The sequence below is a fragment of the Pseudorasbora parva genome, chromosome 7, assembly GCF_024679245.1.
Source record: "Pseudorasbora parva isolate DD20220531a chromosome 7, ASM2467924v1, whole genome shotgun sequence".
Classification (NCBI taxonomy): domain Eukaryota; kingdom Metazoa; phylum Chordata; class Actinopteri; order Cypriniformes; family Gobionidae; genus Pseudorasbora; species Pseudorasbora parva.
Window position 1 is genome coordinate 16,974,898 of NC_090178.1, and position 110,436 is coordinate 17,085,333.

The 110,436-nt window shown below is 38.2% G+C and overlaps 4 protein-coding genes across 8 annotated transcripts; all 4 read right to left on the reverse strand.

Annotated features, from left to right (window-relative positions):
- Positions 1–19,753: 19,753 nt before the first annotated feature.
- tent5ba (terminal nucleotidyltransferase 5ba) lies at positions 19,754–27,130 on the reverse strand. 2 transcript variants are annotated; one of them, XM_067448361.1, is made up of 2 exons: positions 26,992–27,130; positions 19,754–21,425 (listed from the first exon to the last, which is right to left on the reverse strand). In XM_067448361.1, exons 1-2 carry the CDS (start codon positions 26,992–26,994, stop codon positions 20,400–20,402), a joined length of 1,029 nt encoding a protein of 342 aa, XP_067304462.1. In that variant the 5' UTR covers positions 26,995–27,130; the 3' UTR covers positions 19,754–20,399. The 2 variants fall into 2 exon arrangements, with proteins under 2 accessions (XP_067304462.1, XP_067304461.1); XM_067448360.1 differs by lacking the exon at positions 26,992–27,130 and adding an exon at positions 25,310–25,768.
- On the reverse strand, positions 27,027–75,359 carry zdhhc18a (zinc finger DHHC-type palmitoyltransferase 18a). 3 transcript variants are annotated; one of them, XR_010906413.1, is made up of 11 exons: positions 75,094–75,359; positions 74,724–74,884; positions 74,482–74,631; positions 73,274–73,411; positions 71,466–71,520; positions 70,518–70,620; positions 70,295–70,404; positions 69,087–69,189; positions 32,222–32,379; positions 27,231–27,315; positions 27,027–27,138 (listed from the first exon to the last, which is right to left on the reverse strand). XR_010906413.1 is itself a non-coding variant. In XM_067448359.1 (10 exons), exons 1-9 carry the CDS (start codon positions 75,336–75,338, stop codon positions 65,457–65,459), a joined length of 1,107 nt encoding a protein of 368 aa, XP_067304460.1. In that variant the 5' UTR covers positions 75,339–75,359; the 3' UTR covers positions 64,534–64,664; positions 65,430–65,456. The 3 variants fall into 3 exon arrangements, 2 of the variants coding, with proteins under 2 accessions (XP_067304458.1, XP_067304460.1); XM_067448359.1 differs by lacking the exons at positions 27,027–27,138; positions 27,231–27,315; positions 32,222–32,379 and adding exons at positions 64,534–64,664; positions 65,430–65,498; XM_067448357.1 differs by lacking the exons at positions 27,027–27,138; positions 27,231–27,315; positions 32,222–32,379 and adding an exon at positions 62,849–64,664.
- Positions 75,360–76,822: 1,463 nt separating this feature from the next.
- pigv (phosphatidylinositol glycan anchor biosynthesis, class V) lies at positions 76,823–79,414 on the reverse strand. Its single transcript, XM_067449588.1, has 3 exons — positions 78,760–79,414; positions 77,401–78,549; positions 76,823–77,319 (listed from the first exon to the last, which is right to left on the reverse strand). The coding sequence occupies exons 1-3, from the start codon at positions 78,847–78,849 to the stop codon at positions 77,017–77,019; spliced, it is 1,542 nt and encodes a 513-aa protein (XP_067305689.1). The 5' UTR covers positions 78,850–79,414; the 3' UTR covers positions 76,823–77,016.
- Positions 79,415–79,539: 125 nt separating this feature from the next.
- Positions 79,540–109,401, reverse strand: arid1aa (AT-rich interaction domain 1Aa). Of its 2 annotated transcripts, none has more exons than XM_067448363.1 (20): positions 108,201–109,401; positions 95,808–96,005; positions 92,555–93,223; positions 90,474–90,584; positions 88,461–88,668; positions 88,038–88,127; positions 87,760–87,930; positions 86,737–87,061; positions 86,435–86,583; positions 86,208–86,311; positions 85,892–86,101; positions 85,584–85,788; positions 84,919–85,051; positions 84,676–84,833; positions 84,388–84,529; positions 84,163–84,285; positions 83,971–84,067; positions 83,021–83,858; positions 82,795–82,925; positions 79,540–82,708 (listed from the first exon to the last, which is right to left on the reverse strand). In XM_067448363.1, exons 1-20 carry the CDS (start codon positions 109,086–109,088, stop codon positions 80,795–80,797), a joined length of 6,864 nt encoding a protein of 2,287 aa, XP_067304464.1. In that variant the 5' UTR covers positions 109,089–109,401; the 3' UTR covers positions 79,540–80,794. The 2 variants fall into 2 exon arrangements, with proteins under 2 accessions (XP_067304464.1, XP_067304463.1); XM_067448362.1 differs by having other exon boundaries at positions 84,676–84,839.
- Positions 109,402–110,436: the final 1,035 nt, after the last annotated feature.

The window sequence follows — 110,436 nt, forward strand, 5'->3', positions numbered from 1 at the left end:
TCTTGCAGAGTATGTTCAATGCTTGCAGTGTACAGCAAGTGTCACCGCAGCACAGAGTAACGACATAACATCATTTTAAACACACTTAAATGTATCTAATATGGTAAAAAGAGTTGCGTTACCTTATAACCATGACATGACACGACTGTGTCCCATCCGTCATAATAAAAGTCCCGCTTGCAGGGATGTGATTTTTCCGGATTAATCCGGAATTCCGGATTTTCCGACCTGAAAATGTGACCTACGTAAATCATGCAGATCTGTAAAAAAAAAAAAAATGGCGGGGGCGGGAGGGGGGATTGGTGGGTTGACCGTCATCTCACAGCCGTCACCATGGTAACCCGGGTCGAAACCACGATCGCGGGATGGGCAACAAGGACCGAATCGTGACAAGAACATCACCGGATCGGATGATCTGGGTATACTATTGCTTGTGTCTATATATAACCTATAAGTTACTAATTTGACTTTGTTGTCGATTGATTAGATGATCGATTTTGATTGATTTTCCACTATGGCAGGATGTTTAAGCTGCATTTAACATTAACTTGACAGCTAACATTACTTGTATTTGCTAGCACTAGCTATATATGCAAACACCGCGCTTTTAGTGATGGGAAGTTCGGTTCTTTTCCGCGAACCGGTTCTTTCGGACAGTTCGTTTCAATGATCCGGTTAAAAAAACCGGATCACCGGTTCTTTTACGTCTTTACGTAATGACGTCATTTCTATCATCCCGGCGGATGAAAATACATTCAAACACATCCATATAAAGTATTTCTAATCAAAACTTAGTATAGTAATAATTATAATTGACATCATCATCATCTTGGAAACATTTTTTAATTTATGTTTTGCAACAGCACTAAATACAGTTTAGTACAGAACTGAATCGATTGTTACATCTACTTCAAGATATTAGTTTTATTTCTAGTTTGAGAGACTGTCACTGTCACTGTCGTGCAAACACTGATGTTTTACACGGATTAAATAAACGTACATTGACAGAATAGGCCTACTTACACAAATCCTCAGTTCACCCGTGCTCATGTATAATCAGCATCCGCTGTCCCAGTCCGAGAGAAACAGTTCGGTTACGACGCTCTCACGCATGCTCAGTATCTCAACTCACCGGTTCTCAGAATCAAACATGTCCGAAAGATCGAACGTGTCCGATAGAAACGGTTCTCGATTCTGTACCGGTGATCCGTTGCAACCGGTCGATCTGACTCGAGAACCGCTGTATCAGTGTGTGTGTGTGTGTGTGTGTGTGTGTGTCAGGGTTGCCAGGTTTTCGCAACAAAACCAGCCCAATGGCCAATCAAAAATAGCCCAAAAGTAGCCCAATGGCCAATCCAACTAGCCCAAAACTAGCCCAATACCAAAAAAATGAATATAAAACACTCCAATACACATTTTATGGTAGTATTATGCACTACACACCATACTAAAAGATAATTGTATAAGTATAAGTAAGTAACTGTATAAGTAAATGTAAACAGTCTATTTTCATAAATAAAATCATCTTACCTTAAGATTGACAGCTGATGAACGTAATGATGAGCTGATGAGCTTAAAAACGTAATGGATGCGGGCGGGAAAATGCAGAATTACAACTCCAGTGGAAGTGAACCACAAACTTGTGAAATTCATTTCAAATTAAAAATAATGTAAAATAAACATTGCAAGATATTCCTCATTAAAGGGGGGGTGAAATGCTGTTTCATGCATACTGAGCTTTTTACACTGTTAAAGACTTGGAAATACACTGTTAAAGACTTGTCATACACAGAAGAATTTTCAGAAAATTCCTCTGTGTATGACATTTATTTTTTAAATTATTCTTTACCAGCAACAACCCTGGAGAGCACGCATTCGGTTACCATGGAAACGAAAACAGCCGGTGCGCGCCGCAGCACACACACACACACACACACACACACACACACATTAGCGGACCCAGCAGTGCCACCGTACCTCACAAAGTGTGCGCTTATCAGCAGTTATGCTGATACGATATTGCTTATGTCATCATCCTAGAATCCTTGTTATCATTGGTGGAATATGAATTGGCTAAAGTAAAATATTTATTTCAACAGAACCATTTCAGCTAAATATAACTGATGCAATATGTTAAACCTTTAACCCGCGGAATAAAAAATCAACCCGCGGCAAGTGGTTAAAAGTAGCCCAATTCCGCGGGAAAACCGCGGACTTGGCAACACTGGTGTGTGTGTGTGTGCTGAGCACAGGGTGCTGAGCTGCGAACTGCTGCAAGCTGAATAGTCTATATCAAACCTACTGTTTTGATTACATCTATTTTAAAATCTTTATCGACTTAGAAATTAAATAAGATAAAAGCTGTTCCTGAAAATATCATGCATTATTGATAAAACAAATAAATGTTTAATTTGACCGTTTTACAATCTATTGTTTCCAAAACTTTAAAATAATACAGTGACAGCTTTGTTATAATGTTTCCAAACGTGATTAGTTTTATACACTTAACCTTTATTTCGTTCCTCTGAACAAATAACACGCATGCGCAGCTCATCGGCTCATCGGTTCTCAGTATCGTGTCCGATAGAAACGGTTTTGATTCTGTACTGCTGATCCGAGGATCCGACAACCGGTACGTTCGGTTACACGCGCATGCTCAGTATCAGCTGCTCGTGAGTTCATCAGATCTCTCAGCAAAACATGTCTCACTTCAGCTAACGATTGGAGTTACAACATCTACTTCAAGATATTCGTTTTATTTTTTAGTTTGAGAGACTGTCACTGATGGCAGAAAGTTAATATCTACAGTATTTGTGGGATCAGCCCTGATTTGAGACGCGAACCGTTTAGAACGATTCAGTTCGATTTGGTGAACTGGTTCGACCGGTTCACTATAAAGATCCGGTTAAAAAGAACGATTCGTTCGCGAACCGGACATCACTACGCGCTTTTCGGCGCCCCCCGCTTTTTTCACGTCAGTTTGGGTGACAGTCATCTGAAGCCATTCCATAGCTTAACCCTTAATGCAAACTGTTTCGCCAAACATTCTTACATATTGGGGACCCGGTTCTATAACTTATTTAACATGGATAACGTTAGACCTCTACCTGTCGCGATAATATATACAACTCCTGATGTTAGAGTAACAGCTACAGAAGAATAAAATAAAACGTATTTCGTTACCTTTTGGAGCTTGGAAGGGTTCAGTTTGAGCAGATGTTTAATACCATCATCATGACCTCGTCAGAGCTCGTTTACCAGTATATTCAGCATCTGCCTCATATTCGCGATCTCACGCATATTCTCCAACTCATTTTCAATGTCTTCAAAATCAATATTTTGCTCACTGACAGCTTCTTGACCACATCCATCATCAAGAGACAGTGACACTAACATATGATTGTGTTTAGTACTTGCTCTCTGCAGTAAATCACTGAGTGATTTCAAGTTTTGCAGATTATAATTATTATTGTTTCGTTTTCTGTCAGAGGTAACTATGAGTGAAACGTCACTTCATCATTGTGTATCAGACATCGCCACCTTGTGGAATAAATGTGAATTGCACCCCCATTTCGTCATTATAGATTAATTTATCATGCCAGGCGCAAATTCCAAAAGAAACGTGTAGAGGCTCTAAAAAAGCTTTCTACAAAGGCTAAAGAGTCATAGAAAAATTGAGGCCTTCTTTTGACATGAAAATGTGCATGTTGCACATTTAGCTATTAAAATTGGGTAAAAATGCATCCACCAAATAATTAGTTATTTTTCATACTGTACAAAAAAGTTATTACAATAAAATGTATTTTTTTGTTCAAATAAGTTGTTATGGGTCCTGCTTTACTGTCCGTATTGATCCGCCACCAGTTTGTTCGGCGCGGCGGGGGTGGGGTTGGTCTATATTATAAAATATGGTATTTTTTCCTGCTTTTTTGTCCTTAGCCAATCACATGCCTGCGCTTGTGAGCCGTCTGTTATGCAACAATCCCTCCAGCGGCCGTGCTCAGCTCCCTCAACAATCGGTACTGCTCTGCTTCATACTACAGTAACGTTAATAATCGTATCAATGAACAGGATTTCTGCCCGAGTCCTATCCTGATTTTTTTCCCCACCGACTGTGAGGTGAAGACCCAAGATTCTGAGCTCAAACCTGGCATCATTAAAAAAGGTACATCGTTGTACCTTACTTACCCCTAAAAGGTATCAGTACTTTAAGAGTGCGTGTTAGTACCTTAAATGTACATAGTAGTACATACCTTTTCAGTTTTGTACCTTAGGGGACCGCCCCAGTGACAGCACTGTACCTTTTTTTCTGACAGTGTTTACATAGTGTAGCTTTAAAGATAGTTCACCCAAAAATTAAAAGTAATAATAATTTACATAATTTCACCCTCAAGCCATCCTTAGTAAATATGACATGTGACATATGATTTATATAAAAAAAATGTCCTGGCTTATCCAAGCATTATAATGGTGCTGGTTTGTTTAAAAAAAAAATACATATTTAAAACTTTATAACTGTATCTATCTTTATCTTATAACTTTATCTACATTATCTTAGCCAGACAGCCTTCCGTATTCAACGTACACAGAATGTGTAATGCCTCTCGCAGTTCAAAACACTTACGCTACATTCTAGTCATACCTCGCGCAGTTACACTTTTTCCGTAAATTTAATACAAAAGGCAGTCTGACGGAAACTAGATATTTTACTTCATAAAGTTTTAAATATCGATATTTTTGTTACATAAATCCATCAATTCACTTCAGAAGGCCTTTATTAAGCCCCAGGAGCCATGTGGATTACTTTTATAATGGATGGCACATTTCTGCGCTTTAAATTTTGGGTTGTCATTCACTGCCATTATAAAGCTTGGATAAGCCAGGACATTTTTCATATTACTCTGATTGTATTCGTATGAAAGAAGAATGTCATATACACCTAGAATGGGTAAATTAAGGGATAATTTTCATTTTTGGGCGAACTATCCCTTTAACACCTTGGGCCTTTAGTGACCCGGGATATCATTCCTTATCCTCCTCTTAATTCATTTATATATATAAATATAAGTACTGAACGCAATCAGATATTAGTGTCATTGGCACTGGATGATGGATCTGGTGAAGAAGCTGTCAGCGATCAAAATATTGATTTTGAAGCTGTTGAAAATGAGCTTTGAGAATACGTTTGAGATTGCGAATATGAGCCAGATACTGAATGTACTGGGAAATGAGCTCTGATGAGGACAGTGACGATTGTATAAAACATCTCAAACTGAACCCTTTTAAGTAAAATATGCTTTATTTTATTCTTCTGTAATTGTTACTTTAATATAGGGAGAGTTTTATATTACCGTTTTCCACCAAATGGCAACCTGTGGTGTCGAAATACTATTAGGTAAACTGGCAACGTGCATTATCACACATACCATAACAAACATTTTGACACAGAACACACACTTAAAAGTAAAATAACAGCATTGTGAACTTAGCATGTTTCCTAAATAGGCTATCTGCAAAAATGATTATGTAATATCTTTACTTTAGTACATTCAAAAACATACATACACCACCTTTAAGGGTTAATAATTAAAGGGGTGGTTTTTTTCTTGGCTTGGTTGTGTTTATGGGGTGCAGTATAACATGTCTTAATATTTCTTTTTTTTTAAACGCCATATTTTTCTTATATTTTACCTTTATTCCACACCGCTGTCTTCACTGTCCTATGAACGTCTCGTTTGCTTCCTGCTTCCATGAAGCCCATCCCTCCGAAAAACGCAATGGTCTTAGATTGGTAAAATGGCCAAATGTAGTTTCATGTATTTTTATTGGCTGAAGTGCCAAGCACAGGTTTGTACAGAAACGTCACGCCCCTTACTATTATGGGCAGAACTCACATCTGCAGTGACTAGCAAGACTTTATGATGTCACGGTCACCAACCCTGGAAGAAGCTCGTTGTAGTCCAAACCGGCCGTTTTTGTAGGCAATAAACTGCCATAACTTTAAAAGACAATATCTCCGTTTGCGTTTAACTTTCAGCGCTGTAACTTTGCAGATACTGTTTATGCTCAACCAGTAACATTACACACTAACTAAAGTTAAAAAAGTGAAATCGCATGCAACCACCCCTTTAAAATAAAGTTTTAAACAATTTCTTCCTCACTATAAAAAGAAGCGTTGATGGAAGCTTTAATGAATGATCAGAATCATAACCATTAAATTCCTTATGATTCATTGCAGCTATATTTAGAAGTGTTACAGTCTGCAAATTTGTTGTTCCAGTTCATAAGGAATGGCTAGGCAAGCAGAATGAGTGAGCATTTGCCTTTGGCTCCTAGCGGCCCATCCTCTGCCAGCACTGCACAGTGTCCAGTCAGGCCTACAGTAGCACCTAAGCAAGGCCTGTGTTTGGTTTGGGAGCAAGGAAGTGCGGCTGGGCAGTAGGATTTGGTCTGGCCGGCATCGCCCTCCCCCCCTGAAAAAAAACTCCAGAGGACTGCGGCCTAAACACTGCTGCCATTCAGCTGCCCCGCGTGCTGGGGATAAAGTTGGGATTGTTTGTCAGTGGACTGCAATGCAAGGAATGCAGAGCTCCAATTCCCCTCTGGGAAAGGAACACTGAAGGGTGGACATTCCGTCCTTTTCTCTCTCTCTCTCTCTCTCTCTCTCTCTCTCTCTCTCTCTCTCTCTCTCTCTCTCTCTCTCTCTCTCTCTCTCTCTCCAAATCACCAATTTTTTTTTCCTCAGGAACGATCCATTTACCACATTCAGCAGCAGCCTCAATCATAACGGTTGTGACTGAAGTGGAATAACAGATCGGATCTCTCCCTGGTGAGCTATTCTGAGTTCCTGGCAATAGTGAGCTTAGAGGCCCACAAGCCCCTTCACATGAGGATTCCATATCCACAGTCCACCCCACTGGCATTTCCTTGTGCACTCCATCATTCCCTGTGACATCACATTTCTGTCACACACTCATGCAATTTCCTTCTCGGATAAACGCGCCACACTCCCAGTGCCACCGGCTTTGCAGCTTGACATATGGGACCTTCAGCAAGGGGCGACGTCCTTAATGAATATGTTCCTAAACTAAACAAACTCAGTGAAAGGCTTCTGCTGAAACTTTTTAAGCTTCCTTTGATGTTTCTCCCAACAAATGAGCTCGCAGATCTGCAATGAGAGGCTGATCCAAGGAGAGCTTGCCTTCTAGTTTGTTTAGAGACCACACAGCCCATAAAGAAAGATGGTGCCTGTTCACATTTGTTGGCCCACCAGGCCAGTCCCGTGATTTAGACCAGCAGCAGCATGTGTTAACCTTTAACTCTTGTAGAATGATGTAAGTTTATGACAATCATGTGACTAACAAAACAGTTTAATTAAAAACACCTACTGCAGCCTGACAACATCTGCTTTTTTGGCCAGCTGTGCGCTCACATGGTTTGAAAAAACCACCAATGGCACACGTGCTCTGCCAAAATTCAAAGGCTGGAGGACACATTACACCAGGTGCTTGCAAGGTCATGACCATTTCACTAAATTGGAAAATAATTGAAGGATCTAGCTCACTTTTCTCTGCTACATGTGAGCAATAATAACTTTTATTATACACTCATTCATGATGTTAAAAAGCTCTGTTTCAAAACCCAAGAATCGTGTTCTGGGGGTTATGGTTAATAGCCTGGCTCCGCCCTCCTACGTACTTCCGCTCAATTTTCATTTTCCTTCAGTACTACATCTGGGACTGCGGTGTATTCTTAGTTTTTTTCCGAACTGTTACCAGTCCAATCAGCGAACAAAGGGAGTGGCTGAGAACGATGACGTTGATGTCATGCGCTAGTTTGAGTTGTATTTAGTAATGGTGGCAGAGAAAGATGCGAACGAAACCATTCATTCCGTTGGGGCACTGCTGCCGAATATCCAGAAGTTAAACCCGGAGCAATAACAAACTTTGCTGTGGTTTGTTGGTGGCCATGATGTTCTCCCTAACAGGGGGAATTCAGGAAAAGTTTGATTTTCCAGCTCACTCCGTTAGTGGTGAAGGAGTTTGCTGAAGCCCCTATTCGGACGGTAATTGTTCCTCATGGGGTCGCAAGGTATTGTCCTAATTTACAGCGGCTAGTCAGTGATTTTATTGCCCTCTGTTTCCCACCACCCGCGTAAAAATCCCCGGCTGAGTACTGCTTTTAACAAACGCAAGGTCGTGTGGTGATGTAATAGCTATCCGAATCCACATCTGAGTTTTCAAGAATATATCACTTCAAAATTCACTGTTAATAATCATTTTTGACCACTGCAGAGCACTGTACGGTTGCTTTGCTGTTATTTGGATGCATTTTTAGACTTGTATTTCTTTAAAATGCTGGCAAGTATTTACAAGAGCAATATATTTCATCACCGCTCAAACAAGTTGGTCCGTTATTTATAGCAGCATTTATTATCATACCAAGCATTTAACATTTTATTTACGGCATACAAACATGTTACGGCCCACGTGAGCGGTCCGTAACATGTCTCCCCTCCACCGTGAGTGAATCACAATCCGAATGGACGAGTTTTAGGTTTTATCCTATAGTTTTACCACTGAGGTGGCCTGCACAAGTGTGCACAAACATTAGCGATTGGTTTTGGCAGATCCAGAGTGGCTCAGGGCAGATCCAATACTTTTAAACCTCAACAGAGTACCCGCCTCCGCGGAAATAAACCCTTGTCAATGGAGTGGCCAGACTCTATGTACAAATGAAATGTACGAGAGTCTGGTAAGTTTTGCGTTCGCGGGGGCACTACGGTGTAATCGAAAAGAGCACTTTCACGATTAAAGGGGCAGGGGCTCACGCCCCCCAGGCCTCCCCTGTGCATGCCAATGATTTGGGGAATAAAGGAGTAGCTATCAGGAAAAATTTTAACCTGTTTATAATGGAAATATTTTTTATCCATGTAGTTCCAGGGCAAGTTTTCAAATTTCAAATAACATCCTGACAGAAAGATACATGTTCCCTTTTTTGTTTCTCTTGCGGCTTCTCCTCCTCTTGTTCCTCTCTTCTTTTTCTTTATTTCCACTGATAGATCTTAAGAGGAATCCCAATTTCTTTTGATATTCTGTATTATTATTTATTAAAATAAAAAGTAGACCCAGAAATGCTCTCATAATTCACTAATCCTTAAACTCTGAAACTCACAGAACTGGGAGCCGGATCTCACGAAAATGTGTATAAATAGTAAGAGTTTGCAATCTCGTGGAATGTATATGCCAAAATGAGTTTTGGCGTGCGTATGGTACGCGGTTTTTTCGCGTGCATATGATACGCACTTTATGGCGTATTATACATACGAAGTTGTATAATATTAGTATTGTTTAGTTCTCACCACAGCTCTCTCAAAATTGCAGTAGATCATTAAACTGTTACGCTGCCTTAGAAGTCTGTCCAAAATCATTTTCGTGAGGTGCCTTGATGCACAAACGCGGCCTTACAAGTCATTGCCTGATAAGGCAGCGAGGCACTACGAGTCCGCTGGTTTTCGGACGCAGCCACAGAAGACTGTAGGTCGGAGGCTATAGTCTACAGCTTAATTTTTTTTTTTTAATATTGGTGTTTTTCTTATAAACACACTTCGTTTCACTGATACATCCATTAGGGTCAAATGGATTAATATAGTTATTGCTGTATATACAGTTTGATGCTTCAACTTTTAGGAACTTAAAAGAGTTTAACTTAGCAGAAATTAAAAAATATTCTGTGTTCATCAGAAGAAAGAAAGTCATATACATCTTGAATGGCATGAGGGTACAAGATGAGTAAACGGTGAGGACATTTCTGGGTGTACTGTTTTTTATTTTCTTTTAAAACATAATACAGCATAGCTAGAGACATGGGATTCCTTATTAAGATTCATCTGTGGCACGAACGAAACAGAAGAGGAACAAGAGGAGGATGAAGCAACAGAAACAAATAAGATGTGTTGTAAATATGTTTTGAAAGTAGTTTTTCAAAGAAAGAAAGAAAATTTTCAAAGTAATTTTCTAAATGATATCAGATTGTGTACATGTTTTTATTGCTCTAACTTCATGAAACAAGAGGGGAACAAACACCACTTAAATTTACGGCCTGCAGATTCATACTTACCTTGTAACAAGTTATGCTATAAATTTGCTTTACTTATGCAGTTACTTGCTTAAATAGTCTGTTTTAATCCTTCTAAACAATGTTTGATAATTTTCATATATTTAACTACATTTGTAATGCATAAAAATTATACACTAAATTTTCTTTCTCGCTGTACATTATGGGGTTAGGCTAATAAATGGGTAAAGGCTCTTTCTCACCAAAAATTTAAAAAACTTTGTTAATTCATTAACATTTTGTTAATTCGTTAACATTAGTCAATGCATTGTGTATGATTACATTTTACTAACACTTTTTTATTATAAATATATACATTCTATAAATATAGGCTATACAGTGCCCTCTAATATTGGCACCCTTAAATATAAGCAAAGACGGCTGTGAAAATAAATCTGCATTGTTTTTGCTTTTGATCTTTCATTCAAAAGAATTCACAAATTCTAACCTTTCATTTCAAGTAAACATCAAGTAAAATAATTGAAAGTGGGAGGAATCACATAAAGAAATAAAAAAAATTCTCCAAAACATGCTGGACACAATTATTGGTACCTATACATTGTTTTATGAGTAAAATATCTCTGAAGTATATTCCCATTCATAGTCACATTTTAGTACACCAAGGTGACTAGGAGCATGAAATTATCCAGTCATGACTTCCTGTTCCACTGGAGTATTAATATGAGGAAACACAAAGGCCAAATTCCCTTAATCATTCATCACAATGAGTAAAGCCAAAGAATATAGTTCTGATGTTCAGCAAAAGATTGATGAGCTTCTCAAAATAGAAAGGGGCTGTAAGAAAATATCTAAACCATTGACAAGGCAATAATTCCACCATCAGGGCAATAATTAAGAAGTTCCAATCAACTAAAGATGTTAGGAATCTGCCTGGAAGAGGATGTGTGTCTATATCGTCCTAATGCAAGGCGAGGAGGAGAGTTTGAGTGGGCAAAGACTCTTCAAGGATCACAGCTGGAGAACTACAAAGATTAGTTGAGTCTTGGGGTCAGAAAGACTATTAAAAAAAAGTTATTCATCCAAAAGAAAATTCCAGCATATTCAGTTGTCAGACATGACCTGACATGACTGCCTCTGCTAGACATCTTATAATGGGCCGAGGTTGGATCTTCCATCAGGACAATGATCAAAACAAACATCAAAATCAACACAAAAATGGGTCACTGCGCACCAAATGAAGCTTCTGCCATGGCCGTCCCAGATCCTGACCTGACTCATATAAAATGAGTGGGTTGAACTTAAGAGTAGAAGCACCAACATAGATCTGGGAATCTGAGGGATCTTTAGAGGTTCTGTATGAAGGAATGGTCTCTGATCTCTTGTCAGGTGTTCTCCAAACTCATCAGGCGTTATGGATGAAGACTGAGAGCGGTTATCTTGGCAAAAGGACGTTGCAATAACTGGGTGCCAATAATTGTGGCCAACGTGTTTTGGAGAAAAACATTTATTCAAAATAAGATTTTTCCCCCATTTTCGATTATTTGACTTCAATGAAAGATTTTTTTTTTTTTTTTTTGGAATCAAATATCAAAAGGACAAAAAAGTGCAGATTTATTTTCAGTTAGTTAAAAAATATCCCACATATAATTTTTTTTATAGCATGTTAAAATCGCTTTTTGAAGAGTGTCACTTTTTCTAAAGTCACTTTTTGAGAGTGAGCAAAAACGCACCATTTTTGTGAGTGTCCCTTTAAATTCAAATGAGCTGTTGCTCCCAGTCCCATTTCAAAAAGAGGGCTGAGCTCCAGGAGTGTTAGCAGCATTGATTACATCAAGCAGACACACTGAAAATGTCAGAAACTGGTCAGCCTTTTATATTGAAACAATTCAGAAGATTGAGAGACTCAGGAAGAAGTGACAACATGTAGAATGCAACAGGACATTTCTAAATGGTTAGTTGAAGTTATGTGGCTGATGTGGAATTAACCAACTTCAAGTCATTGATCAGCATATTCTGTCATGATAATCTATAAATCGCTTTTGTGGGAACTGTTGTAAGAGGCCTTCAGAACCAGGGAATATAGGCTATGCTCAAACATTGAAGATAGGCTATGAAGATAAACATGTATAGTTTAGTTTAATCATGGTTATAATTTATGTTGTCATCTTGCTTTTATGGCATGCTGTTACATTGCACCTTTGAAATAGGTTTTGGAGTAGAGCTGAAGGGGATGTTTTTTGCGCTAATGTCAGCTGCCTCTGGCATTGAGTATGCAATGCATAATTGCATTTGTGTTAAGAAATTCAGGTCGGACACATTTTGACACACAAAAATGAGTCTAAAACTAAAATCATCTGCATTCACATTGTATTGGACCTAAGGCATCAAACACAGTCCTGACTTGAAGGGTGTTTTTGAGTGTGTATTTTGAGAAAGCACTGCATGAGACGCTAATGATATATAGCCAACATTTATTTTGTTAACTTTCTTTTTTTAAGAAAACCTATAAACTAAACAATAGAGAAAAATGTGTCAGCTACACTAACAGATATGTTCAAACTTGACTCACTTATGGAAATGAAAGTGTGTGTGTGTGTGTGATTTGTCTTCCACAGGTCAATGCCTGAAGGAATATTCCTTCCAGTGGTTAGTTTAGTAATGGCACTGATTTAATAGCAGTGGCTCAGCAGATAGACGTCTGGTGCTGCAGTGCTGACTGTGGGAGTTTTGAGAGTTGGCCAGCTCTGCCAGAGTTTACCGCCTGTGCTTTATGACCCAAGTCGGTTCATGCCAGACCAAAGCCGTTTTAGCGAGTAAATAGCCTATCAATAGCGTTCCTCCCTCAACGGTTTGCTCTTAAATCTCATTATACAGACCACACATTATCAAAGACACATGCAGATCACAGACCTCCTGCGGACATCAAAACTACCCACATCTACTTAATATCACAGCGAGATTTAATGTGACCGCACTCAGTTGCCTAGAAATGTAATTAACCATATTAATATTAAGAATATTTTAATGGACTGTCCTGATTTTACAGAAAGTACTCTTTTAAAGACTTTACTTGTTTATATATGTAATTGATGAATCACATCCAAAATAAAAGTTTGTGTTCACATGTTTGTACTGTGTATAATTATTATGTATATATATAAATGCACACACATTCAGGTATATATTTTAGAAATATTTGTTTAAACATTATATAAAATATGTATGTATGCCATTTATGTTATATTAATATAACACATTTTCTTAAATATATACATGCATTTGTATATATTTTTTATACATAATTATACACAATATACACGTTTTAAAAAAATATATTATCAAATTAATATGAAATATGTAGTAATGTAAAAATGTATATTTTTTATTTCTTCATTGTGCCATGAAAATAGCATTTGATGCAGATATGGCACAAAAATAAATGCAAGAAAAATAAAAATTTCTCAAAAAATGTAACACGAACTTTACATGACATTTGAAAATCAGATTACTTTACAGAGATTAAAAAGAAAAGGAAATACTTCATAACTTTAAGGAACACTAGAAAAAAACGTCAACACATTATAATGAGTGACCTACCTTTTGTGCTCTGCACATCTTCAAGTTACAACTTTATAGCATTCCTTCAAAAATAGGACTTATTTGGTTTCTTCCTATTGAAAAGAGACTCGCCCTGTTCATTTTTCCATTCTTTTCTCTACCCTGATTCAAATGACGAAACATGTGATAACTTTGTCTTTCCCCCTGAGGCTTCAGTGCATTCCAGATCATGAATTTATGGTTTCGCCGTGCTGTTTCTCAAACACTGTCCTAGATACTTATTTCAGTTATGGTTGGTTTATAACAATGGTATTAGGTTTGACACAAATATTAAATGTTAACATACTCCATATACTGACTAAAGCTTGAGGGGAAAACGTGTTTTGATTGTTTGGTGTTGAAGGTGTGTGATCATTTAAAATGAACTGGGAACCGCATTGTGCGCTGCAGTCTCTTTAAGATGTTTTAGACAGGTTGTAATTAAAAATCCTCATTAATTGAGATTGATTCAGCTATTATGTGTCACACACCATCAAAATCATCAGGCGCTGCTTTGAACGTTTCAGACGTTTTAATTTAAACGGTCATTAATGGAGACTGTCATCTTTTTAGTAACATGATTATATCCATCAGTTAAATTTTTTTATTGACCTAAATTTGGCTTGATATCACTGTTAATATGAGTACATAGTTCCCTGCAACAGAATAAACACGTTCATTAAATTCAAACTTAATTTGCGCTTTTTCCAAATGTCAATGTTGGGTTTATGAATACCATGAACATAATTATCTAAACAGTGAATATTGCACTTGCCCAGTGTTGTGGCAGCGGTCCGGTTGACCTGCCCTCAGTGATTCAAGGATGAAGACAAGGAGCGTCATTGTTCCAGGGGAAACAAGACAGACAGGTGTGACTCACACACATGGATGTTATTGGCATGGACAGAGGAGAAATATTTCTCCAGCCCTACCAAAATATAAAACATCATATTTATTTTCCATTAAAGTTTTTAACTTTTAAATGAGTGACACATTTTAGGCAAATAAAGTTTGCTGTGCAGAATATACCAAATATACCTTTGATCCAAAAGCTTTTTGGACACTTTTGGACACTCATGTCTCACAAAATATTTGAATGTTATTGCATTAGACACAAAACAATAAACCAAGATCACTGGTCAGTAATTTTTTTAATAACTGATGTCAAAAGTGATTTTAGTGGATGAATGAAGTCTGTTCAGTCTGTTTAAATGGGGTCGGCAAGATATTTTTTTAAATGTTTAAAAAAAAGTCTGTTATTCTCACCAATGCGGCATTTATTGGATCAAAACAGTAAAAACAGTAATACTGTAAAAGTTAAAATAACTATTTTGTATTTGAATAGCCTATATTTTAAAATGTAATTTATTCCTGTGATGGCAAAGCTAAATTTTCAGAAGCCATAAGTCTTCAATGTCACCTGATCCTTCAGAAATCATTCTATATGCTGATTTTAAACATTTCTTATTATTATCAATGCAATGTTGTGTTGCTTAATATTTCGATGGAAAGCATGCTAAATTCTTTATTAGGATCCTTTAAATAGAAAGTTCAAAAGAACTGAATTTATTTAAAAACAATGTAAAAGTCTTTAGTCACTTCTGATCAATTCAATGCATCCTTGCTAAATAAAAATATTAATTTATTATATATATATATATATATATATATATATATATATATATATATATATATATATATATATATATATATATATATATATATATATATATATATATATATATATATATATATATATATATTCATTTTGAACAATATTTATTGCTGCATCATGTAAAACAAAAAAGTGTTTGTTCTTTATTTAACATTGTCTTGGTGTCTAAACTACTTTTTGTGGACACTATCTTTGTAGCCAAAGAATAACATCATATATGACATATTATATTACCATTTTGTGCCATGAAATGATATTGTCATGAGAGTACATATGAGGTGTTGCCCTCATTTTGAAGGCAACTCATTTGAAGTATTAAGTTACTGGTTTTATGTTTTGCATTTGATGTACTTTTGTGAACTAAATTCTGTTATGACATTTTCTTTTTTCTGAAGTCAAATACTGGTTTCATCTGCAATTACAATTGAGGACAAGAGTAACAAAACTTCTCTTACAGATAACAGGTGTAGATAACAGAAAATAACTGATATTAATTACATCACAGGCTCAATAAATGTCATAACTTGTTGCCTCTTGTCCAAAACATGTCTCAACATGTTCAAGCATGTCCTTATATATCCCTGAATGTCTGTTTCACAGCCCACTGAACTAAATAGCACTACCTCATCCTCATTTTTTAAGCCACTGTCTGACACTTTGTTTCACCAGTGACACTGTTTGCACTGGGCCGGGACATGGTTTACCAATGGCTGTATTTTTCTTTAAAGTTCCTTAGACATTTAGGAGGGTATATTTATATCATCATAATGTGAGGTCTAACATGAGAGAATAAGTGGAGTTTTATTCCCCAGTTGCTCTACTTCAGCTTTATGACAGTATTTGCTCCCCTGATGCCTTTCGAATAGCACAGGCCAAAAATGCAATGATATATAACCTTCATTTAACAGGGTTAGCTCACTAAACAATGTAAATGTTGCCATTGTTTATATACATTTTCTTAAAATTAATTTACATAAGAATTAAAATTGTGTACAATTATAATACTTTTTAAATTTTAAGCCTTTTTTATCTCACTGGTAAGTGATTCTATTTAATGTCATAAAAATCTTAAATAATACTATACTCATATTTACTAATATTTAATTAATTAAATGCAGTCTCAAGCTTGGGGCATACTCTGCAAGAGCAAAGAAAAAAAAGTTAGTTCCATACTTCACGAGAAAAGGTGCGAAAGTGCGAAAGGCTGCAACACACTCCGCAAGAACAGAGAAAAAAATGTCTCGCTCCCAGGGCTGCAAGAACAAAATGACGTAATTTTGTTCTCACAGCCCTGGGTTGGGAGTTCTCGCAGCTTGTTCTCGACACATCGCCTGAGCAGAACTTTTTTCTTGCGGGTGTCCGAGAACTATTGTGTGATTGGTCAGACATTTAAAGTAGGCGTGGTTAATGCGGAGAAACGCAGATGATTGTTGGCACCTGCTTTTCTCGTGAAGTATGAATGTACAGGCCATAACGAACTTTGTTCTTGTTCTTGAAACCTCGAGAAAACGAACAAATTTCTTTGTTCTTGCAGAGTATGTTCCATGCTTAAAGGGATAGTTCACTTTGAAATTAAATTTTGATATGTTTTAGCTTACCTCATGGGCATCCGAGATGTAGGAGTATTTGTTTCCCCAGTAGTTTCAATTTTGATAATTTTAGGTCAAACCGTTCTTGTCTATGGTCACCACCTCAAAGAGCATACACAGAGAAATCCAAATTAAACAATCCCCCATCGTAAGTACACACTGATGGCCTAACACACGAAAGGAGCGGTTTGTGTGAGAAAACGAACAGTATTTATATCGTTTTTACCTCTTGTACACCACTACGTCCGACTGATCCAAGTGCGTGTTTCCTGTTGTGACATTCACGCGTTCTGGCTTTAGTCTGCGCAAGCGCGGAAAGCGCGGGAAGTGGTATCACATTCTGTTAATATATCAATCTTCTTCCATTGCGATGTCCTGTACGTCTAATGTTTAGATCTTCACAGTGAAAAGTAACACTTCCCAAATTTCTGTGTAAACAATGAGAGAGGTACAAGCGCGAGAGATCCACTTTCGGTGCTTTCCGCGCTTGCGCAGACTAAAGCCAGAACGCGAGAATGTCACAACAGGAAACACGCCCTCGGATCAGTCGGACGTAGTGGTGTACAAGAGGTAAAAACGATATAAATACTGTTCGTTTTCTCACACAAACCGCTCCTTTCGTGTGTTAGGCCATCAGTGTGTACTTACGATGGGGGATTGTTTAATTTGGATTTCTCTGTGTATGCTCTTTGAGGTGGTGACCATAGACAAGAACGGTTTGACCTAAAATTATCAAAATTGAAACTACTGGGGAAACAAATACTCCTACATCTCGGATGCCCATGAGGTAAGCTTAAACATATCAAAATTTAATTTCAAAGTGAACTATCCCTTTAAGCATGGAACATACTCTGCAAGAACAAAGAAATTTGTTCGTTTTCTCGAGGTTTCAAGAACAAGAACAAAGTTCGTTATGGCCTGTACATTCATACTTCACGAGAAAAGCAGGTGCCAACAATCATCTGCGTTTCTCCGCATTAACCATGCCTACTTTAAATGTCTGACCAATCACACAATAGTTCTCGGACAACCGCAAGAAAAAAAGTTCTGCTCAGATGATGTGTCGAGAACAAGCTGCGAAAACTCCCAAACCGCTGCGAGATCAAAATGACACAGCCCTGGGAGCTAGAACTTTTTTCTCTGTTCTTGCGGAGTATGTGGCCTTCAACAAACATGCCGTAATATTTTTTAAAGGAACACGCCGACTTGCGTATCCCCCAGTTAGATAAGTTTGTACATTGAGATACCATTCTCATCTCTGAGCGTGCCATAACTCTGTCTAATGCACCCACCGCTAGCCTAGCTTAGCACAAAGACTGGAGGTAAACGGCTCCATCTAAACTATTACTCAATAAGTGACAAAATAACGGCAACATAATCCTAGTTGGCTTGCACAGAGCTTGCTAGGGACTATTTTCAGGCGCTGCATAATATCATTGTGCCGCTGCAGCCATGGTATGCCAGCAAAATTCTCAGATTTTTTTACAGGAATGAGAGTGTAGTTCCTAGCCATAAAGGGCTAGAATTTTTTTTTCTTCGGTCTTAGTAGCCTACAGTATACACATCACAACATGTAAATGGGAAAATGTTGGCGTTATTTTGTCCCTTTTTGAGCAGTAGGCTAGATGGAGCCATTTACCTCCAGTCTTTGTGCTAACAGGCTAGGCTAGCAGTGGGTGCGTCAGACAGTTATGACATGCACGGAGATGAGAATGGTATGTATGAACTTATTTAACTCTGGGGGATATGGTGAATAATATAAAATCCTGAAAAGTTGGTGTGTTCCTTTAAGGATGTTTTTATATCAAAATCGCATGCACATAAATCAGTCAGATTAGCTCTACATTAAAACTAAACATCCATGTTCTTGTATACATCTAAACTTATGAATGACTAAATATACTTTGATTGATTTCTAAAAGGCAATGGCATAAAAAGACTCAAAAGTGCAATGGTGAAAGGAGAATTTATGGATCATCTTGCTTGTTCAAACCTAGTTACAAGGCTTAACTACAAACTACTTTGTTAGCAGCGCAAGAAACCTGATGTAGAGCTATTGGCAAGGGAATGAACCTTTTGCAGTGACAAATTTAAATGGTTTCCCAGACTAGCCTCAGACTAAAATATTTGACCAGTTTGAACTGAAATCAATCTTAAAATATATCTGTGCCATTTGTTTTGGCTCAAAATGCACACCAGTAATATTTTGTCTAAGGCAAATTTATAAAAAAAAATCTAAACCAGGCATATTTAAACTATTAAAATTGTAACTATTAAAATGTAAACAAAGCAATTCACAATGGTAAATCACAGTATATATTAGTCTGTTAATCAGTAGTAATCCTTTTTTAACATCCCATCCCTTGATCAGTTACCTTACATCGCAATACCAGCTCCTTGATGTTGACAAAAACAAAGACATGGATATGGCTTTATGAAAGGAAATAGGATTCTATCTCCAGGGGCAGCATGGGTGGGTTAACAAAACAGCCTTTGTCTGTTACCTTTAGTGTCACACTAAAAGAGAGGCCATTGTGCTTTAGAAAGGATCCTTATGGTTCATGTCCTGGAACTGCAATGGATCCATTTCCTCAGATTAAGAGTCAGCACACATTCAGACCACAACAGTGCTTCACTTGAAGTTTCACCACTGACAACTTTCACCTCTGCTCCGTTGATACTGAAAATCCTTACCATCTGAAACCCTTTTCCAACGTAAAAGTAAAAAGAGCCGAATGCTTATATATGCTTGAGTTATAATAATTACAACAAATGAAGCTTTCAAAAGGTAAAAGAGGTCTAGAACACATGAAGATGGGTTTTGTGCTTTTTTAATCACATGGAAATACATGCCTCCATCCCTGAAAATAGAGTTTTACAATTAACAAGGAGACAGAAAAATCGTTTTAGAGAGAAGAGGTCTCACTTTTTTTGTACAATGTTTTTAGGCACTTGGAATTACAACAGCAAACATTCCGTTCTTCATGACAAAAATATAATTTCTTTGGTCCTTTAAAAAACCAAAAAGCAAAACAGAGGTTGATTGAAACCACAGTCTGGCAAAAAACAACAACATATAGCTTCACAATGCAGAACGCAGCCTTCTCTTCCCAGTTACATAACCTGCAAGAGTTTAACTGAATCTATAATGAGAGTTTGAGAAAAAAAAAACTTTTTTTTTTTCCTGCTACATGTGAAAAAGATCTTCGTTCACTCTGCAGAACAGAATACGTAAGGATCGGCTCAAATTAGACATACAGCAGTGAACAGTCATTCGATATATGTCACATTTAGCACAAAAACAATCGTCTTTGTTTTGTAAAAGCTCCTCCTAAACGTCCATTTTTGTGTTTGAAAAAAAACAAAAAACAACAAGTTTATAAATTCACTTGCATATCGTCTTCACCACATGGGAAGGTACAAGGGCTGAACTGGATTTTTATCAGAGGTCTCTGCAGGGGTCAGTTGCAGGGCAGCCACGTTGGGTAGGAACTACTGCACGTGTGTACCAGCGGCTGTACGTGAGCGACGTAGTAGTTACTGAAGTTGATGTCTCGCACGTAAGGTGCCGGCTGGTAATAGCACGTGACGTTGGTGACCGTGGGGATGGCGTTCTGTTCAGCCAGCACCCTCAGTGCGAGCATGGAGATGAGATTTAACGTCTGCCGTCGTTCGTGTCCCATCAAGCAAACCGTACTCTCGTTGACCACGTGGTATAACGTGACCAGACAGTCATACCGTTTGTGCTCCATTCCGGCAAAGTGATTCTGCAGGTACGCTTCGAGCTTTCGCTGTTGCTCGCCTATGTCTGAAAAGTCAATGAAGAACCGAGAGCACATGTACCGCTGGAGCGACTTCATCTCCGATTCCGACGTCGGCCGAAACCCTCGCACCAAAAGGTGGCAGTATTTTAAGAGGCCGCCTCCCCGGATCTCCTCCGGGTTTCGTGTTGCGATGACCTTGTTGCACAAATGGCCGAGAGCTTCCTCAAAGTCCCCGTACATGCTCTCGCCCAACACCGTCGGATGGAAGCACTCCGACATGGGCGTCTCTGAACAACGGTCGAACAGAAGAAGGGAGTCCAAGACTATCTGGAAGGAGTCCACACTGAACTCAAATTGCCGCCTCAGAGAGTCTACAAACTTAAGCTCGACATTTTTGCCGGTGTTGTTGGAGAGTGAAATAAGGCTCCAGCGGTCTGTGTCATTACAAACCTTCACTAGCTTCTGCACGTAGGCCTCCTTCAAAGTAAGCGGTGAGATTCTTTCCTTGCTGACGCCCTCGGGTAGGAAGTCCAGAAGGCTGTCGAGAACCACATCCTTAACCACACGGAAAGCCTGGTCGTCTGACAGTGAAACGCCAAAAATCAGGTCTAAGTCCTTGTATCCGAGCCCCGTGTCCTGGTGCAGAACGTGACTGGCAGCAGAACCGTTCAGCCTCACATCTCGAACCGCAATGCCTCGCTCCTCCAAACGGGCACGAACCACCTGCAGAAAAAGTTTAAGATCAGAGATCAAAGATTGTTTTATTTATTGGCCAATATTGGATATTTAAATGTACATATTTTCCCCAATTTTTATATTTAGATAACCTTTGCTGTCATCTAATGCTCGCTTAAAGTTAATTTTTGAAAACCCTAATAATTCAACACTGTCAAATCATAATTCATTTTTTATACTGTACAATATAATGTTGTGATTCCTACATACACTTCATATAGCTTTTGTTTTATTTTTTTATTCTTTTTGAAAAATATAGAATTTATCGAATTATCGGCCAGCTATCAGTTTGCAATTTACAATGTGAAAAATGATGTTGAGCTTACCATATAAGCCATAATTTAAATATCCCTAATCAGTAACTTCTATTCAATACATGAACAAGGAAACACTGGAAAACATAATACCACACTAAGTGCTGCTATAGTTGAACAATTTGAAAATATTTTGTTCTGCCACCACTGCATTTAGATAATTACCTTATTAGCTAAAAATGGCTTCAATGTTGTATAATAGTGCATAGACTCACAGATTTCTTGTATTTATTCCCCCTCACACTGAGAGCACCTCAGAATCACAGTTGGTCTATAGTCAGTGATCCATAACATAAATTCACTATAGTTTGCATACGCTGCAGTTTTGTCTATTTGTTGCTGTAATTTAGGCTCTTGAAATGTAGAACACTGACAGCCGTATTTTCCAACTAAACCACCCCTGAGAGACGTTTTGAACATGCCACACACACATTTAACAATATTTACTATAATTGGCCTTTTAGTATTAATCTTCTGTGCTGAATGCATTTATTTGCAAATTGGAAGTTATTATACATGTATATGCACTACAAGAATTTTTTTTTTAAAAATTAACTATTAGGTTTAAAATAATTTAATTGTTCACTACCAAGCATGTTCATAATGTTCCCAGTATCTTTTCATGCATAGACTACAGCTAAAGCTAATCATAAAGACCACTGTTAATGCGTTTATATGGAATGTGCACTGTAGAGATTGACACATCTGTGCATCAGCAGGAATTAATCCACAGAGACTTGGAAACATGCACCACTGCATGCAGCTGCACAATGTGCTAAAAGGCATTATACAAAACTACTCGCTTAAGAATACATGAAGAGGCAGTTAAGATTTCACATTCAAGTGAAGGTTTTATCAATCTTGAATGGGAAATCTGAAACACATTTCATAAATGCCTAATTTAATAAAGGCGAAAACGCAGGTTTTGGACCAAGCTGATTTATATGCTATTTATATTGTTTTGCAACCATTCAGAGATTAAAATGTGCTTAAATCAAACTCATTATCTCCGTCCTGAATGCCGTAACCTTCATTTACCACAGCTCTGTCGGATTAATGTCAATCAGATCACCTCCCCTCACCCCTGTCAATCAAATCATTAGCCTGCTATTTTTACACATTAGGTCAGATTGCAGCAATTGACCAAGTGAATGCAGTGAAGCCAAGCACACCTATTATATTATATTATATTAGAACATATTATACAGCTATACAGAATTGAATTTCAATATGGCCGAGTGCAATTTATTAAACTACAAAGGGTGTGATTTATTTAAACAAAAATCTTGTTTAAAGTTTGCTTTATTTAATAGTGGACTATTGTCAGTATGACCATAAGTCAATGTTGTTTCAAAAAATATTGCCAACGACAAACAGAAACTCAAAGGTGCTTTAGTTTCCACCAAAGGCTTGAGGGTTTAACCGGATCACCTTTCAGTGCATGTGAATATTATGATATTAAGATGACGCCAAATCAGGTTCGCAACTGCATTCAAAACCTACATTTTAAGGTTCAACTGTACATCACAGCCAAAAGCACAAGGTGCAACTGTGCAATCATGACACTGTTATGATGATAATGAAAACAGCCACAAAGTCTGCGTAAATAATGGCATGGTGCCGTGGCAAATCATTAGGGTTAAGGAAAACGAGTAACAGTGAATGAATGGCCATCTTTTGTCAATTTTGCAATGGCATGTGGAGGCTGTGCAATAAAACATCAAAGTTGGCTTTTAAAGGTTTTCCATTAAATATAATGGGCTTCCTAGTTGGGTTTTATTGACAGTGCATTACTATCTGTTCAAACAGGCAGATGGAGTATTATGTAACAGAGATTGTCAAAAGCTTGACCATTCATTACAGTCCACTTCATGCAGAGCAGAACTGGATCAAAGGAGGGGAAACTGACAGATTCCACAGTTCATAGTCAGTGTCGATCTTCATGTAATTAGAACCATTATGGGACAATATTAAGCCAGTTTTTAAGATCTAAGGAATGTCCCTGCAAAAAAGCATTCTTGAGAACACGGAAATAAAATATGTCAGATGTACATATATGATTGATGCTCTGCTTCCCTGAAACTGCTTCCATATGGGATCATACATAATATGCTGAAACGTATACATTTTGTGTTTAACTGGAAGCACATTCTCCTTAATGCACTTAAAACAAACACTCTCTTGTTGGGAGAAGCCATACTAAAGGAAGTGATCTGGAGAAAAGATCAATATCTGCTTGCATGTGTAGATGCAAACCCACACTGCTTGTGTATAAGAACAAGAATTCTTTTCATTGAGAAGGGGGGCACTGATGCTGGTCACCACAGGACTAGCTCAAGCAGCGTTACATTGCACAGGATTAGGGTCGGTAAGTCACACTCAGTGTAGGATTCGTGAGAATGTTCAAGTCATTAACAAGTCACTTAAATTTGCTAAGTGCACAGTTTTCTGTATCTGCTGGAGGGCCAAAGGCTAAGAATGTTTTGCTTATCCTTGGGGGTTGAGACATCACACCAATAGTTGGCCATGCAGTGACAGGCCAGAGATAAAAAAGAAAAGAAAAAAAAGAAGAAATCAAGGTTTTTTAATTTTTTTTAAATAAATGTACTAGTATTCATTTTAGACTAGGATTTTTTTTCCCCTTAAAGCAATCCAATAGCATATTTTACAATTTGAAAATCATTTTGGACTTTATTATAATTATGCACATTCCTTAGCTTAAATATATATATATATATATATATATATATATATATATATATATATATATATATATATATATATATATATATATATATATATATAGTTACTAGTACTTATCCAATTGCACATTTTTGCCACTGAATTCTGCGAGCATCTGTGATTCGATTGGTAGCCTATGCATTTCATTTTTTTATTACTAGGAAGAACTCTACATTAGGATAGTAGGCCGTAGTATTATCTATTCCAGTTTTACTAGTATTCATGATACACTAGTATATATTCCAGTAATTAGCAGTTGCTTTTTACTTTATAGTTTAAATAAAAATCTTACGAATCAAATGTAAATGTTATTAACACTTGAAACACACTATTGTCTGATAAATAGGTACTGGTGCATATTCATTTAGCACTGGGAAAACTAGAATAGATGTTACTATTGAAACTTAATTTACTAACAACTAAGAAATAAATATTATTCAATTAATATTCAATTAGCAAACGAATAGTTAGTAGTAAAACTGGAAGGTACCGGTTCTATCTGCAACACACTAGTTCGAAGTGAAAGGCTGATATCACATTTGGGATAGTGACTAGTGACTAACGTTCACTGAAAATATATTAATGCTGGAATACTAAATACCGGAATGTAATGAACAATAACTAACGTTAGTGAAATAACGTTACTGCTCACTTTTGATTACTTGCTAGTGAAAACATCCAACCATACGTAATACAAGACAAAAGTAAGTAAAATAGTATATAGACTCGTGAAAATGGTCTAAGTGCATTAGATAGGTTAACGTTGTAGTAATATGCAGGGGGAAAAAGTATTCAGAGATGCGCGTTCATAATAACCTGAACAATCTGTCGCGGTTGCACCGAAAGCGTCGGGAAGTTTCCACGTCCGTGAACTGGAACCGTCTCGCCAAGAATAGAGTCCAAACGTTGCACCTGCTCCCAAGACAACACGCAAAACCGCCGACACTGCTCTGACACATCACCGGAGGACATGTCGATGGAAAGAAAAAACGGCTTTAAAAATACAAAAACTTCTGCTCTACTCCCGCACGGATATCGCTGTCTTTCCCACAGATAAGGCTCCAACGCAAAATTCGTCTGTGAAAAGCTAAGTTATTTCACAGTTGCTCTCGCTATCAGCTATATATAAATCGACACGGTTCGTGAGGTCATCCAGCTGCGTTGGTGATTCACTATTCCCAATCCACGCACAACCATGTAACACTGCAAGTATTAGTTATGCTAGAAACGCACCATCTGAATAGTCTTTATACCCGTTAGATTTGCATACGCGCGTATTATTGGTTGAATTACTGCTCATGAATAATGTCATAGCTCTTTGGTATTGGATTGGCAGAAGCGTGCAGCTATGACACACCCACCGCTTTAAGGCCTCGGTGATCACAGCAGTGAGTGCATGCCTACGCAGTGTAACTGTAAATGACTCACGTTTAAGAAGAGGAACCAGAAACAAAACAACAAAATAAAAACAAACATCTGTAAAATCTGTGATCTTGAACCTTATAGTTTTAGGTAACTTAATCTGTAGAAAGAAATCTGTAGCTATAATTTGCTTTTGCTAAGTCATTACCTTAACCAAGTTTAATGTTTTATACTCTCAAATGTAATAAAATGAATAAAAACAAATATTCCCTCCGGATATAACACGTGACCATTTCTCTCTCTGTGTGTATTGTTTGGTAAATTTTATATTGCTAATAAATATTACTAGCGCTAGTATCATTAGCAAATCTACAATGATCATAATGATGCATACTCTTATTTGCATAGACTTTTTACCTCAGGAAAATCTTACCATGCCTTTAAGTCATTATCAGATATAAATGTAAAAAAAAAGATTATTATAGACTTGCATCTTTATTATTCTTTTATTATTATTATTATTATTATTATTATTATTATTATTATATGAGCCAATAATTTTTTTTTCACAATAAAATTAATTGTTCCAGCGGCATAACTAAGCAAAGATAGTACAAAATACAACAGGCTATTTCTTAACTGGCCCCTAATGAGAAAGAAAGGAAAAAAAACAAACCCCATAAATCAGGAGGAAGCGTCTGAACAAAGGGATGTTTAGGGAACTGAATCAGTGAACAAAAAAACATCTGGAACCATCAACTCCTTCTGATGTTAAAAATAATGTGTGACCACATATAGCTTATTACAACTGGGACTGTCCTAAATCTGAAGTTATGTCTCCTCTCTATTGGGGAATGAATGAGGAATACATTATATGTCTTAATTCCCAATTATATAATGATTACTATATAACATTATGTTTATGTGGACTGCCAAAGAAAACATCCAAACATCTGTTTAGGTTGTATTCGGCTACACAGAGGGGGAAAAGAAAGGCTGCTACGCACGATTCTCTGCAGCGTGGCATTTGTGGATGACTCACAGCTCGCAAGCTGTTGATCCGTCTCGGGGGCAACAGTAGAGGGGTTAGTCATAAGAGATTCGTGTGTGTGCGATCAGAGAGCTGAACTGCATACCATTTCAATAGGGGAGGTCCTGACGGTGTGTGATGTCAATTTTCAGTTCCCCTGGCAACAGCATCCCCCGTCGCCAGGCAGCACAGTAGAGGGAGCCCTCATCTGTGTTCTGGACGGGTGGTGATATGAGACACCTGCGTCATTGGCCTAAAAATAGCTTGCCTTGAGTTAGGAGACCATTGTTGGTGACAATCAAGGGCTGGAATGATTTAGAAGGGTCGAAGAACATTCGAATTCACCTCGCTGTCACTTAGTGGATCGCTGGGTGGAAGAGGATCTGTGTAAGAAATCCATGAAGCACACTTCTGGGTGTATCCATTCGACCTAATGCATGTAGACAAATACCTTTAGCTTTAAGAAAAGTAGCTTTTTTTGTGTGTGCAAACAACCAGTAAGGCTCTTCCCAGTTTCACACCCAAGAAAGGGTGCATCTAAATCCCGAAACTGTTTATAAAGGATTCACATCTAGTCTTGTTTGTAATGCGGTTCTGCCGCCCTCGAATCTTTAAACAACACCCCAGAATGATGGCTGCGGATATATTATTATATTATTTGATTACCCAGAGTGTTGACTAGGAAAAAACCATCAGGGTCCTTAACCTTGGTTAGCAAATAAGTTACTTAAAGTTTAGTCTAGAGCATTCTTAACACATCGGCCATAACAGAATCAGATCATTTTGAATTTTACAACCTGCATTCTGGTGTTATTGAGCTTTTCATGGTAGGTTCTGACAATGACTTACTCAAATCATCAATAGAATAAACACAAAGGGCTCAATACACTACCATAAAACTTGTACCATAACTAGTTTGCAGCATGGAATGCATCAGACCACATCAGTCACTCTATTGGTGGACTGATTGTCATTTCAAGCTGCCGATAAATAAGAAAATAGAGAGAGCGTTTAAAAAAAGGCCATTCTTGAAGGCAAAAGGTCTAAAAGAGCATACAGGTCGCTCACTGGGGTGACACAAATCCTGGAGAATGTCACAAGACTGACATCTCAATGTGACTAAGCAGGGCTTGACATGATGATCATGAGTACATATTATACATACTTCATTAAAGCTCGGGTGAGGCATAAGGCTTTGTGAATAGAGTTAAAATTACAGACTTATGACGTATATTGCATAACACTGCAAGCCTATAGTTGGCTGTTCATCAGTTCACTCCATTCTTCTGGTCTGTCTGAGTTGACCGGAGTAGAGGTCAGAGCAATATTTCATGACTGCAAAGCTGAAAAACAACCAGTCAGAGTAATGAAGGCGTAAAAGAGGTTTGAAAGGTTTTCTCCCCTCCCTGTCTTTAAATATTCTATGAACATGTTAATCCCTATGACATTTTGATACTACATTGATCATATTGTAACATTATATCAGGGACAGTGACAGTCTAATAACAACATGAATCATCTAACCATACATTGACCCCCCAACGTTTGGACACTTAAGCCACGCTTAAAATGTATAGCCCGGTTTTACAGACATGGCTTAGACTACGCTAGGATTAGACCAATTAGGGCATTTCAGTAACTGTTATAAACTTGCTCTAGAAAAAAAAACATTTCTGATATGCATCTTGAGACAAAACAATGCCACCGACATACTTAAAGATACAAGATTTGTTCAGTTAAAACAGCTCAAACTTGCATTTAGTCTGTGAAACCGGTGGTTATGAGTATTGTAATATATAACAAAATTTAAGCCAAGTGGCATTTACATTAAAGATAAATATAACAAATACACTTTTTATGTATTATACAGCAAAAGGTTTTAAATGATAAAACAATAGATATACTGTTCAAAACGAAGACAAAATGTATTTGTTAATGCTTAAATGGTCCTTTTAACACTCATATTGTCCATAGTAAATTAAAGGAATAGTTTACCCATAAATGAAGATTCTGTCATCGTTTACCCAATCTTAAGTTGGTCTAAACCTGTAGGAATTTCTTTGTTCTGCTGAGCAGAAAATAAGATATTTTCAAGAATATGGGTAACCAAACCATTTCTATTTATTACCATAGCATGGAAGAAAAATACTATGGAAGTCACTGCGACCAATCAACTGTTTGGTTACAGTTTTTCTTGCAAATATCTTTCTTTGTGTTCAGCAGACAGGTCTGGAACAACTCAAAGGGTTAGTTCACCCAAAAATGAAAAGTCTCTCATTAATTACTCACCCTCATGTCGTTCGATACCCGTAAGACCTCCGTTCATCTTCGGAACACAAATGAAGATATTTTTGTTGAAATCCGATGGCTCAGACAGACCTTCATTGACACCAATGTCATTTCCTCTCTCAAGACCCATAAAAGGCACTAAAGACGTCGTTACAAAGCCCATCTCACTACAGTGGCTCTACAATAATTTTATGAAGAGACGTGAATAGTTTGTGTGCCAAAAAACTAAATGACGACTTATATATTGATGGCCCTATTTCAAAACATATTGATGGCCCTATTTCCATTTATAAATGCAGTCCAAATGCAGTCCATTTAAAACAAAGTTTTGAATGGTTATGAAACAGCGTATTGATTCATGATTCGGATGGTGTGTCAAACTGCTGAAATCACGTGACATTGGCGATCCGAATCCTGAATCGATGCACTTATTCATAAAGTTCGAAGCTTTGTTTTGAAATCGGCCCATCACTATATAAGTCGTTATTTTTTTTATTTTTTTTGCGCACACAAAAACTATTCTTGTCGCTTCATAAAATTATTGTAGAATCACTGTAGTGTGATGGACTTTTTAACGACGCCTTTCATGGGTCTTGAGAGAGGAAATGACATTGGTGTCAATGACGGCCTGTCTGAGCCATCAGATTTCAACTCTTCATTTGTGTCTGAAGATGAACGGAGGTCTTACGGGTGTCGAACAACAGTAGGGTAAGTAATTATTGACAGAATTTTCATTTTTGGGTGAACTAACCCTTTAAGCGTGAGTAAATGATGAGAATTTTTATTTATGGGTGAAATATCCCTTTAATATGCAACTGAGGAGAACTGACTTTACACATTCACTAAAATTATTTGTAATTATTATTAACAGTTTGGTATTTTGTAAATAATCACATTAAATTAATTAACATATTTAAGCATGAATTACGTGTGGCTTGTGCTGCATTCCAGGCAACCTGTAATCCGCGTTTTTCCAACCTTCTACCCTTGAAAGTGCACTAGAACGGCCGTCAAACCCGTGACTTCCCACCTGTGAACTCGTACTAGATCGATGTACTCCCAGTTACGAGTTCTGACATCACATAGCCCATGAAACAATGTCTTATGCCCAGTTTTTGTCCTCAGTTTACCTCAAATAAGCAAGGAGTAAGCGCCTTTGGTGATAGAAATGATTGTAAATGAGCATTAAGCCCTGTACAGTCCGACATACTTTGTTCACATCTAGCTACGGCAATTGCTTGCGCTCAGGAGGTTTGGCAGGACTTTGCTTGGAATGCCACAAAGTCGTGAGTCCTGGTTTGACGTCGTAACTTACCGGGCTCAAAAACCTCCCTGGAATGCAGCATTAAAGTGCAAAAAGTTTCTACAGTTTGGATTATTTTTTTATGTTTTGGAAAGAAGTCTCATATATTCACCAAGGCTCCAATAATTCAATCCAAAAATATAGTAAAAACAGTAATATTGTGCAACAGTATTTCAATTTAAAATACAAATTTAAAATTATATTTTTAAAATGTTATTTTTCTTACAATTAAAAAAAAACAATTAAAATATTCTTAAATATTTCTTATTATAATTATCAATGTTGAAAACAGATGTGCTGCTAAATATTTTTGTGAAAACTATGGTACTTTTTTCAGAATTATTGAATTAATATAAAGTTCAAAAGCAATTATTTGACATGGGAAATCTTTTGTAAGAGTATAAATGTTTTACTGTCACTTTTGATCAAATTGAATGCATCTTTGCGGAAAAAAAAAAGTGAATTTGTAAAAATAATTTTTTATCAAAAATCCTACTGACCACAAACTTTTGAATGAAAAGTAAGCGTACTTTTTGTAGATGATTATTGGTGCGCACAACGTTTGTTTTTAGTTTTGGTGTTACTATGCATTCTTTTACAACTATTGTAAAATTTGCTTCTGTTAATGTTTGATACGATCCACAGGTTCTTATCTAGAAGTCCCATGATGCTGTTCAGCTTCTGGAATCATGTTATGTAAGCTTATCTGTGATGTAAAAACAGATTCTCGCTGACTGAAGGACTTACGGAACATAACGATGTGTTTTAAGGCAAAGTAAACATTCTTACACGTTTGCTGCAGTAGCTTATTACGATCAGTTTGAAAGTGTATCTTATCTCAGGTCTAGCTTTGTTTTCATTTCCATTTTGTTACATTTCCAGATAGCTCATGGCTCGTTGTTGCATTAGGTACAGTACACACAGGCTTCTTGTCTACCTGTTCATGGTGTACAAAACTCTAATTCTCCATGAAACCACACAGACAAAGGAACAGCCCAACCCATGATAATCTCCCTTTAGGCCCTGTAACACTCTGCACTTAAAGTGGCCACTCTATGTGACTGATTGCTTAGCTTATTTCTGTCATGTTTACTTTACATTTGCGTCATAGACAAGGTGTGTCACTCGCATATTTTCTTCAATTAACTAATCTTATGCATTCATTTATGTAACTAAGAATTATTTTCCTCAATTAACAGACTGCTTAGCACTGGTTTTATGACAAGTTATGACTTTAGTTCAGCCCTATATCATATTCATATCATGTTGGTGGGGGGTGGATGCCTTGTAACAGCTGCTTTTTTAAGCACAAGGGTCAAATTTACAGCAGGACTCTTGTTGCGTAAGGACATCTGCATTGGTATGTCGCTGGATAAATAAGAAGTGAAGGCGGATATTCATAGATTAAAAAAATTACTGCTGTAGACAACCGTCATTCTTGGAGGATTTAAAAGCATTTTTTTTTCTCTCATGGCAAACTGTAGGTAAAAAGTTTGTTTATGTAATACACTTTAGGAATCCAACTGGTTATACACCATTCATATGATGAGAATGCAAATCTCAAGAGTGACATTAATTCAATTTCTACCAAATATCACATTTTACAGCACACTAAGGAAAAGTGAACCCCAAATGGGACATCCCAGATCAAGGAAAGAACCCTTGCCTTAAAAGGAACCGTATCAGGAGTTACACAACAAGCACACATCTGTCCTCATATTCGAGCTGGTTGTAGTCAGCCTACCTCACCAGTGAAACAGAAGAAGCAATGATGCATACTAAAGGCCGGAATTGTCCCCTCACCACCAGAGGAATCCTCTAGCAGGCAAGAAACGCTGCCAACTGTCACAGACTCAGTGCCAAAGCAGACGTCATGTAAACTCCTATTTCAGCAATATTATCCTGAAAAAGAAAGAAAAATGTGTGTTTTTTAATTTGGTGCTCATTCAGACATACAGATGTGGTCAGAATTATTAGCCTCATGGTAAATATGAACCAAAAAGGCAGCAAAAATAGATCTGCATATAGTTAATCTTTCTGATCTTTTATATAAAAATATATATATAATATATATATTTTTTGAGGCAGAAGCTTCATTTGGTGCGCAGTGACCCATTTTTGTGTTGATTTTGATGTTTGTTTTGATCATTGTCCTGATGGAAGATCCAACCTCGGCCCATTATAAGATTTCTAGCTTGGTTTTGATTTTTTTATTTGCTAGTATTTACTAGAATCCATGATGTATCTGAACAAGATGTCCAGGACCTCCAGCAAAAAAATAGGCCAACAAAGACCCAGCAGTATATTGAACTGTGACATGGGGTACTTTTTATCCCTATTTGCACCAAACCCATCTGGTTTCATCTGACCATAGAAGCTGGTCCCATTTCAAGTTCCAGTCGTGTCTGATAACTGAATATGCTGGAGTTTGTTTCTGGATGATCTAGGAGGATTTTTCTTGAAAACCTCCTGAACAACATGTGGTGATGTATGACTTGTTTAATTTGTTTTGTTTTGTTTTTCTGACCCCAAGACTCAACTAATCTCTGCAATTCATCAGCTGTGATCCTTGAAGAGTCTTTGGACACTCAAACTCTCCTCCTCGCCTTGCATTAGGACGATATAGACACACAGGCAGATTCCTAACATCTTTAGTTGATTGGAATTTCTTAATTATTGCCCTGATGGTGGAAATGGTTTAGATATTTTCTTACAGCCACTTTCTATTTTGAGAAGCTCATCAATCTTTGGCTGAACATCAGAACTATTTTCTTTGGCTTTACCCATTGTAATGAATGATTAAGGGAATTTGGCCTTTGTGTTTCCTCATATTTATACTCCTGTGGAACAGGAAGTCATGTCTGGACAATTTTATGCTCCTAGTCACCCGTGTGTGCTAAAAATGTGACTATGAATGGGAATATACTTCAGAGATATTTTACTCATAAAAAAATAATAGTATTTTGGAGAAGAAAAAAAACTCATCTATTTAAATATGTGATTTAACCCCCCACTTTCAATTATTTTACTTCAATGAAAGGTTAGATAGTTTTTTTTTTTTATGAAAGAACGAAACAATGATAAACAATGCAGATTTATTTTTACAGCAATCTTTGCTCATATTTACAAATGGGGGCAATAATTCTGACCACAACTGTAGGGTAGGATGGATAGACGGATGCGGACAGACAGGCGGATGGATAGATATTTTCTTTTACAGAAATCAATTCTTAAAGACCAACAAACAGCTGGTAGGGACTACAACAATCTTCTTCCCAGGTTAGTGACATCACAAACCCTAAAGTCCATTAGCCCAAAAAAAGTAGTAGTTGGTAAATAACAGATGTGTCACTAATAACATAAACATAAACATGCCTTTGAAGATTCAAAATGCTGTGCAGTGCAAGGTTGTGGAAAAACACAGAAGCTGCATTGGATTCGCACAGAGCCTGGAATGAAAAAAAAACAAAAAACGATGTTCTACACCTTTTATGTTGGATCCGACAGTAACGGTGCAACACACTTATGTGAGTAAAAAAGTTTTTACTATTGCTTTGAAAGTTTTCAGAACGTTTGATACGTACAGATAATGTGTACATGTCTAACCAAAATCACCAGTGACCAGTGATTTCTGATATGTAATGATACAGTCAGATGTTGTCATCTCAAAATCGTTTGTCAGTAAATCAAACCAGTGACTGAACGGTACACTTCACCTCGTTTCTTTTGGTGGGATGAAAATAATCTGTTATTTAAAGGTGTAATGAACTGGCTTAAAAAATAATAATTATACTGTTGTCTGAGGTCTACTAATGATGTTTGTGTGTTTTTTACATTCAAAAACATCATAACTAATAAGTAAAAGGCTATTTTCTAAACTGGTTTTGAGGCTCTCTCCTGAACACTAGGTTTTGATGGGCATGACGCACTGAAGACTTGGAAGCAAATGCCCACGGATAGGATTGGAGAAGATTTGCATATTTAAGCTTCAGCTCCCCTGTCAGTTCAGTGACATGAGAGAGGAAAGAGTGAGGGAGAAGCGGCAACCGGAATGATTTTCTCGATCAAAGGGTTCTTAAACATATTTATCAAACAAACACAATGATTTATTTGTCATCCACACACAATTAATTGGACTATAATTTTTATATTACACATAGATAGCCCGCACGTTCGGTCGATATAAGCGCAAACCGCGCACACACACGTGTGCGCAGCACCCTTTAAATGTCAAGTCGAGAGACGCAACAGCCCAGATCAAGAACGGAATATAATGAGATTCATCAGCCTGCCGGGCTTTGCGAGCTCTGGCCCATACGTGTCTGAGTCCAGCGTGCTAAAGTTATGCTCTGTTAGACACGTACACATAAGCAAAATGATCTATAACAATGCAGTACTATAACATATAAAAATACGTTTTACTCATATAAGTGTGTTGCACCATTCCTGTCAGATCCAAATCCAGCATCGACCGGAGATTTGTTTACAAACGATTCTGCAGTGAACTGAAGTGAACATGTTTTCCCCACGGGAGATGGAACTTCATTAAAAATAAAGTTCAACCACTCATTCCTAATATTAGGAACCAAAGGAAGCTTATGCAGCGAGTGTTTTCTTCCATAACCAGGAATAGCGCAATATCTTGCTATCTTACTCTGCATGTTTTTTGTTGTTGGCTAGCTAGCACGAGCTGATTCGCTCCATGAGTCGGTGGGCGGGGCTACTGGATTAGACACGCAGATTCTGTAGAGCCGGTGTTTCGTAGCGCTATGACGTAAAAAATCGTTTACTGAGCCTGGTGTCTATAAAAGCCTTTCTTTGACTAACAAGGAAGTTTTCAGCTCTGAAACTTACAGGATATTCTTATATTACCATGACCTTTTACATATCAAAGTCTCAAGGGAAAGTTGATTCCTCAATTCATCACCCCTTTAAACTGTAATTAAATCATATATAGGAAGCGATCAAAGAATGATCCCTTTACAACCGCTGGAACTGTCAATCAAACAGCACAAGTGTTCTGGACTGTCGCCAAAACTCCCATTAGAATCAACAAATCTCTTATTTACATTGTGTTTGCACTGTTAGTTATGATGAATGCATTCGTTAGCGTGCAGAAATCAAATTACAATGAAGAGATCACTGCATTCATGCGTTAAACATGCTCATCACTGCAAACGTTCATGCCACAATCTAAATCTAATGCTATAAATCAACACTTTACATAATTAGTAAACCTTAAGTACTGTAATAATTAAAACGTGCTAAAAGTTTGAGAGAATTCCACATGTAATAATTCCACATGCCATTTCTATATGCAAATATGTTAGCCAATTACAGCAGTGGGCCTTTACATCGAAGAGTGTAGGCAATAGGAAATCAGCAGGAGAGAGAGAGGATGGGAAAATGATTCCAGAGATATTTAAATGCAATAATATTCTACTTCCTTTTATTCTTAAATTGCTTGGGATGTTCATACGTATTCAGGGTTTCTCCTCAGATTCTAATTCAAAGGATACATCCATCTTTGTGCAGCTTACAGTCTAAACGCTACTGCCAAAGTCCATAATGACAACGCATTGTCTTCCAATAAAAACAGTGAGACGCTATGATTATAGAACTAAGTTCCATCTTTAGTGCTCAGAAGTAAAAAGCAGTGACAACAGATCCAAGAAAAACCATGATGATCTACAGTAGTTGCTTGGCCAATTGAATGCTTAGTAAATCTTTTTAAGGCATCTATTTGTGTAACCCTGTGCTATCTATTCCTGAAATGTTCAACCACAATGGATTAAACAAATTATACCTTCATAATTTTATTCCTGAAATAATGTTCTTTCCAAGACAACAAAATATAGACTTCTAAATCAGCATTTTGACTAGCAATTCTTTAGCATCTTGTTTTAGATAGTTTTAGATATATTTACTTGAAATCGTGACAAAATCACTTTTTGTTTTGCAGTGAAGGTTTAGGCTTGGTGAATCTATGCTAATTCATTTGATCATTTTATACCATGCAAACCTCTCCAACCAACATCACGTAGCATCAAATTTAATCAGGAAGATATGAGTGACTCAGAATCTGTTTGCTATGCCATGAGATCATTTTATGAGTCTGGTAGACAAGCACTCTGTTTTGCATGAATCAGATACTGTGTGCATACACAAATAATGCTAAATACACCCCCCATTAGTAGAAGCGTAAGACCATGCGCATGTGGTTGTAAGTTTGACGGGATATTCGTTCACATATTGCACACAAGTATTCAGCAACCACATTACTGGAAGTTAGCCTGAATCTCCTGTTACCTAGCTATACACGACAAACTTATCAGGCCTTTCTTTATTGTTATTGCACCTGCTATGACCTATTTAACATGTAGTCTGTTACATAAACTATAATGGTCTCTCTTCATGAAAGCATACATGTTAGTCGCTATAAAATAGATTGTATCGGTAATAGGGGAATAACCAGATAAACAAGGACAGCATATCGCACGCTGGGGAAATCGCTCTCACGTACATAAGTGTTTGTGGACGCTGACCTTTTAACTGTGATTTTATGGGGATTTTACAGGGGTTTACGAAGATAAGCAAATTATTTTGGATGTCAAAAGGAGCTTGTTTAATGTGTCACTACTCTCTCTCAGATTTATGGGTTTTCATCACGGAACCCTCTTTGTGTTCTCCATGAATGCACTGAAGAAATAATCAGGAGGAGTTTATCATTTTCTGACCACGTCTTGTGCTCAAAAATGTAATTTTCTCACTTTCATGTCGTTCCAAACCGGTATGACTTACTTTCTTCTGTGAATCACAAAGGGAGACAATTTTTTATAATGGTGCTGGGTGACGTTTTTTAAATAATGATAGGAGGTGTCAAACTACAAAAATATCTCATGGTCAGTAGGACTCTTTGTTCCAAGTCTTCTGGAGTCATTTGATAGCTTTATGTGAGTAATAGACTAAGTACTAAGTCAGGTTAGTAACAAAAAGAAGGTCATTAAAATAGACCCTGGACCCCAAAACCAGCCATAAGCAGCCATATATTTGTGGCAAAAGCCAACAAAACATTGTATGGGTCAAAATTATGCCAGAAATCATTAGGATATTAAGTAAAGATTATGTTCCATGAAGATATTTTGTACATTTCCTACTCTAAATATATCAAAAATGTATCATAATTAGTAATATGGGTTTCTAAGGACTTAATTTAGACTTTTTAACTTTAAAAGCGATTTTCTCAATGTTTTGACTTTTTTGCACCCATCATTTTTCAAATAATAGAAAATAGTCCTATCCTAACAAGCAATACATCAATGGAAAGCTTTATTCAGCTTTCAGATGATGTATACATCTCATGAAAAAAAAGAAAAAGGATTTTATGGTCCTGGGTCACATATGCTAATGTTCATTTTTGTATTTACAGTTTTGTAAAGAAATAAGTGCTAATGAGTTTACATGAACGTTTAACCAGGGATATTCTTAACCTGCGCCCCTATTTTTGAAAATTTTCTGAAAACAACATACCCAAATAAAAATGCCGGCAGCTCTTAAACCCTCAGGCCTATAATATTTCAAGTGTCTATTTTAAAATGAGACCAGATTTATGAATATAGACTATATATTTATAAATTTGGTCTCAATTTAAACTAGACACTTGAAATTTTGTTACCCAAGAGTCATAATTAATAGTAGTAAAAGTAGTACAGGAACAGAGTAAAACAAGGGAAAATTTATGAATTTGAATTTTGATTCAAATGTGAGGATGATACTTCTGTAAGCTTTTATGTCAAAAAAAGATTAGACGTCCTTTCAGAAAGGCCATTTATTTCAGAATATTTGTAATTATAAAATGTAGTTTTTCTTTTAAATAAATCTGAAATAAACTGCAAATTATAATGCATTTACAGGTCTTCAAAAACTAAATCAACTATTTACAGAATTTAGAAATTGTAAAAAAAACGAATTTAGTTGATCAAAACAGTCAGTCATAGAGTCTGCGCTGCGATTAGGTGTGTGCGTAAACTGACAAGCGGGCGAGCCGGCGTTATGGAAACTAAGCACGAGGAGTATTCACCAATAATGCTTACAAACACTGCGCAAGATAATGCTTTTTGATGTACTACATCCATCAATCAAACCTTTGTTGCCAAGGCATTGATTGGCATTATCCAACGAAAACCATGGACGCGTTTATTGACAGCTTGCAAGCCAGTAATGTTCTTCCTGTATATAATGAGTCTTCAGAAAGCCTGTGATTGAAAGAAGGAAACCTGGGAGGGTTTAACTTGAGAAGAAGAGACCAAAGTACAGGGGAGATCATCAGAATAATAATTAGAATAGATATTTCATTGTGAAATTCAATGGTTAATTACTCAATTTTTGTTGTTGTTTTGGATTACAAAGTGGGATGCTTTTTGAAGAGTGGACCCTTACTCTGACATCTATGCCGTTGTTTCGATTTAGATTTATCCGATCTGATCTGAACAATAGGAGACGAAAGATGAGTACTACGTTTAATATGCTGTTTAAATAGCTAGTGCTTAAAGGTGCACTATGCAACTTTCTGTCCACTGGAGGGCGCCTATTCAAAACAAATGCGTAGTTTGATGACGCAAAGTGTGAGCGCAGCATCTTGGGACATCTGGTCTTCACATCACAGCCGGTGGAAAATAGGACTCGGGCAGAAATCACGTTCATGCATGCGGTTATTAACGTTACTGTAGTGTAAAGCAGATCAGGGCCGAGTGTTGTGGACCTGAGCACAGCTGCTGGAGCGATTGTTAAACAAATACCCGCCTCGCGAATACCGGGACTTTTATTATGACGGGACGGAACACAGTCGCCGGGTGCCTGCACTGATCCACTCTTCCGGTTATGATTTTGAGGTAATGCAGCTCTGTTTATCATATTAGATACATTTAAGTGTGTTTTAAATAATGTTATGACGTTACTCCGTGCGTTCACTTGTTCACACTGCTAAGAGTAAAGCGCTCCTGCCAAATAAAAGCCGAAACCGAGGGTAGCGCAGATATGACGCAATTGACAGGCGACTCCCTCAAACGCTATGCTGAAACGTCCCTGTCCTTAGTTAAAATAGCAATTTTCTCACAATTTACAAATAGTTGGAAACATCTGGGATATTGTAGGTACTCAACTGAACAAAATACATAACACCGGCCTAGTGGTTTTTGGATATTTTACTGCAAAAATACTACATAGTGCACCTTTAAGCATTTCATTTAACCCTTTCCTCTATGGTTCATTTATTGCAAAAACTTTAGCTTTCAAATGATGCATAGTTTGTGATAGTTGATTGAATATTTTGTATAAAACAAAAGTAAATAAAAAGTACAAACACACCCACGATCCGGTTCATAGTTAAGGGGTTAAGCAATGAACTCATTATAGAAGGAGGGAAAGCATATCAGCATAGCCTTGTGATTACAGGGCCCTGATAAGATCTGACCTGCTAACAAACCAAAGGTAAGTATTATGAATTTGCTGAAAGCACTTTCCACAATGATTCATGAACAGTGACACCAAACAAAAAACTTTCAAATAATAGTGCACTCTTAAAAATGAAAGGTTCTTTTTCCACCTTTGGTTCGAATGGAATATTTCCACTAAACCTCATGCTTGGCACACGACTACTAACCATTCTCGGCCCAGAATTCTCAGCTAACCATTCTGGTAGAATGTAATCACGTCGCCACTCAGGATTGGTCACTTGTCTGTTGCTTGGCTACCAGTTTTTTTGTAGCTGGCCAAGAACGCTAATAAATATCTGATAATCCTTCATAATGCGGTCAATATTTAAATCTCATACTGTCTGTAAACGCTTGCATTACACCAAGGCAACGACTGACGCATTTATTGTATCACATTCCAAAGAGTTTTGTTATCAGCCTCTCAATGAAATCGGATTGGAACAGAATGGAACAGTTATAACAGTTATAACAGATAACAGTTTGCCCCTTATAATGGAAAAGCAGCTTATGGTTTAATGTAACCTTTCCATTGTACAAAAGGTCCTTTACAGTGAAATAGTTTTTTTTTAAGAACTGTTAATTAAAAGGTTCTAAGGGGAACCAAAAATGGTTATTCTATGGAACTATTTAATCGCGATTAATCGCATGATGGTCATGAGTTAACTCTCGATTAATAACAATTTAATTGCACATTGCATGCAATGCATGTTGTAAATGTATCTTAAATTAAGTTTGAATTAAGTTTTTAATACTCTAATCAACATGGCTATGGACAATTATGCATTCTTTATGCAAATGTACATTTATTATTAGTGAAACCATACTTATTCAATAATTATCAATAATACAGCATGAAGACATGTATCAAAGGTAATAGATGTTTATCAAATAACTAGTTCATGTCTCTTAAAGGGTCATGAAACCCTGTTTCAGCAGCAGTCAGTTCTCACCACAGTTTTGAAAAATGCTTTAAAAGTGGGTGTGGTTTAGCGGTGGAGTGCAGGGGGGTGAGGGAAGACTGCAGCTGACGGCACAGCAATGGCTTTTCTGATTCTGATTTTATTTCGCTCTCATTAAAAGCATCAAAGCTTCCCACAAACGCAAGCTGCAAATGACCATTACGTTACATGCAACACAATACACACAAGGATTTGTAAGCTCAACATTACACAAATACATATATCCTGTGACAACTATAATTCAATGCACAATTTAATGCACAGCCATTTGCAATTTGTTCTCTGCTTTGAAAATATATGTGAACACACTGTTGTATAACTTTGATTACTTCTGAGGCTTATTTTGTGGAGTTATAAGTGCCGTGTGGTCGGTTAAATAGCCGTGCGGATGAATCGCGTGTGTGTGAAGACTCAGGATCTATTGAAGAGAACGCAGGCAATGCAGACACTCATACAAACACTCACACAAAGTTTTTGATCCATCAATGCATCTCTCACTAACAGTATGCGATCTCACTGTTAAAGCGCCGCTTCGTCAGAGGAAAATTCCTGTCAACGCGTGCTGTCATGAATAATTAAGCGCGTGCTGTCATGAATTAAGAAACGCGTCTTCTTATAGGATAAAGACACGCAGTCTCATGAATAACTATGAGACAGCGATGAGTCATCGCCGTACTATAGTACAAGAAAACATCACAACCTATGACGTTGACATGAAGATGAATTTAAACCAGGAAGTTGAAAATAGAGCAAAAAGGCTTAAAATTAACTAGTTGTCACCCACATTCAAAACTAACAGATGGTAACATTGTCTTCCATGATGTTCAACACACACACTTCTGTTAAAATCTCAGAAAACTTGGTTTAGGGTTTCATGACCCTTTAAGCCTAAACTTAAGCCATGTTTCCACCGCAGGAACTTTACCCTGCGGAGGAAACCACTAAAAATTAGAAAGCAAATTTTTCCTGAGGTGTAAACTTTTTATTTCGTAAATTATGAAGAAAATGTTGGAATAATGACACATCGTATATTGCCCCAGGCAGTTTTTACTTTAACTGCACCTGAGAGAAGAATTATTTTTTTCTGAGATGATTATTACAACAAATAAAAAGCTTATATAATACTGTATTAGTCCTGGTGGCCGTTAAGAGTTGCTATGGCTACAGTTAACACATTCCAGCTGCTGGAGAAAACAGCGTTAACATTTTTGATGCAGCAGACAAACTTCATGTGACAAAATGATTGCGATTGAAAGTCATCACATGTAAACACCAGATCCGTTTAGATAACGTCTCATGTAAACAGTCCACTAAATCTTTTAAATCTTTCAAATCTCTAAATCTAAATCTTTCAATTCCTACTTGTTACACCCTCCTCCAGTATGGTGTGGTACTGGTGCGCTCCCAGGTCCACATTTTTAAAGCCCCGTTTCCACCAAAATTACCCGGAACAATTTGTATCAGGAACTTTTTTACAGGAACTTTTCTCCCCCCAGACCTGCAACTGTCTGTTGCGCGATCGCAAAAATGATTACTGTCCGTCACTGACTTGGAGGAGCAGTCGCGCAGTCCTTCATCACCGGACTAATTTGCCTAATCTTTACGGAACTTTATCGCAGTGGAAACGCAGACAGTTGCAGGTCTGGGGGAAGAAAAGATCCTGTAAAAAAGTTCCTGGTACAAATTGTTCCGGGTAATTTTGGTGAAAACAGGGCTTTAAAAATGTGGACCTGGGAGCGCCCCAGTACCACACCATACTGGAGGAGGGTGTAACAAGTAGGAATATAGTGTGGCCCCTTTAAGAGATGCACGTTCCCTATTGAACTGATGGTATTTTGTGTATGTGTGCCTAACTGTGCCGTGATTCATGCAAACTGTGTGAGAAACACAGACTTGGAAGCGCTCATGTTCAGAAAAGTAACCTCTGAATTAGTTTAGCCGATTTTAATGTATTTAGTTCAACAAAACACATGTAGTGTAAGTGGTTATGGTGTTATGGGTCCTGCACACTGTGCGATTTTTCAAAATCATTTGCGAATGTCCTTTGTCAGACTGTACGAACATAATCCCCGATGTAAGCCATGTCACACTGTAAGATCTCAGTTGGCATTAATGTCAGACTGCACGATAGTGAAGGCGCGCTAAAAACGGACACGCGCAAGAAAACTATATCATCAATGAATGACGCGTTCGGTGACGGTGAGCTGCATTACATGCGGGAATGAAAGGCTGGCTACAAAGAAATCTCTAGCTCTCGTTTTGGTCATAGTTTGTCTTGAAAAACCGAGATATTTGACTGTTGTCGTAGGAGAAGTCACACTGCAGGATTGTGTGCCAAATCTTCTGACACTGCCAGAATTTCGTCTGAGGTAAAATTTGATCGCAGTGCTCATTAATCGGCTGCCGGTGAACATGTCAAACTAACGACCAAAAACGTCAGATTTTAGCCTAGGATCTGGGGAATCTTCTAGGATTTGCTAAATTTGTCTCAGACGGCCAAATCGCACAGTGTGCACCCGGCTGTAATGATTCACCTCTGATTTGAGGGAGAGTGCGCTTCAGTGCATCGCACTCGGACTGCAGAGTGTGCCCAAGTGTAAAAACGCACTTTTCTTTCGACCTAGAGTCTAATAAAAGTTAAACAGAAAATATGGTAGCTTGTAGGCAATAAATGCACTTGGTTTAGAATAGTAATATTAATTTTAACCATTTTCTTTCCCTATTAATATTTGCTTCTGCATCCTTTGCGTCTATGGCATATCTCTATTTCTTCAACTACGGGCTGCCACGGATCAAACAGAAAATGCATGCTGCATTAATCATGCGTTAATAAATTTTGGGCCGTTAAAATGAATTTGCATTAATGTGTTATTAATGTGTTAACTTTGACAGCTCTAATTTATATAAAAAACACTGTAACAATGACACCTTAAAATAATGTGTAACCAAATCTCTGAACAGATCTTGATGTACTTACGGAAAAGAGCAGCGTGGACATTCTTCATAATTTCTGGTTTTGCCTTCCACTGAAGAAAGAAAATCACAAAATGTAAACGACAACTGTTTTTGAATGAACAAATGAGAACGTTTTAAGAGAGCTAAAAAAAAGAAGAGGTTACACGTTTATTAAAGGGGGGGTGAAATGCTGTTTCATGCATACTGATCTTTTTACCCTGTTAAAGACTTGGATTCCCATCCTAAACATAGACAAAGTTTCAAAAACTAATATTGGACGTTTGATGGAGTATTTCTTTGTTAAAAATACTGCTCCCGGTTTCTCACAAGTTTCGGAGAGTTTTTTTCGAGTATGGCTCGACTTGACGTTAATAGATCGGAAGGTCCTTGTATGGGCTGTACAGGCTCTTCCGCGGTCCACTTTATTCCTATGGGTGACGTCGAGCGACTTCAACGCTTCAGCACAGCATTCCGGGAAGGCAGCGCTGCATTTGAACCGTTTTGAACGCAGAAATGACAGGAAGCTTCACAACATCGCGTCGCAAAAGTGGATCTCCACCGATCAATGCTGTCAGGACTTTACCAAATCATACCAAAGAAGTGTGTTTTTGACGGAGCTGTCCCAGCGATAAAGGTTCGGTCCTGCTTTGGAAGCAGCCGGTGAGTAAAACTGCTTCAAATGTCTGTGCTGTTGGCTATCGTCGCGTGAGTAAACATCAGTAAACGACACGATCGCGTGCTTCGTCATTCAAATGCACTAACGTTACTCCATTGTTGTTCTATGTACACTAGTCTGACGTGCAAAACCGTTTTGCTTGCTACTGCTAGGTTTAGTCGCATACAGTAGTCCATAAACCGAATCATGTCCTCATAAACTGGGAGTAAAGACACACAAATGTTGACAGGTCACTAAATACAGTACATACCACAGAGACGGACGTCCTGCTGTTGCCATTTCTCCTGTTCAATTTATTTCAGCCTCCAAATGATTCTGGATCATTATCTGTATTAGCTGAGATAGCCATGAGTTTCTACACGCTTGAGGACGTCACCGCTTTGCGCGCTTGTCATTCTTTAGCTCCGCCCACACGATACGCCTCCAGGCGCTCGGTTTTTTCCGGAAAGACTCGGTACAGCCCATATTTCTTTTATAAATAAAATAAAACTAAAGACTTTTCGGAGATATGAAGGATGCAATACTACTCTATAGGTACTCAAGATTGACATGATATTGACTGAAACTGAGTGTTTCACCGCCCCTTTAAGGTGTTACAGTATAATTATGCATTTAGTTACTGAGGAATATCAATGAACAACATGTACTTAATATTGGGCTATGTTTAGGTTTTGTTGTGTGTAATTATGTATAATTTGCTGTAACATCTATTGTAAGTACATGTAACAGGTAAAATAAAAATAATGTTTCACCAGAAAAGATTCAAGACAGGTTTCCACTGCAACAGCTGCATGTTCAAATCAGGTGAGGACAGCTCAGTGTAATTATTTGACATTAAACAAGCCTGGAACCTTCACCCTTGTACAGTGCATCATAGAGGCATGTGTGTGCATGGTGTGTGGGTGGTCTAAAGCACATCAAGTTGGGAAGGGTTCATTTGGGACATTTTTCACTGATTCAAATGGTGAATTTATTTGTTAAAACAAGTTTTCCATTAACATCCAATATTATGTAAGGGATTGTTCACTTTCACTCGTTATTGCAATATGAGAAATAATTGTGAGTAAATGCAACTCACTGTCTATTAGCGAGCTTTATCTAATCCTTCATCCCTCAGAATACTGATCCAATTACAAGTGACAGGCTTACCTTTGTCCCATATCTTTTCCCATTCATTAGTATAGACAGCTGATTGAGCACCGACTGAATGACTTCTCATGGAGAAAATGTGATGTAAAAGAAAACTGCTAAGAGTAACAAGACCGTAAAATAGAACTAGGATCGGTTTCGGTGGCTGTGAAACTGTGAGGAAATGCCATAAGCACACATTCCCTTTAAATTTTCACCATGTGTTTGAAGTAGGTGCTCTCCCAAGTGCTTTTAACACATGAACACACAATGAAGTGATACTTTACCCTTCTGTGATTTATTTTATTTTCCTCTAGGCACTCTCACTCAGGGAAACCAATTTAAAAATCTTCAGGAAAAAAAAAAGCATGCCCGAAAGCAATGGGATTGTTTTGCTACAGTAAATGAGAGGATTGTAATCGTTTTCTGAGGTTTTGGCAAGCAAAATGCTTTCAACAGTTTTACTTTAAAAGAGATACAAGCTTCCCGTTTGAAAAGTAGCACGCAAATTCTTTAGATTTGTGATCCACAGAAGATATTACAGGTGAAAGGTCTCGTTCATTTTTGGGTAAATTTTGCAATACACCCTGCCATTTTCATAAGCTCGTAATTTATGTAATATGTCACAACTTTGGATTTCCTTTGCTAGACTGGCTGGTGTTCAATATTTTTTGCCTCTTGTTTGCATGAAGTTCAGTATTTTCTGGTGCGGGGTTTCTGTTTTCACAGACTGAAACGCACCCCCCTTCTTCTTCATCTCTTCTGCAGAACAGCTAGCTGTCAACATCTGGATTAACATGTTCAACATTCGCCGCTAGTTAGTTTTTCTCAAACAGAAGCTTCAAAATAAGATCTAGTACCTTGCAACATGACATCATGACTTTGCATAAACATACACGTCACTTTCAAAGCCAAGTGGCATGTTATCTGTGAGTATTTTGAGCTATCCGCGTGTATGTCTACGCTGAAACGAACCATTGTGTGTGATTCCCTGTGTATGTCTATGCCGAAATGAACCATTATGAGTGTGTGTGTGTCCACAATGTAAATGGATTCATAAACGTACTAAATGATGTTTTTTTGAAAATTTAAAAACGCAGATTATGTATCAAATTATGCATATGACATCATACCCATGTACCTTGAGAAACTCATCGCGATTGGTCAATGAGACGCTGCCAGGAATGCCCAACAGGCGTTCTTGTTTCATGAATGGAACGCCCAAGCCGCAGCTGGACCCTTCTCCATTTGCTGCCAAAACAGCCCTGACCTGCTGAGGCATGGACTACTAGACCTCTGAAGGTGAGGTGTGGTATCTGGCACCAAGATGTTAGCAGCAGATCCTTTAAGTCCAGTAAGTGAGGTGGGGCCTCCATGGATCGAACTTGTCGGGCACATCCCACAGATGCTTGGATTGAGATCTGGGGAATTTGTAGCACAAGACAACACCTCAAACTCGCTGTTGTGCCCCTTAAACCATTCATGAACCATTTTTGCTTTGTGTCAGGGCGCATTATCCTGCTGAAAGAGACCACAGAGACACCCAGCCACCAGGGAACCAGGGTTTCCATGAAAGGGTGTACATGGTCTGCAACAATGCTTCAGTAGGTGGTACATTTTAAAAGTAACATCCACAAGGATGACAGGACCCAAGGTTTCCCAGCAGAACATTGCCCAAAGTATTACACTACCTCTGCCGGCATGCCTTCTTCCCATAAGAAGAAGCATCCTAATGCCATGTCTTACCCAGGTAAGCGATGAACACGCACCCGGCCATCCACGTGATGCAAAAGAAAACGTGTCTAATCAGACAAGGCCACCTTCTACCATTGCTCTGTGGTCCAGTTCTTTTTTTTCACAAGACAGTAAAGAAAAAAGAAAAACACAATAATAATAATCCTACACTACCACAGTCTGTAGGTTATCCATTGTTCAATATGAGTTTGTTATTTTATAGTCTCTATACAAGTCAGTAATAATAGATATAAAATGGATAAAACGTCTTGCAGTCTTCAATGCCATTTACTTGTAATTTCTGATTGGGAAATCCATGTAATATGTAAACATTTCCAGTGAAGAGAAACAACTGTTAACACAGATTTTCTTGTACATGGAAACTTATTTTCCACATCAAAATTCAGCAAATATATACCATATAGGGCATAGCTCAAAAGTAGAGCTACACATATCTTGAATTGCTTTGAAATAAATTTTCTTCCAAATGAGTAAACAACTTTACAGTAAACAACTTTTCACTGGAGTTATAATTATATGTATACAGGTATTTATAATTAGTTTCTTTAACTTTAATATTCTTAGTCAAAATGTGAGGTCAATTCAGCTAGAGTTAAAAATTATTTTTCACTGAACTCCCTTTTAAACTATAGTTCCCAGTTTATTTTAAAAGAAGAAAGAGTTTTAGGAATTATCAGACAAGATTCTGTACAAGTGAGATATCTTTCCCTTAACCGAAGAGCTAGCAGAGATAACAACTGGTTCCAACTCATTTGGATAGTGTCTAAATTGCCCCTTTTTATGTAAAGATACAATAATGTGATAAACCTGCTGATATTCTGCACAAATAGCTTGTAAAGGATTTAACACACTCAGAGCCTTCATCAAACAAGTCTGAAACAGTTTTCAGACCATAAAGTGACCAGTTTCGAAAGTCAGTTTGAGAGAGAGAGCTAGGAAGTCAGGATTAAACGCAATAGGAGTGTTTTTGCTTATATAACCTTCTGTACTCAGATACCTATTACAGTCCTGCCAAGCTTTCAATGTGTCTTGTAAAGGGGGAGACTGCTCTATCTTCATCAAGGACTGCAATATATTAACATGAAATGTTGTGTAATCTCCAATGGATAGCATGTTAGTGATTCCAATGCTACCCAAAAAGAACTAGGTGTCCAGCTTCCAAATGATAATATTTCTAACTTGGCAGGCCCAGTAGTACCATAGAAAATTTGGAAGTCCTAACCACTCTTTGAGACATGGCTTTGTTAAAGTGGACAGCTTAATCTTGTTGTTCCATATACATTTTATTAGACATCTATTCATTATTTTTTTAACATTAATTTTTCCAATAAGAGACAATGGGAGAACAGACCAAGTCTGAAATTTCTTTTTGCATTCCTCCAGCACAGGGTTATAATTTTACTTAATAATTTGTTCAAGGCGGGTGTCACTTGAACTCCAATATATTTCAAACCACATACTGACAGAGATCTGGCATTCTTTCTTAACATCCTCTTCATTTGGAATATTAAAGGTGTCATGAACTGGCTTTTTCATTTTTTTATACTGTTGTCTGAAGTCAGCTAATGACGTTTGTGTGTTTTTCACATTCAAAACATCATAACTAATAAGTAATAAGCTATTTTCTACACTGGTTTTGAGGCTCTTCTGAATGCTGGGTTTTGATAGGCGTGCCACACAGGAAATAAGTACTTGAAAGTAAACGCCCACAGCTAGGATTGGATAAGATTTACATATTTAATGAGCTTCAGCTCTCTGCCCTGTCAGTTCACATGAGGGAGGGATTGTTTTGAAAGCGGCTATCGGAATGATTCTCTCGATCATAGGACTCGTAAATGTCTTTATCAAACAAACACAATGATTTATTTCTCATCCATCCGTGATTGATTGTAATATTATTTCTGCATTACATGGGCCGCCCGATCGGTTGATATAAGCGCGCACCGCGCACACACACACATATGCGTACACGCCCAGATCAAGAAAGGAATATTATTTCTGCCAGCGTGCTTACGTTTTGGTAGCCTGTCTGGAAAACACATAGCCCCGGGACAACTATTACATATAAAAAAGACAATTTACTCACATAAGTTGCACCATTCCTGTCGGATCCAATATAGAAGGCACAACATTGTGTCTGCAAATCCAGCACTTGAGACTTGTTCACAAACGATTATGCAGTAAAATGAAGCAAACAGTTGTACATTGTCTTCCTCACGTGAGCTAGAATTTCATTAAAAATAAAAGTATCACGCATTCCTAATATTAGGATCAGAAGGAAGCTTATGCAGTGACTGTGTTCTTCCACAATATCTTGCTAACTTCTTCGACATGTGTATTGCTGGTGGCTAGCGTGACCCGAAAAGCACCATGAGTCGTTGGGCGGAGCCGGTGTTTCGTCTCAAGATGACGTAAGGAGGAAGAACACGATCATTTTCTGGGCCTGTTGTCTATAAAAGCTTTTCTTTGACTAAAAAGGAAGTTTTCAGCCCTGAAACTTACATGATATTCTTATATCACCAGGACCTTTTACATATGAAAAGCTCAAGGGAAAGTTGATTTCTCAATTCATCCCCCCTTTAAGAGGGCAAGCAGTTGATTTTTGTAAATTATTTTTATCCCCTGAAATAACCCTTAGAGAATTTTTGAATATCTGCCAAAAGATGGCGCAAAGTTGACACAGGTTCAGTAACATATAATAGAGCATCGTCTGCAAAAAAGGGAAATTGTATGGTGTTGTGTGCCTGCAGTTACTCCCTTTATCATAGGATTAGTTCTGGTAATCTCAGCAGATGGTTTTAAAACATTAACAAATAATAATAGGGAGAGAGGGCAGCCTTGCCTGGTAACTCTTCCTAAATGCATGGGAGGAGATTCCACATTATTAGTGCAAACAGTTGCATTTGGAGCATCATATATTGATTTGATCCATTCAATTGAAATGTAACCTAATTTAAATTGATCTAGCACTAAAAAAAGAAAATCTCCTTCTAAATGGTCAAACTTCTCGGCATCAAGGGAAATTAATAATGAGGGTGTTTTTTTTCTGATTCAGACAATGTATAATGTTAAACAGCTGCCTAGTATTTTCAGATGAATGACGACCTTTAATGAATCAAGTTTGATCAAGATTTATTAATTAGGGAGAACTGCTTCTAATCTCTTCAATACTTTTGCAATAATTTTAGTCACAATTAAGCAAACTTATAGTTTCAGTATAGGGGTATAACAGAGATTCTACCTTTTTTCATAGAAACAAGAAGAGTGTTATGGCTAGAGAAATCACTAATCATTAGCATAAAGACTAATTTAAGTTGTGGCCAGAACGTTTTATAAATCTTTCCAGAAAAGCCGTCGGGGCCTGGAGATTTATTTGCTGGCAACGATTTAATTATAGAAAACACCTCTTCCTCTGAGAAGTTTTTTTTTGATAGTTTGTTGATCTGAGGCTGTAACCTGAGGTAGATCCAAACGGTCTAAAAAAGCTGTTGCCTCAGAGATTGAAAGATTTTCCAATTTATTATAAAGATTAAAAAAAAATATATTTAATAATTCCTAATGGATCGTATGTTACTTCCTTTTCAGTTTTAATGTCAATTATATTTCTCTTAGCTTGTTCCCTTTTTAAATAATGTGCCAATAGTTTACCTGTTCTATCTCCAAATGTATCAATTTTTTGTTTGAAATACATTTTTTTTGTTGTTGTTTAATATAAATTGAGCGGTCTAAGTTGAAATTTGCTCTGGCTATAACTAATTTGTTCCAATTTTCTTCAGATTGATCTTGCTTGTGCAACACTTCTCAAGTAATATTTAATGTTTCCTCTAAAAGTGTCCTTTTCTGCATCCCAAATTTCGGATGGGGCTTTCAGATGATAAATTAAAAAAAATCTAAGTCTTCTATCCATTCACTATTTTTTTTATAGAACATTTCATATTTTAATAGCAGGTTATTACATTTCCACATTTTAGATTTGTGAGCTTCATTTGGAGTGATTACCAAAGAGACCATTGTGTGCTCTGATATAGAGATTTTATTTTAAGATGTTATTTTATGTTAAGAATGAGATGTTAAGATGAAACAAGCCTCATGCATTTTTTAGGAAGAAAAAAATTATCTAAACGAGAACAAGACTTATGCCTTTAGAGAGACCATATCTGAGATATAGGGGCAGTGTTGCAGAAGGCAAGTGATCCAGTAACGGTGGCTTTGGGAGTGGCCAGGGCAGCAAAGCAAGTGCATTCTGGGAGTTGTTGTCTTTCATCAACATGAGCTCAGTCTAGACGGCACTAAACCTAAAAATAATTTCACATTTCTACTACATAAATAACCCAGTTTAAATACACATTCAGCTTCCCAGTGCTGAAATACCCCTTTAGTTGTCTGTTTGCCCCAAATTTTCCCATTCACCAAGATATATCTTCCCTCTGCATTTGAAATCTGATCAGTTAATTCAAAGGGTATGTACAAGAGAAGAACTGGCACCCCGACTGAGCCTGGTTTCTCTCAAGTTTTTTACCCCCTTCATTCTGGTCCTGAAGGAGTTTTGGTTCCTTGCCACCATTGCCATTGGCTTTTGGCTTGCTCAGTTGGGAAAACCTACATTTTAACTATATTACCAATCTGCCAGCATTGACACTATAAAGCGAATTGCTATTACCTATTACTATAATGATAATTGAAATTAGCTGGATAACATCACTGTTTTCACTAGAGCGACTGTACAGCTAAATCAAATTATGTTATATTATCTTCCTGTTAACACTGAAGCTGCTTTGAAAAAATTGTACTTGTAAAAAGAGCTATATAAATAAAGTTGATTTGATTTGTTTGTGAAACAAAATATCAACTCCTCGGTGTTTAGAAAAGATGAAAAGAAAATTTGTCCAACCCAGTCTTTCTGTAATTTAAGATGTTCTTCATGTGAAAGGTGAGTTTCTTGTAACAAGGCTATTCCCACTTTCTTTTTTTGACTTTTGATAGGATGTCCTATACCTTTAAAGGGGTGGTTCCATGTTTTTTTTCTAGGCTTGGTTGTGTTTATGGGGCGCAGTATAACATGTCTTAATAGTTCTTTGTTTTTTAAAACACTGTATTTTTCATATATTTTACCTTTATTACACACCAATGTCTCCACTGTCCTTTGAACGGCTCGTTTGCTTCCTGCTTCTTTGAAGCCCATCCCTCCAAAAAACGCAATGGTCTTAGTTTGGTTAGATATATGTCTGCAACACTCTAGCCTACTGCAACAGCTCTCTCTTCCGTAATGACTGCGACTTGGCCTCGCCCACTTTGTTGCGTGTTCGCGGGGGCAGCGTTTATGTTAATAACAAGGGTTTATGATGTCACCAACCCTGGAAGAAGCTTGTTGTAGTCCAAACCGGCCGTTTTTGTAGGCAATAAACTGCCATAACTTTATAAGACAATATCTCCGATTGCATTGAACTTTCAGCGTTGTAAATTTGCAGATACTGTTTATGCTCAAGCAGTAACATTACACACTAACTAAAGTTAAAAAAGTGAAAATCGCATGTAACCACCCCTTTAACATTCCATGTAATTAATATGAATGATTTTCCATAGTACTCTTTAAAAGAACGAAAATACTCTTGCAACCCCTCAGGCTAGCATGACAGATATATATATATATATATATATATATATATATATATATATATATATATATATATATATATATATATATATATATATATATATATATATATATATATACATTTATAAAAACACACAAAAAAACTACATTTAACACATAGAACCCACACACTCACACACATATAAACTAACAAAAAAGTTCCATCTGCACCACCTCATTGCTGGGTGATATCTTTTGTTGGCCGTTGTTTAGTCTAAGAGTTAGGGTCAATGTTACCAATGATACAATGTTACGATTGTTTAGGCTATACCCTGAAGCAGCTCGTGGAGTGCCCCTCTCCCCCATTCGTGATAGTTCCTACAATAACCAAACAATCGCTTCAGCCCCAAAACAACATCCTCACCGACTATCTGAGGGGCACTATAATTAACTATTAGTCTTTTAACATGTTCCCAATGAGCTGGTTGCTTAAACAGTTTAATGAACACCTATCTCCTCATTTGTTTTGACTCTTTAAAGGGGAAATATAAACAAGGAAAAACCAAGAATAAAGTTTAAAGGCTTCATTGGTATTCTTAAGTAATGAGTAGGCTAACCGAATCAATGCCCAAGCCATTGTTTTCTATCCATATCCTCGAGTGTATGTTCACTGATCAGCGTGGAGTCTCATCACCAGCTTTGTATAATCATTGAATCAATGAGCCTTGGCCACCCATGACCCCATCACCGGTTCACCACTGATCCTTCTTTGGACCACTTTTGACACCGACCACTGCAGACCGGGAACACCCCACAAGAGCTGCAGCTTTGAAGTGCTTTGAAGATGACCCAGTCATCCAGCCAACAAAAGTTGGCCCTTGTCAAAATCGCTCAAAACCTCATGCTTGCCCATTTTTGCTGCTTCTAACACATCAACTCCAAGGACAAAATGTTCACTTGCTGCCTAATATATCTAATCCACTTACAGGTGCTGTGAAGAGTGGTCATAATGTTATGCCTGATTGGTAGAGTTGTAAAGATATTCAAACTATATCGAAAAACTGCAATATTCCAGTCAACAAGTTTACAGTTTATGTCAAGTTTAGGCTTACAATCAGGATTTGGTGCCGAGACCCTTTTTGGGGGTAGGGGCGTGTTTGTTTTGGTGATTTGAAATATCAACAACGGTTACCAGATATCACTTACCCCACCTTTAAGGCCAAATAAATATTCTACACACAACATTTTACTACGGTAAATTGATTTTGGTTTTTGCTGTTGAAACGGGCTGTTTTGATAATAGCCTATATCAGAACAACATTTGTGAAATTAGATGTATTTTCGATGCTTTGTTTATGATGGTATCTACATTGAGAAGATGGATCCTACAACACTTCTATATGCATGCATATTTAATATAAATATATAATTCATGGACATATGTAGTTAACTGTTGCATTTAATCTGCCTAATTTTAATGAATACATACAAGAGCTCGTTTGACTTTGCAGAAGGATCTGTATTGCTCGTTTGACTTCGCGGAAGGATCTGTATTGCTCGTTTGACTTCGCGGAAGGATCTGTATTGCTCGTTTGACTTCGCGGAAGGATCTGTATTGCTCGTTTGACTTCGCGGAAGGATCTGTATTGCTCGTTTGACTTCGCGGAAGGATCTGTATTGCTCGTTTGACTTCGCGGAAGGATCTGTATTGCTCGTTTGACTTCGCGGAAGGATCTGTATTGCTCGTTTGACTTCGCGGAAGGATCTGTATTGCTCGTTTGACTTCGCTGAAGGATCTGTATTGCTCGTTTGACTTCGCGGAAGGATCTGTATTGCTCATTTGATTTCGCGGAAGGATCTGTATTGCTCGTTTGACTTCGCGGAAGGATCTGTATTGCTCGTTTGACTTCGCGGAAGGATCTGTATTGCTCGTTTGACTTCGCGGAAGGATCTGTATTGCTCGTTTGATTTCGCGGAAGGATCTGTATTGCTCGTTTGACTTCGCGGAAGGATCTGTATTGCACGTTTGACTTCGCGGAAGGATCTGTATTGCTCGTTTGACTTCGCGGAAGGACATGTTTCATTTTACTGAAACATGTCAAACGTGTAATATAGGCGGCCAAATAATGTCCGCTTTTTGGGGTTATGTGGTTGATGAACGTGATTTTTCGTGTTCCAACTTTTGAAATTGTCCTGTAAAGTTAAGAGAACGAAATTACCACGAATACTATAAAAAAAAAAAGGGGTTCGTTTTCAAGCGGGACAAATTTTAAACAGCGTAAGAGGAAGAAAGCCATGTTCGTTGCAATATAGGGTAAAAAATACTTTAGTCACACATGCAGGTAAATTCTTAATATTGATAAAAGGTTTAAAAAGCATAATTCGATTTTTTAAAATTAATTTTTCCCTTTCTTTCTCCAACAGGGTGTAACCAAGATATCCATTGATGCTTTGTCGTTGTTGCAAATTTTCTTATCCAAGCCAGTCAGTTCTTCTTAAAGGGATAGTTCATCAAAAATGAAAATTCAGTCATCATTTACTCACCCTCATATTGTTCCAAACCTGTATGAGTTTCTTTGTTAAGATATTTGGAAGAATGTTTATAACCAAGCAGATAAAGCAACAATTCACTACCATAGAAGGAGGAAAATACTATGGTAGTGAATGGTTGCTCTATCTGCTTTGTTTCCAAATATTCTTCCAAATAACTTATTTTTTGTTCAGCAGAACAAAGAAAATCATACGGGATTTGAACAACATGAGGGTGAGTAAACAATGACAGAAGTGACCAAAAAGGACCAAAGCCCTTGTAACTTTTCTTTAATGTCTTTAATGCACCCTTAGTTTTGAAACTAAATGAAAGACATTAAAGAAAAGTAAAAAAAAAAACGCTTTGGTAATTTTTTTATTATTTTAAAGAAATCTGAAATTAAGTGTTGTTGAAAAAGAAAATTTAAATTGTTTGTATGACAAATGTTAGAAATGCAGATAATACAAAATGTGTTAAAATGCGTTTTAATTTGTTTTATCCTCACTATAATATTTCCTAACTAGCTCCACTGCAATTTCTAGTAACAATTAAAACAATTTAAAAATAAAACTCATAATTTAAACATTTTAGTTGAATTAATTATAAAACAGGTTGAGTAAATTTACATTTTAAAGTTGAAGTCAAGTTTGAGCCAGCTAAAAATTATTATTTTAATTAACTTTAAAAATAATTGACCAAATGTACATTTTAATGTTGAAGTCAAGTTTGAGACAATTAAAAATATTAATTCAGGCACCAATTTCTAGAATGAAATTGACTGAACATAAAAAAAAAAAAAAATCTGTGGAGTTACTAAATAATAATTAGTTGAAAGCACTTGACATTTTTACAGTGTACCTTCTATTCATCAAAGAACTCTATGGAAGAACAAGTACTGCAGTTCCCACCAAAAAAACTAAACAAACTGGTTACACTTTATTTTAAGGTGTCCTTGTTTCAGTGTAATTATACAATTAAGTACTAAGTAATAGTAACTAACTGTGTATAAATGTATAATTAGGGCTAAGCTTGGTACATCGTTGATTGTTTTCTCAAGGTGGCAAGAAGAAGAACAAAGTTAGTTCTGGCCAGGACATTATATACTTCACAAGAAAAGCAGGTCCCCAACTTCTGAAATTTTGACCAATCACACAATAGTTCTCGGACAACCACAAGAAAAACAGTTCTGCTCAGTTGATGTGTCGAGAACAAGCCGCGAGAACTCACAAACGTTTTGAGAACGGATTGAGAACGTTTTCCTCTGTTCTTGCGGAGTATATAATGACCTTTAGGTTTAAAGTTAAGGTTTGGTTTAGGGTTAGTTGCATGTAATACATAATTGATGGTTATTACTATACTTAAAGAGCATATTGCAGGTTAGAGACTCCAGTGAGTCAATGTATATAAAAATAATCTAGGACCTAGGGCCTTTTTGAGTTGTTTTTGTGAGAAAATTTTACTTCCGCATCTAAAAAAGCCCAAACCGGAAGTGACATAACGAGAGGGAGTGCGGTGAATTTCAACGACAGGAAAACAATGAATCGCAATGACAGTTTGGACGCTGAGGAAATTATAAATGTTTATTAATACGCATATGGCAGACCACAGCCATACAATTATGACACACAATAAGGGACAGGACAGGATTAGACAGAACAACGACCAAAGGAGATGAATTGAGTTGTTGTGTGATGAGAAACAGAGGAAAACAGAGCAGGTGAGAGACCAGTTAGCTCATAACGTTATACGCTAGCATATGAACACTGTGCTCAGATTACAATAAAGATAATTATCATGTATCAGCCAATGGCAAAGCTGGTATTGGTCATCTAGGAGTAGGCTACCAATAACAGAAACTAATAAAATGTTTTGACCATCTGGCATAAGTCACACTCGTTAATATCCGTCCACACTAAACGTTAAAGTACACAGTGCGGTTTTTGCTGTCATACGAGCTCGCAGGTAATTTTTTTCTCGCGCGTGGACATCGTGGATGCTCGTATGGTCGTGGCTCGCAGCATGTGAGCGGAAATACGAGAGCCGAGCACGTTTCTCGCACCTTCCGATCTCACAATATTTTTTAAACATAAAAAATTCGGAAGTTGGCTCGATGTTCACCAGCGTATGGCTGTCCCCTATTGCCAAGTCATTCACAACAATTTCAACAAATCATTTCAACAACTCATTTGCACACAAATAATTTTTTTTCTGTCAGAAGCTATAGCATCAACATTCAGTTCTCCAGTCCAGTCTCCGTTTAATGTGAAAGCTTGTGTGTACTGTGTATGCCCGGCGCCCGCCTCAGTAACAGTGCACAGTTCACATGGTTTCTTCGAGCTATGTCTCTGACGGATCCGTACCGTCACACCTCCCGCCGCGGCCGAGTAAAGAACAAATGATAACGTTAGTGTTATTGTGTATTTCATGTGATCCTTTATTCACTCATTCTGTGTTATGGGTTTATTTTGTATATAGTGTGAGGATGTATGTCGTTTTAAGTATGTATCTGAGTGAACTTGAATTATATACATGGCATGAATAAAATATTTACATTATCAGCACAGTAAAGCGCTGTAAAGTGAAGCTTAACACACCACCGTGTGTGTCAGAGCAGATGCAGAAGTAAAGTCTGGTCTCTTCACCTGCACAAAATGCCACCATGCAGCTTTTCTAACTTTTTTTTTAGGAAACCTATGGACTCCATGTCCTGACAGGCTGGATACAATAATTTTACATGACAATGATAAATTAAAATAAAATAAAAAACTACCAAAAATACACTGATTCCTACTGAATTCCAACCTATTCAGCACTGAGGCAACATATAGCTTGGCAGACGACTCCCTAAATCCTGACATTTTAAATCCTGCATTACCTTTTCATATGTCATTTTCATGCAAGGTTATATATTCATCTAAAACAAATGTAACCTGCAATATGCTCTTTAACTACATGTAAAATGTGTAACAGGGTAACAAAGAAATACTACTACTGCTGCTGTAGTTAAGCAAACAATATTGGGCTGAAAAATGCTAGTGCACCACACAAGCCTTGAAGTGAATCTTGAATATTCAGACATATAAGCCATGTCTAAATCAATGCAGGCCTGCTTTCCTGGCTCAAAAAAGAAGGGCATGAACCCAGGTCTTTGAAGAACTATACCTCCTACCCTCTGCATATAGGACAAGATGTCCATCTGAAGAGCATTATGCTTTTGCCTTATCAATCACTGGCCTTGACAACTGCAATAAAATACTGCCCCCTTCGTCTGGCCTGTGCCAGCAAACCCTTTGTTGTACTCAAAAGACTATGGTATACCATCACGAGATGAAGCATAAAAAACTGGTATATGATTTCTTGACTGTTGATTAACCAAGAATAACCATTACATGAAATCCAATCTATGAAAACAGAAGGACCAACTGCAATGAAAAACTTTCACAAATGAAAAACTCAAACAGAAATGTCTGTTTGAGTTAATTGTAACAGAGTTAAATGCTAAGTAAATTAATTCCAAATATAAGAATTCAGGAGCCTTTCATGGCACTATAAGCTTAACTGACACAAGAAACAGGAACACACACAAAATAAACAGGTGAAAAATTATGCCAAGATTAATGCAAAAAAGCTGTTTGTCAGACCACTCTGACACTTTTAATATTAGACACAGATGTTGAGAAACCTTGGCTTCATCTTTTTCTAGACTAATAAATCTAAGACTGTAAACCTGCTTTAAAAGAAAAAAAAAAAAAGTATGAAATGCATCATGGGTTGAGCTTTTGAACTCAGTGTTGATTAAAAATGGCAAAAACAAACACTGATACAAAGACTGGCATGCTGTTCATGTGATCTGTATTATAATATATAATATATTTAAAAACAACAACAACAAATAACAAACTAGATTTGTACTTGCTTGCACAAAACTCACCTCCACAAGTAGGTGTTGGTAGTGAATTGCTAAGGTATTCTGAGTGTTTTTAGTGTGCTGCTGTCTAACACTTTGAGCTATAACAGCATAATATACTTATGTAAATAAATGTAATATAAATGAGCATATTTTCATATAAATGTGTAAATAACATGTTTATTTGTATAAATATTAAGTTATTATTAATTGACTATAATTTCAATTGTATTTTAAAAAGTTCAATTGTGTGATAAATATCTGTGGCCGAGATTAATATGAAAATTAATGTAATTTAGCTATAGTACGTGCATTTCATTTTTTAAGCTGCACTGTAACAGTCACACCTGTTTTTATATTACCTGCATTTATACCTTTGACCAACCCTGCACAAAACACCTAGGACTGATTAAACTCCATAAAAATGGGAGCCTCAACTCCTTTTTAATGCGTTAATTTAACTCAAACCTGTTAGTACCTGAGTGATGCGTTATGACTGGTGGATAATTTTTCTTATGCCATTCACAGTGCTTTTTTAGATTTAGACTTAAGACTTAAGTGAAAAGTCCACTTCGAAGGGCACTTATGGTCGAATATACTGCGAGTCTCTAGTCCCTTCAATGTTCTGTGTCTTTCATTTTTCTTGCCCATTTTATCATCTGTCAAGTGAAATCTCTAGCACAAATTAATTTTTTTATATCATTACAACTATTTGTAAGCAATAGAAAAAGCCTTAAAAGGCACAATATGTAATATTTTTTGATTAAAATAGCCAAAAACCACTAGAACAATGTTATATATTTTGTTGACTTGTGTATTTGCATTATCCCAAATGTTTCCAAGGATGTTTAATCCAGAGAAATAAGCAATTTTAACACTTATCAGAAACATTATATCTGCGTTCCCCTCGATTTACAGTTTTATTTTGAAGAAATCATGGAAACACCAACGAAAACACCACCTTAACCGAAGCCTGGTTCTGTAGCCCCGTCCAACGATTTGTGCATGGCATGTTGTAGATTAATAACATAGGCCTAAGTGGAGCCAAACCAGATTGAAAATCCATGCAATAAACATACCACAAGCTTCATTTAGATTACAACATTATGAATGCATGGATGAACTTATTTAATGAAGATCCAGCTCATGTGGGCAAGATATTACATTTGTTCTTTCATTTCACCTGGATCTGGAGACTGGATTTGCAGACAGTATGTGTTTAGATAAATGAATGAAGCAAAACAATATGTGTAAGAAAATTTGTATGCGTGAATATTGCATTGTTACAGATTGTTTGATATCTATTGATTATAGTAACTGAACATAACTTAGCATGCTGTCACAGGCTGAAGAATCCTTTAGAGGTGCTGTTCACAAATCCCAAAGTCCCGGGGCTATGTGTTTTCTAGATGGGCTACCAAAACATTTCACCAGCCTGCCGACAGGCCATCTTAAATAGTGAAGTAACATTCCTTTCTTGGTGTGCGTTGTTCACTCTCTTGACTTGACATTTGAAGGAAAAATAAAATTGCAGAAGTTTTGATCACGCTGATTTGTCGGACTCTACAGCAGTGAGGCTTGTGCATGTGTGTGTGTTAGTGATGCACGGTTCGCGGTTTTATCCACCTGTCAGGCAGGCGAAGTAATAAAACATAACATTACAATTAATTGCGGTTGGATGAAAGATAAATCATTGTGTTTGTCTAATAAAGACATTTTGCGAGCCCTGTGTGCGAATCATTCCGTTTGCAGTTTTCCCACACGCTTTCAAAACAATTCCACACGTTTACTCAAGGGGGAGCCAAAAGTAATTATAATATAATCACCCTGCTTCATACTACGGTAACTTTAATAAATCTTTAATACATTAGCTCATCCATGAATAAGATTTCTGCCCAAGTCCGATCGAATTCTTTTCCAGCGGCTGTAGAGGGGAAGACAACAACTAAATCCGCTAAATCAAGGCGTCATCAAGCCACGCCTTTGTTATGAATTTCCCTTTTGCAGAACCGCAGCAAGTTTCACAGCAGACTTCTTCCTGACAGTCAAAGCGGTTTTACATCATGAAAGTGCGGACTCGTAGGAAGAGCCATTTGGTACAGGGCCTAATGCGTTCAGAATTGAATTCAGAATGAACAGTCCCATTTCCTGTTTGTCTAGCATCTAAAAACACCTGTAATTTCCACACTATTACAGTGGCTGACGAAGAATGTTTTGTGTCTGAGATGCAAAAGAAGGTACAAATTACTACATGCTGACAGTGTTCATTTTTGCTTAATTGAAATCAGCGTAGGTGGAAAAATAGCAACTTGTGATATCTTCTAGCCAATGTGAAGTGGTCCAGACAAAGGTCTTTGTGGAGAGAGGTAAAGCAGGATGTGATCTAAGCCAAACACCATTTCATGGCTTTGCAGTGACAGACACTTTTCCTATGTTACAACCACATTTGATGCTGTTTTCAGTCAAAACGTGTGGATGTTTTCTCTGTTTAAAGCAAATTATTGAAATAATTTCTAAATGATGACTTGGACTGTTATACTCAAGTTGTCTACAATTAATTCTATGTCTTAGAAAACAAGTTCCCTGCGTACAAAGGAAGCGCTTCTTAAACATGCCAACCATAATTGCTCCAAATGACATGTAACAACAAGGCAAACCTCAAATCAACTGGTGTGATAATTTCACCTCTTCAGCTGTAAAGTTCCTCAGAATTGTGGCACTGTATCAGCAAATCAATTCCTTTTTACCCAGATACAGGTACATTTTCTTCTGAACTCGTCGAAGTTTGGTTGAAAGATGGGTTGTTATATTTTTATGACAGAATCTGACAAGCACATGTTGCATGAGGGTAATTGAGGCTAGTTCTGGGCTAAAACACTAGTCCTCAGGTCTTCTATTTAAAGAAATCTGGATGCCGAGTACCAATAGAAAAGATAAGAAGCTCCTTGTATTGCAAAGAAGAAAAAGCACTGGTTCAAATTCAGCCGTCAATGTTGTTCTTCTCTACAGTTGCCACATCTTTTTGTAAGTCTATAGACTAGCTTACACAAAGAGAGCATTTCAGCATTTTCCATATCCAATTTAGTTACCATAAACGTCAGCTTGATGGCACTGTGGTAAAGCCAAATATCACATCCAAAGCACTGTGATTCAAATACTTGAATCTATCAAAAAGGCAATAAATCAACAATCCCTCCAGGAGAAACAAACTCCACATCTGACGCATGCAAACAAGAAGTGGAAAACTGTGCCATCTACTGTTTAAATGAATGTGCCCAGTCTGGCATGCAGCAGATCATGGAAAGAAGCATAAGATGTTATGAGATTGTATCCCTCAAAATAAGATTAAAGCATTAACACAACTAAATCCCATTTAGAAAGAACATTTGTTTATTACTTTAAGTCTTCAGGTGAAAAAGGATAACACAAAACAAGTTATACATTCTTTTACTTTCCCTCCAACACTGCTGGCAGTGATAAACTATTTAAGGTCTAGTTCTGAGATGTGCAAGACATTTCTGCAACTTATTCTGTCAACTTTATAAATGTGCCAGACTCTTCACTAAAAAACTGTCTTGATGTAAATGACTCATTTATCACTAATCCATCAATCTCAAGGCAAAAGGTTTTAGTTACAACAGTTCTTCTCTCAAGCTTAGTAAAAACACTTTAATAATAACAATCAGAAAACAAATGTTGACCCACCAATGAAAAGTCAGAAATACTACAGGGATCTTCCTAGATTAAAAATGATTTTCAGTGGTACAAGTATCATAATATGTATTATAATTGTAATTATATTTACATATTTTGCTTCTAAGTATCAAGACACTTTATGCATTTGACAGAATTTTTGGTAACACTTCAAAACACGATTGAATATAAGCCAAGCTTAAAATTGAAAACTTTTCACATCATGTATTAATCTTAGTTATAGTTAATTATTTTTGATCATAACACATAAACTGTTAGTTTACACAACTCAAAAATATTAGTAATAAGTATTGTATGCAAAATTTTACAGTAATTTAGATTGATAAATGATGTAAAAAATATTTTTCATTTCATGATGCATTAACAAATGAATGAATTAGTTATCACTATACAACATTTGTTTTTTTTTTTACCTCAAAATGCCATGGGAAGTCAAACTAAAATTAAAGTTTTGCTATAGGAAACCCAAAATTTTACTTTGGTGGCCACCAAAACATTTTCAAAGTAGGAAAAACCCTGTATTAAAACAACTCAAAATAAACAGAAATATGAACTATGTTAATTCGCTGAAAGTCACAACATTATTCAGGAATTGATAACCTCTGGACCGACAGTAACAGTGTATCATTTACATAAACAGTAACTGTCTAACACTCAAATCCTGAGCTCTCCAATACTGTTAATGCAAAGATTTTTAAACCAATGACTTTACTGTAGCAGGTCTTGAACACCACACAAAATGAACAGAAGTGACTGTCTGAAGTAAGGCTTTTTTAGACCCAAGTGACCTTTCAACGCATATAATTATTGCATTAGGTCTAAGTAAATGGCAAAAGGCTTAAAATGAAAATGGCTTGAGGTTCCGTTAAACACTGATCATCTGTTGATTTTTGCTCAAAAGAACTGAAAATCAAAAGCATCTTCTGAAATGCATTGTTAACGGAACAAACAAATCTTGAAATCCCTCTGTTATTCAAAAATCAATGCAGGCTTATTCTCATTTGTTGAAAGATGGCATGTTTCCTGAGAGGATCCTGAGTATAATATGTCACAGTTTCTTAAAAAGTGTGATGCTGTTCTCAAAGTGGTAACAGAGAGGAGAATATTTGCACAAGGCTGCTGGTGGCAGAGATTCTGCGGTTAGTTAAGTGGGATAAATCCCATGTCAGGAGCGTCACTAAAAATAAGCGGACTCTGAGAAAGGGAGTACGGAGGGCTGGGTAGACGCAACATAGGTTTATGGGTGTGAAGAGCAGCACGTTTGTTCTCTTTCTGGGGGCAAGGCATGTCTGTGGGGCGTCGGGCCTGGCGGCCTGAGCAGCCGGTAGAAGGTTTGCTGGGGGGAGAGATGGTGATGGTACTTATTAGACTCTCTTGGGTAACCGGGGCGGTTTTGGGTGTGCCCGGAGTGCAGGTGCTCTGGATCACTGTGGAGTGTGCCATTGATTCTATTAGCTCCTTTGTGCCCTGTGTGCACTGTGAAAAGAATTGCAACAAAAAAAGTGTAAGAGACTAAACACACTAACAAAGAAGATCACAGTCAAAACCTATGGGTATGCAAGTGCCAACTGGTGTTAAGACAGCACAGTAAATATGAGTATGAGAAGCTAGCCAAGTCAGAATAAAGATAAAAGTAGGTTAGTACTGCCAAGGAAATAATGAGATGAAAATGTGGAAATCAAGCATATGAGCTCAGGGTGAAGCCGTGCAGCTGATTTTATAAGGGGTTCTCCAGGGGTCATAAAAGGATGAAAACACCTCCTTAACATCAGAATAATCATCCATCATGAGAAGAGGTGGAAAAGAACACATGTGCATGATAACTAGCATGACCTCAGAGGACAGAATCCTGAGACTGGATGAAAATGAGATAAGCACAGATGAATCGTGATGATGATGATGATGATACATTAATTAGGAAACAGTGACCTAATGGAGGAAAAGCAGAAAAACTGCAGACCTCTGGCGAGCACTAATATATGAACACATGACCATTATAAAATGGAGTAAAAACAGATGTCAGCTAAAACACACAACTCATCCAGGAGAAAGAAGGAACAGAGAATAGACGACGATCCCAATGATTTCCGTTCTCATGACGGACATGTCTTATGATCGTGGTTTCAATGCGAAGAAATGGAAGCCAAGCAGACGGTTCAAATAAAAGGCTGAGTATAGGCCAAAGAGTCATGAGAATATGGTCACAAACGGCATGCAAGCACCCCTATGTAACACCCTTACCATTGAATGTCAGATCTGCAGGAGCCTTCAGGCAGTGCAGGAGAGAGCAAACTCCTGACAGTTCTCCTCCTGTGTAAGGTTTATAACTTCAAACATCAGGGCTTGATGCAGGTCAATATCAAAAACAGCACAATAGACTAATATGATTTGTATTTGCATTTGTGGACTCGAAGCTAAAAGATTTAAAAACATAAATGTTTTACAACTCTATCCTTTCCTGCATTATTTTACACCACTTGTAACTAGCTAGCTTTCCACGTGCATATCTTCACACATTAAACAGAAAAGGTGCAAGCCTCATTAACTGTAACACTTTCCCAGGAAGACATCATTAGCTGGGGTTTACATTAAATATGATTAAACCTGGAAAACCTCACATGCGTTTTCACACGCTTTTCTGTGTCAAAGCTTAGCTTTCAGATCTTTCAAAATTGTGGTTTCTGTTCATATCTGCACTACTGTTTGAAAGTTTAGGGACATATATGGCTCATTTCCACAGAGCGGTGGGGTGGCACGGTACATGAAAAAAAATGAACCATTTGGTTCGCTTGTCTAGGTTCGGAGCATGTGCATCGTAGGGTTCGACGCATGCGCAATGTAGCCTCCTGCCTGTGCGTTACCTCAGACAGCGGGTGTACTTTCCGAGCAAAATAAGAGGTGTGTGTGAACACATACAGTAAAATAATTAAAAGACAGTAAAAGTGGAGTGCTGCAGGTCCTGTCATGTGTTAAAATGTCAAGTGGGTGAGATAAGGAAGGCTGCGCCGACATCGTATAAGTCCGGTGTGTGAAACATTTTGGATTTCTTGTTACCTTTGATGACTGAAATAACATAGAACTGTGACTGTGTGCCATTATTGTGCAAAATAAATTCAATATGCTAATCGAAACACTTCTAATCAGTTCATCTGAGAAGACATCACGCCAATGTGTCGGTAGACAGTAAAGCAGGCAGCCAGTTAGGAAACAACTACTGTCCGCAGCATTTAAGCAACCTTTCCGTGATAAGGACAGGGCAATGGCCGTAACTAAAGCATTGGAGAAGTTTATTGCAAAAGACATGCAACCGTGCCGCGTGATTGAGTGTGAAGGATTTCATCAGCTGATAAAAAGTACTCAAGCCGCGGTATAATATTCCATCCCGCCGGCACCTCGTTTTTCACTTATGTTTAATGTATTTTGACTTGTTTAAAAAGACAGAGCTTTAAGAGTTCCTCTATTTTTCTTTTAAAATATACAACTTTTTTTAAAGAAGTTGAACAACACTGAAGTTGGCAGTTTGATAAATGCAAGTTCATTCTTCAGCTCAATCTTTGTTTGTTAAAAAGGCAAATACGTTCCTGTAGAAATAGCAATACATATTCTCCTTTTTTAGCCAAATAAATAAAATGCATGTCATCGATGTCTTCTCTCTTACTGTATCAAAATCTCACCTAGCTTCCTCAGAGATTGTCCCAATAATGTGCTTAAAGTCAAGTCAAATTCAGTTTGTACATAATTACATGATATAACATTTTTTTTTTAATGCTGTATCCTAAATTGTGGATAATTAAGCTATATATATATATAAATATATAGTAGTAAATTTCTGAAGTACTGAAGTAAATTTCTGTAAACGATTAAAAGAAAACAACCAATAGAACCGGACAGAACCAAAAACCGTGACCCTAAAACCGCGACACAAACCGAACCATGGGTTTATGAGCCGTGCCACCTCTACTGAGCGGTATGGCAATTTTTACTGTTTCCAATGTCAGAAGTTGTGAACGGTACCCTTATTACTAACCATGTCGTATCACTTTTTTGACACCCTTCCGTTGGGTTACCTAGCACAGTAATCTAGTACTAAAGGGTGGAGCTAGACTCATTGCAAAACATTGGTTGGTTGACAGAATCGTCATTTGCTCTTGCTTTTTCGGCTGTTTTTCCTTGCGGCCTGTAGCCTTGATTCTAATAAAGCATTTTGTCTTCTTGTGACAAAAGCCACATGCCGAGAAGTGTCGCTTTCTTCTTCGCCAAAAATGATGTAGATCGCTACACCAAGCCTATTATAATGGTGCTGTTGGCGGTGGAAACGCAAGCCGGATCAGGGTTTAGCGTCCCGAATCATACTGAACTAAAAAGTACTGTACTGAGCTATACCGCTTGGTGGAAACGAGCTAAAGACTATGTTTTTGAAAGTAGCCTCTTATGCTCACCAATGATGAAATTATTTAATACAATAAAAAGTGTAATAATGTGAAATATTACTACAATTTAAAATAGCAGATTTATATTTTAATATATTATAAAATGCTATTTATTCCTGTGATGGCAAAGCTGAATTTTCAGCATCATTACTCCAGTCTTCAGTGTCACATGATGCTTCAGAAATCATTCTAATATCTGATTTGGTGTTCAAGAAACATTTCTTATTATTATCAATGTTAAAAACAGTTGTCTGTTTTTGCATTCATTTGAATTTTATTTTTAACAAAATGTAAAAGTCCTTCTGTCACTTCTGATCAATTGCATCCTTGCTGAATAAAATAATTAAATTATTTTTTGAACATCTAACTGACCCCAAACTTTTGATAGTATATGGTTTGAAATAAAATGATTTTTGGTGGATGGAGAAATATATGAGGATTATATACCATGGCTACCAAGGCTGTGCGATTAAGAAATTTACCACAGTAGCATGCGTGGAGTACTGTTTTGCGCATGTGAGTGCCTCATGTTTGGGTAAAATGAAAGTGTATTGTGTGCTTGTTTCTGTGTGAGGATAATCTGGGATTGCACAATTGACCAAAATTAAAATTGAATTTTATTTGGCTTGATCAATGTAATCACAAAGGCTGTGACTGGATTGATCGGTTTGCAGTAAACGCTGCTCCATCTCGGCAACACTGAGTTCGAGTCTTTTAAATTGTGCATTTGAAAAAGCAACACATGACAAATATCTTTTAAAATTTGTAATGAGAAGCATTTATAAAACATTTTAACAATGAATGACATTTTTATTTTATTTTATTTTAAAGTGTTTTTAAAATAATAATATTTATTTTGTGTAATACTTTTATTTAGTAACAACAATAATCCTAAGTATCATTATTATTGTCATTCGTCATATTAATACATAAAAACAACATTTTGGGCAAAATTGCGCAGCCATACAAACAAGCCCAACAAACCTGCCGTTCTTTATAATCTTTCCTTGGGAAAACTCCATGATTCCTATGCAGCTACCTATGTGCCATTTCCTCAGCTAGTCACATGATAAAAGCTTTAGCTGCATTTTCAAGTGCTAAACCAAATTATTGATTAGTGATATGGGCTATACGCTAAATTAAGCAAGTGGTATTATGTTCCTGCTGTCTGGCACATAAAGAAAATGTTTGTCCGAAAACATTTCTGGTTAAGGTTTGTATTTTGTGTGTCCTGTATGGAACATTAATGTCCTTTGCCTGTCACATGCATGTTTTGGTTAAATGATGAACTGCATCACTTGTGGTTGTTTGCAGAGATGGTAACAGGATGTTTTATACTTGTGCTACAATTGTGGCACTTTCACACCTGTAGCCCAAGTGCAAAAAAAGTTTACATATTACATGATATGTTATCATGATTTTGGAACTAATTCTCTGACTCAGATATCACATGATGAGGTGCTCTTACCATGTTTGTGTCATTCTTGGCCATGAAGGGAGGAAGCTCAGCCTCAGAAGTCACCGTTTGAGGTGCATCATCTGGAGGTAAAAAGCCTCTTCTGTCAATCAGGCTGTAAAAGATGAAAAGGATGAGTTGGTAATCTATTGTTACTTGACTTTTAAAACAGCACAACTCTGAAAGAACAATTATCATGTCAGAGATGAGAAACATGTTCTTGTTTGTAACAGTACTTTCAGCCTTAAAGGGGTACTTCAGCGCTGGGAAGATAAATCTGTATTTAAACTGGGTCATTAATGTAGAAGAAATGTGAAAGTATTTTTTAATTTGGTGCTTTCTAGACTGAGAAAAGACTGAAAATGTATTTTTGTCTCATGGGGATGAAAGACAACAATTCCCAGAATGCGTTGCTGCCCTACGAGGCCACCGCTACTAGATTACTGAATCACTTTCACTTTTTCACCGCGACCGCGTTCATTCTCATAAAATCAGTTCAGTTAGAGAACAGACACTACAATTAAAAACTGAACGTGTCTGTTCAATGTGTGATTTAGCCGCTGAGGGAGTCTCAAACAGCGCAAACGCTACAGGAGTCAAATTACATGCATTCGTGATGAGCTGAATGAGCTCTCGTGATGAGAGCTGAGGTAAACGCGAAGGCACTCACGGCATACATTCACAGCGCATGTTCAGTCTGGCGCGTTTTCAGTTCATGTTTTTGGAAGCCTCACTTTTATAGGAATTAATTTGAGAAGTTGAAACACTTATTTTGCTCTGCCGGCCGCACTGTTTACAAGAATGCCTGAGGCTGCAGCTGTGAGCTGAGTGCTTGTGAGCGTGATCTCCCATCCCCCATGTGCGAGTTGAAAACATGCAGAAATGGCTCCCTCTGCTGGCTGTAGTCTTTAGCCTCTGGCCAAAAATTCCTCCGATGACGCACAATGGCGATATTTGCGTCATCGGAGGAATTTTTCCAGAAATAAAATGCATAAATCTCTTGTCTCAGGGGGATATGAGAGGGGGGAGCACAGTCATTTGAATATACTTCAGACATGATACAAAGACATATGCTAATCGCTGAAGTAACCCTTTAAGCTAAATGACAAGCAGTTGACATTCTTTACTTATTCTTACTTCACTTAACAAATTCTTTAGTCTGACGAATACTAAAATAAAAATTTGTTTCTGCTATGAAGCAAATTGCATTCAGTACTGACCTGGGAGGCATCGGCCCACATAGCACCACACAACAGTTTGTGAAGATGTTGTTATAGGTGTAGGGATTCCCTGATTCTTCACCTCTTTTACTGGACCAAGAGCCTTTGATCTGAAATGTATAAAACATTGCAATTAAATGACTGACTACATTATTAAAAAAAAAATATTATACAGCTCCTTTGATATTATCGATTAGAATCGAGCATTCATGGTGATATTTACATCTTCGTTGGTTGTAAGGTTGGAGGCCACAAGATAAGTATGGAAACCTGACAGACCCAGAATGGACCAGATGGAGAAGAAACAAATGACCAGCTCCACAACAGTGCAGGAAGGGTTAAGGGTGCAAATCTGCCGAAAACGTGTGTCAATGTCCAAATATACATTATGAAGGTCAATTCACACCAGTAATGGTAATCATAACGATAGCTATATAGCATCCAGACCAGCGGCGATATCGTTTGGTTTATTCTAAGCACAGGCTGCAGTTTTGTTTTCTGCTGGTTAAAAATTTAGCGTTTTAAATTCTGATGGATTCCAATTGGCTGTCATCCTTTTAAACATTCATCAGCTGGAAAAAAAATGGTTCTGGAAGTGTTTTCACTTTATCTGTGGTTTATCTGCTATTCTTTTATATTTAGAAAAAAATTTAAAACTTTATCTTTATCGTTATCATTATTGTAATTTTCCTTGGTGTGAAGAGGCCTTAATAGTACAAAATATACAAAAACAGTACAAAATAGTAGTGATTTTTTTTTTTATATATAATTATGCAAAAGTATTCTCATGTGTTTGAACAGTCATTCTGCCCCATCACGTAACCAAAATGTACAGTATCCTTCTGAGGTCAGAGCTAGCCAGGTTGATTAACTCACAGGTTGTGGTGGAAAACCGTGGCATGACCTCTAGCTGCAAACTTAAAAGAGGGCTGGACACCAGAGGAATCTGTACCTAGTGATCAATGTTGCCATCCTGACAGGAAAGCAGGGCGTGGTGGAATCCTTGAGCCGATTAGGGATGAATGGGATTAGGAAAAGGCAGAACCAACAGCAGTGTAAACAGACAGTGAACTCTGTCAGCCTTACTATTGTGTGCTTCTGAGCATGGGGCAGTGCAGACAACAAGTTTGCCAGCGATGAGGACAGGGTGAACACAGTAAAAAAAGGATATCTGGCTGGGCTGTCCTGTATTGCCTGGATGATACCACTGCTTTTCATTTGTGATCCTGTTGATAAGAGTAACTGATCAGAGAACTGCTTAAAAATTGCATACAAAAAATACAACAATCTCACACATATCTACAGTAACCGTCCTGTTCAAAAGTTTGCATTTAATTGATGCAAAATACAATAAAAATAATGTAATAATGTCAAATACTTTTCTATTTTCTAAAGTTTTCTATTTTAATATATTGTAAAAGGTAATTTAATCCTGTGATGAAAAAGCTGAATTTTCAGCATCCTTCAAATCAATTTTATATGCTGATTTGATGCTCAAGAAACAATTCATATTATTATCACAGTTAAACAGCGCTGCTCAGTGTTGCCAGATTGGGTCGACGATTTCCAGCCCAAAAGCTCACTAAAACCCTCCCCCTCCAAGAAAAAAACACTCAAAATTTTAACTGCCAAAATAATGTGATATAGTTTTTTGCCATGTCAATCAAGGTTGATTAGCATTAGTTTATCTCCAAAAAATATAATAAAACATATAACATAATATAAATAAATGTATACATTTTCCATAAAAATGGATCAAAACAGGGCAAATACATTCAAATAATCATGCATGACTAAAATGGAAAGTGGAAACTGTCAAAATAACAAAATTAACCGATGACTTTAACCCATTGAAAAAAACACATTTATCCTTTCAAATGTCAACAGTAAGAATAAACTAATTTAAGTGCAAAAAGTGCTCAATATAAGTGATCGGAACAACGTAATTAGCAGACATTACACACATTACTGCACACACCAGTGCCAACATGTGTCATTCACTGATAGCCTACATACTATATGATAGTCCTAAAACAAAAAAAAATAACAAGAATGCATTTACCTTTGTAAAGGTACAGTAAAGGTTATGTCTTTCGTGAAGTATATTTGTAGAACATAACGCAGAACATAACCGTCAAAACTGATGAATCACTGATTCAAACCTCTTGCAGCAGCTGTCAGTGACAAGTAGAGCGCAGTTTAAAACGATTTTTTAAAAGTTGCAGATATCCTGATCAGAGTGCACACGATATGGGATTATGACAGGAGTCATAATCCTATATTCGATTTCAATTCAAGTCATTCAACTGTGCTCTTAGAGTTAGTTATATTTATGAATAGTCTTTGAGTCACAGGTGTAATCCAAGTTGAGAGTTGGTTAATTTCCCCACTCATTACTGTAGTAGATATACTGTATATAATTGCCACTTTGGCATAGCAATCACTTCCAGCTATTTTTTACTTTCAAACTGTCATGAATGAGCACGTCTCCCTGCTGATCACTGATAGGCTGAAAGTACATGCTCGTTGGCGACGTCAACACCAATGCCAGCTGACTCTATGCTGGGCCTGTGTGTGTGTCATGATGACTGATTTTATGGATTACATGCACACTTGGGTTTGTTATTAACCAATTAAACTATAAAATTTTGATGTTTTAAAACCACCTAACTGACCCCAAACAAGCACAAATTTTGTCCACCCGCCCAAACCCATTTTTACCCCCACAATCAAATTCAGAACAAAATCTGGCAACAATGGCTGTGCTATTGTTGTGGAAACCGTGATGCATTACTTTCTAAAACTCTTTGATGAAATGAAAGTTCATAAGGACAGCTTTTTAAATAGACATTTATTGTAACGTCATAAATGACTTTCCTGTCATCTTTAATTTCTCTTTAAAAAAATCTCCCCACTGACAACTATCATACGCAATAACAATGGTTGTTTTTGTGTGAAAGTGACTGTGGTGAAACTTACGTAAAGTGAGGTGAGTGATCACACAGCCAAAGATAAAGGAGGTCAGAAAGGATAGTGACACTATGAAGGCATAAAAAAAGCGATAGTTGCGCTTTCCAACACAGTTCCCCACCCAAGGACAATGATGGTCGAACCGCTCTACAAGGGGAACAGACACAGAAACTACTGAGAAACAATGCTTACGAGAAACCTTACGGGGAAAAAAAAGAGATGTGCATTGTCATGCAATGATTTTAAGTAAGTGATTTGTGTTATAAGTTAGACTATTACACATTTATTATAACATGACATTTTTTAGCTTTTAAAGAAACAGTTCACCCCAAAAAATGTCATTATTTTCTTACACCTATGGGGTTCAAACCAGCATGAATTCTTTCCATAGAATTACAATTAATGGGTACTTGAGATTTAATAAAGCAAAAGTTTCACAAAATGGACCATATAACTTGTGCGGTATATTTTATGAAGCCATTCAATTGCTGTGAATGAGAACATTTAAGATGAAATTACAACTCTTTATATCCACCCTAATTCTCCACGATCCATTCACAAGATTTCATTACAAAAGCTTATATTGCTAGATTTGTGAAATAATTATTTATTTTGAGTCTGATTTTCTGAATGAGCTGATTTGGCCAGGTCTAAATTATTAGTACATGAATCATTAACTTACTGATTGCAGAATTAACAGCTCAGTGAAGGGGAAGATAATTCAGTCTATACATAAAGTGTAAGGCTTCAGAAGACATGGAATAGAGTACACAATTTGAATAGACTCCTTTATTGTTCTTGTTGAGGTTTTAAAGTGATAGTTCACCCAAAAATAACATTTTTGTCATGATTTACTCACCCTCATGTTGTTTCAAACCTGTATGACTTTCTTTTTTTCTGTGACAGACAAAATAATATATTTTGAAGAATTAACTATTTTGGTTAACATTGGCTTCTATTGTATGGACAAAAAGATCTCAAAATATCTTATTTTATGTTCCCACAAAATAGAAAGTCACAGGTTTGAAACAACATGAGAGTAAATCATGATGTAATTTCCATTTTATAATAAATGCATGACAAAAATAACATGTCATCATTACATTTAAGGTTTTGAAAAACATTTAGGTGAGTGAGAAAAAACATTTTAATTTCTCAGTAAACTATATCTTTAAATGCAGAAACTTTGTATGCTTGATATAGAAATCCTGCCTTACCAACACAGTTGTCACAAAGGCTGCAGTGGGATGTCCGGGGCGGACGGAACATCTTGCATGTGAAACAATATTTAAGCTTGACCACCTGGTCATTTATAAGTATCTCTTTAGTGCGGGGAGGTGGACGGTATGTTGACGATCCAGAATTATCTTTAAAGAAACCCACAATTGTAATAACAACATATACAACAAATAAGTTACGAGGCAAAATGAAGACAAATAATGTACATTATTAGCCTCACCAATCTGTCTCTCTATGTCCACAGCCTCATCCGGCAAAGCCCTGGGTATGATCCCAGGGTCTGTAAAACTGGTTTGAAGGAGGGTGAAGATGACAAATAGAAATAAGACCCCACCGATTACTGGAATGAAGACAGTGAGGTTAACCACCAGAAAGGGGCAACTGTTGGGAATCAAGAACAAAGGCAAGAACAAGGTTATCACCTGATACAAATATGGGTTAAAAAGCTTACTTTCTGATGATAAACGAGTGTATGCATCTCTTTCAGACAGGCATGATGTCAAGAAGAGCGGTGGAGATGTCTCCATTGTCAAAAGTAGTAGTATTGTCTAGCACACTGGTGTCTCTGTGAGCAAGTGCATACTACTCACTCAAATGTGAAGAATAAGCCACTGGTGATGAAAATAAGGGCGATGGTCAGCGGGAGCACACCGCATTGACTTGCCAACATAATACGCCCATCACAGAAGAAGCGATTTTTCCCAGGGAATACCTCCCATTTTCTCCGCAGGCGCTGGGAGCTTTTCCTCCCACATGGCAGGGAGGAGGAGGACGTCCGGGTGGTTGGTGTTCTTAGCGCTCGAGGGTCTATTTGTTGATACTCACAGTTTTTCATTTTCAGAAAATGTAACTAACACTATACTATAGATGTAACGTTAACCGTGAGAACAGGTTAAGTTAACTTGTTACAAACAAAACCCTAACAAAGAGGAAGCTAGATCAAAACTACATATTTGGTGTGAAGCTCCGTCACATATAACTTAAGATACCGTGACAAATGTACTGATAAATGACTTGAATAACGTTACTAATATTTATTGTTCGACACAACTAAGTTACTAACCTAAGCTAAGTTAAGTTAGAAAGTCCACAAAGCAAACAATTGGTTGCTCAGTGCATTCGTTTGTAACTAAACATCCCCTATAGGGATTATCCCGGCAAACAAATATGATATTATCATGCCATGTTGTTGCTTTCGATAAATTATGAGTCTCTTAGCTAAGCTAATTGCGTTAGCTTTTTGACTAGCTGTCAACTATCTCAGCGGACGACATTAAGTTAACGTTACTCCTCACGGACTGTTCAACCGTCATTTTAACGACACCCGGCTTCTCGCGCTGCCTAGTCGTCCGATCGCTATCCAACCTTAATAAGTCTTAGATCTTCATATTATATAGAGCATGTTGTTTATAATTCTCTAGTAAGAGCTAATATAACGCAGCGCTCAGCTACAACAATATTTACCTCAGCGCGATCACTTCCCTAGCCGAGGATTACCTGAAGAAAGCGACCAATGATTTGCAAGGGTTGCGTCATCTCAGCCTGACCAATGAAAGATCACTTCCGAGACGCTATGCCACAGCCGGTGTAGTTTTTACTGACGCGAATGTAACAAATACAAAACACCCGCAATTATGAATGCAACAAAATATGTAACCTGTCTAAAATAGAAACAAATCTTTTATAATTAACTTTTATAGGCCAAAGCCCGCTATGCGTTCTCCTTTTTAAAAACAAAGCACGGTTTGTTTCTCCTACTTTTTTTTTTTGCAAGGTGGTTGTAACAATATTGTTACAACCACCTTGTAACAAACAAGGTGGTTGAGAGTTGTGTGTTAACCAAAGCTAAAACTTAAAATAAAAAAATAAACAGTAAGTCGAAATAAAATCTAATATAAATGTTAGATGATAAAACTTAAACCTAAAAAATTGAAACCATAATTAGAAATGCTTTGGCATTTTGGCATACTTATACATACTATATACATATCAACAACAAAAATTAAAGCCCTCTCGAAAATATTAAAAACTATCATTTGATAGGAACATTGGAATGGTCACATACCTTTTTATTGTTTTACTATCATTGTATGAACAGACCATTTATGACACTTCGTACCCACTAGATGGTGATACAACACAATATAAAGGGGTCTTGCCATGTGACCATGTGAAAGGCATGCCTAGTCAACGTGTTCTCCTCCAAACTAGACCAAATCATTATATTTTAATAACTTAACATTCAAACACAGCATACAGTTTGGCTAAGGTTTTTCTTGTTCTTCTCATAAGAGTAAATACATAAACAAATACAGCACTTATATGTAAATAAGGATATTTATTAAATACTTATCCAATACAAAAATATATAATAGCCTGTTTAGGGAACACCAGAAACCATGTTTAAATAATACAATACATTAATTCTAACAATTTTTGTTAAGCAGCATTGACATTATTCAAAAGGCCAGAGGAATGTTACAAAGACTACAAAAAAGCTTATTCCTGTAAAATTAAGTCCAGGGAAGGAAGTTACAGTGCAGAGCCAGACCTAAAAACCAATATGATATGAAATACCCCAGGATGCATTGTGTGAAAACTGAGCAAGCCTGCCAGTGCATCAAGAGGTAAAGGACTTGATTATTTTTGCACATTCCCACAGCACATCTTAAGCCAGGTTTTTCAGTCTTTTGCTGTTGTATTTGGTCAGGTCTGAACAGCCTTTCATCTCGCAGCAGAGGTTCATACTGAAAAAGCAGGTGGCCACTGATCCAGTAGAGCACAGGCGAGGAGGATGCAAGAAACCGTGTCAACACCTGAGAGGACAATAAAACAAGCCATGTTGAGCAGGTATACTACATAGATCACATAATAATGATCAATTTCAAGAGTCTTACCTGCACATGCATACAGAAAATTCCAAACAGAAGGAGGACAGAACTGTGCACAATGTAAACAAAGACTTTGGGGTTAAAGAAGCCATGCATTTTCCTGTCTTTTCCTCTGTCTCCCAAACCCAAATACATACAAAACACTGGGTTAGCCATTATGTACATATATGAGGCAATGAATCCCAGAGTCGCAACAGGCAGTGCTAAAATAAAGTTGGGTATCTGCATCCATCGAAAGTATCGAAGAAAGCCCACATCCCAATAAGCATCCTGTATGTATGAATACAAAAGTGGAATTTGCCATTGACACCATCTTGGTGTTGGAGATGCTGCATCAGCCACACGGTATCCTTTGTCACGGGCCAAATCAAGCAGCACAGGGGGAACAGTTGGAGTTGCAGTTGGATGGCAAAACGTTTGGTAACCATAGAACTGAAACAGGCAAAAGGGTAGTGCTACAAGAGCTGCATAAAAAGCTCCTGTGAGCGCAAAACGAATAACCTCCCATACACAGTGACTGTATCGAACTCCCCCTTCTCCTTTGCTAAAAGCCCTTGTACGGGCAAGACCCCATTGCAAGGAGAGATACAGCAAAAATCCAGCATTCACAACCCCATTGGCACGAGCACCTGTCGCAAACCCAAGCAGAAGACAAGCTCCTATTGTGAATCTTTTCTCTAGTAACCAGAGGCCTGCAAAGGTAAGAGTAGCAAAGAGAGTCTCTGAGTAGCCAGCGACCATAAAAACATTAGCCGGTGTCAGACAGTACATTAAGACTGCAACAAGGGCAAGTTTTCTGTCCTGTACCACCAAACGACTCAGTTTGTATAGTGCCACTGCACTTATGACAAAGAGAATGCTATTCCCTATAGCCACAGCTAAAAGTAATCGGCCATGCATTGTGAGAAATCCACACATGGGCCACAGCACAGTGTCTGCCAGTAATCGCAGGATGAGAGGAAAAAGAGGAAAGAATGCAAAGTTGTGTTCATATAAGTATCCACGTTCTGCAATAAAGAGGAAATGCTCTGCATCCCAGTGACTAAGGCCACCAAATATTGCTTCGATGACAGGGTCAAGTAGGAGAGGGGTCTCTGACCGCGGAGGACTAAAGGCATCTGCCACATGGTCTGGAATCACTGCATTCAGAACAGCCTTCAAAAGAGCACAAAATAAACAAACAGTAATTTGTCATATGCCCAGATATGCAGTAGGTGTCACTCTAATGTCAATTTCACATAAAAAGCGCCAGCGATTATTTTATGAAGCTTTATATAAATAATGAATCAAGACAGACATCATGCAGAATACAATTACAAATACATAATTTGGCGGATATTTTAGTCGTTTATGTCAGTTGCTTACCTGTAAACAAAGGGAAAGCAATCGCGTGGCCCCTGCAAACTGTGCAACTGTCCACAAATCTTGATTTATACAACTGGCTGAAGGTGACATGTTTGACAGAAACTTTCATTTAAAAAGACAACAGAATTTCCCTTACTGAAAATTATGATCAAATTAATAATTTTGTGTAAATTTGCACAACCGATAAGCGAGGCACCTTAAAACAAAAGAAGCCAAAACGAGCAATATGCTTTTCTTTCTTTGAGTTTGTAAAAAAAGCTAAACAACGAGCAGTCGAATAATAAAACACAGTAGAGTATATTCACGTTTTCCAATTCGTCTCATAAGCCATTGAAAAGAACGATAGAACTGACGACATGCACTTCCGCCATGCAGTCTTACAAATGTCAAAATAAAAGCCCCAAAGTAGCACTATACACCTGCTTTATGAAAATCTATTTATATTATATTACTTATCTTTCCCTGACTATGAACACATTAAAACAGTTAAATATTCTATTATTTTTTACTTAATGCACGCTGAAAATGTTTGCTTCGGCTTTTCGTTGTCTCAGGAGACACGGTTTTTGACGTCTTTTCATCAACTTATACCATTAAAAACTATCCTTAGAGAAATATTAAATCTTAAAATATAAAATCTTTACTATAAAGATACGTCACTCAAATCTCATTAATTCAACTAACTGACAACATAAAAATAAATCACATTTCATGATTAATGGCTTGCTATTTATAAAAAAAAAAAAAACATCTAAATGAAAATAATCACAAACATCTTACCAAGATTTAATGTACATTTATTCTTACCACGTGGAACATATAGTATAAAGATTTCATAGTGAATAAATGATATTCATTGAGCCAAAAAGGGAAAAACATTTACATTAAGCTACATAGTCTGAAATACAAATATGCAGAATTCATATCACTGGAGAAAAAAATATCTCAACTGTGTTTCTTCATCTAGAGTTATTTTGTTGTACCAGGAGACGAAATTAAAATATTTCAGTTGTTTGCTGCACTATGGAGGAACCGTGGAGGCCAAAAGATGGTTCAGTTTATATACCTAGGGATTTTGATGCAATTAACCCAACTTGAGTGTCCGCTCTTATTCTTCATAGATAAAAAGAATAAGAAGCAAGAGTGTGTGAAAGATAGAGGGAGAGAAAGAGAAAAAGAGGTGTAAATGTACAACATCTTATATACAGTACAGCCTCAGCTGTATCTTAAGTTGAAAACCAGTCCTAGGAGGTGATTTCTTTATAGGGGTCAATTCATACAATCAAGGGTTAAAAGAGAAGAGGTCAGGGTGTTGTACGTCCTTGATACTTTGGGGGTTATTCTCCTCACCAGCAAACTAATGGTTTAAAAACGGTTTAAAAACGGAGCCGACTGAACCAACATTTTCCCCATGTGGAACAGTGCAGTACGTTTGCAGTATGTTTACAGTTGTGGAGTACTGTACAGAAAATGACAACTCATTTCTGCTGTACACGCATCCAGAAAGGTTGACCGTGTAGCATCAAAATACAACCACCAAACAATGAAGAGTCTACCTGTCAATGTGAACAAGAGCTGTGTATTATTTGCACCCTCTTGGGGAGAACAAAGGAACAATTAACCCCAAAACTCACTGTAAACAAGACAGCAACTTTGGTAAATAGTTTGTTTTTTCAAGCTATTTATTTTATTCATTTATTTATTTTATTATAAAAAGTTATTTCACCTCAGACAAGGACACAAAAGTTGGGGTCCCTGTCCATGTCATCTAGTTGGCATCAGTGTTACAGTTTGTGTCAGTGTGTTGAGGCTCTGGTTCATGATCCACAGCAAATTCGTGACAACCTTCCCAAAGTGAGATGCAGAGAAAAGGGGGACCAGTGGGTGTAATATGAAAGGGCTTGCATAAATAAAAAAACAAAAAAACAAGAACAGTCAATTTTCTCTGCTTTCAATTCCCACTCGCAAATGGGGAGGACAGGCAAGGGGGAAGTACGAAAACCAGAGAAGGTGGAGCCATAGCTCCGCACAGCTGTCATGACTGGCCTATCAAAAAGAGTACATCACAGATGACATGGGACACCAATGAGTTCATGAGTGGGGAGACAGAAAGGTCCAGTAGCCGCGACTCATAGAGCGTAAACTCAGAGTGGTTCTCCTCCACCTTAGCGAGGGCGAGCAGAGCCCGAGCAGCCCGCCGCATCATGTCCACACTTGTTGGCTCAAAGTGTGACCCCTGCATGTGCAGTAAGGAACCTTGGCTCTGCTGGAACTGTGTAGCCGCTAAGCTGTCCTCCAAGAAACCCAAAAGATTCCCTACACTGGCCTTCTGTACCGCTATGGCACGGGCCGCCAGGCTGTCACCCTGTGCAAGATTGGCCAGCAGCACGACCGCCATCTCCCGACAAACAGGGACCTTTCGCTCTCCAACTAGACGCACAAGGTTCCCAAACAGCTTCTCTAATCTACTAAAAGGTGGCGTTGCTAGAATGAGGTCCACATTGTTGTCCTGAATGCTGAGCTTACAGAGGGTCTCCAGGACTAGTCTCTGGGGGGACAAGGCGCCATTAAGCCCAAGACTAGGGAAGGGGTCTTGGGCTTCGGCTGAAGGACAAACGGCCCAATGGAGCAAGCCATCCAGCAGAGGCAGGCAGATGCTCTCAGTGTAGACTGAGAAGTCAAGCTGGCCTGAGATGTTGGCAAGAGTGACCAAGCAATTTTCCCGCAGTAGCTCCAGACAGTCCCACCACCATTCGTCTTTCTTGCTACCAAGACTCTCATCCACCTCTTCTTCTTTCTCATAGGTTAAAGGCGCCTGCTTTCGCTCTGGATGCAGATGGTGGAGAAGCAACAGTCGGCCCAGCAATAACAACAGCCCTGGGTGCTTGGACATCTCAGAGTCATTGCCCGGGATGAACGAGAGGCTGCGGACAATGTTGGACACACAAATGCAGCGACGGGCAAGGGAATCTTGCCAGTCTGAGAGCGTGACAAGAGGAGCTTCATCCTTGCTGTGTGGCTCATCTTCTAAAATGGCAATAGAGCGCTGACCCTGTAATAATGGACTTGGAGGTGCTGGCCTAATGTTTTCTGGAGTTGTAGCCTCTGATATTTTCTCCTCTTGATCTTTCTCTACGTGAGATGTCCCCTCGGAGGCGCTTTCTAAGCAGTCAGCAGGTCTGTCCTCCGTCAAATCTGAAATTCCGTTGGTCACTTTCTCAGTGGATGATTCTGGAGAAGGCTGCCGGTCCACTTCTTTCCGGTGCTCTTCACTGGAGGAGGGAAGTGAAGCTGCCTGGCTGTCCTTCTGAGCTTCTCTCTTCCTGTCTTGGACCTGGGCAGGAAGATGCTTCCGTTGTTGCAACAGGTCTATCTTGCTTTCAAAGTGGGTCTGGATGTGTTCTGTTGTATCACCTCCACCAATACTCCAGTGCAGAAGGCCACTGTCAAATTCCTGCAATCGGCCAAGCTTATTTGAGCAGTCCACCACAAACGGATCCTTCTTTCGCACAATCTTCAAGGGAAGCTTATCAAACTTGCTAGCCTGTTTGGGCTTCTCTTGAGTAACAGCCAACTCAAGACATGGTGGCTCAGAAGTCTTGGGTTCTGTAGATGACTCTCCTCCAATCCCATGGCAATCTTCTTTCTTCACACCGTCTTCAAGCGTTGGTTTTTCTTCCTGTTTTATCTGTAGCGGATCTAAGAGTTGTTCTTGATGTTTTGACCTGTGCATTTCCTCACCTTCATCTTCCTCCTCTGTTTCTCCATCTTCCTCCATGCCCTCCACCAATATCTCATCATCCACAGTGTTTTCATCTTTTTTGAGCAAGCTGGGATCTAACAGAGCTCTTTGTCCTGGATCACCAACTTCATATTCCCTCAGAATCCCAAAGATCTCAATGAGGCAACGACGGAAATACTCAACAATTAGTTCCAGGAAACCAGGGAGCTTCAAAAGAAGACATTAGTATGTTATTAAGGATGAACACTTTAGTAACAGCAAAATATTTTTGTCATTACCTCAAAATGACTCACCTGTATAAGGTTGAAATTTGAAATACTGTTGTCATCATATAACAAGATGTTGATGGTGTCTAAAGCCCATGTGCTCTCTGCCAACAGTCCTGATTTAAGGGACATCATGACTCTCCATGCTTCTGGAGTGCCTACAAAAGTTGTATACAGTTATATTTTCATATCTCACAGGTCTAACCCAGATAAATGACCAAAATGTAATTCACTACAACAAATAAACTCTTACCAATTTCTTTCATGGTAAGACGCCTGCGTGATTTGAGAACTGGTGGCGTAGCCTCTATGGAACCTGGAGGGAAGGATAGGTCTCTTCTCATCATTGGAGGCTGTACTGAGGGAGGTACAATGTGAGATGCAGGGACTGGAGGTCCCACCTTCTGCATTTTGATATTGCTTGGCATGTAGGGTGATTTGCTGGGGGAAGTCCTACTTTCCATGGGGCGAGGCATGGGTGTGGGGCTTGACACCTGTGGAATGTGGTTTTGCATGTTTTGAGGAGACTGGTAGTTGGACTGCAAGGGTCTGCTCATTGGTGGACCTGCAGTACCAGGGCCATATGGGGGCTGTCGTGGCCCAGGCCACTGCCCATCATGATTCATGCGTGGTTCAGATGACATCATCTCTTCAGATCGGTTCATGGCATGGTAGCCTGGTCCCTGGCCAGGGCCAGCAGGAGGTCCTTGACGGTTAGGATAATTGGGGTAGCCCATATCACCTCGGCCTGGCCACATGCCACCTTGAGGACCGTCAGGACCAGACTGCATTGGACTGCCCATCATTTGAGGTGGCATGGAACCCTGGGAATTTGGGCCCGTCCCTGCTTGCATCCTATCTCTTCCAAAAGGAAAAGGGAACTGGTTCTGAGGACCAGGTGGACGGCGCTCCGAACCAGGGTAAGAACTGTTATACTGGTTAAACATTTCCTGTTGACCACTTGAAGGACCACTAGGGGCAGCCTGCGTTGGTGGCTGTGGCTGCTGGGCGTTGTATGGCCCACTGAACATCTCACCGTCATGATGCCGTTTAGCTGGTGGGTAGACGCCATCACCTGGCCTTTTGTAGTTCTAAATGCAAATAAGTTATATTTAAAATATGTGGCAAGGCTTTCAGTAACTTTTTCTTAACACAAACATCAAATAGAAAAATATCAACTCATTCTATTAAATGCTTTCCTACCAACTGTTGTTGCGGGTACATTCCAGGCTGCTGATTCGGATATGAGCCACCAGGAGGCGCACCCTGCCCAGGATACTGATTACTATAGGAATCATGTCTGCACAAGCGCCACACATAAGAGAAATCAGTATAAAAGATATAGCAGATATACAAATACAATATCCATAAAAACTAACAGGGAAGTCGACTGACCGCTGTTGCTGTGGAGGGTAACGATTTGGTGAGTACATCCCAGATTCAGCATTGGAAGTCATTATATTTGGCTGTGGCACTCCAGGCCCCATGCTGCCATCTGTGCCCATCCCTGACTCTGGTCTACGCAATGCAGGAGAGGTTACAGTTTTTGCATCATTTAAATAACGTCAACAAAAAAGAAAGAATGGAGTTTATATCCAAAAAATGTACGATTTATTATACCTTCTGTCATAGCCGGGGCCATATGGATACTGGTGTCGCTGACCCATAGGCATGTTTCCCATGGGACCTTGTGGCCCCCTGTTGCACTGATCACTGAGAGTGCTGTTGGGACCCTGTCCACCAGGCATGAACTGTTCTCCAACTAGGACCACAAGCACACAAATCATTAAATGTAGCATGTAGCTAACCATGAACTATAATGGCTCATGACACCATTACAAAATATAAAATATGAACTGATGTACAAGGTGTACAGGACAAATAATGTTACAGAAAAACAATACAAACCTTTACGCATACCACTGAAGTGGTCTTTATTGGGTTCATAGGGTCCCATGCGAACAGGCATCTCCGGAGTGCTCATGCCTGACTGGTAGCCAGAATTGGGAGTCATAGTGCTTCTCCGAGAAAAGTCGCTATCAGCAAATGGATCCTGCAAGTTCACACTGCTCCTAAGAAACAGGGCAGGTAAGGAGCAGTTCACAGTCAAATGACACAGGCAGTAGCACAAGACATACAAGCAAAACTCACCTGCCACTCGGCATTGGGGGCATCTGGCTGTGTGGGGTGGAGGCAGGAGTAGGGGGTTTCAAGTCTCCGCTTTCCGCCATGGAGCTGCTGGTGGACTGTGGTGTCTGAGGCCCCTGGAGAGAGCCAGATCCAGCTGTGCCATGCAACAACAACAAAAAAGACAAGATTGGGAAAATTATACTTCTATGGCCTGTATTTACATGCAGATACTACACCACTAACAGTACTACAAGACAAATACTTGGGTGAGATAAAGTGTCATGAAATTCCCCCGTTTCATTAAGATGTCCTCACAAATAATGCAGAGAAATACTCAGAATCTAATCATGTAGACACATACTCACCAAACTGGAATCATATTTGTTAACATCTCAAAAATATTTAGGGTTTCACACTTTGAAGGGATAATTTATGACTTATATGGTTCATTAGTGATAATGCTTATATACACAAGTTTAAACTAAGATCTTAAATTGCACCGCCAATATTAATTGATGAACTTACAGTGCTTCAATAACTAATTTGTTTAACTATAAAAAAAGGCATTTAGTATATCTACCTTCCCTTATTTTGTAATTGGGGTTATGCTGTGACAGTTTAATTAAGATTTACCTGTACTTGCTTCAATACATGTCATGACACAAATCCATGTTGCCAAGACTCACCTGGGGAGGGAGGCTGAATTTTGGCCTGGTTCTTTTTGCTATCTGTAGTCATAATGTCAGGTGGTGGGTCTTCTCCACGCTCAATCTTACATTCAAAAGCATACAGACATTGGATGTACTGCTTTTTCAGAGAGCTGGCGGCACTGCTGGAGGTCCCCACGTTCAGATTTGTGGCCAGTTCCCTCCATTTTTTGTTCTTATTAACCTGCATTTACAAGCATGCCAAAGCATTTAAGCAAACACCCTTGAGAGGAAATGAGTTAAGACTTTCAACATTATCGAAATGTGTATGGCAGGCTTGAATATACCTGTGTAAGACCTCCAATCTCCTTGACGGACATGTAGAGTCTGAAGAGATCAAGGGGCTTACGTCCCACAGCTGGCAGGTTACTCATGCCCATGGCTTTTTCCTCTATGAAAGCCAAGTAACGGTCTACCCACATCTTTCTTTCTGGCTCTGGGCCTAGCTCATACAAACGAGTGATCTTCTCATTGGTTGTGGTGGAGGAACTTGACTTCTAGGCAGAAGGAGATTATATGAAAGGAATTACACATGAGGTGCAACAAAGGGTAACTGATGTATGCTGTAAAGATATTATACTTCCATCTAAACACTAAGCAAACCTTGGATTTTGATTCCGCCTTGGGTGTACCCTCAACTTTGTTATTCATTTTCTGAGCTTGGTTTAGTTTCCCATCCATACCAAAGTCTGGACCAGGGGACATGCCTAGGAGAGAAACAGATATCTTAACTGTAATTTTGACCTGTCACGAGATTTGACTTTACAAATGTACTTTAATTTCAGCAAAGTTATGTAGTATATAAAAATAAATGTTTGTCATGATCTTACCACTAGTGTTGTTAGACATGTTGCCACCCATGGGGTAGGGAGAACCCTGGGTGTTCATCATCCCAGGCATGTTGTTCATAGAGGGGCCATACGGCGGTCCTGAGCCCATCATACCAGGCCCAGGAGACATATTGGCATAACCTGGTAGTCTGCGGCAAAACATTTCAACATTTCAATTCGAATAATCACTGACACCAGATTGTATTTTTTTTAAAGGAGAAAAGGCTAACAAATCAGACATTTAAAATGTGTAATTATGAATGAAATTGTGCAACTTAAGTTGCATTTCAGTTCTTGCGTACCTGTTGTGTATCGAGTTGGCGGGTCCATGCTGCATTGCTGCGGCATCCTGCGGCTTTCTGTTGAGGCCTGGAGGTGGGCACATCCCGGTTCCTACTTGAGGGGGCATGTTGCCCATATTAGGGCCCATACTGGGATTCATGTTGGGGCCCATGTTGGGGCCAAAGGGACGTGCACCCATCTGGCCATGAGGCATCCTCCCAGAAGCCATGCCAGCAAACAGTGGCCCTCCTCCTTGCGCAGACATAGGATTCATGGATCCGCCCATGCCAGGGCCTGGGTAATTGGCATTTGGCATAGTACTGTAACCAGGCTGCCTGGGGTAACCTGAAGAGGAAATTGGAAAGTTGTAATCTGATTTGTTTTCAGATTTGTGTAGAAACAGCATCAAGGCCACCAAAGCAGTACTTAAATGTTTTGCAAAATATATGCTTGCATTGAAATGAAAAACAAACATGCTATATTAATAATAGTTTTACAGTGACAGTTAAATTCATCTACACAGCACACTGCTTACTATCTTTTTGTAGAGAACAATAAATGGATTTAATAAGAAATCTAATCCATGATTACATTTTCTGCAATGAAACAAAAAGTCTGAACACCAGAACAACCATATTAGCAGTTAAGTCAATTAAAAGTCAGCATTGGCCAAATGTGGCGGGTGATGGATGCCTCATTGGTGGGCTTGTGAAGAGACTTCCAGGCCCTTGAGTGTTTTAGCAGCATGTAGCGCTGCTGTAACCCACAGTCACTGTAGCTGCTCAACTGACGTGAGCCATGCTACGTCAACTCCTTTTTTTCACCAATGCTAAAAATAACTACACTGTGATCCACTGGTCGCACAAAGAGAAAAAGAGGGAGACTGAGAAGGAGGGACAGCAAGAAGAGAAAGACTAAAATAAAAGTCCAATGTATCTCTGCACCTCCACTATTATCACTGCTCTGAACATAAGATCCTTTTTAAAAAGTGAATTTTTCTTCATTCTTCTAGATGATGTGATGTTTAGCACTGAGCCACTTACCTTGTGGTCCATATTGACCACCCTGAGGCCCATAGTTCGCCACAGAGTTGTTCTGTTGATAAGGAACCATTCCAGCATGCACCTGGCCTCCAGATGACTGACGAGGAGACAAAGCAGAACTAGACTGTGGAGACCCATAGGGTGCCATCTGAGGATTTCTCTGTATATATCCTGTGTAGACAACAAGATTGATGTATTGATACAGTAAATAAAAAGTGAGCATGAAGATTGAAAACAAGTCCTCTCATTTTAAATAAGACTTATACAAGCTGAGTTACCTCTCTCTTGACCCATGCCAGGTTGATTCATCGAAGGGTGCATGGTCCCCTCAGACTGTCCACTTGAAGGGCGGGGAGGCATTTGGTTCCCTACAAATGAGAAATGCACAAATTGTTAAAAAAACAAAACAAACACACAACAACAACCTAAAAACAACAACAACCACATTCTATAAGAGATTAAGACAAAAATATTTTGTGACAATTTGTGTGGCTTGTTTTTAATTTAAAAAAAGATATATAAAATGTTAACGTTTAATAAGAAAAAGTCCACCACAAACTGGAGAAAAACAGATTGCAAATGTGCTACAAAAATACATTTCATATTTAAATTAGGTAAACATTTCAATTCATCTGCATGATGACTCAAAGTGGTATTCACACATTTTAAGGACTAAATAATTTAAGTTCTACTAGCTTTACCTGGCATCGTGGCAGGAGACAGAGGCCCAGAGCGAGATGCCGAGGCGCTGGCAGGCGAGCCCACCGGGGGTGAGGTGTGGGGGGAGAAGGGCGACTGTGCTGGGTTGCTCTGTTCTCCTTGACTACTAGATACTCCAGATGTGCTGACTCCAGGACTCAGAGCACCCTCCGTACCAGTAGGTAGGTCATCAATAGAACCGGATAGGTCCTAAGCAGAGAGAACCATAAAGGTCATTAAATAAATTAAAGCCGTGATATCCGAGTGAAACAGATTATAGAAAAAGGGAAAAAAAAGACTTTCAACCGGTCCTTTTGAATGGTTTTTGATGGAGGCATATCTAAATGCAAGTTTGCAGTTGATCGTAAGAAAGGGGCGGGTTTAAAAGCACTAAATGACTGGAAAAGTCTGGCATGTGTCCCCAGAGATTATCAGAAGTCTATCATTTCACCAGAAGAAGATCAAGTAAGATATTTTGATTAAGATTTACAAGCTCAATTTTTTTTTTTTTAATACAGTTAGTCCACGGTTCAATACATACCTCGGTTTTTGGTTTGGTTCAGTTTTTTGCTATTCTATTCTTAGGCGACAGGAACAGAGAGAGGAGATAATGTTTTAATTGCAATACTCTTTCTTTTCTTCTTTTTTTAAACTTAATTTTACTTAAAAAACTTGGAAATACCTTACTTAAACTTAAAACATTAGGCTACTTAATTTTTTATTTTTATTTATATATATATATATATATATATATATATATATATATATATATATATATATATATATATATATATAAATAAAGATTTACATTGGCAGCTCAGATGTACAGCAGCACTAACATATGAAAAACATGAATAAATGTATGCTAAAATTAAAACTACTGCAAGTTTATTAAAGTCTTTACTAATTAAAGTCTTCAATATACAGTATTTATTGATTAAAAGCAGTTACTTGCATCACTGCTTTATTATTCAAATTCCGTAGGAAGTAAAAACACAAAAATATAAGAGGGAAAACAAAAACACACAAAAAGACTGCTGGCATTATCACTTGGTATTCCAGCGTTTCTGCTAGGACTTTAAAAATGAAGCTGTCAGCTGACTTTCATATCAATTTTCACAGATTGTTAAGGAATAATCACAACAACAAAAAAATTATTTGCATTCAGCAGCACAAAAACATCTTGCAACCTCTGGATAAGGTTTATTGCTTAATTGTTAGGACAAAGCAAGATACCTATTCTGTACTGAAAATTAGCCCAAGGACTCACAAAAACAAAACGCAAAAAAACCCACACAAAAAAACAACTCTCTTACATCAGGAGCACAATAGCAAATTTAATTATACCACAAAACTTTTCTTCTTTAGAATAAATATCCAAGTGACAGCTTCTTCTACTCTGCAACAATGAACTCTGGCACACTTTTTTCCTCTCTGGGACACACGCGCGCTCAAGTGCTCTCGTACACATACAATCACACAGCCAGAGGCTGCTGGCCTTATTTATCTCATCTGGGAGGAGGGGGGTGAGATCACAGCGTCCCTGAGGTTGCCATGGCTATGGCAGTCGGCTGCACGTGTGCTGAGTCAGCACAGCTGGGTGTCTCTCCATGTGTCCTTTTCAGACACAGTCTCACAGGTCATAACACACACTCAAATGCAATTATATCGCGGCGACAGACAAGCAGAATTCAAATGGAGAGTACAAAAAAGGTAGAGAGAACCGACGGCATATATTTCCATGACAGACCATATGAAGTTCTCCATTTAGCAACAACTCCATAAAGGTCCTACATAATCACTCCCGAGATAAAGGCACAGCTGAGGCTCAATTATGCTCACATCTTTAAGCTAATTTACACGAACTAAAAGTCAGCATAAAACAGAACGCTTTGACTGAAACAACTTGATTAAGCATTTAAAGATGCATTGTGAATTTGACAGATTCACAATGCATCTTTAAATGCGTCTGGACTCGTTCAACAGCTTGTGCGAAATGAAAGTGTCAGACTCACTGGTAGACTGGAGGGTCTGCCCTGCATGTCCTCTGTGCTGCTCTTCGATGCCAGAGGCGGGCCGGAGGTTGGAGCGCTGGACTGGGAGCTAAAAGACTCCTGGGAAATCTCCTGTGTGGGGAAAAAGCCATCCCAGGTCAGTCGGTAAAAGTATTTAGGACAGTGGACGCATGCATAGATGCTTTTGCTTACAGACACTATGGGTGCATTTAGGTCAGTTTCACTGCCAATACTAAAAGTTTCTGTTTTTGTACTTAAGAAAATCCAGTTACAACACTACATTTATTATCGTATAAGTCTGTGAATGCGGTGGCACTGTAAAATGAAATGAATTCCAGATTTTAATATAAACGCAAAAACAGTCATCCAATTTAGTTCAAACACACAAAAGTGAACATTAGACATGCTATTCACATCCCGCCTTTACATTTGCATATGTTCACAAATAAAATAAACAACCTTGTTTTGTCAAGGTTGACAAAATTCATTTTAGGAAACATGCATTTACAGTTGAAACGTCATTTGCTAGACACACATCAAAACTTTACAATAAGGTTACATTTGTTAAAGGGGGGGTGAAATGCTGTTTCATGCATACTGAGCTTTTTACACTGTTAAAGACTTGGATTCCCATCCTAAACATAGACAAAGTTTCAAAAACTAATGTTGGACATTTGATAGAGTATTTCTGTGTCAAAAATCCTTTTTTTCTCCCGGTAGGGTGCGCGCGCGCGTGACTAGAGCGAGAGAGGAAATGCACGCCCATAAACACTGCTCTCAGGTGCAGATCCACTCGTCCGTGAACACTTATGTCGCGCGCCGCGCTCCACTTTATTCCTATGGGTGACGTCGAGCGACTTCAACGCTTCAGCACAGCATTCCGGGAAAGGCAGCGCTGCATTTGAACCGATTTGAACGCAGAAATGACGGGAAGCTTCACAACATCGCTTCAGTCGCGATCAAAGTGGATTTCCACGCCACTGCTGTCACAGGACTTCACCAAATCATACCAAAGAAGTGTGTTTTTGACGGAGCGGTCCCAGCGATAAAGGTTCGGTCCTGCTTTGGAAGCAGCCGGTGAGTAAAACTGCTTCAAATGTCTGTGCTGTTGGCTATCGTCGCGTGAGTAAACATCAGTAAACGACACGATCGCGTGCTTCGTCATTCAAATGCACTAACGGACTCCATTGTTGTTCTCTGTATAACATTACACTAGTCTGACGTGCAAAACCGTTTTGCTTGCTACTGCTAAGGTTTTGTCGCATACAGTAGTCCATAAACCGAATCATGTCCTCATAAACTGCGAGTAAACACACAAATGTTGACAGGCCACTAAATACAGTACATACCACGGAGACGGACGTCCTGCTGTTGCTGTTTCTCCTGTTCAATTTATTTCTGCCTCAGATTTGATTCTGGATCATATACCTATTAGCTGAGATAGCCATGGGTTTCTCCACGCTTGAGGACGTCACAGCTTTAGATCGTCATTCTTTAGCTCCGCCCACTCGATACGCCTCCAGGCGCTCGTTTTTTTCCGGAAAGACTCAGTACAGGCTATATTTCTTTTATAAATATAATAAAACTAAAGACTTTTTGGAGATATGAAGGATGCAATACTACTCTATAGGTACTCAAGATTGACATGAGATTGACTGAAACTGAGTGTTTCACCACCCCTTTAATGCATTTTGTATTATAAACTAATGTTTTTTTTTAAATATGAATGTAATTTTCAATGTTTTACAACATTTATTAATCATTTTTAATTCATATTCGTTTATAATACATTAATAGAAATTATTTCTTTCAATTTTTTTAGAGGAACTGTAGTACTACTCTTTTGCTTACCATGGCTGCTTTTATATTATCAAAAATACAGTAAAAGCAGTTGAAATATTTTTACAATTTAAAAAGAAGTGTTTTCTATTTTATTAGTTATATTTAATAGTTTCATATAATAAAATGTAAATGTATTCCTGTGATGAACAAGCTTAAGACTAGAGTAATGGCTGCTGAAAATCCAGAGTCCTTTCATTTTCATCCACCAATTGGATCCAAAAGCAGAAAGCTTGAGTTACCTGAGGAGGGGGAGGAAATCGCTGATACGGTGACTGTTGTTGTTGCTGCTGCTGCTGTTGTTGTTGTTGTTGTTGTGGGGGATTCTGGGAGTATGACGTGGGCTGTCCCTGCGGCATCTGTCCGTGTCCCGCAGGCTGCTGAGAAGCAGGTGTGGGCGTCTGCGGTGGCTGCTGTGATGGTTGTGGCGGCTGCTGCTGCTGTTGCTGCTGCTGCTGCTGCTGCTGCTGGGGGCCTTGGCCGGGTGGGTAGCTGGGCTGGGGCTGGGGCTGGGATGAAGGAGGAGCCTGGGAGCTTCCCTGTTGTGAGGGCTGGGACTGAGGCACCTGTTGCTGTGGATAGGGAGACTGGCTAGACTGGGATGCTGCGGAGGACTGAGCGTACGGGGATTGGGATGGGCCCGGCGAGGGGTTGGGCATTTGCCCCTGAGGCTGCTGGGGCATGTGGGGTTGTTGGTAAGGTGGGCCAGCCTGTCCATGCGGGCCAGATGACTGGGGGGCAGCATGAGGTTGCTGTGAATAAGGTGCCTGACCTCCTGGTTGCCCAGGGGAAGGCTGAGGGTATGGCGACTGTTGCTGGCCAGAGTGAGGCCCTTGACCATGCTGGCCATAATAAGGCTGCTGCCCTTGCTGCACGTAACCCCCTGGTCCCTGCTGTCCGTATGATGGCATCTGCAAAAACAAGTAGAATGGCATTAAAGATCATTACACTCATGGCATTTCCTACACTGATCCAAATCATGCGGATAAATAGACAGACACAAAACAAAAAAACAAAAAACAAAAAACTTCCTTTTACATGAAAGGTTTCCACTTCTTTTGACAAACGAATGGGCAACTCTGACGCTTTTTTCCCAGTTAATTACTCTAAAGCTGCTTTGAAGCAATCTGTATTGTACTAAGCACTATAAAAGTAAACTTGACTTGAATTTCCATGACTTTCCCAGTTGCTCAATTAAAGGATTAAAAGATTTAAATTGCTACTTATAAAAAAATATACCGGTAAGTACAAAAAAGCACAAATGTCATCAGTAAGACCAAAAAATGTAATTGGATTTGAATGTTTTAACACACAGCATAAGAAAAAAATTGATATTTCCACATCAGAAATTTCCATTAACCAACCAGGCCTAGAAATAAAAAAAATATTTATACAGGTGCTGGTCATATAATTAGAATTTCATCAAAAAATGCATTGATTTCAATAATTCCATTAAAAAAGTGAAATGTGTATATTATATTCATTCATTACAAACAGACTGATATATTTCAAATGTTTAATTCTTTTAAATTTGATGACTATAACTGACAACTAAGGAAAATCCCAAATTAGAATATTACTTAAGACTAACACAAAGATGCCAACTGACAAGTATGAACATGAAAAATATGAGCATGTACAACACTGAATACTTAGTTGGGGCTCCTTTTGCCTGAATTACTACAGTAACGCTGCATGGCATGGAGTCGGTCAGTCTGTGTCACTGCTCAGGTGTTATGAGAGCCCAGGTTGCTCTGATAGAGGCCTTCAGCTCTTCTGCATTGTTTTGTTGGGTCTGGCATATCGCATCTTCCTCTTCACATCTCACCATGACATCCCTGTTCTTAATTGGCCAGCAAACTCGCTTGACCATAACCTCATAGAAAATCTATTGGGTTACGGTCAGGTGAGTTTGCTGGCCAATTGAGAACAGGGATATCCTGGTCCTTAAACCAGGTACTGGTTGCTTTGGCACTGTGTGCAGGTGCCAAGTGCTGTTGGAAAACGAAATCTCCATAAAGTTGGTCCGCAGCAGGAAGCATGAAGTGCTATAAAACTTCCTGGTATTTGACTGCGTTGACCTTGGACCTCAGAAAACACAATGGACCAACACCAGCAGATGACATGGCACCCCAAACCATCACTGACTGTGGAAACTTTACCCTTTTTGCATACGTCTGTGCGTAGTGGTTCTTGAAGCACTGGCTCCAGCTGCAGTCCACTCTTTGTGAATCTCCCCCACAATTTTGAACACCTCTCCAGGGTGCGGTTATCCATATTGCTTGTACACTTTTTTCTACCACATATTTTCCTTCCCTTCACCTCTCTATTAATGTGCCTGGACAAAGAGGCCTGTGAACAGCCAGCTTCTTTTGCAATGACCTTTTGTGTCTAGCCCTCCTTGTGCAAGATGTCAATGGCCGTCTTTTGGACAACTGTCAAGTCAGGAGTCTTCCCCATGATTGTATAGCCTACAGAACTAGACTGAGAGACCATTTAAAGGCCATTGCAGTTGTTTTGAGATAATTAGCTGATTAGAGTGCGTCTTCAATATTGAACCTTTTCACAATATTCAAATTTTCTGAGATTTGGGATTTTCCTTAGTTGTCAGTTATAATCACAAAAATTAAAATAAATAAACATTTGAAATATATCAATCTGTGTGTAATGAATGAATGTAATATACAAGTTTCACTTTTTGTATGGAATTAGCGAAATAAATCAACTTTTTGTAATGATATTCTAATTATATGACCAGCACCTGTATAACTATTTATTAAGGCTAGGAATGGCTAGATATCCCACAATATGCTAAACGCTACTATTTTTGTCATGGTTTTTATTAATTTTTTTCCAAAAAAAAACAGCCAAAAATTAAACAGTATAAATTCAAATTAAGAATATAATCATTCTTAGTCTTTTTCCTTTTCCTTTAAGGAGTTTAACATAAAAGATACTTTGTGTGGTACTATGTGCATAACCACATTTGACAGCAATGTTGATAGATGTTGACATAAAATTTTTTTTTTTTTATAAAAACATATCAAGAGCAAAGCCATATAGAATTACGAATTAGGATCCAAGATAATGTTGGTTTGATTGCAACATCATATCCTGAATGTTTAATAAATTTTACTTTATTTGAAAATAGACAGAAGTGGATATGTAACTATGCTGGAAAACTAACTTTAAAATCTTGCTTAAGTACTTTTTTTGAATATCGATACCAGTGCATTAACATTGCAATCGAAGAACACTGCAAAACAATGCAGTATTTTCCCCCAACATCTATTTTTTTGATCAAATGAAAGTGCATTGCAATAGGTTACAAAATATCCCTTATTAGTTTCACAAAAACAATTTCCAGGATACTCTCATTAAATTACAAGAGTGCAGCACATAAATTCAAAAAAACATATAAATGCCGTAACATACGCCATCCCTGAACGCCATGTCAAGGAGTAAACCCTTAAAACACTGAGAAAGAGCAATGACCTGTTGGCCGTACTGCACACGTCCTTGCATGCCCATAGGGTATCTCTGAGGGCCAGGGGGCCCATAGCCCTGGCCTGGGTAAGCAGGGCCCTGCTGGGGCCCTGAAGGAGACCCTTGATGGGGCTGCTGGGAGTAAGGCCCACCTGACCCATATGGCTGAGCGCGCATTTTCCCCATTTGATCCATGGAGCCTGGAGTCTGTGAAACGAGAGTGACAAAGAGGTTTGAGCAAAGGCAACTCACAGATAATGACAGAAAAGCATAAACTGAGCTTTACACAAAGACATCTACAAAGCCTTCAAAAACTCAAGGACACATTTTCCAAAACCATAAAATCAAACTATTATACCGTACTGCACTCACACACACTTGAGAATTTGATTTTAAAAAGCCAGGGTGGAAATGAAAGAATAGCAAGGACAGAATAAAAATGCAAGAAACCACAAGAGAAGAAGAGAGAGAACAGCCAGAGGGGGAAACGATAGTGGAAAAAGGAGAAGGAAAAAGAGAGACAGCAAATAACCCTCTGCTGCCGATTCCCACGGTTATTAACCTGGCCGTTACCTTGCTCAGCCTTAGTTAAGGAAGTCAACAGTGCTATATATAACTCATTTCAAATGGAGGGCAGTCTGCCGAATATTTAACACATCCCAGCTGTAGCTCTGCTTGAGCCTCGGCCAAGCCAGCTTTTCCTTTTTTCGGAATAAGACGGCAATCTTGGCACAGAATGAATGACACAGGGCTTAATGACACGAGAGGAGAAGTCCAGCTTGACTTGCAACGAGATGAGTGCTGGTACATAAAAGTCCAAAATGAGGGGTCATGTAAATATTGGAGTTGGAATAGCTCTCTTGTTTTTGTAAACTAGCAAATATTGGGAACAAAACAACTGCATAAACATGGATGAACCAGGGCTGGGCGGTATAGACTCGAGTTTGTACGGAATACTGTTTATAGTAGTTTTATATTACGAGCACATCTGAAAAACTGCAGAGGACACGCGGCTGCTGGGAAAGTGCATAATCCAATTTGTCCCAAACATGAGACTGACATGCCTTATATTAAGAGTTTTCAAAATAACTTCTAAGATACAGTTAATGCTGCTTGCCCCATCAGATGCTCTAACAGATACGAGTGTCGTTTTCCTCAGCAACTTACATTTCATGAATACTTTTGTTTATATTTTAACTTCTGCTTTACTTTTGTTTTTTAGATTGTAACGTTGTTACAATGTGATTTTAACACTTTTTTGCATAATATATAGCATTGCCTATGTTAAATCTGTTTTCATAGAATTCATTATGAGCATTGTTTGCAGGGCAACATTGTGCAGGATGTGAATGTATTTTTTTTAGGGCTGTCAAAACAAAAACAAAATCAAAATCAAACTAAATATTTAAATCACGATTAAACCGCATGGTTGTCATGAGTTAACTCATGATTAATCGCAACTTAATTGCACATTTTGTATCAGTTGTAAATTTATCTTAAATTAATGTTTGAAGTTTTTAATACTCTAATCAACATGGGCGTGGACAAATATACATGCTTTATGCAAATGTACATTTATTATTAGCGAAATCATACTCAACAGAGCATGAAGACTAGACATGTATCAAAGGTCAAAGATGTTTTTCAAAGACCTTGTTCATGTCTTTTAAGCCTAAGCTTAAAAATTCAGAATAAGCAGTGATTGCCCTCATTTTAAAGGGTTACTTCAGCGATTAGCATATGGCTTTGTATCAGTAGAAACCCTGGAGTATATTCAAATTATTGTGCTTTCCCTCCTCATATCCCCCTGAGACAAGAGATTTATGCATTTTATTTCTGGAAAAATTCCTCCCATGACACAAATTGATGATATTTGCATCATAGGAGGAATGTTTGCTCAAAGGCTAAAGACTACAGCCAGCAGAGGGAGCTATTTCCATGTTTTGAATCCGCGCATGGGGGATGGGAGATAACACTCAGCTTGCAGGGAGAGCTCAGCTGGAAGCTACAGGCACTCATTTAAACGAAGCTATGGTGAGCAATGTAAGTCTTTTAATTTCTCAAATTAATTTCCATGAAAGTTAAGCTTGCAAAGGCATGAACTGAAACGCGCCAGACTGAACTCGCGTTGTGAATGTATGCCGCGAGTGTATTCGGGATTACCTCAGCTCTCATCACTCCTGCAGTTAGTGCTCAGTGCTGTAATACTCGTGCAGTGACTCACTCATTATATTGAACAGACACGTTCAGTTTTTAATTGTAGTGTCTTCAACTCAGTCACAGTAATCAAGTTGGTGGAGTTGGGAATGGCCTCACAGGGCATTGTCTTGATGTTGTCTTTCATCCCCATTGGACAAAAATACATTTTCTGTCTTTTCTCAGTCTAGAAAGCACCAAATTCAAAAATAATTTCACATTTCTACTGCATTGATGACCCAGTTTAAATACAGATTCATTTTCCCAGTGCTGAAGTACCCCTTTAAGAATATAAATAAAGGGAGTTTTTACACTGGCAGTTTAGTTCAGAACAGGACACAGCTTTCATATTACCAATTTTTCATACGAACGATCATGCAGACCTGGGAGAGCACCAGTACCACACCATACTGGAGGAGGTTCATATTCCATGGGTAGGAATATAGTGTGGCCCCTTTAAGAGACGAGTGTTCGCTATTGAACTGTTGGTATTTTGTGTGCGTGTGTGTGTGTGTGCCGAACTGTGCCGCGATTCACACAAACAGTGTAAGCTACACAGACTCGGGAGCGCTCTTGTTCAGAAAAGTAACCTGCGTTTTCGGTAAAACACATGTACTGTAATGTACTGTGATGGTGTTAATGATATACCTTGGATATGAGCGAGAGTGAGCTTGCAGAGTATTCGCACATCGCACTCGAACTGCAGAGAATGTGCTCAGTGTAAAAACGCACTTTTCTTTCGACCTGGAGTATAATAAAAGTTAAACAGAAAATACGGTAGCTTATGTAGGCTATAACTAGCCTGACAAGCCAGACCCACATCAAGATGTTTGGTCTGGAAACTCACCATAGACGGGGCTCAGTCCGAGGGGCGGGATAAACGTCTTTCAAACTCTCTCTGCACGCGATAGGATAGCGCTACACCAACCCGGAGCAACGAAGGTGAAACAGAGCTCGCTGACTGATTAAACATTCGCCGTATCCGGTCGGCTAAACTACGAACACATCTTCCCGCTCTTTGTTCTTTTCTCAGAGAAAAGCTTAACTCCAAGTCTTCCAGAGTCGCGGTCAGAGCTGATTCGAAAGACCGCCGCCGTTCGCCAGTTTCTGTGTTAACTAGAAGCACGCAAACACAACTCGGTCGTCGTCATTATGGCCCCTCCCGCCGACTCTATACATGATGTGATTGGGCCGTCCAGATTTTGAGGAACACAGCTCAGAATGGTATTGAGAGTGCCTAGACGACACTTGCGGGCAAATTAAATTTGCTGCCGCTAGGGTGCGTCTAGATTTCTAGGCTAGGCTATAACTGCACTCGTTTCAAAATAGTAATGTTAGGGTGCTTTCACACTAGCACTTTTGGTTCGCACCAGGTAGGCCAACATTGATTGACGTCAGAGTTCAGTTCGTTTGGATGATGTAAATGCTGTCTTCCGAACTCTGACCCGAGTCTGCTTAAAGAGGTGGTCTGGGATTCGGTTAATGTGAACTCCGGTACGGTTAGCTGCTGATGTGAATGCAATCGCAGAAGTGAACTGCTATTAATGACATACGAGTTGATAAAAATTTGTGTTTTGTGTGTGTTTCACTCATTTACCTGACATACTGCAAGCAGAGCTGTAAATCTCATTTCTGCTCGTCCTTGGCGTTCTTTAGAGCATTTGCAGGCAGATAGACGTACTGAAGCTTTGGTAACAAAACCCATGGTTCAAAACCAAAAATATAAAAGTGAGGGGAGCAACGCTATGCCTTCATGCCTTCACGCTGGCTGTCGTTACTAAGCAACCGGGTAAACAGCTGCTGCTTTGTTGACACAAACGAACCCCGGTTCGGAACCAAATAATATAATATGAACACAGTCCAGCAGGGGCAGGGGAGCAATCGAACCAAGAGTGAAAGCACCCTTAATGTTAACCCCTTTCTTTCCCTATTTCAATTTACTGCTGCACCCTTTACGAGTTTACGTCTATGGGCACGTTTACATGCACACCAGTAAGCTGATAACTAAAAAAAATCAGCTTATTGAAATAATCAGTTTTCCCCGTTTACATGCAAACCAGTAAACTGAAAACGCAAGTAAACCGCATTTACATGACTTTATTAATAAACCGGCTTATTTCCTTGTAGTGACGTCAAAAATAATAATAGGGCCCTATAATTTCCGCGATCACGGAATCGCGGAATTGGCATATTAATGCGGAATCTGCATATAAACGCGGAATCTAGTGTTAACGCAGATTTCCCCGGAATTGTACATATTTGTAATGAAATTCTGTGTCGTGTGGGTTAAGAACGTATGTCTGAGGAAAGTGCAGACGGGGGGAAGCAAATCTCCGCGACACAACCCCTCCCGTCATTTCAGCTCGCCCTTCAAAACAATGAAAGTATGGCGAAGTTGGTCTCCACGGCTCTGCTTTCGGCAGCGAAAAAGTTAAGAAACTCGACGCTAACGGCGGTTTCACACTGCACGCGCAGGCAGCTTTGCGTATGGAGAGCGGGAGCCGCGCGCTCGTTGTGCTCAGGCAGCATTGGTCGCGCGCGCACCTGAACCGCGGCTCGTGTATTGCACAGACAGACAAATATTGTCCATTCTGTCAGATTTTCCGGTGTTCTACTCGACCCCTGTCATCTCGTGCTTTGATTTATAATGGGCACATTAGGCAGCAATGCATATCTGCTGCAAATGCGACCGTTTTCCCCTCTGTTAGTCTGTTCCAAACATGCATTTAACATGCTGTAGCCTATGGGTAGTTTACATGATAAGTAACCTTAAAGTTAAAATTAAGCATCTAGTTTTAATCATTTAAAGGGGCCTTTGAAGTTGGGGGAAAAACTTCTGGCAGTGTTGTGTTTTCGTGTATTTTTATTTTTCACAGCTCTGGATATCATAATGGTGATTGTTAAACACACAGAACAATTCACTACATGATTTCATGGTGAAATGTTATTTTTTAATGTTAATTTTCAGCTTTAAATGTTTTACTTAATAGTACTGTATGTAAAAGATGATTCTTATGATTTTTTTTTTTTTAGTTCTTTTTTTTTTAAAAATACTTGAAAGAAAAAGCTACTGGAGCACTTTCATTTTAACTTATATAAACTATTATAATTTATTTTACCGGAAAGTTTAAAGCTAATAACCATTAATATTTGAAGTACTTGAAGTGCAGTGTTATGCCAAATATCATATTTGTCCTAAAAAGTAAATGTGATGTTTGTTACCTCAGTAAATTTAAGGTCATTCCTATTTTTTGTTTTATGTTCTATTATATTAACATTAAAAGCACACTCTTTTTTTCACCAAAATAACAGTAAAGGGTAAAACAAAAACTGAATTGCCAAACATTTTAACGGAAAAAAAGGAATCTGCAAAAATTAAAACGGAAAAAACGGAATTTGGGAAAAAATAAAACCGAATTTGGGAAAAAATAAAACGGATTTTATAGGGCCCTATAATAATGTCTGTATCTGACTCTGAGTTTTTCAAATGTTACGTCAGTTGGGATGTTAAATAAAGCTTACGCGTGTCAGCAGGAGATTTATGGCTCATATTATCCCTCATGCAGTTCCAGACGCAGCGTTTTGACTGACTTCTGCTGTATTTACTTCTGCTGTATTAGAAGAGAACACATCTTTACAATTTTCTGGGTCTTAAAAGAGTCTGCGTTTGTGATACATGTCCTTATTTCATGCAAAACGCTCGCTCGCTCTGTCTGGAATGCGTTTAAATCTGCTCTAAGTTTGCATTTTTGTCACCTATCGCGCATGCGCACTTCAATAAGCCGACAAAAAGCAGGTTAATGCGTTTACATGCAGCACGAAGTCGAGGTAAGAGGCTAAAAACTACCTGTTCCGACCGGTTTATGCTTACGCCGTTAATGACCATACTCCGATAAAAGAAAACGGGTTACTGTGTTTACATGACCGTGTTCATTGTCTGCTTATTAGGCATAATCGGCTTAAGAAATAGCATGTAAACACACCCTATGAATTCTCAATTTCTCCAACTACAGGCTAGGCCATGAATCAAACAGATAAAGCATGCTGCGTTAAAGCTGCTGTCCGTAACTTTTTTTTGTTCAAGATTTACAAAAATTATATAATGAGAATGTACAACATGAATCCTTTTCCAAACCGTGTTTTTGTCTTACCCTGTATCATTATGGTACACTTATAATAAGTATTTATATTGGGACTATTTCAGGTCAGACTGGTAGGTACCGCTGCGGAGGAGCACAGTCCCTGCGTGAGCCGCCATAGACATAAACAGAGAGAAGTAACTCCAGCTGCAATATTCTTCCGCAAGACGCATGCAGTTCTGTTTATAAACCACAAGAGTGCAAAAAGTTACGGACTGCAGCTTTAATAAAATGTGCCGTTAAAATTAATGTGTTAACGTGTTAAATTTGACAGCCCTAAATTTTTCTAAATAGCAAGTACTGAGATAATACCATATGTCGCTATTTAGCTAAATAAATACCCCCCCCCCAAACTTAAATTAGTCTTTCACGAAGACAATGAGACTCGAACATCAGTATCTGACACTTTAAATGCAAAAACTGATTTAAATCTTGCCTTTTAGATGCTGTACTTCATTCCCCGCAAGCAATGACAATGTTATATATGTATTTATGTATTGTTTCTTTTAAATAAGTGAATGTTAAATCAATTATCATCCTTATGACTTGACTTTGCAGTCTGTAGCAGTGAGTCCACAATCCTGTTCTCTTCAAAATTAAAAATAAGTGTGATTTAAATACCCGTTTCATACTAGTAATAGACTTACTCACACTCCAACAATTACCTGCCATACTTGAGAACCAAAATCACATCAGACATTAAAAGGGAGTGTATCCAGTTTTTTTTCTTCTAGCATAAATCTCCTTTCAAGTTCACAAAAAAATGCATGAAATATTAAGCATACATGCATCCATATTGTCTGCTGTGGGTTAGGGCTGTCAACTAATATTCTAAATTCGAATATATATTCGAATAGTTTTTAAAAAACGAATTTCGATGGTGAAAAATAATATTCAAATTAAAAAATAAAATAAATAAAAAAGCGGAAAAAAATCCCCCACCGCTGTAGTAGAGGCGCGGCTGTCTGCTTTGCATGAGGATTCAGGGACAGGTCACAGGAGTCGCACTGTCAATGCTGAAAGTTGACGCGTCTTGCAGGGAAGATGGCAAAAGTGCAGAGCTCAACTCAACCGCAGCAGAGAAAGAGATTTTATCTCCATAATCTAAAAAGCCAAGTCTGGAAGTACGTTGGATTTTGGTCGGTAGGAGGTAAAATTGTTGAGCCGCGAGAAAGTTATATGCAAGCTATGTAAGATACAGTTAGCATACCGTGCCTCATTTTATTTAACATTAAACAGAAACATTCCTAAAATGTAGGCTACTGTACTGACTGAAGAGATATTGCATGAATAAAGAATAAATGCACTGCTTTCACTGGTGTGATTATTCACCATTTCATCTCAAGGAAAGGTTCCATGTTTACCACAGCAGAGCTCGCTCAGAGCGTTCAATATGCTGTAAAACTTACATTAATATTAATAATATTTGTTTCAATCACTGAACGAAGCCTGCTATATTTGGGACAAGAGTTGCGAGTCTCGCGACCTTGAATTGCTTGCACAAAACTCTGGATCAGATCTCAAAGTTTATTCATTTAAACCATTATGTGTGGCGAGAAAGAGAGGTCTGTGCTCTGCGGTCTTGGCCATTAGTTAATTTATATATAATAATATATAATAATCATAATTATAGAATAACAATCTACTTGTTTTTGTGTAAGTAATACGTTGTCAAATATGTATAATATTCGTCGAATATTCGTGTTTTTTTAGAGGGAATATTCAAACGTAATTTGAGCAATTTTGACAGCCCTACTGTGGTTTCATGATGTTAAATCTAATCAACATGAAAAATTAAAATTATGACGGTCAGCTTAATACACGTTTACAAAGCAGTCAAACACCAGTGATAACCTACACAATATTTGATATCTAAATAAAGTATGAAATACAGTTCAAAGTCTGAGATCTAAATTATAATTGTTCTTTTGACATTTCTATTACTCAAAGAATCCTGAAAAAAATGTATAATGGTTTTCACACAAAAATGTATGCAGCACAAATTGTCTTAAGCAGCAAATCAGCATATTAGAATGATTTCTGCAGGATCATGTGACTCTGAAGACTCAATGAAATAATTGATGCTGAAAATTCAGCTTTGCTACCACAGGAATAAAAGTACATTTTAAAATATATTAAAATAGGAGATCAAATAAATTCCACCTCGGTGAACATGAGATCTCTTTCAAAAACGTTTATTTTTATTGTATTAATCTTATTAATCCCAAACATTTGAACAGTTGTGTATATCATATTACGCCATGTAATACATACAGTAAGACTGGGTGTGGGTGATTGAATATAAAACCATAATAAAATTAAGCAACTTTGTGAATATGGTGATGATAGCAAGCTTTGTTTCCTAAAAATTATTTATTAAAACAGTTTCATGATTAATTCGGCAACTCTTGGGATAAGAGTTATAAAAGATATTTTATAAATTTATTATACTTTAATATGTATCCACACATCACCAAACAGCTGAAAATCATGATGTAATAGGTTTAGCTATATCGCCAATTTCCTATAATGCATTATGTTTCTGAAATCTCAACATTTATTGCACATATGCTACTGGTACGATTATGACACTACATTAAGCACCATGCAATAATCAATACAAAAATAAAAACTTACTCAAGTTCATTAAGCAAAGGATCAATAATTGTATTAACATATTTTAATTAAAATTTCAGCTCAGAAGATAGATGAGCAACATTGTGTAGTTCATATTACATTCAAATCTCACACTGATAGCATAAAGCCCTTCTTTCTATCTTTGTATCTGATGACCCAGAACAAAAAACAAAAAGTGATTTTAGTTTCACAAAGTCAAATCACAATGTACAAATGAGGCATTTATGCATATGCTGGACAATGAAGCACTACTGTGATAAATATGAATTGTATATGTTGACATGAAGTGTTTAAACTGATGGAGGCAGTCAAATTCAGTTAACACTTTGTTTAGTATTTTTTAATGTTTCTTTTAAACTAGTTTTCTAGTGAATTCAAGTCCAGATAGTTTAAAAATTAATGGCACAGTCGCCTTGTTTGTTCTTCACAGATGAGCGCTGACTCAAACATGACCAAAGCTTAAAAATCACGACTGAATGACACAACATTAAAAAGAAAAATAGATAAGAAAGTACACTGTGCTGTCCTAACAAACATGGACCAGTGATACCTCATCTAGGATGCATGTCTAATATCCAAGAGGCTTGTTTTGAATTTGGCTTGAGTTCAAACTGCGAAAGGTCTACGGCTGTAAACGCTCTAGAGTGTGAAATGAATGAGGGCAAGCTGCTCTTGACATTTTCCAGTGTCCGAATGGAAAAATAAAATAAATAAAAGCAGCACATGGCTAATCTGCATAAGATAAAGTGAGGGCTCCCTTGGCAGGAGAGGCTGCTGGACGGGCGCTGTGATTGGCCACGGGGGGGATGGGGTGGACACTAGAAGACTTACAGATCGACTGAAGGCAGGAAGCTGCAGTAAGCATAACTCGGGACTCTGTAGTGTTTTACTGAATCTCAAAGAGAGTTCAAAGCTACATCAAAATGAATCAAGCAAATATAATAACATGTACACATTCTAAAAGACAACTGTTCAAAAGTTTGAAGATTTTATAATGAATGCTTTTTTTCTGCAAGGACACATTAAACTGATCAAAAGTGACAGTAACTTCTACATTGTTACCAAACCATTCTAGGATTTCTCAAATAAATTCAGCTATATTAAAGAATACTAAACAGTAGCAGTTTCCACAATATAATAAATATATTTTTAAGCAGCAAATCATCATATTAGAATGAGTTCTGAAGGATCATGTGACACTGAAGACTGGAGTAATAATGCTGAAAATTCAGCTTTGCCATCACAAGAACGAATTACATTTTAAAATATATGATATTTGATCAATAAATGCATAACAAACATCTGTCAAAAACATTTGTTTTAACTACCAACCCCAAATTTCTGAATGGTGTGTATGATCTTGGTTTTAGGTAGTGTGGTTGCTCACATCACATGGCTTGAAAAATAATTAACAGATTTTCATCACTATACCTGAAATTATTTGGCACATTTACAGGCACATTTTTTGGACCAAACAAATCAAAAAGCTCTTCTTTGGCAGTAACTTAAACTCACAGATCATGCTTCACTTTGACAAGAACGTGTCTAATGAACAGATATTTACCAAGAAAAAAAAGAAAAAGAGAGAGAGAGAGAGTCTCTAATCTAGTTAGCAAAAATGATGGATATTAATGAGGACATTAAAAAAAGAAACAAAAGGGAAACAAAGCCCATTGGTTTTGCTATTATATGATGTTACTTCCAATTCATCTTTAATGAAGAATATTAAGAAACTGAGCAAAAAAAAAAAAAAAAAAAAAAACTTGTCCCTTATCAGATGTACAGCAACAAAATTGAAGCACATGTAGCTTCAACTTGGTATGAGAAACTAAGTTAACTGTGGTAAACAGATGTAGTTCAACCTTGAAATTGCAATTTAAAGTGTTTAGACATATCCAAGACAAACAATCATGATAGGGACCACATGAACAAGAGTTTAACATGCAGCGAATGACCAGACAGGAAATGGTGCACAGCATCATACCATAAACAACTGGTACGAATTAAAGAATTCAAAAAGGTTCTCTCGCTCAATATCGAACAGGCTACAGAAATAAGACGCAGACTATTCAAGTGTCTTCAATAATCAAAACTTCAACAATGCACTAAAGTTTCCCAGTCGATGAGCGACAAAGTTTGAATTAAAATTTTTGCTGTAATTGACATATTTATAAATTTAAAAAAAAGATGAAAAAAGCTCCTCCAGGTTGGTCACACCATCACAACAGATATGAGCAACAATATTTGCAACAATTTGTCATTTGAATTGCCATTTATATCATCTTCTCTCATACAATAAATATTCATAAGTTGCATCCTTTTTATATGCATTTTACACACATTTGTATACATGCATATTCAAGTTGTTTAAAGTTGATAAAATATTAACTTACAACATGCTGTTAGAAGTATCCGTGTATAAATACAACCCTCAGTTATTAAATTAATAAACTCCTACTTTCCAACACGTAGAGAACCCTTAATGTACGCATCACATTCATTTGAGATGTACATTACATGACTGAAAAAGTGAGGGAGGTGAGGAACATGAACTAATCAGCAAGTGTTTCAGTTACATCATATGCAATTATAATGGCCAAGAGCACAGGATGCAGAGCCAATCAGATTTCAGCGAGCATGTCAACCCAAGACCAACTGTCTCCTGCCTTTGACAGGAGGATTTTACCTCCACAATTCAAATCCCACTGCAAACGAATCTGCACTTACTCAAATCACTGGGCTTGTGTTTACAAGCTGCGCGCAGAGACAGACATTCAGTTGCGTCTAGGCTTTAAAACTAAAGCTTTTCCTCGTCAAATATACTAGTAACGTCATTTTAAAGTCCGTTCAAATACATTTTAGACCAAAATAAAGTTAATTAGCATATTTCCCCGACCATGGAACTGTGACACGCACGTATCGGTTTACACAACACGGGTTTTTCCACATGAAATATCCGCTGATTTTACGTGAATCGTCCTCCTAATTATTATCAGAACCGACAAACAACACGACAATCGCCCTCATCTCGCATATTATATATATACAGAACTATAAAGCATGTAAAACACTGAAAGGCCTAGAAGGCAAACGCTAAATGCGTTTAAGCCGCCTTGGTGGAGAAGTAGCCTGCGCTAAATAGACATTTTCAACCGGAGATCTACCTTTAGCTCAACCAATAATAGCCAGCAGTTTTCATCTCACAACACACATGCAGTCACGTACCTAGTGGCCCTTCGAAAGTTTAGTAATTTTAAATAAAGGTAAAGAGTTAAATAATGAGCTGCTGTGGATAACCAAGGAGGCAGCCATTTTATAGTCTCTAACGTTAGCTCAGACAATAGCAGGCACAGTGCGTTTCAACCACTCATATGACTTGAGCAAAGCCCAGAGAAGTGCAGTTTTAAAAGAATTTGGGTTGTAATTTTACCTGATTTCTACCCAGGGGCTGTCCGGTACTTCCAGGACTCATGGGTGGCGGGTGATGGGTCCTTTGTTGCCAACCCGGATGGCCCCCACCATACTGCCCGCTGCTGCTGCCTATATCTGCTGGTCCCTTAGCACCGTCCTGGCTGTTGTAGTCGCTCGGTTGGTAATTCGGGTAGCCCCGGGCACCGCTCGGGGATGTGAGGAGCTGGTTGAGAGTCGGGGTGGATGTTGGCTGCGGGTTTCCCATGTTATACCTCTGATTGCTGTAAGATGCAGCCGCTGCTGGCTGCTGCTGCTGCTTGGCTGACTGAGCTTGAGGAGCGCTGCGCGGAGAGTTCATGCCGTAGCTCTGGCCCGGATACGGGCTTCGGTTTCCGAACGGACTGTAGTTGTTGTACTGGTGGTTCGGGAAACCGTGATCATGGGAGTTGGGCTGATACGGGTCCATCATGCTGCTCGACAGCGCGCCTGGCCCCGCTGCAGCTGCCATGCCAGGGCTTTGTTGTCCGCCATGTTGATGAAAAGGGGCCCGGCCGTAATGCTGCGCGTAGCTATAGGAAGCTGGCTGAAACCCGGGCGCGTGATGGTGTACCATCCCGGGGTGGTTGTTCCCCTCCGGTCCGGTGGTCTCATTTTGATTATTAGTCACCCTCGACGGATTCCCGTTGCCGTTCTTCATCTCCGACTCCCCTCCTCCCCCAGCATTTCCCACATCGGCCCGGTCCTGCAGTTCCCCGCGAGCCGGAGATCCACTCTCTAGTCCCGGTTCCTTATTTTCCTGCTGCTTCTCCCCCGGTACCGACTCCTCCTTTGGGTCTCGATCCGGTTTTTTCAGCTCGGAAGGCGGGCTGGTGTTGAGAGAGGTAGCGCTGGCGACCTGAGCGGCCATGATCCCCCCCCTCTCCCTCTCGGCGAGTCGGTCACAATCGAACGCGAAACATTGAATGTAAATACAATAGTTTTACAACAATTTACCCGTGTCCCGACTCATCCCCACCCCTTACGCCGGACCGAATCCGGACTCCACCGTCGGCCCCGTTTTTTAGACTCTCTCGCACCGAGTTCCCGGGAAATGAAATTTAACCGACACGGAATTTGTGGGGGTTCTGTTGCAGAAGTAGACTACAGCCGAGGAACGGATCACACCAGCACGAGGCTCACTTAGATACAGCCATTTTACCGAGGTGCGCTGAGACCAGTAAAATATGGCTCGGACTCACTTCAGCGTGCGGAATGGATTCGAAGAAGGGGGGCTGGTGGGGTGGGCAGAGGAGGGGGGGTGTTAAATTGACGTTGCATAACGGCAAGGTTGAAAACGGCTCCTCGAACAGATTTTGGTGGGAAAACTGTGGCTGTAGTTAACTGAATGAAACCATATAGCCAGACATTACCAATGCATTGGTTGAATGCATTTTCCCCATGAAGTAAGCTTGTCTTACTGGTTTTCTCTAATAAATACCAAAGTCTGCAGACACACACAAAAGAGAAAATGCTTCCCACATCTTTTGAGGTTGTTAAAGACTGTGTACAGTCATGCATTTTGGCCCAAATTCATCTTTCACTTGGTGGAAGCTGGTCAAAATATGTCATAAAAACAACAGGATTATATATATATATATATATATATATATATATATATATATAATATGTGTGTGTGTGTGTGTGTGTGTGTGTGTGTGTGTGTGTGTGTGTGTGTGTGTGTGTATGTATATATATAATATGTGTGTGTGTGTGTGTGTGTATATATATATATATATATGTTTATTATTATTATTATTATTATTGTACGCTAAATGTAAATATACACTCTAAGTGGCATTAAATACCGATTACAGGCCGGCAGGTGTTTATGCATATAAAATGTTTTTTTTTGTTATTGTTGTTGCATTAAACTGAAGTTAGGTTAATCGTTTTCATACTGTAGTGCCTTCACAGTACATTTGAATGTTAATACGTTTAATTATTATTTAATATGAAAAATAATTGAATCGTGTAAAAACTGGGTCCTGAAGTCAAACCGGTTAAGAAACTGTTTTAGGGGGTTGTGCTGATTGAAATGCGTTAGGAAAGTAAAGAGAAGGGAGGGTTGGTGGTGGGTTGAGCTAGCTAGTCTGCAAGCAGGAAGTGAAAATGAAAAACGAGAGGGAGGGAGAGAGCACGAGTAAAGAAGAAAATCAGATAAACCACACAAAGTGGTTGAAAGGCAGAATACATTATCATCACAAAATAAGCCCATC

Coding starts and splice junctions, on each gene's coding strand:
- arid1aa (XM_067448362.1), bottom strand. CDS start 109,088: ATGGCCGCTCAGGTCGCCAGCGCTACCTCTCTCAACACCAGCCCGCCT. Junction 87,062..87,759: donor TGGTCAATATGGACCACAAG/GTAAGTGGCTCA, acceptor TTTCCTCTTCAG/GTTACCCCAGGCAGCCTGGT. Junction 82,926..83,020: donor TCTTACCATGAAAGAAATTG/GTAAGAGTTTAT, acceptor CAACTTTTGTAG/GCACTCCAGAAGCATGGAGA.
- tent5ba (XM_067448360.1), bottom strand. CDS start 25,465: ATGTCCTCCGGTGATGTGTCAGAGCAGTGTCGGCGGTTTTGCGTGTTG. Junction 21,426..25,309: donor AACCGCGACAGATTGTTCAG/GTTATTATGAAC, acceptor CTTTTTCTGCAG/GTGGTTCGTGCCCGTTTGGA.
- zdhhc18a (XM_067448357.1), bottom strand. CDS start 75,338: ATGAAAAACTGTGAGTATCAACAAATAGACCCTCGAGCGCTAAGAACA. Junction 69,190..70,294: donor TGTGGGCCGATGCCTCCCAG/GTCAGTACTGAA, acceptor CATCTTTTACAG/CCTGATTGACAGAAGAGGCT. Junction 64,665..69,086: donor CCAAGAATGACACAAACATG/GTAAGAGCACCT, acceptor TTCTTTTCACAG/TGCACACAGGGCACAAAGGA.
- pigv (XM_067449588.1), bottom strand. CDS start 78,849: ATGTCACCTTCAGCCAGTTGTATAAATCAAGATTTGTGGACAGTTGCA. Junction 78,550..78,759: donor TGCTTTCCCTTTGTTTACAG/GTAAGCAACTGA, acceptor GCTCTTTTGAAG/GCTGTTCTGAATGCAGTGAT. Junction 77,320..77,400: donor TTTTCTGTATGCATGTGCAG/GTAAGACTCTTG, acceptor TTGTCCTCTCAG/GTGTTGACACGGTTTCTTGC.